General features: G+C 35.4%; 2 protein-coding genes across 2 annotated transcripts in view; both read right to left on the bottom strand.

Moving 5' to 3' along the window:
• LOC145680843 (vascular endothelial growth factor A-like) overlaps positions 1 to 52618 on the bottom strand; it is a 78547-nt gene extending 25929 nt beyond the window's left edge. The window contains exons 1-3 of the mRNA XM_081751953.1: positions 52485 to 52618; positions 47118 to 47172; positions 18086 to 18192 (exon numbers count right to left, since the gene is read on the bottom strand). Of these exons, the coding sequence (XP_081608079.1) occupies positions 18086 to 18192; positions 47118 to 47172; positions 52485 to 52580 (258 nt within the window). The 5' untranslated portion in view covers positions 52581 to 52618. The remainder of the gene's footprint in view (positions 1 to 18085; positions 18193 to 47117; positions 47173 to 52484) is intronic.
• A 13699-nt stretch (positions 52619 to 66317) lies between these two features.
• Positions 66318 to 136465, bottom strand: LOC145681542 (vascular endothelial growth factor A-A-like). The gene is made up of 7 exons (XM_081753185.1): positions 136287 to 136465; positions 121438 to 121492; positions 104237 to 104343; positions 101099 to 101194; positions 77582 to 77680; positions 74192 to 74355; positions 66318 to 66519 (listed from the first exon to the last, which is right to left on the bottom strand). The coding sequence occupies exons 1-7, from the start codon at positions 136380 to 136382 to the stop codon at positions 66501 to 66503; spliced, it is 636 nt and encodes a 211-aa protein (XP_081609311.1). The 5' UTR covers positions 136383 to 136465; the 3' UTR covers positions 66318 to 66500.
• Between the last annotated feature and the right edge of the window lie 7714 nt (positions 136466 to 144179).

Raw genomic sequence — 144179 nt, 5'->3', positions numbered from 1 at the left:
TACGCAGGTGCTTTAACATATTTTAAATTTAGTAACAGTAACAATATTACACAATATGATGTAATTTGTACCTTATGTTACTGGGTTTAAAAAATTCCTTTGTTAGTAATGCTAGGAATTTCTTTTGTTTGCTTTGCTGCAGGTGTTTAAACTGGTTTAAACTGGTTTTATTTTTATTTTTTTTGTTAGGCATTGTGTATATATACCCCCGTTGCTGACGAAATATTATCATATGAATGTTGGTAACCGTACCTTTAACACAACATTTACTTAGTGAATAAATTCATAGAAACATATAATAAATGAAATATTAAAATATTATATTTAGAAAAGAGTATTAATATTAACTGTATTGTTGCAGTTGTTGAAATTCAAAACAAGATAAGAAGAAAAAAAAACAAAAGAAAAAGAAAGGAAGGAAGGAAGAAATCCTGATTTTTACCAAGTTTAGAATACATAGCAGATTTACTTAGAAGATCATCGTAAGTATATTTACATACTATACATATTTGAATGATTATGTTTTTATACTTTGATTAAATATTTGTATATAAAGTATTATTTTTAAAAATTGTACTGTTAAATATTTACAATAATGTTTTATTTAAAACAAACGAAATTTGTTTTACCATTGCACAAAATGTAATTTTTAATAGATTCACACTTTATTTTATGAACAAAGTTGTTGCAGAATTTAAATACGATTACATTGTATTTTAACAGCAAAGTTCTTGCAGAATTTTAAAATGATCACACTCTATTTTAAGAATGAACTTCTTGCAGAATTTTAATGATGATTACACTCTATTTTAACATTGAAGTTCTTGCAGAACTGAAGAAATAAAAAATTAACAGAAAAAATAAGTAGAGCTTCTTAGAAAGAAACTAAATAATATTGTTAACTGAATAACATTATATTGTTGTATTTATTTTAATGTATACTAATTTTTGTTTTTATATTTTACAGATGGAATTTCTCGGTGCATCATACGTAAACGAGTTTAACGAAATTGATGAAATTTACCTTTCTGCTGTTATAGAAGGCCTGAACACGAAGGAGCGCGTGTTGGAGACCTGGTGGCGTATTATGGATAAGCAACGCCAAGGATTTCGTGGCAGTGAAAGGTATGATACCTTGTTATCAGCTCTTTTTAATTTTTACCATGATAATCAAGCACTTATATTGCAATATGCAATGTCTAGTGCTGACATTGTTGACTTATTTGTACACGGATTTTTCCGTGAGCAAATCATGTACCAGTGGGCACATGACAAATTCATTCATTTTAATTATTTTAATTGTGCACAAGGTGATAGGATGAATGCAACAGAGGTAGCCGAATTTTGTAATTATGGATCACGTTTTATTTTGGTTCATAATAATGTGTTGCCATCTGTTGAAAATTCCGTAACCTCGGTCCACCAAGAAAGTCAACCCTTGGAAAACATACTTCAAGAAGAAGATTTTAATTTAATTGATGAAATTATTAATGAACAAATACAAAATGAAGCAACAGATGGTACACAAACAATTGAAAATTCCGCAGTTTTAGTAAATCCCGATGAGTTTGGAACATCTGATTATGTGGAGGCTTTATTAAACGAGTTATGTGAAAACGGACAAAATCCTGTGGATGTTGTAAATAATGAAGTACAGGTATCAAGTGTACAATGTTCACGGGATACTCGTGGTTACGGAATGGGTTCTCCACAGCCTAGTACTTCTGGTTACGTTCCTCCAAGTGAACGTAGCGGACATACAGATGTTCAAAATACAGGGGAAGGTAATTTCGAAGTAGTACATGAAAGCAGAAAAAGTTTCACTAAGTTTAACTTGGTGGGACATGAAATTGCGGTAAGGCCAATGGGAAATGAAGAAATTAGAAATCCTGCGGCCTATATTGAAAACCTAATGAACTTTGCATTGGATAATGTACTAAACAATGCGAGACCTAACGATTTTGTTGGAATGTACATTGATTCCTCTAATAGTAAGGATAAGAAAGCAGTGTATGTTCCATGGAGACGCCGCAAAGACATTTCTGCTAAGTCCGTTTTAGCTTCTATTACTAGAGTATTAAATAGTAATGAAGACTTCCTTTTAGGTAATCATGTTCTGTTTCGATTTCATATAGTAAATTCGATGTTTGGTGCTGGAAGAACACGTGATAATAATTCCACACTAAACAAATATTTACCGTTAAATGAATTTTTAGTACAACATTTGGTTGAGCTCCCGGGAACTGATAATGAAAAACTTTGTTTACCTAAAAGTATTGCTTGGGGTATAGCAAAGCATACCGAAACACGTGGAAATTTGACTCATTTAACAGATCCAACTCGAGATACATTAAAAGGTAGAGCAATTAAGCTTTGTACTGAGGCAGGTGTTAGCGTTAAACACGGTTGCGATTTCAATGATGTAGAATTGTTTCAGAAACATTTAAGTCCAAACTATCAAATTATTATTTATGAAAAAGTACCCGAAAGCAAACGTGAATTTAGAGTACGTTATCCGGAAACACAAGTACAAAGACCAGAGTTACAAAACGCAAAACCTATATATATTTATTACGATCAAAGAGGAACTATTGGGCATTTCCGCCCTATTCGTACAATAACGTCATTTCTAAGAAAAAAAAAGTACTGCTTGCATTGTTTAAAGGGTTTTAAAGGTTTAAATCGTTATCATAAGTGTGAGTTAATGTGTTCATCTTGCGAACATATGCATAAACTTGATGTCACGATGTATAAAATGAAATGCAATGCATGCAATAGATATTTTACTAGGGGTGAATGTTTCGACAATCACTTAAAAGGTAATAAAATTGGCAAGAATGTGTGTGAATATGTTAAAGTTTGCATCAACTGTAATGCACTCTATGATTTAAGAACACGTAAATCTGATCATACATGTGGTGAATACTTTTGCAGTACATGTCGTGAACATGTACAGGAAGGTCACTCATGTTATGTGAAGAAAGTAAAACCTACTCATATCAAGAGGTTTCTTTATATTGTCTTTGACGTAGAAACCATGCTCAAACCGGAAAATGAGCGTGGGGAACGGGAACACGTTGTTTGCTTGGTATGCGCTAGACATGTATGCCATAAATGTATGAACATAGGTATTGATGAAGCCTGCAGTACATGTGGTGATGAAAACGGTAACCGCTCGTTTTCTTTTAAAACCATTGATGAATTTATTACACATATTTTATTAGATAGACCCCTATTTAGTAAAGTATGCGTCATAAGTCATAATGGTAGTCGTTTTGATAGCATTTTCTGTTTGAGATCTCTCATTGAGTCCCAGCATATCATTCCAAAAACTTTAATTCAGGGTCAAAAGATTTTTAGTATTTCTATTCATAACAAAATCATTTTTAGAGATAGTTATTTGTTTGTTGGTGTAAAATTATCAAAATTACCTAAGACGTTAGGCCTTTCAGAAAATTTAAAGAAGGGAGATTTCCCATATTTGTTTAATACAGTAGAGAACCAAAATTATGTAGGACCATATCCGGGAATAGAATACTATGATCCTGAATCGCGATCTGGTGAAGAAAGAAAGCGGTTGGAGGGATGGCACCAAGAACGGGTGCAATTGGGAGAGCAATTTAATTTGCAAAAGGAAATGTTGGAGTACTGTGAAAATGATGTGAGAATTCTCACAGAAGCTGTTATTAAATTTAGTAATATCATAGAAGAGAAAACGGGTGGATTACAATGTTTTCTAGTATCGTCTACGATTGCAAGTTTAGCCATGCAAACATATCGTACATCATATCTTCCAGAAGAAAGTATTTCTGTTATACCACCTTTGGGGTACCATTATAAAACAAAAACCAGTGAAAAAGCAATGAAATGGCTAAAGTATATGGAACACCAATTGGGTATACAAATCCAGCATGCTGGACGAAACGGAGAACAATCTTTTGGAAGGTATAATGTTGACGGATACAATGCAGAGCTTAATGCCGTGTTCGAATTTATGGGATGTTACTGGCATGCCTGTAAAACGTGTTTTCCAAATAACCGTAATGCCATAATAGATAATGCACATGGTCCGTACAACACATTTGAAAAAAGGTACGAACATACGGAAATCCGGCGAAAATATTTCACAGAAATTCTAAAAATGAATTTGTATGAAATATGGGAGTGCTCTTGGGATAATAAAGTACGCACAGATGTAGATTTACAAAAGTTCCTTAAAGAACATTGTGATACTACTGCAGACTTTCTTATTCCTAAGAGTTGCTACAACGGAGGCCGTACTGAAGTATTTCGTTCATATGTGAATTGTGCGGACGATGAATCCATTTGTTATTATGATATTACATCGTTATACCCCTACGTAATGGCAAGGAAACCTCTTCCGGTGGGGGCACCTAAGGTGCATAAGGGGCCGGTTTTCCCAGATGTGGGAAAAATTCATGGGATTGTAAAATGTACTGTATTGGCTCCTAAACAACTCTTTTTTCCCATCTTACCATATGTAGCGCAAAGCCGATTAATATTTGGACTTTGTAGGCTATGTATGGAAGGAGAAACTATTGATAATTGCACACATAGTGATACTGAACGTGCATTAACTGGAACTTTTTGTACACCAGAGCTTCACCGTGCTCTTGAAAACGGATATAAAATCGTCAAAATTTATGAAATATGGGAATTCGAACTCATGGGTTCTGAAGATCGGAATTCACCTAGTTTATTCCGGGACTATGTGAATACGTTTCTTCAGATGAAGCAGGAAGCTTCAGGCTATCCTGCTTGGTGTAAAACTGAAGAAGACAAAGATAAGTATATTGACGATTACTATGCTCACGAAGGCATAAAATTAAATAAAGATAATATTAGCTCGAACCCTGGACTTAGACAATGCGCGAAGTTGTACCTCAATTCCTTATACGGAAAATGGGGACAGCGTACAGATATGACACGGTGTGTAATTATTGATAGTGGGACAGAGTTCCATAGGTACCTTGCTACACCGAGATATGAGGTTCATAGTGTTATTCCAGTTGGTGATGAACATCTTATTCTAACATATAAAGACTTGGAAACTGAAAATGTACCTTTAGAATTTTCCAATGTCGTCCTTGCTGGTTTTATTACTTCATGGGCCAGGCTACAATTATATGATTTACTTGTGACTGTAGGACCTGAAGACGTAATTTATTGTGACACAGACAGTATTATGTTTACGTGTAAAAAAGATAGGGAACCTCCGTTAAAGCTTGGAAGCTATTTGGGTGATCTCACTGATGAAATTGAAGAAGGGTGGGAGTTTGTAACGTTTATAGGCTTAGGGCCAAAAAATTATAGTATGCGGCTTAAAAATGCCGCAGGGGAATTTCGGAATATTTTCAAAATTCGGGGAATTACACTAAATGATAGGACCTCTCAAAGAATAAACTTTGAGAGTTTCTATGGATTAGTGACAGAAAATATTAATTGTACAATTATAGAAAATCCAAATAGCATTGTGCGAAAACAGGGCTTCACTATCTTTTCGCGTAAAGAGACAAAAACACACCAAGAGGTAAACAAAAAACGTAAACGTATTGACGATATACAAACTGACGAACCAATACCAAAGACAAAAAGTTTACCTCATGGATATGTACAATAATAATTTTAGCTTGGCTTATAAGTGATTGTTTTTATTTATTTATTTATTTATTTTTTAACAGATCATTAGTAGAGTTTCACTATTTATTTATTTATTTATTCCATCGTTTGCTGTGCAAACTTATAAATTGTAAACCAAAGTATACATTTCATTCTAGTCATTCATTTATTCTAGTCATTCATTCATATTCTAGTCATTTCAAGCTTTAATATTTATTGTTTAACTTATTCTTAATTTATTTTTTAATTTATGTTGTTAATTGTGTGAGTGAGTGAGTGTGTGAATGAGTGTATATAAAGTAAAGTATCTATTGTGTGCATTCAGTTTAATACAAGATGTTAAAGTTTCAACATCCATCAACCATTTTAATTGCTGGTCCTTCACGTGCAGGTAAAACATGTTTTGTAAATCGATTATTAAATGAACGTGATGAAATGTTTACTATGAAATTTAATGAAATTGTTTGGTGTTATGGCGCAGTCATACCAAATTTAGATGCAAGTTCAGAAATTCGATTTATAGAAGGAATTCCAGATATGAATAATTTTGAAATACAAGAAAATTCATTATTAATATTAGATGACTTAATGTCTGAAACCAATGGTGATGTTGCAAACTTATTTACAAAATATGCACATCATAAAAAATTAACAGTAATATTTATTGTTCAAAATTTATTTCCAAAAGGAAAACATGCTCGTGATATAAGTTTAAATGCACATTATATTATAGTATTTAAAAATCCTCGTGATAAATTACAAATACAATATTTAGCAAGACAAATTATGCCACGATATAGTAAGCAAGTTGTGAATGTGTTCGAAGATGTAACACGTGAACCTCACACTTATTTGTTATTTGACTTGACCCAAAAAACAAATGATGCATTACGATTACGTACAAATATTTTTCCTAATGAAACACTGCATGTATATGCAAATGTAAAAGACAGTAATTCAATCATTTACGTTTAGTTTAGTTCAAGATGTTGAAGGTGAAACAACACTTTGATACTCTCCGTGCTTTGTGCAAATGCAAAAGCGCAAAGCGAAAACAAATTATACGACATGCATCTGGTGATTTAATACGTACTATTTCACAAGTTGCTAAAAACACAATAAAAGGAAACATTCCGTTGAATTCGCGTCAGAAGCAACGTTTACGTAGACATAAAAAGATCTTGCGTGCTTTATCTGCACAACGTACAGCACTTAATAAGAAAAAGAAAATTTTATTACAGAAAGGTGGGGCATTTTTACCATTAATTTTAGGACCATTACTTGGTGCAGTAGCAAGTAGTTTGTTTGGAAGATAAGTATGTCGGAATTTCGTAAAATGATATTAGTGCCTGAAAATGCAATGCATCAAATGCATGCAAATATAAAATCAATAGATTCACATCAATCGCGTTTAGATGAAGAAATGAATAGTATTTTACAACGTCGTAATCTTAGTATTGAAGAAAAATGGAAATTGTATCAGCAAGCATTACAACAATATTTAAATTATACTTCATCAGTTTCACAAAATCCAATTACATTACCTATTATTGAAAAAGATGTTCCTCAAACATCATCATCATCAACATCATCTCAAGAAGTAGAAAAAAATAATTCTATTTTACCCTTTGTATCAGACATTTTACAATCAGTACCAAAAACACAACGAAGGAAAACAGATCTATTATTAAAACAGTTAACAAGTTCTGATAAAATTCATTGGGATCAATCAGGAACAGTACGTATTCAAGGAAAAATAATACCAGGTTCTAATATTATTGATTTAATAAATGATGTTGTTCGTACACGAAAATATTCAAGAAATCCTATAGGCATTCACGAGTTTAAAAATTTATTGGATGATCTTAATGTACCACGTGAATTTATTTCTACTCCTATAGTGAAATCACATAGCAAAGTTAAAAAATCACAAAGTCCAACACTAGTAACAAATATTTTTAAAAACTGGAAAGAATATAAAATGTAAATAAAAAATGGGAAAATTGTCAAAATTATATTATGATTATACGAATCCTGCTTCTTTATCAAGTATTAAAACATTACAAACAAAAACAAAATTATCAAAAAAGAAAATTAAAAATTGGTTAGCATCTCAAGATGCATATACATTACATGCACCAGCACGTAAAGTGTTTGAACGAAAACAATATTATGTTAGTGCACCAAATGAAACATTACAAATGGATTTAGCAGATATGCAAAATATTGCAAAGTATAACAAAAATTATAAGTATATATTATGTTGTATCGATATTTTTTCACGGTATGCGTATTGTGTTCCCTTAAAAACAAAAACAGGTCCTGAAATGGCAAAAGCAATCAAAAAAATTTTAAAAAATTTTAAACTACCCGTGTTTAATGTACAAACCGATTTAGGTACGGAATTTTATAATCAACATGTAAAACGTTTATTTAAAGAATACGAAATTAATCATTATAGTGTACATTCAGAAATTAAATGTGCATTAGCTGAACGCTTTATAAGAACATTAAAAGAAAAATTGTATCGTTATTTTACGGCTAAAAATACATACCGTTATATAGATGTGTTAGATCAATTTGTAAAAAATTATAATCATTCCTATCATAGTAGTATTAAAATGGCACCAGCCAATGTAAATTACTCTAATGTTGATCAAGTTTTGAATACGTTGTACGGTGATAAAACGAATAAAAACAAATTAACATGTAAATTTCACCCTGGTGATTATGTGCGTGTTAGTAAATATAAACATAAATTAGAAAAGGGATATTTACCAAAATGGTCACAAGAAATTTTTATTGTTGATAAATGTATTCCGACAAATCCTATTACATATAAATTAAAAGATTGGAATGATGAGGAAATTAAAGGAATATTTTACACAGAAGAATTACAAAAAGTAAATGTAAATTCAAACAAAACATTTTTAATTGAAAAAGTACTAAAACGAAAAAAAGATATGATGTATGTAAAGTGGTTGGGATATCCATCAAGTATGAATTCATGGATTAAAACAAATTCTGTTCAGTCTTCAAAATGAGTTCAATGATAGAACATGATTTCTATGTTACTCTTCCTTCAAATGCTAGTAGTGAAATTTTTACTGATAATACAACTTCTTCATTTATAGTAAAGTTAGCACAACCTATTCACTTAAGTGAAGGAGAATGGTATGTTGCATTAACACAACTTAATGTTCCTTTTAGTTTTTATAATGTAGGTAAAAATGAAAAAATTGTAATTGAAACCATCGTTAATGATGAACTTGAAATTGTACATGTTGATATTACACCAGGATACTATACTTCTATTACATCCATTTTAGAAATGATTCCTGAAGAATTACGCATGTTAAAATATTATAAAAATAAAAATCAAGTTGGAATTAGACATTCTTTAAAATTAAAAGATTTTTGTGTTATTGGAATGACACGCGGATTGCAACATTTACTGGGATTTATAAATGAAAATACAACAGAGTTTACAGATGCTGTTTTTGTAAAACCAGTTAATGAAGATATTCCAAGCGTAACACGTGCAAAATTTCCATGCAATTTAGAATATAATATACCAAACGTTTTTAATGTTTGTGTTGATATTGTAAAACAACAAGAAAATATTGGACCAGTACTTCGTAAAGTTAGTGCTTATAATATTGAGCACGGAGATGTAAAATGTTTTCTATTTCACACACCACAATATGTTAAAGTTGTAAAATCTTATTTTAACACGATTGAAGTAAACTTAAAAGATGAGCACGGTTTAAAATTGCCATTTCAATTTGGAACTTCAAACTTAACACTTCACTTTAAACGAAAATGATTTCTGAAAGTATTGATGATAGTTTTTACATTACACTTGTATCAAACGCAAGTACTGATGTATATCCTACAAATAGTCCAACACATTTTATTAATCAACTAAAAAATAATATTCAATTATCAGAAACCGATTGGCATGTAGGATTAAGTGAATTACATGTTCCTTTAACATGTTATAATGTTAACGATGGAGAAAATGTTATGTGGTATAAAATAAAAAATGAAGAAGCACAAAAAGGTAAAATTGTAAGTGGATATTATCACTCTGCACATCATATTATTGATGAATTAAATAAAATATCAAAAGATATAAAATTTTCTTTATCAAATATTGTACAAGTAGATTGTAGTGATCGTGTTGAATATGCCTTATTATCAGCAACATTAGCAATGCAATTAGGACTTCGTCAACATAAAGATCTTGTTTTGTATAAACGTGGATTTAAACAACCGTATGTTGATATTGGATATCCTCATCAAATTTTTATTTATACTGATATCATACAATATCAGTTTTTAGGTGATACAAAAGCACCTTTATTACGTATTGCAACAACATCAAATGTAAAATACGGTAAAGTAAAAACATTAACATTTCAAGATATTCATTATCTACCACTTGCAAAGTTTTCATTTAACAGTATTGAAATACTATTAAAAGACCATGCAGGACGAAATTTGCCATTTCGTTCTGGGACACTAAGTGTTACACTTCATTTTAAGCGCTCTCCTAATAAAAAGTAATTAATTAATTATATTTTAATCATGAAATTTAGACGGCATTACGGACATGGTATCCCATACTTTTCAGGACCTGTATATCAACGGGGACATGGTATAGGTAGTTTCTTTCAAGGATTATTTCGTTTTGCATTACCATTTCTTAAACAGGGTGCAAAAACTTTAGGTCGACAAGCATTACAAACGGGAATACAAGTAGCGGGTGATGTATTAGAAGATAAACCATTTAAAGAATCTGTTCGTGCACGTGTAAAAGAAGCTGGTGAAACATTAAAGACAAAAGCTGTTAACAAAGTTGGTCAGTTATTAACTGGAAGTGGTAAGAGACGGCCACGCAAGCGTAAAGCTCCGGCAATTGTTCGGTTTGGACCTCCAACTAAACGTAAGCGTACAAACAAAAGCAAAAGCAAAAGAAAAGTAAAAAGAAAAATAAGTCGTGTTACAGATATATTTTCATAATGGCACTACTTAATTCAAACAGTGTGGAATGTTGTACCAATGATTTCGATTTATTTAGTACTCCAATGACACAAACTGCAATTGAATCTTGCTTTAATGCTGAATACCGTCCAATTTCAACATTAAGTTCTGATGGACCTATTGAATTTTTTATTCCCGGTGAAACAGGAGAATTTATTCATACTGCATATCTTTATCTTTACGTACGTTGTAAAATTACAAAACCTGATGATACACCATTAGCTGACACTGATGTTGTAGCACCAACAAATAATTTCCTACATTCATTATTTAGTCAAATTGACATTTCATTAAATGATAAATTAATTACTTCTTCATCAGGATTTTATCCTTATCGTGCGTACCTTGAAACATTATTAAATTATTCCCGTGATGCTTCTGATACACATTTGAAATTAGGTATGTGGTATAAAGATACTGCTAAACAATTTGATACCATAGGCAATGCTAATGTAGGTTTTCAACAACGTGCTAATTATATTAAAAATAGTAAATCGTTTGAAATGTATGGTCGTTTGTATACAGATATTGCTGGATTACCAAGAGCACTTGTAAATAAAGTAGGTCTTCGTATAAAATTACATCGTAGTAAAGATGCTTTTTGTTTATTATCTCCTGTAAATACTTCTTATAAAGTAAAACTTGAAGATGTTACTCTACATATACGTCGCATTGATGTTGCACCGCATTTAGCAATGGAAATCAATACTAATATGAATCATGAAACAGCAAAATATCCCCTTACAAGAGTACAAACAAGATCGTATACTATTCCTGCAAACGTTAATTCATACAATCTTGATAATATTTTTCTGGGTAACGTACCTAAAGGTGTTGTTATCGGGTTTGTTTCCAATTCGGCATTTAATGGAAAATCTGAACTAAATCCATTTCATTTTCAACACTTTAACGTTAACAAACTGCAACTACAAGTTGGATCAAAATCTTTTCCTCCCAGTCCCCTCACCCCCGATTTTAAAAACAATTTGTACCTTCTAAGTTACCATTCTCTGTTTTCCGGTACTGGTTTATATTATAAAGATGATGCACATACTATTACTCCTGAAGAATATCCACACGGCTATACTCTTTATGCATTTATTCTATCACCTACAGTAACATTAGATGATTGTACGTGGGATCTTGTGCGTGATGCACCTGTAAATGTTAAAGTTTAATTTTCTGAAAATTTAACTGAGCCTATAACATGTATTGTTTACGCTCAGTTTGATTCTTTAATTCAAATTGATAAAGATAGAAATATATATACTGATAATACTTTTTAAAAGTATCATTTTAATAAAAGAAGTATAACTGTTCACTTCTAAGCATATGAATTACATGCGCCCTACTGGTACAAAGTGTGTTAAACATTGTATATTGTAATATTTGTGCTTGATTATTCAAAGAGTTGTAAGGTATCATACTATGAAGTTTCTCAAAAGTATTTTTTATGCGTTAGCACCATTCATCGTTATTGGTAAAGTTATAAAAAACTCTATCATGAATATTTTAAACATATTATTTCGTTTTATGAAAATATTCCATATACTCCACTAGGTCTTCCAACATATACGGGTATAAAGTGATGTAAAGTGATGTGAATTTAAAAAACAAAAGTTATGTACACGGATGATTTAATAAAAGTGTTACTTCGTGATAAACTTACTGGTGCAAATGTGCATGGCATTTATCCTATTGATAGAATACCAAAAACTGTACAACCACCGGCTGGACTTATTATAAATTTAAGCAATTCATCTTCAGGTGGCACACATTGGGTGTGTGTATTCATTGATGAAAATCAAAGAGGATACTACTTCGATAGCTTAGCATTACCATTTCCAAAAGAAATAAAAACTTTTTTAAATAAAAATTGTAAAATATATTTTACAAATAGTTCCGCATATCAAGATGATAATTCAATCTTGTGTGGACAATTTGTGTTGTACTTTCTGCATCATATTGTACAAAAGAAAAGCTTTAACGAATGTTTAAATTTGTTCAAAAAAAATAATCTTAAACAAAATGATAAAATTGTATTCAATCATGTAAGCAATATAATGAAAAAGAAAAACAAGTAGATTAGTTTAATAAAAATGTTTTATTTACAATTTAAAATCTTGTATTTTTATTTACAAGAACATATATCCTTTTTACAACTTTGCAAATGCATTAGTTAATGTTATAGTACGTTGAAACTTCCACCAATAACATAATTGTTGTGCATTACGAAATGCACATCCTGATTTTTTCTCAAGTTTAATATTTTGTTCATGAAAAGCACAATAATCATTACACACGTTTGCATGCATTGTGTTTAATGGTGGACACTGTTTACTTTCCAAATCAATAACATTAGCTAGTGCAAAAATATTTTTAATCCAAAGTGTTTTTTCTGCACCTTTACAATAAAAGGTTGCATCTTGTTTACAAAGTTGATATATAAGGTTACGTATATGTGATACAGTATAACCGCATTTATCATTCCAAGTTAATCCATGTAAGTTTAATGTTAACCATTCAATTTGTTTTTGACAACCTAATGGAAGTATATTGTATTCTACTGGTGATTTTATTAAACAATGCAAATTTACTGTATCATCACACGCAGTTAAACAAAATTCACGTATAATAAATTCATGATTTGAAATCTTAAAACCTTGTATGTCAATAATATATTCATTAACACATGGTGAAATTTTATGTTTACGTTCTAAGAAAAATGGTATAATTTGTCCAACAAATTCAGTGTTCTTTAAACAATCACGCACTTTGCGTATAAAGTTTATACTTGAAATTTCACTATGGTGTTCTTCAAACACTTCAAATAAATCAATAAGAGTTATATCATTGGATAAATATCCTACAGCAAAAGTTCCAATATCATCGTGAAATAAACATTGATGTTCAAGATGCAGCAAGCATTGTTCACAAGAAATATTATTATTAAAACGTAAGTATGCACTTATAGTTTTTAAAACACAAACTTCACTAATATGTTCTTCATTACATGATACACAAAAATTATTTTCGAAATACATTATGTACAGTACGTTTTCTTAACACACTTCACTATACTCGTTCGATCTGTCTTTTTCAAGGAAAATACTTAAAAGTTCTTTTCGCTCATTCACATCCACTGATAGTTCACCAAATGTAATATTAAAATAATCTCTTGTCAATGTTGTAATAACTGTATGTGTTTCTGCATAAATGTCAAATAATTCCTCCTGTACACGAGGATTCACTAACAGAGACCAAACACGAATGTCTAAAACGTCATCATTACAATAAAAACATTCATGAGACCATTCACATGTATCGTGCCAATAACATGCATAGCATATTAAATAATCATTTGGTTTCCATTTCGCAATGCAGTCTCTTACACAGTTCACATCCACATAGTTAACACCACATTCACAGTTCCAACTTAATTCTGATAAATCAGGTGAACATGGCGGCGTATCCACATTTGATACCACTTCGTCATTTGATTCCACCTCACTATCATTTGCATAAACTTTTATATTGTCGTTTTCATATCTTTCTAATTCATTTTCATCAAATGTACAATCTGGAGAATCTGGATATTCATTCTCAGCGTTTAACTTATGCTTCACATCAACGTCTTCTACAAACTGACGGTTCTCCATCGCTAACAAAACTATACATGCATATTTTTTAAAACCAATATTTAAATAAAAATTTCAAATGACGTCACGCGCTCGCGCCCGCGCACGCGGGTATTTTCCGTTCGCGCCCCCCGCGCCTTCCCGCGCCGCGTCCGCGTTTCCGCCGCCGCCGGGTTAAAAATCTTTTTATAACAATCCGGTATTGTTCAACACCTAAATTATTATTCTTTAACGCATACAGCTGCAAGGTTTCTCTTTACATACACCTGCAAGGTTTCTCTTTTATTATTCTTTATAACAAGCTAGCATTGTTCATTAATTTTCCCAAGGTATCTCTTTTATTATTCTCTTTTGTGTCACTACTATACATACAATAGTACAACAACCATTACCTGTCATCATATGTCATTTAAACAATAGTGTATTTCTATACAACTATACTTTCTACCCATTGTCTGCAGGGCACCCCGCTGGTGCTTCACTATTACAAATACAATAGGTTTCTATTGTGTTTACCGCCCCTTATTTTGGTTACATTCTAGACCAAGTACTACTATAGACCACCCTCCTTACAGCCCTGACCTCGCTCCAAACGAGTTTCACCTGTTCTCGTACTTGAAGGAGAAACTAGTAGGCCATTGCTCCGCTTCAGACGAGGAGGTGAAACACTTCTTGACAATGTGGCTGAACACGCAAGGACAGGACTTTTACCGAAGGAAATCTTCAAACTCATTCCACAAAGCGACAAGTGCCTAAACCGATATGGAGACTACGTCGGAAAATAACCTAATGTATGTAGGTCTATTATTTGTTGGCTGTATTGGTTGTATAAAATAATATATATACGTTTTACTGCAGGCTTTGTAACCTTACTTTCTGATCAGCCCTCGTATAGCGTATATCCACCTTTGTATATTATAATTCTTTCGTAAATTTAAGATGAACATATATTGGACTATAAAAGTATTAGGTGAATATACCCAGTATTCTCCGGTATACGCCCGATCACACCTCTGCTTATTACTCATTTTTCTAGACGTTAAAAGGATTCATTTTGGGTCGGATAATTACAAGTTTTGAAAAGTGGGAGTAGCACTACTCCCACTCCTAGACAACAGAGTTTAGCAGCTGATGGCGTTGTAAACAACTGTAAAGCATGTTACGTAAAAATGTTTTGAATTTGATGGCGATGATATAGCGTAATTCACGACAAATTTCTCAAACATGGTGAAACAATAACTTCTAAATATTGCTTCGTAATAATGCCTCATCTCACCCCCGAGCAACCTTTTCAAATTACACCTGTTCACCAACCTTATACTGACTTCTGATTACCGTTTGTTTTCACTCTACAACAGTTCTTGATTCGCATCAAATTCACAATATATGAGTTTGTTATTCAGAACTACATACCACTTTTTGTACTGGACTAGCAGCCTACGTTTTTGTAATGTGGAATCGATAATCTGATTTCCAGATAGAAAAATGTAGCAGGCAATGTATGTGAATACATTAACAATTAAATATCATTGCTTTACGTGCAGTGTGACTTCAGAGTGCACCTTTGAAAGCATCAGAACTTCTGGAATGACCAGTAGCTTTAACAAATATAATGCTACTTGTAGACGATCCAAGAAAGCTTGAACAATACCATTCAATATCGCAAATGTACACGTTCAAAGGAGTATTGTTCAAGATACTTGAACAAGAGTCTCGAATCATCTTGAAACATCTTTTACACGATCATAGAAGTATTGAATCGTGTTATATATACTTGCTGATAGGTGGCAGTCCAAAACTGGCGACCGAAACTATGAAAACAAATGAAAGCGAAACTGCGCATTGATTTAATTCAGACCTGCGCATGAATAGATATAATATTAGCATATATTTCCTAATTTTCTGCAGGCATTTGGAATTTAATAGATTACCGGTATATTAAATCATTTAGAAAACAGGTCAATTGATTTTGTAGCAACGCCCTTCGAAGTTTCACTAAGTATTTTGCCACTTTTGCATTAAATGCGGGTTAGGTTAGCTTAAGTTAAAAGAGTAAAGTGCTGCTTAAATGTAAAATCCCTGTACTAAGCTTTTTAAAAATTTGATTCTTCAAATGGCGTACTAATGGCAGAATCACACTCAAAAAGAAAAAATCGAACTGTTTCCCAAAATCATATCACGAGGCAATGACTACCTTTTGATGTTATTTATGCTATGGAATCGAAGATCATGATAATATATCTTTTCCAGCCACTGGACTTGCCACCCATATCTACATCAGACTTTCTTCACAAACCTATCCCATATTTGATACTGGTTAAGAATAACCCGTCAATCAAATAGTAATTTTACTGTTAAAATGTGTGAGTGCGTATGAAAGAGGACTGTTTGGGATAATAATTTCCACTGTCGGAACATGCCTGTATAATGTAGGGAACAAGTATTTTATGTTTAGAAGTTTAATATTACCAGTATCAAATCATTACAAGGGCTATACTTAGTTGAGTTCAAACGAGTGAATATGATGTAAAGGGTTTGTTGCACTATTCTTATTCTTATGTTTCTTGCACTATAATCTCCATCGATGACGCGCCTGCTCCCGACAGAAGTACTTTCGCGTGAGCCGGGCCCCTTTCTATGTTCCTGCCCTGACACTGTTAAGTAGCATTATCGATTTTACTGTTTTTTTTTTTTTTTTCACTTTCGTGTATGTGGTATATGTCTGGATGCGCATTTGTACCTTACGGGAAAGTCCACCTAAAATTAACCTGAACGCATGATAGCAAATCCTACCTTAAGAAATAACTTCTGAAATACTACGTGTGAATCCATAATAAAATAATTGCATATTTTATAATAGGATAAAATGTAATACTTTCCAGGGTATTTCAGTTTGTGAGCATAATATCAATTTGTACGCAATTATTTTTTAATTCCAGATTAATAACAGTGGAAAACGTCTTATTAAAGCAAGAAAAGTCAGATATATATTTTTTTATTTGATGGTCTCTTCTTTCTTAATCTACACCCGATATTCTTGTATATACCTATCATTGCCTCAAAATTTAGCAACAATTATGGACATGAAAGCACTGTAACTACATAAATCATGTATATTATCAACAAAAATACTAACATTATCTTCCAGCCCAGATATTAGCTTTTGTTTATTATTATAAGCACACTTTGAACATCAGATAATTATGGAAAAGAGTAATAAAAAGATATTTATTCAACAACTACCACTCTGCCTCACGATGCCATCATAGTTGTTTTGTATTTTCCTGCACTCAACTTGAGCGCTGATTGGCTATTGAATGCTCTTTAATTGGATTGCTTAGAACTGGACCGAAACGAAATCTCTTGAACGAAACTATTGAATTCAAGACAAAAATGACGTCAGTGCTGACGTCTTTGTCATCAAATAGTCTTGAATGGCCTTGAACAAGACTCTTGTTCAAGCTTTTTTTGGATCGTCTACAAGCGGTATAATACCCACAAGTGGAGTACGCAAGGGAGAGGTTTCCAGATATTAACCCCTACTCGAATAAGATATTATGGAAAAATGAAGATTAATCATTTTAAGATACGTATACAAAAAGCCACGTGTGCTGAACGATACGAGAATTGGTGTCTGAACCACATCTTTGATGAAATTCTGTGTACGCCACTGATACCTACTTCTAATACATACCTTAAACACTGGATAATTCAATTGTTATATATCGAATAAATTTCAATTTAAGTGTACTTTAACTTACATCAAATATTGTATTTGGTGTGTGCAATTTTACAACGGTTGGCCTTGGTTTGCATATTGTATTTCGATACAATTGTCCATATTCCATAGTGTGTCCCATTGTGCAGCCTGTAAGAGCAAGGAATAGTAGATATATAATAAGTATACGTAGTATAAAAAGAAATTAGAACTATATTAGAACAGTATAAAAAATACTAGAATTAGAACAGTACTAGAATTAGAACAGTACTAGAACAGTATAAAAATAAATTAGAAGATAATATTATTTAGGGTGCACAAAGCGCTGAAATATGGTAAAACAATGAATCGTAAGTTACAATTCACCAGTAAAACTGGAACAAGGATCATATTAAACCAATATTGGAAATAAACAAGACACCTCATTAGTTAATATAGAATATAGACAGACCTTGAATATGTGTTCTTCCATAGAATAAGAAGAAATTTTACGTTGAACTTTACTAAGAGAAACCTTGTTACGGAGATACGCGCGAACAAAAATTCTGTGGGCCAAATTCTAAAAACTAACCTTAAAAGAAAAAGATCATGAATGCAAGATACCCCTAGAGCTTGTACGAGATAGGAGGGGGTGGCGTAAAAGTAGTCAAAAATGACCAATATTACGGTCGAATCACTAACTTTCTGGGTCGTTGAAATGAATAGTGAGAATCTCGATGCTTTTTAAGCCCAAGTTTAGTTCCATTGGCATGAAAGTGAGTAGGGTTAAAAAAAAAGAAAAGAAAAAGGAAAAAGAAATAAAGAAATAAAGAAAGGACAAAATGAGTGACATTAGTGTCGAATACGCTAGTGGTCTCTAAGCTGATTACTGAACATTAAAGCGATGATATTTAAGCTGAAGTGTAAGCATGAACGGCCATGTCAGCTGGCGCAGGGAATTCACAGGGGCAATCTGAAGACGTTGCTTAATTGATTCGACTTCGGAGAGAGTTTTCCCAGGGAATGACGAATGTAACAATTATAAAGTGGGATGGAATAATGAAGGTGTTTCGAAAAGTTTCACGGTACAGGATCTATTCACCAATGAGTGCACACTGTCTGGAATCTAAATCTTTTAGTAGTTATACTCCTACGAGTATGCCGGCTGGGCTAAACGACAAGGTGATAATAAGAAATGAATGCAATAGTGGAATGAATACAGTGGGAGGAAACGGAAGAACCTCGTGAACCCCCCCCCACACACGGTATTTGTCCACCATAAAGTCCAGTTCGTGCAAACTAGGATCAAACCAGGAGCCTCACGCACCACAGATGGGCGCTCTACCACCGAGCCACCTCAGCCCTGTCTGAAATCAAAATTGTACGTGAGCGCTTACCACTAGGTCAGTATGCCTTCTTTTACGTTAAATGTAACTGGCAGGATCGACCCTAGTTTAATTTTCCGCCACGTGCAATATCATCAGTTGCCTCCCCCCTCATACTGTAGAAAGAATAATCTCACATCTTAAAATCCAGAATATTAAGTTCGTTACCCCTCATAATTTTAGTAGAGTTAATAAAATATATATAATTTTATTATTATTATTATTATTATTATTATTATTATTATTATTATTATTATTATTATTATTATTATTATTATTATTATTATTATTATTATTATTATTATTATTACAGGGTCAGTAGAAATTATCCGGTATTAAGAGTTGTTTAGAGAAACAAAATTAGTTCCTGATCTCTCCGGTGAATCTTTACGTACGATTTTCATTACTCGCCATCAATAACAGATGGACATCAGTAACAAACTTCTTTTGGGCTCCGGTGCAGAAGGGTATTTATGGTTCCTAAACCAGTGATTCTTTCAGGGGGTGAGCCGGGGGGGTATTACCCCCCCGGAACTTGAAGGCTACCCCCCCGGCGCATTCTCAAAGAATATAAGAATGTTCAGAAACCTATATATTTCTGTACTCGGAAAAAAAAAAAAAACAACAACAACACAAATATTGGCTTGAGTACGTTTGTGAACGGGAAAGAGAACAAAATGTATAACCATCAGATATATTACTCTTCAGCTTACACAAGAACTTCATTTCTTGTCGCGCAAACTAAGACAGCAGTTTGATTGCATTGGCGGTCACCCCCAATAGAGCAAGCACCAAATACACATGACATTTTCCTTCCTTTGCTGCTACAGACGCGGGGGCGGAGCGGTTAACAGGTTTTATCCTTTCAACTGAACTCCCGTAAACATTAAGGGTGTTCACGGGAGGGACACTTCCAACCTCTCTCAATTATCTTTTTGGCTCGTAAGGTTCCTGAGGGAGTGAGGTACATTGGGTATAAGAACAAACGACACATTTTGGAAAACATGGTTATAAAGGCAGCTTACCTCTCCCTAGAATTCAAAAACCTCTTGGTGCTGAGTAAAAAGAGAAATATTGACCGTAGATCACAAAAGAAGGAAGAGAAACTCCAGTATATATATGTATTATAGACAACGGTTGTAAGCTGTCCTTTTGCAAAATTTTATTGGGCAGAAACAATGAAGTTAGGTCGTATGGCGGTAGTGATAGTTGCTTGGTGGCAATCGGCTCGTAGCTGGAATAGACGGTTCGCTTTATCCCTCCTCTAACACCAGGCCTGAAATGCTCCTCTGTATATATATATATATATATATATATATATATATATATATATATATATATATATATATATATATATATATATATATATATATATATATATACTAAAAACATGCCTCTTTCCCTGCCTGTTTATCTTTCTATATTTATTTGAAATGCATTTTATTACTATAAGAGAGAGAAGTGGGTTCGGACAGAACTTGGCTGGCGTCTTTCGCTGTTGACAATTTTGAGACAGTTCTATAACTGCAACGTACTGTTAGCGTGTGAAGTGTTGTGTGGCTTACTTCAAAACTTTGAATGCAGGCTGTTTGACAATTCCACAAGAAAACTTAAATTTTCTGTTGTTCTTGTAAAACCTGAAAAATGTGCGCTGGGAGGAGACGGTAGAGACAATAGTGTTTATTGCGTGATTGTTCGATTTTGCGTGCTGTAACTAACTTTCAAATTACATTTTTCATGTTCTTTTTTATTATTTATTTATTTATTTTACTTGAAGTGACAGATTGAAAATCACAGTGATGAGCACAAAACGAAAAGCAGGTACTTTACTGTCATACTTTACCAAAAAAATAAAGCATGAGTCATCGCTCGGAGAGAGTTCAAGAGTACCAGAAGGGAGTCCCACTATTTCCTCATCTCACCCACAGGAACCTCTTCCTTCAACTTCTTTTAACACCGGATGTTCTGCTGTACAGGGAAGATCGAAACATGAATATCGTTTCATGACTTCTTGGACAGATAAATACAAGTGGTTAGTTTATGACGAGAATCGGGGAGGTGCATTTTGTAGTGTGTGTTCAAGATATTATCAAAATGATTTAAATGTAGCACAGAAAACTAAAGGCGTATTCATTACAGTTCCGTTCACAAATTTCAGGAAAGCAACTGGTACTACAGGGAAACTCCACAAGCATGATTCCTCTGAATATCACAAAAGTGCGATGGTGAAAGAAAATCTTCGAATTTTACATGAAAATAAACCTATTCATTCAATTTTACAGCAACAAAGCAGCACTGAAATCGAAGAAAACAAACAGCCTGTAAATATTCTCCTGCGCAGTTTATATTTTCTTGTGAAAGAAGAAGTGGCTCATACGAGTAAAAATGATCATATTGTAAGAAATTTGATGGCTCCGTGTATTCAAAGTTTAAACGACTGGCTTCAGATAAAGAGTCAGCGTGCAACATACTGCAGCAAAGACACAGCTTGTGAGATGTTGGAGTGCATGGGAGAAGTGTTAGATGAGGAGTTTGCTGCTGAACTTAAAGATAAACCTTTTGCGTTAATGGCTGACGAATCGACTAACACAGCGAATAAATCAGAGCTTTCTGTCTGTGTGAGATATGTTACTGACAGCTGCGTAGTGAGGGAGAGATTTCTATGCATAACTACGCTTCAGGACACTACCGCCGAAACTATTACAAATTGTATTGAAAATGAAATAACCAAACGAAATTTGTCATTTGATAATCTTGTGGCATGTGGATTCGATGGGGGTTCTAATTTCTCTGGTAGTGTTTCTGGGGTGCAGAAGAGAATTTCAGAAAAGGCAAAGAGAAATGTCCCGTACATACATTGTAGAGCACATGTTTTGGCCCTTTCAGTGACAAGTGCAAAAAATTTGTTTCCATGTGTAAAAAGATTTTTTTACGTTGTGAGGGACATTTGCAAGATATTCCGCCAATCTCCGAAAAGAGAAGCTGCTCTTCACGATGTTCAAAAAATGTTACAGGACCCTACTTTGAAAATTCCAGAACCCATGGATGTACGTTGGCTCAGTCATCACAAAACCATTCAAACCATTAAAAAATGTTATGGATCAATAATGATGGCGTTAGAGCACTTATATAAAGAAGGTGGAGATTTTTGTTCCTTGGCAGGTGGAATATTAATTGAAATGGAAAGCTCGACCTTTCTTCTAACATTGTGCTTGTTGGTAGAGATACTGGGATCCGTGTCAAATCTAAGTAAGTACCTGCAAAAGGAAGACTGTCAGCGAATTTACCCCAGCTGATTTCAAGTACTCAGGCTCACCTGAAGTCAATTTCTGAAGATGCAAATAAAGCAGCAAGGCAAGAATCTAGTACCATTTTTACTACTTACGACGAAATGAAAGTTAAACTTTCAGAAATCCGAACAATCAAGTCAGATCCATCTGAAGAAAAGAAATGTTTGGGAATGCTTGCTAAATTCGCTGATGCTGTAGCCACTGAAATGGGCAGAAGGTTTAATAAGCAAGCTGTTGATTTGATTTCAGCGTGTTCATTTTTTCAATCATTTGATTCTATTCAACATATCAAAGAATCAGATGTGAAAAGTCTCTGTAGCATTCTGTCCGGCATAGATGAAGATCACTTATACGCAGATCTTCAATCTTTCAAATTTCTGGCACCAAATGTGAATGACAAGATATCGCCATTAAAATACATTTTAACATCTTCTTTTGGATACGATGAACTTAAAAAAGCCAGTGTAAAAATTCTAACAGTGCCAATATCAACAGCCACCGTTGAAAGATCTTTCAGTGCCATGAACAGAATAATGACACCGTTGAGGAATCGATTAGGGGAAACTTCCTTGGACCATTGCATGAGAATTTCCATTGAAGGAGAAGAAGTTCCTAGTGAAGAATTTCTCTGCAAAGTCATAGAACGTTATGCAACCAAAAAGCAAAGAAGAATGCGTTTACGTTAAGTGAAAAGTACTTTTAAAATAACTACTACCAATTGCCTTTTTATTATTTATTTATTTTATTTTATTTTATTTTTACGTGAGAATGAAGTTATTTTGTGATGTGAGTGTGGATGCGTGTATTCGGGAGGAAGAATTGTCTTACAGTTTGACTTACGTGCTTCACAGTTCAGTTTTTTAGTATTACATAATTATGTGGATATTATGAAGTGTTAGTGATTGAACTGCAAACAATGGTTTCCATCTCAGCTTTGTCGGCAGGTTAGCTTTGAGAAACATAACAGGTAGGACTACAAATTCTTAATTTTTAAAAAAATCGCATGTTATTATAATCATTAGAATCATAAATGTGCTATAAAGTAGATTTACGAGTACGAATCTAATTCTTCAATCAAGTACTGAGTATTCTATACGTGTCTGTTATTTTCTTCATAGGAAAATTCTATCTTTAAATCGTCCATACGCTCCACCACTTCCCTATGATTATATTTTCAATTGAGAGTACTTTGCATTGTGAAATCAATGAACTTTTGGTTTCCAACGTTACCCCCCCAGACCCTGAAAATACCCCCTCGGAGATTTTTTTCTGAAAGAAACACTGTTCCTAAACAGTATGGCATCCGTGAAGGAGGGTATTTGTGATCCCTAATCAGAGAGTTATATCGAAGATAAACTGTTGAAGCTTGATTCCCTTACCAGAAGCTATGACAAAGGGCTCCCTTAACAAGAAAGGATAACGTATGGCTTGCAAGGTAGCATCTCAAGGAGAAAACTCACTAACGGAACAGGTCATTACGCATGGAATATTAAGATTTTCTTTCTGTTGATAATTGTTTTTTTAGTATAAGTAAGAAATTAGATGCTTTACAGTTTGTTTTCCTCCAATTATGTCTTCTAATTCCTGAGTTGCACTGCTGAAATATGATTCTATTTTTAGATTCTGATTCACGAGATAAATTAATGATGAAGTGGGCTTGTAATGGTTATTCTACACGGTCAAAGAAAACTTGATCAAGACTTGTTCAAGACCATTCAAGATTATTTGATGAAAAAGACGCCAGCACGGCAGGGCATTTTTTAAGCTACCTTTCTGTATCCAAATGGATACCCAGGCCCAGCACTTGGATACCCAGGCCCACCAGTTTGGATACCCAGTGTACTTCATAAATCTGGAAGAGTACTTGAACAATAAATTACTTGAATTACTGTAAATTTAAAATCGCTCCAATATATTTTGGTTTTGTGACTATATGTATTACCTTGTATTCTGTGGATAAGTATAAAATTGGAGAGCTTCATTCTTGAAATTTTAGATATTCCTCTGTTCTTCGTTTCGCATACTCATTTGTCTACCTCCAGATGATAACACTTTCATTCCACTCTAATGCAGAGAAAGTTAATAGACCAACTAAAATAGTAGAAAGATTGAAGCCGAATTCTCACATGTAACGGTTTAAATGACGTTTGGCTTATATACCTTTTGAATAGTCTCTGAGAGAAAATAACAGAAGAAAACAACTTGCTATTTGTATATTTAATTTTTATGTAATGGAATTTTTACTTATCTTTAGCTTAAAACATTGTTTCGGTTCGTTACTATGAAGACATTATTTCCAGTGGCGGCTTTAGCGGGTAGTTCGGGTAGGCACGGGCCTACCCAAAAATTTTGATAAATATATAAACGCTAAAAGATACAATAAAGAGTAAATATATTTTCCAGTATTTATATTAATGGTAGATAATTATTTAACAAAATAACATCAACTACTACTGTAAAAATAATTTCCTACTGTCATTAATCAATCAAATGTGTATATGTATCCATAAGCGAGGGAGCAGACCTACCCAAAATGAAAATCCTAAAGCCGGGCTGATTATTTCTGATAAAATATTGTGAATAGAACTTTTACACTTTTTGGAATACTGTCTTACGACGATAGCCAATTGTGTTTCTGACGTGGCAACCTTCGATCAAAAACGGCGAGATGTACAGCAAGAAGGAGCTGCTGATTCAGAGTTTCGACGTCGATGGCTTTTTAGTGAAAATCTCTCACGCCGAATGATTAATGTAGCTACGTGAAGTCAAAGCCAGGCTTGTTGTCTGTCATCTATACGGTACGTCCACGTGTTAGAACATATTTGAGGCTAAGCTAACCTTTCTCTTGAAAAGGAGGCTATGGTAAATAGGAAGGAACTAGAGCGACCGAATTAGTTAGGCTTACCATGTTTGTTTTCGTTTGCAGCTTGTATGTTTTCTGGGGACAATTGAATATCGAGTTTCCTAGAATCCATATCCGTTTTATTCAGAAGAAGCTACCACAGACGGTTTTTCCTTTAAAGCCTTTTATTCTTTACCACCACATGATCGTTACACACATCCTACCATCACACCGATCTGCTGTGCACTATATTGCTGATATTCATTTGATGCGATGCATATTAACTTACAAACTATGATAAAACTATTGTTGACTTTTTACTTAGATTGGGTTGTATTGAGTGCATTGATTATACATACATAATTTTGAGTCGTTATTTTAGAAGCCTGTTGAGATTAGCTTTCAGCTATTCTTGAGCTACACTTGTGCATTCGTAATTTGGTTCGCTTTCCAGAGATTCCCAATTCTCATTATCGCCCAATTCCAGCCTTCTCTAAGATTGTTCTCTTTAACCTAACCTGGTTTATCCTGGCCTAACATTTCTTGGCAACCACACATTTCGTGTCTGTTATGAGCAATATTGGAAATTGACATTTTTTCGGGTACATTTTCTGACATAATTAATAGATGACACAAACATATAAGAAAGTAAGGGATTATCCACTAAGTACAAAGCGCTATTTTTAACAATTGTTTAACTTTTTTGTTGAACAGTTACCTTCAGTGGCGGATTTACTCCTGAAAGGGCCTGAACTTCTCCAAAATTTTAGGATTTCTATACAAAACGAATCAAATGTTACCCATAAACCTTCAAACCTCTCCCCATAAAATTCTGGGATTTTTAAACATGAAGTATTCCTAAGAGAAGCCTCTACCAAAATATTTTTCTAAATCTGTCGCTGGTTACTTTTGAGCCCATCTCCTTATTCCCTAATAATCAGATATTAGGAGCTCTAATACTCAGATTATAGATCACTGTCTATTTTTTTGTTTCTTCTTCAGCTTCTTAAATATTTGCCAGAAATGTTTCCTTTTCTTTGGCAATTTTACGATCAGTGAGATGCTACAAAATGATTGAAAGTTTGCGATGGTTAAATTGTTAAAAAGAATCCTTTATGTCACAAAGTGTAACAAATTGTAAACCTTTCTCACGTTCTGTAGCGTTTGAATTTTGTTATGGTGTCAAGGGCCTTTTTGCCCCTGGATACCCAGTTGCGATTTCTTAAAAAATGCACTGCAGCACGGATGTCATTTTTGTCTTGAATTCAATAATTGAAGCCACAGGCGGTGACAGGATTTAGGTAATGTGGGTGCAGGCCAGGGTTTGCCCAAGTGGGCCCAGCCCGAAAAAACCCACCGGGTTTTTTCGGGTTGGACCCACCTGAAAAAACCCACCTTAAAACCCACCTGGGTTTTTGAGCTTTTTGTTAATATATTGTTGCTACAACTAAGTTGATCACATTGAAAGTGATTTTTATCAAATTTTGGACTTGCCTCGGGCGAATTAAATGCTTTCACGTTAACGTATACAACAACATTCTACATAAGACCTTTATAAAGTTCTGAATGCACTGAATAAATGAAAAAACCTTACCTTAGCTTGAGATAATTATATAACAAATTAATGTATTGATTATGCTTATAGCCTATTTGAAAGCAATGCAATTTTATATTTTAGAAAATACTTTCCGTAAATAGTGTGCTCACCGACTCGGCTATGCCGAGGGACGTTATCCCTCATAGGGAAGACCGGGGAACATTGTCACAATTTTCACGTTTTAGTTTCTTGTGATGCTCGTGTAAGGCCGAAAATTATAATTTTTAGTATACACATACTTCGTTATCTTGTGCATAGCATATATTTCTCTGTCCAATGTAACTCGCTCTGAACTGGACTTATGTACTATGTTTTATGATCAATACAGTTGTGACAATGTACCCCATATGCGCGTTGTCATAATATATGGGGCAAATTGTCACGTGTTATTGTTGTGGCACTTTCCAGAAATTGGTAGATATTATTAATGCAACTATTACTAATGCAAAAAGACTGTAAATGTTACCAGCATTAAATACTTAGCGTCTGAAAGAGAATTAAAACATAATTAAATGAAAGAGGAAACTATATTAGTTAAATAGGAAAGAAAGTAGGAGGACCCGTAGCTTATATTTTCTCAACCTAAAAGATTTATTGTTACATCAAGCTTTGTAGGAAAACCAAAACTGCCATGAAAACAGAACTAACTCATAGCTAAGGAATCAAAACTATAAACTGAAAGGTCATAACAAAATGACGAAATTATCAAATCATAGCCTACATCTCCAATAGGCCAACGCAAAATTAGCCAATTACATTTAAGTTGTTTCTAATTGTAGTTCATGAACTGCAAAGAATTTCTCTGATAGGACTACTGTATAGCTAGAAGAGGAGTAAATATTATTACGAAGTTTAGTTGCGTTTTATTAGTACGTACCGCAAACTAGTTTGAAAATGTTTATCCTTTTGTTTCTATAAAGTTTATCCTTTTGTTTCTGGAGGTCATCGTCACAGTCACAGTTAATACACAGTAAAACAAGTTCTGCTTCCCTCAGTTTTCGTAGGCCGATTCCGTACATCGAATGCACTGAATCCACTTATCGCTACATGTACTTGTACTGTATGGATCGCCATGAACTAAACACAATGTATCGTCGTCCTCTGAGGAAGAATCGTAATCTTCTTTTGACCTTCGTTGACATTGTTTATAGGTGCAAAACTATTTGCTTGGGGAATTCTTATAGCAAGATTACCATGTCTTTTCAGAAATACCGGATACCAGTCTGGGCCAGCAATGCCTTTTCATTCCACGACTCTGGGCATTTCAATCCTAGCGCTTTTGCATAGTTGTAAGCCAAATTGCGAACCTCTTTTGTAGTGAGTCCAAATTATATGTGCGAAGCTTGTTTTGGTATGATACTAGTAATTCTTCCTAGTATTACGAAGAGTAACGTAATATAAATGAGCATTGGTCGAACTGTAGTTCGCCATCTGTAACACGTGCACAAAATCTTGCCAATGTTCTGTAGTGGACATGAAATTCTTTAGCAGCTTTAGGCCTACGTATTGATATGGGGTTATTTCTTTTCATAGCTCTTGCTGCAACCAGTAGATCTTCCATTGGTGGTGCTTTCCTCTCTGTCTTTCTTTTGTATATTCTCACTGTCTGCGAAACGGAGATAACCCTGTCGTTTGTATTATACAGAACACACAGTGGGGCACATTGTCACAGTGACAACATGCCCCACGCGTCGCCATTACTCCTTTTACAAAATATCTATACCAAACGACAAGATTAGGTGCATTCAAAGTAGCACATTATGAAGCTCTATTTGTAACCTACATAACACACACAAAAACATTTGTTTGTACCGCTTTCATGAACACAAAAAACAGCAATTTCAGGACTCGGAAAATTTACATTCCGGCACTAAAAACAAAGTTCAACTGACGCAGCACCGTTGTTGCCGCGTATCTCCAATCGAGTACAGTTAGTAGTGACATCTAGTAAGTAAACAAGAAAGCAGCACCGGCTCGCTAGTGTTTTCGCTTTTTTCAGAATTGCTACTGTGACAACATGCCCCTTGAGACAATGTGCCCCGGTCTCCCCTACGGGAGTTTAAAGCCAAATGTGCTGGTACTACCAGTAAATATGTAGTGCATTAGTAAAACTATTAGTATTATTTCTTACCTTTGATGGTAGCAGAAGTATTCTTCAGTAAAATTTAGTTTTCCAACAATAACAGTTTAGTTCAGTTATTTGTTGGTACTCCTCAAATAAGCGTTCTTTAGAATCAACACCAACAATAGCGTAAAAATTCTTGTCAAATTTAAGAAGCTTAATGCTCAGAGTTCCGAAAGCTACGTAACACTTACTACTTCAAGTGCTGAATTCAAACTTCCGTACTAGTGGAAGTTTCGATATACAGTAGAGAAAGCTGCATTTTCGAGGGGAAAAAAGTCGCGAATGAAATGGTCGGGAAATTCCCGCAACTGAACGCACAAAGCATCGGAACTGAATACTTCAACAATAAAACTATTTTATTTTACGCTGGAAGATAAAATATGAATTATATCTTTGTTAATTGTTTTAAATTAATTTTCTGGAAAGAAACGTCTTGCAACAAATGCTCGGGAATTTCACCTAATTGAACGCACAAAATATCGAAAGTGACCTTCAAATAAAACCATTTATTTTAAATTAATATGTTTGGTGTTCATATTTGGCAAACGTCAGTGAGGCTTCTGGGATGATTCGATCGTCTGCCTGTACCACACATACTACAAGGCAGCACCTTCGATGTTTTAAGTTTAAATTTTCAGGGTACAAGCACGAGACACACTAAATTTCCTGTACAGATATTGGCGGCATACCAACGTACAATTTCAAAATGGTGGCTTTAAAAATATATAGCGGGTATCCACGCTACAAAGTGCAATTTTCGGTCTTTTAAGTTGAAATTTTTAGAATATAAGCACGAGGCACTCTAAATTAGCTGTATATATTTTGGCGGCAATCTAACGTAAAATTTCAAAATGGCGGCCATTTTTTCAAAACTGCAGTGAATAGAAAATTGTTGCAAGTTGTGACAATGATAATCTTGAAATATAAATCACATTTTAACACTTTTACCCCAAAGACATTGAAATATTTCGAAAAAACCCAATTAAACCCGAAGAAAACCGATTAAACCCGAAAATACCCGAAAAACCCACATGGGCCCAGGTGGGTTGGACTTTTTTTTAAAAAAAACGGGTTTTTTCAAACCCTGGTGCAGGCTGGGAAGGGACAAACATCCTAACATTGTTGCCAGGACGCTCTGCACTATTGAGCCGTAAGAGCTTAAAAATAACCCCTGAGTTTTACTTAAACACAAATACAAAAGCACTGAATGATAGCAAGTAAATTATGAGAGACTTAAGAAGTTATTAAAATATATACAAACATAGGAAACGATAAATATACAAAATAGAAAGGATTATTGTAGGAAATCTGAAGATGGAAGTTAATGTGGGTGCAGCTGCACCCAATGTGGCGCCGCCTATGATTGAAGCTGTATATTTTTGAAAGTTTATAATAAATTCATGATATACATATCATAGTATGGGTTCTGGTTGCTCCTCCCTCCAGTTTTTACCTTCTGAATCCGCCTCTGATATATATTTGACTATTGTTGCTTTAATAAGATCTTGGCTTCTAGACCAGTGCTATTCAACCTTTTTTTCTCGCGTACCCCTAGACACAGTTCGCCATCCAATTATGTAGCCCTGAAGCTGTTTAAAAGAAATTAAATCGAAATGAACTTATTAAACTTAATACACATATTCAGATATAATTATAAAGACTAAAAAAATTACATAACTGGTGTTTTTTTTTTTTTTTTTTTTTGCCAAGTTTCGTAAACCGTGTGATGGTTCTCAGACGTGTAAAAGATAGCTTCATGCGTGTGGAAAACAAGTTCTGAGACTGTATGAAATAAATGTTAACCGATTACTTGGAAATATTAGATACACGTGACGTCATCTCGGAAATTGTCCATTGGAAAGAAAACAAATTTCTCCAACTTTGATAATTCAATAAATATTGGAAATATGCTTATTTTAGGATTGCGTACCCCCAACAACATCTTCGCGTACCATCAGAGGTACGCGTACCCCTGGTTGAATAGCACTGTTCTAGACTGTTATTAACCTGGCACATGCCCAAATGATTGCGTACTGACTGATAAAATGTGCAAAACGGAAGTACCCTGGAAATGGGATTTAGGACAGATTTCTGGGCTTTCGATATCTACGACGATGTAGCCCGTCACGTTCGAGAGATTACGTCCCTCGGCGAGCACACTATCGGGAGAAATGGAAGGAAGAGAGCGGCCTGGGACCTATATGTTAGGTAATATCCCGCTATTTGCCTGATATGAATGAGGAAAAGCCAGGAAAACCTCATTCAGGATGGTTGGCCTAAAACAGCTTTTTACACTTTTTTGAACGAGTGTCCCTGCCCCCATCGGGAATCGAACTCCGGACCGCTCGCATCTCCCCTCGAAATGATTATATGTTATTCTATTATAATATATGACATTATTTTATCACCAAAATCAATTGTAATACCTTAGAAGTTATTTCTTAGGGTAGGAGTTGCATTGATGAGAGCTGATTTCCATTACGAGGGACTCATGGTACGGCTCATGTCCATAAATACGTAGGATGTCATAAAACGACTGACTACAAGTCACAGATGGACGTACGTAGGGAGTATGCGCGTTCCCGACGGAGAGTATGCCAATAAATGAGACTAGTGCAACAAATATTTGATATCGCATTCATTAATTTTAACTCTACTACAGCCCTTGTAATGGTTTGACATTAGTAACATTAAGCTTATTGATTATGAAGTGCTGGTTTCCTATATTATGCAGAAATGCTCTGACATCTAAATGCTCCGATAGATCACATCGATATGAACAAAGTGACATGCTTAGAAGGTGAATTCTCATGCGTAGTTGACGAGAAAATCGAGAGAAATTCATTTTATATCGTTTAAAGCAGGATGTCTCAACATGGGGATCGCGACCCATAGAGGGATCGCGACATGGTTTCATGGGAATCGTGAAGATAAGCGGAAGAGATATATAAAATTAGAATCTAATATCGGAAAATACTTTTAAATATTATTTTCAATTTTGTTCTGATAGGCATATTTTTTATTTTTATACATACTGTTAATAATAACAAAAAAGTAGTCCTACTAAACATTTCCAACAGGTGCACATTGAGAAAAATGATTAGGTTGAAATGAAACTTATTGGTGTATATTTTAACTCAACCAGGTGGCTAAAACTGCTCCGACCCAAATAGGGTCAAAACGTTTAGTTAAATTGGGTTGAAATAAATTCAACCCAACGTGTAGTTAAATGTACTAGTCCAACCCAGCGACCCAGTTGGTGTAAAATCGCATAACCGGTTAATACGTTTAACCCAATTTGGTGTACAATATGACCCAACAAAGTGTAAATTGCATTAACCCGATAATGCACTTGACCAAACGTGTAGTTAAAAGTGAAGAAGCATGGGGTCGCTTGAAGAAGGGAGGGAGTGCAAATAACCCAACAATGAGGTAAAATTGACCACGATAGAGTTCAAACATGACGAAATAATGGGTTAAAAAAGTAAATGTCACTTTAACCGCTACGGAATTTAACCCAACATGTGTTAAACCATAAGTTGGTTACAAAGGTAACCCAATTCAAAATGATTACCACTTTAGTGTATTACTTGGAACTTTATTCAACACCAAGGATATCGCTTTCTGAGCATATCAGAAATAACTCCTTACTGGCTGTGAATATTTTCATTTCTCACAGCGAATAAGTAGTAGTGATGAGCGCAAGAGTCTTGGTCTTGCACTTTTTGCAAGAGTCTTGCATGCAAGACCAAGACCAAGACCAAGGGATGCAAGACCAAGACCAAGACCAAGACCATACCTGCAAGACCAAGATCAAGACCAAGACCAAGACTCTTACGCAAGAGTCTTGCACAAGTAGCGATACTACTTGAAGTTTTTTTATGGAATGTAAAAAGGGTGAAAAATCATCACATCTTTCACTTGAATTTCTTGGCTTCAGTAAAAATGCCGCTGTAGCGAATGCGTTCCCAGTAGATTATGCAATCTGTGTGAGACGATCTGCTGCTGTAGCATATAGCTACAGTATTTCATTTTCTGAATAGGTTGTTCGCGTTTTCTGTAGTTCTTACTCGTTTTCAAACCACACAGGTGTCATTCTAATCAAAGCTTGTTGCACATCAAGAAATGTATCATTGGAGCTGGATTACGATGCGTTTCTAAACGATGAGAATTACTCATCGGGAAATCAGACACTATTCTACAGGTGTGTGTTATCTGGAGTAAACTTAATCCTTTGACCTTCAAGCTCGTAAAGTTTGTCGACTCGTCCTAGAATAAACTCGCCTTCGGTTCCAGGCTCGATTCCCAGTGGGGACACCGGTCGAAAAAGTGTAAAAAGCTTTTTCAGGCCAGCCATCCTGTTTGGTTTTTTTTGGGTTTTCTTCACTCACACCAGGCAAATGCCGGGGTGGTACCTAACTTATAGGTCCTAGACCGCTCCCTTCCCTTTTCCAAGATAGTGTGCTCGCCGAGGGACGTCATCCCTCATACGTAACAGGCTAAATGGCCATAAATACGGAAAGCCCAGAAATCTAAATCCTAATACCAATCGTCCTGGGATAAATATACCAAAAGAGGGATTTTTCACCCTTCAGCTGCTTTTCCTCATGCAGTCTGCTGACGAAACGCCACAAACGTCCAGTAAGAAGAAATCCGCAAAATGAAAACCGCAAGTGACGAGTGCAAAAAGTAAATTTCATGCGTGCTTCGAAGATTTCTTTAAACCTGGTTTGATTATAATAAATATTATTTTAATTTTTTCTCTCTTTTTTGGCCAATATTGCTAAACATACCATCATGATAGCTATTCTGCCATTATTGGCAGGTCACTTGCTACAACTGAGAAGTTTCGAATACGGTGGTTCTCAGCTAGTCTCTTCGTCTTGATGTAGCAATTTTCGGTTTTAATAACTTCCTTCAACTACAGTCTCCTTCGCCCTCTCCCTTCCTTTCCTTCCACCATACCCTCTAAAATGTCCATTATAATATAGTTCCTCTTCAGCCAATGTCCCAACCTGTTCCTCTTCCTCCTCTTAATTACGTCTAAAATTCTTTTCTCCGTTTCTGCTACTATTTCTAACACCTTCTCATTCGTTTTGAGTTCAATCCAGCTAATTCTCTCCCTTTTTTTTCCATGCCCACGTTTCCACGTTTCGAAAACCTCCACTTTTTTCATCACTTTAGCGCAATGTCCATGTTTCTGCCCCATAGATCAGGGCCGTGCCGTGGAATATCAGCGCCCGGGGCGAGAGTATACGACGGGGCCCCCACACAAATATTCCAAGCAATTTTCCCTATCTGTCTTCCTTTTTTCTCCCGAATTTTTCTCCCCCCTTACTTCGCCCCCACCACGGCACGGCCCTGCCATAGATTACATATTGAAATCAGTTAACCAAAGTCTCAATATTTAATTGGAAGTTTGTTCAATACAAAGATTAGCTAATCGAAGTTGAAAAGAAAAAAATTCTAACGCCAATCTTTTGCGATTCACGGTATTTCAGTAATCAGTGCCGTCTTGATTTTCTTTCATGTGTCTCAGGGGCATATACTATTTTAATCACGCTCGACCCTAGCCATAGGAGCTAAATACTCGGTTCTGATTGGTTGAAGTTATCCGTTTCTCGCCATATAACATAACTCTTTTATCATTAAAATAAGATAAAAATAATACTCATTTATTCTTGTACGTAATATATAATGCATAAAAAGTGATTTACTTATGTTACGAAACACAGCTGAGCAAGCGTCAGCGAGCGAAGGGGTTTAGAAGCCCGCAAGGCTCGTTTTGTACAACCTTGACCCCCCATGATAATACCACGTGACTAGGGACGTACGAAGGAGGTGGGTCATGGGGTCCGGATCCCCGAAATTTCAACTTTTGTGTAAATTTAGCCTAATTTTAGGGTCAATTTTAGGAATTTTAACATAAAATATCATCGTATTGAGTTTGGACCCCCCGAAATAAATTCCTGCGTACGCTACTGCACGTGACATTACGTCATACCGGGTTGTGCAACTTTGATGTAAATCTAACATCACACACTTCCTTGTGACCAACTTAAAACAGTTGCCTAGGGTAGCACGTAAAAGAAATATGCATATCAGGGATAGCCTCTCCAGTTTGGGAACCAGTGGAGTATTGGATCTGTTAAAAAATAAAAAGATTGTTAAACGTTGTGATTTATCTTATAAGCAGTGAAGCGTGGGCACCCATTGGAAAAAATTAAAGGTCATTACCTATGTTGTACACTATCATCATACACGAAGGTAATCTATATTACATTTAGAAACAAAAATTGTATTTCCGTTACTATTAGCGCATTGTAGAATTTATTACCCGGTCTTGGTCTTGGTCTTGCATTTGCTCATCACTAATAAATAGTTATTTCAAAGCTTTTCGCGCTATATTTGGCATTTGTGCGCAGCAACAAATAACGTTCTATGTTTTCTGTAGTTAGCCACAATAATTGTTTTTTAAACTAGGGATGGCCAGAACCGGTTCCTAGTGGAACCGGTTTTCGGGTCTGAACGGATCCGGTTCTAGAAGATCCGGTTTTTCGGATCCAGGTCTGGAACCGGTTTTTCGGATCCAGGTCTAGAACCGGTTCTTCGGATCCAGGTCTGGAACCGGTTCTTCGGATCCAGGTCTAGAACCGGTTCTTCGGATCCAGGTCTGGAACCGGTTCTGCTTCAGAACCGGTTCCGCTGGAACCGAAACTTTGTGACCATCCCTACACTAAACCCGAGCTGCTGGCAAGCTGTGAACAGTATGCTAAATGAAAAGGTGGAAGCGACAGGCAGGCGCCCAGGCGGCGGCAGCTTGTCTCATTTGGCTAAATAAACTGGGTAACTGGCAAACTCATTGGTTAAACAGGCAAACTGGCCAACTCATTTGGCTAAACACCCACTGGTGGACCAAAATTTTTTTCTGGGGGCACAAGCGTGTCTGGGCGAGGAAGGCACAAGCGCATGGTCCTCTTTGCATTATTTTTGAAGGTGATCTTTATGCCTCATTTACGGGTCTTTCGGGCTTTCGGATCCAGGTCTGGAACCGGTTCCTAAGATCCGGTTCTGGAACCGAGTTTTCAGATCCAGATCTGTAACCGGTTCCTAAGATCTGGTTCTGGAACCGGGTTTTCAGATCCAGATCTGGAACCGGTTTCTAAGATCCGGTTCTGGAACCGGGTTTTCGGATCCAGGTATGGAACCGGTTCCTAAGATCCGGTTCTGGAACCAGGTTTTCGGATCCAGGTCCGGAACCGGTTCCAGAACCGGTTCTGAAAACCGGATCTTCAAGAACCGGTTCCTCGCGGAACCGGTTCCGCCGGAACCGGAACTTTGTGGCCATCCCTATTTTAAACTTGTGAATAGTCTGACAAGAGTTAGAAGAGTAACAGTTGCGCCATCTGTTATTCTTATATGGTAAGACATAAGAATAACAGATAAAGAAAAAAGATTACAGCACTACTATTCATGCATTGTGGCTTCAATGCAATGATTTTTTTTCCTTTTTGGCGCTATTTTCTTCCTCTGTAACCTTTCGCTTTTGCCGGAGCTAACGTTGCTATTGTAATCGTGCTCTGTCAAGATATAACTCGGTACGTACAATTTCGACTGAATAGACAGTAAATAACAAACATGTGTTGTAATTCTTGCAGTAGTAAATTGTACACGTAAATCAACTTTCGTTTCACGCATCGTGACACTTTCCGTTAACTAGGTATAACCCAAGCGTTGGTTTAAATTTCTCTACAGTGACATATAGTCATTTTGTTGACCCAACGGTTAATGCAGTTGGGTTGCAAGTTACCACCCATCGTTCCCAAACAACCCAATTTGGTTTGCAACTTTTTATTAACACCGCGTGGTCATGTTTCAACCCAATCATTTTTTTCAGTGCAGGGTTGTTTAAAAATTAATTTAAATGAAAGAAGTACGGTATGAAACTAATGAAAACTGTATATTGAAAATACCAGAAAAATACAAATACAGCAAAATCTGCATATAGAAATACAATTAAAATTGAAAGCTAATGAAATACCTGAGCATGGTGTGATTTCACTAGTGCAGCAATGTCCGGTTCAATCTTCGCACATTATCAAGTCATTTGAAATGCTCAATAACCTTTTTTAACAACTGTCCAAGTTTTTTAAAACCAAAATTAGAAATCACTTTATTTTTTCTCATATGACCCAAAATTAAGGGAATTACGAAGTTTTAAAATTTTCAAACGGCTTCAAGTTTGAAACAGTATGACGGATCGGATTCGATATTTGTAAGATGAATGAACTGACCAAGTTTGGTTTTAATCCATTCGCTTTTAGGAAAGTTACTGTGTCCACTACGAATATGCAAGAAATGGATTCTATTATTATAGAAATACAGGTAGCATTCATAGCGTAGTTTAACTTGTGTAGTACAATGACGTAATGCATGAATGCGCGCCAGATCGTGCCGCATTCGTGTACTAATGAGCTGCCATTTCGAGTGTGTCAGTGATATGGAGCGGTGGAGTGCACAGCATCGTGCCTTTGCTGTTAAAAGTTATTTCAAGAATAACGACTCTGTTATTGCTACCCAGCGTATATTTCGGCAACATTTCAACTTGGAACGTCATGGGAAAGTTCCAGATGGACGGACCATTGTGAGGTGGGTACGTGCATTTCGAACAACAGGAGAATATTGCACGAAAATCTCCATTTTCACCCATATAAGCTGCAGATTGTTCAGGAAATTAGGCCTCGCGATTGGGTTTCACGAGAAACATTATGCTTAACCATGCGTGATCTCCTTCGCCAAAATCCACAAATGTTGCACACCATCCTGATGTCAGATGAAGCTCATTTCGAGTTATATGGTTCAGTGAATAAACAGAATATGCGTTATTAGAGTGATGTAAACCCCCATGAACTGCACATCAAGCCCCCTTGCACAGTTCTCGTGTCACAGTGTGGTGTGGAGTTGCTTCCTTTGGGATTATTGGCCCTTACTTCTTTGAGGATGACAGTGGTGTAGCTCACTAGTGAACGCTACCTAAAGATGCTGCAAGACTTCGTTCTTCCCCAATTAGGTATGGTCGATGTGGATGTGGAACAATTATGGTTTCAACAAAACAGCGACCTCACATGCAGCCAGAATTTGCATGGATTTCATGCGACAGACATTTCCAAGTAGAGTAATTTCCCGTTTTGATGTCATTTCCTGGCCGCCTCGCTCACCTGATCTTCCATGTGCAGGCCACCTGATGGTGTGTGTATTCACCTGATCTTTTTCCTTTGGGGCTACCTGAACCAAGAAGTGTTCCGAATACGTTGTGCCACCATTCCTGAGTTGAAGGATCGCATCAGAACTACTGTCGGCAATGTCCCAGGAAATACGTTACGGCGAGTTATGGAAACTTCCAACGCCGCCTAGATGAATGTGTTGTGCAGAGGGGGCATCATTTGACAGGAGTCATATTCAAAAAGTAATCCACGCAATGGACAATGACTTACACATTGGTGAATTGCATACTACTTTTAACTATTAATTGACATAAGAGGTAATAAATAAATTACAGTTACTGCCTGATGGTGTGTTTTTAATATCTTACTATGAACGCTGCCGCGCCCTGTATATGGATATCGTGAGATTTCCGTAAGAGATATACAGGGTCAGTTCTTAAAGTAGTAGGACTGATTTTCTTTCTTTTCTTTTTACAGACTGACGGCGGTTACTCCACTTGTTGTTGGTTGAGGTGGGTCTAAGGCAGGCCTGTCCATGAATTGGCTCCCGGAGCCAAAGCGTGAGCGGGCACGAGCGAAGATAAGAACAGGTGAGCACAGGTGCTGCTAGCTTCGCTTCTTCCACTGCATCCGATAAGTGTTGCCAACCACACATGATGGCAAAAAACCTATGGCCAAGCCTGGCCAGAAATTCGCACGATAATATGCATTGAGCAGACGCAAGCGTGAAATGTGCAGGTGTGCTCTCCCCCTCCCCATTTCGAAAGCAGTGACGCGAAAACACTGCAGGAAATAAAATTGGTACGTTTTTTGGTTGAGGAAGACGCATGATAGAGGTTACAGTTAGCGTTGAAGTAACTAACAAATGAACACTGCAAAAATCGGAAACGAATTGTTTCAGACCTTTTTAGCTTGCTTACACAATTCGTGACGTTGTATTACATTAGCACTCGGTCTGTAATTTGTCATTCGCTTCACGTTTGCTAAGTTGTAAACGCCTTTCGTTGCTAGATTGATAGGAGAACGACGGGAGGTTGAAAATAATAATAATAATAATAATAATAGTAATAATAATAATAATAATAATAATAATAATAATAATAATAATAATAATAATAATAATAATAATAATAATACGCATTATTATTATTATTATTATTATTATTATTATTATTATTATTATTATTATTATTATTATTATTATTATTATTATTCGGACCAAAGAGGGATGAAAATGGGGATTGGAGGAAATTCATAACTAGGAATTGCATAGTTTATACCGCTCACCTAACATTATTAGGGTTATGAAGTGTAGAAGGCTCAGGTGGGCAGGCCATGTAGCCAGAATGGAAGAAATTAGAAACGCTTTCATAATTTTAACTGAAAACCCAATTGGAAGAAGACCACTAGGAAGACCTAGGCGTAGATGGGAAGACAATATTAAGATGGATCTTGCAGAAATAAGAGTACAGAGTAGAAACTGGATCCAGTTGGCTAAGGACATAAGTTAGTGGAAATATTTTGTAAACGCGGCATTGAACCTTCGGGTTCCATAGACCATAGAGTTAGTTAGTTATTATTATCTAAAAGAAATGTTCAAATGTTGTTAAGAGACAATTACACAGAAGAACCGAGTTTCGACCAAACACTAATTTGCCGGAAGGAAATTCCAGTGCAGTCCAGCCTACTTTAAGCGTTATCCGTGCAACCCACGTTTCATGTTCAAGACATTGGGAATAATTGTTCGTATCATTCAGTTGGAACGTTTCCTTTCGAATTTACGCTATTACAGTAGACCTACGCTATTACAGTAGGCCTACGCTATTACAGTAGGCCTACAACATTGTGACTTTCAAAATCAGTCAGTAACTATCGAAGAAAGACAAGCGTGTAGCTTCAGTCGTTGAAATGATTTAACATTCTTTTTCACTTTTAACAAGCCACCGGCAAGCAACCAGCCAGGGACAATACATTTTTCCTTATTAAAAAGACACTCCTTGTTTAAAAAAAAAAAACTAATTGCAGTCACTAACGGTCACACTTAAAAATGGAAAATCTCTTTGGCTCTCTTAATATTTTGTTTGATTCTTTGCGATCAAAGTAACTTTAAAAGTGGAGTAAGAAATACTATTCTTCCTATTGATAGTGTAATAGTGGCTTCTAATCTCCACAACCAACCCCTTGCTAAGCCTATTCGTACACACATACATGCATAAGCTAATTTTCTGGAGATATACTTAGATAATTACAAACAAGTGCTACAGTTTTTTCTTATCAACAGATTATCTCTTTTCCTAAAAAGCGAAACAACATAATATAACAAACCCACACTCGGATATAACAAACCCACATCCCTCTTTAACAAAAGGAAAGAAAAAAGAAGAAAAGGAACGTACATAGTTTATCATTTGATTGCTGTTACAAGTTTGTATTGTCTATAGTTAACGGTTACCACATTGTAAAAAACACTTTACACTAAATGGCAATCAGTTACCATACATACTTTTTTTTTTTTTTTTTTTGTAAGCTAGTGATTACCGCCAAGGTTGACAACACTTCCGCTCCTCTAAGGACAAAACCCGAAGATCCACGAAGCACGAACAATGGTATTTGCTCGTAGAATGCTCGTGAGCGTTCACGAGGAGAGTTTCCACTATCTGCTCGCCGTGGGCAGGGCTGGAAGGAAAGACAGGAAGCTGTGCCAGTTCGCTGCCAGCCATAGCAGCGTAAAATCGCTCGTCATCGTAACCTCTGCGAGTGACCCTCGTCACGCCGCGCCATGGCCAATCTTTTGGAACAGCTTTACGCCATCAAATTTTGCATGAAGCTCGGTAAAACTGGGAAAGAGACTCATGAAATGATCAAGACGGCGTACGGTGATAACGCCATTGGAAGGTCGAGTGTGTTTGAGTGACACAAGCTGTTTAGGGAGGAGAGAGAAGAAGTTGAAGACGCTGTACGGCCAGGACTACCTTCGAGCCCCAAAACGGAGGAAAATGTTGCAAGAGTGAAGAATTTGCTGGATAGTGACCGAAGATAACTGTTCGCATGATTGCCGATGAACTTGGCATTGCTAAAACCCAAGTTCACGAAATTGTGCACGAACAATCGCAAATGAGGAAAATTTGTGCAAAGTTGGTGCCGCGATTGCTGACAGGTGAGCAAAAGGACGTTCGCAAACGAATCTGTCAGGACCTTCTCGAAGAAGTGAGTGAAAATCCAAACTTCTTAGACAATGTGGTGACTGTGGACGAGACGTGGACGTTTTAGTATGTCCCTGCGACCAAACGTCAAAGCGCGGAATGGCACACCCGAAATTCCCCACGCCCAAAAAGGCGCGCATGACGAAATCAAAAGTGAAAAGCATGCTCATTTGCTTTTTCGATTCAGAACGAGTGATCCACAGGGAATTTGTTTCACACGGACAGACTGTCAATGCAGTTTTTTATCTCCAGGTCCTGGAACGACTGAGAAAACGCATCGTCCGCGTCCGCCCAGCCATCGCCAACTCCTGGTGACTGCATCATGACAATGCCCCGAGCCACACAGCCTTCCGAATGGTGGCGTATCTGGCCCATCATAACATTGCAACCTTGCCTCAGCCACCCTACAGTCCCGACCTTGCCCCACCAGACTTTTTCCTCTTCCCCCGCCACAAAACCACCCTGAAAGGGCATCATCACGGCTCGGTGGAAGCATTACAACAGACCGTGACGAGGCAGCTGAACAGCATTCCAGTTTCCGCCTTCCAGGAAGCGTATGAAAACTGGAAATCCCGCTGGCAGCGGTGTGTGGATGTAGGAGGATCATATTTCGAAGAATATTAAGCGTAAGTGTTATTTCTGTCAATATCTTATTTTTAATTGATTCAGTCCTACTACTTTAAGGGCGTACCCTGTATTTTAAAAAAATCCCACACAAGCTTATTACGAACCAGAAATTATAAGGGGGTCGCTGCCAAGATGATGTGATAAAATGGGGGTCGTGATAGGGGTTACGTTGAGAACCACTGGTTTAAAGCATGTCGCTCCGTGCCAATTTGATACAGTTGATAATTTTTGTTTTGCTGGAATAGTTTTACATTAATAATTTATCTACTGTATAAGGAAACTATAAATCGTTTAGCAGCAGGTTTTACCTAGTTGTTTGATTTCTTCTAACTGACGCATATAGGACTTGTAAACGTTCCATTAATGAAATGAAGTCTTTAAGTTTTATGTCCCACGCTTATGGAGGCCAGGTTAAAGGAGACGACGATGATGATAAATGAAGGAAATGGCGGAATAAAGAAAGTGGGAGAAAACGGGAGAACCCCAAGAAAACTCACGCACACGGGGCTTGTCCACCAGAAAGTTCATTTGGCGCGAGCTGGGATCGTACCAGAGAATCCATGCAACACATACCATTAATAAACTTACAATATTGCATAAGTTATTATATTAATACTTATACAACAATATTATATTGTATAGGTATTGCATACAATAATATTATAGACTAATATTGTATAAGCACTGTATTACAAAGTCCACAAGGATAGCTTGCTCTTTTGGCCGATTTCTTCCAAGAGAATTTTCTCTAAAACGATGTTATTTCATAAATCAATGTTTCATTAACAAACCTGCAATATGGTATAAATCACTTTTTACTAAAAGAATTCGCAACTGCCAAATTAAGCTTTGTGCACAACTTGTCACCATACCAGAACTTGCACATGATAATATTTTACATACTTGTATACCAAATCAAGGTCTACCACCATTCCAAATTTGATTCCATCCGGATGAATTTTTTGTACGTTTATCATTTTTTCCCGTAAAGGTAAGTCAAAGTCTGTCCGCCGACCACTCGGGACCACTCGGAAACTGAAAGCCAGCACAACATAATATTTCACACGCTCATATAGCAGGTTAGGTTCCACCATCACGTCAAGTTTGATTCCGATCGGATAAGTTCGCTGTATGTTATTATTATTATTATTATTATTATTATTATTATTATTATTATTATTATTATTATTATTATTATTATTATTATTATTATTATTATTATTATTGAAAATCTAATTTAAAATTTCAACTGAATAACCCGGGAAACGAAAGTCTGCGCAACATAATACGTATTTAAAATTTTTATATTGTAGGTTAAGGTATATCACCAGGGTAACTTTGATCTCGATCATATAAGTTATGCTAATACTTTTTTGTTTCTGAAAACGTGACTCAAAATTTGATCTTCCGTAAGTCAAAAACTGAAAGCTTGTGCGACACAATATTGCACATACCTATGTTACAGATCGGAAATTAAGTTCTATTCGGAAATTAAGTTTGATCTTGATCATGTAACTTAATGATAATGTTTTCTTTCTGTATAGTTTCCGAAAATGAGACTTAAAATATGACTGCCCTTAACTCGAGAACCAAAAATTTGCATAACATTCTATTTCTCATGGTTATACATACTGCAGATCAAGGTCTGTCAATATACCAACTTTGATCCCGATCAGATTAATTCGGTTATAAGTTTCCTTTTCAAAAATGTACCCAAAATTTGATCATAAATAACTCGAAAGCCCAAAGCCTGCTCAACTTAATAGTTCATATACTGTATATATAGCATTTGAGTGCCAACAACAATGCCAAGCTTGATTCCGATTGAATGAGTTCAGTATATGCTTTCTTATTTTCGAAAATGTGACTCAAAATTTGACCACCTAACTGTGGAACCAAAATCCTGCAAATCATATTTCATACTATATATAGTAGGTCAAGGTCTTAATACCATGCCAAGTTTATTGCCGATTGATTGAGTTTTGTTTATTTTTTGTGTTGTCTTCGAAAAATGTAATTCAAGATTTTGACCATCAATAACTCTCAAACCGAAATCCAACAAAACATATTTTACACTGTAATGTTTATCAAGGTCTACGGCCATGCAAAGTTTGATCCCGGCCTCACAAGTTCCGTTCACGTTTTTTTTCTATTTCTTTAGAAAATTGTGACTAAAATTTCGGGAACCAGAAGCCTGCATAACATAATATTTCAGATTCTTATTTAGCAGCTCAAGATGCACGAGCGGTTCCGGGTTTGATTCTCGGTGGGAACACTCGGTCGAAAAAGTGTAAAAGCTTTTTCAGGCGAGCTTTACTGATTGAGCTTTTCTTCATTGACACCAGGCAAATGCCGGGATGGTGCCTACGATACAGGTCCCAGGCCGCATTCTTTCTTCCCCAATCGCTTTTTCATGCCCTTTCCTTGGGTAATGTGATCGCCGAGGGACGTCATCCCTCATACGGACGGGCTAACATGGCCATACTTGCCGAAAGCCCAGGAATCTGAATCCTAATCCTAATCCTAAGCAGATCAAGATCTACCAGTATGGCATGTTTGATCACGATTGGATAAGTTCGGTTGAACCTGTACGATGTATAATGTCCTTAAGTTTTTGAAGAAAAATCAAATGAACGATGAAAATACCATTCATAAATACAACAACAACAACTACAACTGCAACTACAGCAACAGCAACAATTACTATTACTACTACTACTACTACTACTACTAGAGCCTGTCTATCTCACGTTTCCCCTCGGAAAATATGCAAACTATACTTCGATACAACCCGCGCCGCCCTCTGACGGAGGAAACCTTCCCTTTGCTTAGGGAAAAGAAGTGAATGGCCTCAGTTATGTTGCCAATTTGTCATTCAGTCGTTTGGTCTTGACGAGTGAAGATCGTAGGCTACTTACAGTAGCTAGCAAGACAGAGCACAGGAAAAGTCCGTGAAATAATTCATTGTAGCAACGCTTCCTCATTCGACAATTGAAAGATGTCGATCGCAGCATTTTGTCTCTCCTTTTTCGAGGAGGTATGGGAAATCACATATCGACAGAAGCGTCACAAGGAGCACAGTTAAAATAGAAAGGTTCTACCACCACCACTACTACTACTACTGCTACTACTACTGCTACTACTACTACTACTACTACTACTACTACTACTACTACTACTACTACTACTACTACTAATAATAATAATAATAATAATAATAATAATAATAATTATTATTATTATTATACTGATAATAATATCTAATGTAGAAGTTGATACATTTATAGTACAAATTCGAGTGAATCTAACTTAATAGTTATAGATGTGGAACGAGAAAAAAAGAAAACATATTTGGACGAATTGAAAAACAAACATGGAATATCAGATTGAGAACACTGAAATTTGAGTGCTTTACAGTGGTTCGGATTCCATCTTTTAAATTGTAGGTTCACATACATGGGCTTCCGCAGGAGGGGGCAAGGTTTGTAGTCCGTTTCTTCTTCTTCTAACTATTATTATTATTATTATTATTATTATTATTATTATTATTATTATTAGGATTACGTAGAGAGAATTATAAGGTTACGTTGTTAGTACGTCCGCCCATCCGTCCGTTACTCCGCATAATAACTCTTGAACGGAAGCGAAATTTTAAATTCTGTTTCCTGCAGCTGATAACTAGAGCTATTATTTCTACATGAAGTCAATCCGTTAACGTATTAACGGATAACAGTGGCTATTTACAGCCCATATGCCATACATGTAAGGAATTCCTTAATTCTGCTTTTTTTAAGCACTATATAGCCAGAGCGAGTATCTTTCTCGTTTTCTTTAATGGAGTCATCCGCAAACGGATAGCAACGACTTTAACGATGGCTATATGCATCCCATACATGTAGCAAACTGTTGAGATGTGTTATTTTGTAACAGATAGCGATTATCTCGGCCAAGTTTGTTAATAGAATCAAGTCGTTAGCCAATAGATAACAGCGAGTGGCTATATATAGCGCATATCCCATACACGTAATTATTTAATTATTTAAATTATGTTTATTGTATTACATAGCTTGAGTTAATTTCTCGGCATGTTCGTTAATGGAGTCAATTCGCTAACGGAGTAAGAGATAACGACGACTTTAACAGTGGTTACCTATAGTCCATATCGGATGCATGTAAGCGATTTTTTGCAGCAGATAGCTAGCGCGATTATCTCGGTCGAGTTCGTTAATGAGTCAATCCATTAATATCTTAACAAGTAACGGAACTAAGGCTGACTAACCATGTCCCATACATTGAAATATTTCGCGTGATCCTCTTTACTGTGTTTATCAAATTTTATTTAATTATGACATTTTGGGACATAAGGCCGGATAGAGGAAAGGAAAGGTCGTGCACAGGAATCATCCAGAAACTAATTTGTATAGTTCTATCCCGATATTTACGGAACAGTTTTGAGCAAAAGGACGATTGATTCTTTATTTTATTGACTAGTTAGAATTTATATACGATATTTTTACAACAAAAGTTAGAAATTAAAATATTGGACACTTACATTTAGAAAATATTGCTCGTGTTGTCCAGAAACCTAATTCAAATAATTGATTCACTTGAATTCCAGAGGGAGCCACGGCCCTTCCTTTGGACCCCTCATATTATAACCTTGGTGCTGAAAAGGGATGATAAACTCCCACAAACGACAACAACAATTTAAATTTTATGTCTAAAATTTAGCCATGAATAGAAGCTCAATACAGTCTAAGAAAGACAATTAGTAGAGGAAAGTTTAATATACGAAATACTCACCCCTTTCCTCAAAACGATGTGGTTCTGCATCTCTTTTAGTTCGTGAATAAAAATCCTGTAAATAGATCAAAGTGAAACTTAAAAATGATTAAATGAACTACTTAAATTGTCTGGTGTTAGGCTGTAGCATATACTGTATATTTGTCCCAGAAATGTTTCTTTTTAAAACGGTTAGTTGCAGGGAGTGGAGTACAGAAGGGAGGTTTCGGGGTTTTAATTCACCCCCCCCCCCTTGAGACAGATTATATTCAAGAACAAACATTTGTCATATTGAGAAGGTATAAATAGTAAACATATACATACTACAAATATTTAACAGCTCATCATTTTTCTACTTTCAGATTTTCCATGTCCGTTGATGTTGACAGCAACTCCATCCACAAATTCCAAATAAATTAAATATAGCAGTAATAATATCACATTCTATACGACAATAATTACTCATAACATATAACACTTAAATATTTACTTCATTAAACCGCTAAGCTTCAGTAATTACTTGTGTGAATTACCACCTTATTACCTGTAAATAAAATTAATTATTTTATTATATATTTCTTCTTTTTGACGTTGAGGAGACGTAGTAACAACAGCGAACGAAGGCATTACTGTAGCTATATTTGACTTGTTATTATTATCAAATACTAATTAATAGTTAGGTAACTGTTTTGCAATGTGTCCTAAATATTGTACCATTTATCGTTGCTATTAACAATATGGAGCTTTAACAAGAAAATTGCATAATATCTGAAACTGAAATGTGTATTTACAAATAATTTAGCCACGAAGTAAGGCGTTTTAGATATTTATGACTTTCAGATTTGGTGGCATTTTGTTATGGGAAGAATAGATCTTTCTCCACTATAAACAATTATCGCTTTGTTGTAAATTTATACTTTTACTTCTCAAAACAAATCTTCCAAATGGCGACGATAAATGAAAAGATTCACGTTGTTTTCTTCAGCAGATCTTAACTACTTATTCGAAGTTCACCAAGATCCAAAAGTATTCTGATATATATTTTAACGAATAATTTAATTATTACTGTAATTATAAGGTTTCTAGAAGTTTTGGCTTCATAAATAGATGTTTTTAAACTTCAAAATAAATTACGGTTGGTGCCTTTCTTAAAACTTAAACTTGCAGTACAAGTAAACATTTAATACTCCACCTCTTCAGGCAGGGACGTACGCAGGAATTTATTTCGGGAGGGGTCTAAAGCGTTTCGGGGGAGTCCAAATACAATTTGAGGCTAAATTATATGAAAATTTCTAAAATTGCCCCTAAAAGTAGATTACATTTACAAAAAAGTCGGGATTTCGGAAGGGGGGTCCGCACCCCCAGGACCCACCCCCTGCGTACGCCCCTGTCTTCAGGTGATTATGTGAAAGTCCGAAGAATAATGAGTTTCTGTGACCTGTGAGCCTGTAATGGGTTTTATTAAATAAATAAGACAAAATTAAACAATACTGTAACGCCTCAGTAGTGAGTCGTTAGATAGATATGTATACAAACATCTGAAATTATATGAACTTGGGAACTTGAATTTTTTTTTAATTAGGCGAACTTTTGGAACTACTACACTTTAAACAAGAGTTTTGCCGGCATTAGTAAGGTATCAGTGGAAAAAAGTAGAAGCGCGCCGCGCCTACAACCGGATACATAATGCGTGTGAAACGTTTCATAAGACATAAGAAATATCCATAGCAAGAAAATGCATGTTAATTTATTTGTTTATTTATAAATAATGTTCCAGATACAACACGTTGCGTTGACCATTTTACACTGTGACATGTAACAACATTAAAAAAAAAAAAAAAATAAATCAAAAACTCAGAATATCAACAAGAAACGTAACAACAGTAATATCAAAAAGTAACAGAATATCAACATAAACGTTAACAAATACTTATATCACAATATCTACAACTTAATTTTTCATAGTGCGAATCAGAAACTTCTTTCAGAAGCAAAGATAAGATCTAAGATAGGCTGAAGTCTCTTAAATTCAATAGGAATCCTGTAAATGATCGACCTTTGGACTATTGCAAACCCAAACATAGATTCGTTTTCCGTGTTGTAAGAATGGGCACTCTGAAATTAAGTGTGGGAATTTGGTAATGACTTTAATTTTTAATTTGCTATTTTATGCAGATATTACTGTTACTATAGTAAAATTTTTGGGATATCACCTAGAAAAAAACCAATGGTAAAAGTGCTGCTGCTTGGATAAATATCTAATTGTGCTTTTTGTACTCATTTCAGGATGCTGATCAATGAAACTATCCTTCCATTAGATCACGAGAAAACTGACTTCAAACCGGGATATTTAAATTTATTTATATTCTAATATTAAGGTGAGTTTTCTCGTAATCTCGTCGATATGTTTGTTTGCAAATAGTTTATTTTGAATTCAGTATCCTCAAATTAAAATAAAAAGCGCAATTAAAATCCAATTATGGACACTTTTACCTTTAGCATGAGCAGTAGTTCTTTTTATCTTATGCGTTTGTATTTCTTCTATCCCTGCCGTTCATTTAGGAGATGAACCTGTGGATCTCCATATCCTGCTGTATGACACTATATAGTATACAATTAACTCTATAATAATAAGAAGAAACAGATTCTCCAAAAACTATAATTCAGATTATGTCTATCTCTTATAAACCTATTCATTTTAAATGCAGAGCGTCAGTTGACGTTTCATTGTGTCTTTCCTAATATACATTACAAAAATAGTAACGGTACAGCATACTTTATATCAATGTCATCTAAATAGATGCTGGGCTGGCTCTACCGCATGTGCAACACGTGCACTTGCACGGGGGGGGGGGCAAGTTTTGAGGGGTGGTAAAATCTATCATATCATTCAAAATAAATATCTCTTATTGGAAACAGACTTCATGATGATGGTAGTAAAATTTACTAAGCTGACCTTCTATTTGAATACTACATTTATAAATCATGTTTAGGTCGTATTAGTTTAATGTCACATGAAGCAAATGGTCAAATAAATCCTAATAAGAATTGTTGGGGTCAAGCGTTGTTGTCAAACACAAGAACTAAATTCTCGAACACTAGCAAACACCTGTCCCATTTAGTTACTTATTACAATTTTGGTATGAGAACTAGTCTCGTCTTTGTCACAAACAAGTTTCTTATCATTGTAAGTGGAAACAAGTAGTTTTTTATAAAAGAAAATAACAGATGTAGAATGAAAATCAAGAAATGAAGATAAAAGAGGTAGTTGCACTGGAATTGCAAACTGGTATATTGATATTGAAGCTCGATATTGAATTCTATAACAAGTATTACCATCTTTCCTCTGCAGGTATGTTTGCTTTATCTTTCACTAGCATAATAGATCAGATCATTATTTAAAGAACCAGACACAACGTATCTGTAGTAATGTATTTGTAGTGTTTAGACCTTTTTGCTCGTTCTCTGTCCTTTGTTGTTTATGATGAGGTAGCATACTTAAAATCATGGATTTAAAATTTGTTCTTTCTTGAGAAAGCGAGGGGGCGGAAAATGATGCCATTGGACGGGGAAGTGAATTGCTTAGAGCCGGCCCTGATCCTAATTTTAAGATCATTTATCTCGTGATCTCGTGGATATGTTTGCAAACAGTTCCATTGAATTCATCGTCCTCAAATTTGAAAAAAAAAAATGCAATTAAAATTCAAGCATGGGTACTTTTACCATTAGCATGAGCGGTATGTAGGGGAGACCGGGACTGGTTGAAACACCGTCTTGGTTGAAACAGTAGCGAGAAATTATGAAGAAAGGGGCCTAGAAACTCTGGCTTCCTAGTGCAGCAGCATTAGTCAACTGTCTTCATCGTGTACGAGTTTTATGGAGATTGCAGTGATCGTTCACAGTTTATCTTGAAAAATTTGTTTTTGAAGGTGTTGAGTAACTTTTAAGAAATTTTGTTTTTCTTTTATTATTTCAGAAATATATGTAGCACCCAGGGATTTGAAATATCGTGTACAATTTGCATTGCTTATATTTTGATTTAACGAATTGTGTGTTTTCATTCTTATCATAGCGGACAGCGAGGGGTTGGTTGAAACAGAAATTTTCTAATATTTCAACCAATCTCGCTTATATTTCCATATAGTCAAGGCGTACGTAAACGATGAATTTATTTTTTTTTAAATGATTTTCGTTCTTATGATTGAAATAATTTAGTCATTTTAGAAACTACAAACATGAAGAAGGACAAGCTTAATAGTACTACCAGAAAAGAAACTTTTTACTAAATCAAAGAAACTACCTCCAAATAAGAAATCAAAGAAAGAGAAAATATATGACCCCAGTTCCAGTTCAGAAGATAAATAATTTTCTATTTTTTGTTGGAATACATATTCTAACAGCAAACCTCGTGAAAAGTGAGTTGAATGTACATCATGCCACTTTCGGGCTCATGAAATGTACACTGATGTAACAGTTGTTTTCATATGCAATTCCGACTATGATTAAGTATGCAGTTTTCGCGAAGCTACATAACAAGTAATGCAGTACTGCAATGCTATATTCTATCATTGTCACAAGGATATTTTCTGTAAGATCAATTTGTGTAGAATATACATTATGTGATAGCTAATTACATTTTATAAAGGATAAACTAAAACTTAGAATAATATATACCCCTTGTTTCAATCAACCCACGGTGTGTTTCAACCTGCCCCGTGAACGGGGTTGCTTGTAACACTTGTAGACCTGAAGAAAATCGTGTTTTACTCCGTAATGTGGACCAATAAAAGGATGAAACTGTACATAATACGAGGTGAGATTTCAAACTTTAATCTGGTTCATTTTTTCTGAATTTCAAATACATATTACAAAAGTTATGCAGGCAAATGTAAAAAAATGTTTCAACCAACCCCGTCTCCCCTAGTTCTTTTATCTTATGTGTTTGTATTTCTTGTATCCTTGGCTTCACTTAGGAGATGAGTCTGAGGGCATATCTCTATATCCTGTTGTATGACACTATATAGTGTACAATTAACTCTACAATAAAAATAGATACTCTGTAAACGATAATCTTGACTACGCCTGTGTCTTATAGGCCTATTCGTTTTGAATTTAGAGCGTCAGTTGACGTTTCATTGTGTCTATTTTAATCTATATTACAGAAGTAGTAATGCTACACTTTATATCAATGCCGTCTAAGTTGGATGCCTAAAAACGATTACAGGTACTTAAAAAATGATGTGAAAATTTATTTTATCCAGTGTTAACTTGAGATAATGGAGGATGAAGTTGTACTTTGTATCACACTCATAGTACTTCATTTGTATTGATACAAATACGTATCATTCCAGCAATATCGGCAAATAACACTTTCTTGGTTCTACTTACCGGATTTTCAGCTAGCGTCTCATTGAAACTAAATCCATGGGTGTTGAACGTAAAAAACCCGCACGCAAAAGCAACGAAGAAATATTGGTGCATCATTATCGCTTTTCACGAGTACAGTAACAATAGTATCAAGTCTGTTGTTCTTTATAATTATCTTCGGAACAGAAATGTGCGGATGCTTATAAGATTGCGTAACTTTTCTTTCCTGAAGGAAGTCTAGAGTATACACAGGAAGTGACTGTTGTATCTACGACATCGTCTTGATTCCGGCTGAAGTCTATTTTCGCACTGGGAAATTCCTTTTATTTTATTTAATTTTGAATACAAAGAAAAGGAGGGGAAATGTATAGTTACAATACTTAGAAAGTTATTTTAAAAGTACAAATGACTATACTTTTTATTATTATTATTATTATTATTATTATTATTATTATTATTATTATTATTATTATTATTATTATTATTATTATTATTATTATTATTATTATTATTATTAAGAATCCATAGTAGGAAAGGGCCGCGGTGGCTCAGTGGTAGAGCATTCACCTCTGGTGCTTGGGGTCCCCGGGTTCAATCCCAGCCCCCGCCAAGTGAACTTTGTGGTGGACAAACACCGTGTGCGTGGGTTTTCTCGGGGTTTCCTCCCACTTTCTTCATTCCACCATTTCATTCATTACTCATCATCACCGTCTCCTTTAGCCTAACCGGCATAACCTTGGGACGTAAAACTCAAAGATTTCATTTCATTTTTTTCCATAGTAGGAAAAGTTAATGAAAAATTTAGAGTTAAAATGAATCAATAAATGCTAAAAACGTCAATCGATATTATACAATTAGAATTGTAAGAGGCATGTACAATTTTATGGATAAAATTAAGAACATGGGAACAGTAATCAGTTAATATGAAAAAGTACTATTTTCAATTAAAAAAACTGATAATTAATAAAAAAATAAAACGAAAATGTCACAAAACTGAGAAAAAGTCAATAAAATTATTTGTTGTTTACATACAATTTTTAGAACTCTGGTTTCCCAAATTCCTTTAAACACGGTGTTACATAAATATGTCGCAATTATTTGGGAACTGATTCTTCACATCAAAATAAGAAAAAATGTTCATATGGACCTGTGCCCAAAAGAGGATAGTTTCGGAGTTATAGGGCATCGAAAACGTGAAATAAGTGAAATTTCTAAGTTTTGTAGCTCCACTACTATAGGACCTATCGTAGTGAGATCGAGACATCACTGAGAAACTGGTATGTGAACTATCCAAATATCTATCTTTCAGAACCTCCGGTACTTACACAATCATTTTTAAAGAGGCTGTTTGGGAGTACTTGATCTCGCTTCGCCTATCTCTCTAAAAATTGGTGTCCATGTACGGGAGCATTCTTAAACATGGATATTTGGATAGTTCACATACCAGTTTCTCAGTGGTCTTGATCCGATTACGATAGGTCTCATAGTAATGGAGCTATAAACTTTTAAAATTCACTTATTCCACATTTTCGGCACCCTATAACTCCGAAACTATTCACTTTTGAGCACAGGTCTAAATGAACTCTTTTCTTATCTTATTTTGATGTGAGAAATCAGTTCCCAAAATATTGTGATACATTTCTGTAACGACTTGTATACATATATTTACCCTGACTGCGTCCGTCTGTTCGGGAGGCAAAACGTCTCAAGAACTACTTGATGGATTACCACCAAATTTGGTCAAAATATAGAGAGTCCAAAGCTAAGAAATCATTTCGTTTTCGGAGGGAATATTCAAACCGGTAGTGGTAGAAATCGACTATTTCCGGTTTTTACTTATTACTGGACTATAGAGCAGAAACTATAATGGATAGAGGAAAGCTCTTTTCTGTAATAGGTTAAATGTCCCAAGAATACATTTCGTCTCCATCCTGAACTCTTTACTAACAACGGAAATAATAGAAAGTTACTACAATTTCCGGTTTCAATATTGATCTACAGAGCAACAAAGATAAGAGACAGCTAGAATAGGATGTTTAAATCGACTCAATGTTCTAAGAATATATACTATCTTCTCTATTTCAAACCTTTTTTTTCTTTCTCACCTCATAGGTTGGTAGGCAACATGGAAATTTCAAGTGTTCTCTCCCTTGGGAGAGCTGTTTTATACTTTGATAAGGTCTCTTCTTCGTGACTACACCTAGATATTCTATCCTTGGTTGTCCTCTTCCTGGTTTTACTTCTGCCTTTCCCTCTATTAACATGGTGATCTAATTGGAGTGCCGAATAAGATGACTAAGCTTGCTGTTTCTCCTTTTTCCTCTAAAGGACTTTTCCTCTAAACACCAGATCTCTAATCTACTCTAATTTAAAGTCAGCTATTCGACCAGTTCCCCACAGTGAAGATCTTCCAGTACCTAAAGCTCCAGAACATTACACTATTCATTCAGAAGATGATACCTTAGACGTTCCAAGCAACGGGGAAAGTGTGGACTTTCATCCATCTGCATCCCAGCCAACGTCACCTTACTTGATCACACAATAAGAGCTTAACAATCTAATACGAAACTTAAGTCTTCCTAAAAGAAAAGCGGAAGTGTTGGGCTCTAGACTTGAAGGTTGGAATCTCATAGCTCAAGATATTAATATCAGTTTGTTTATAAAACGACAGTCATTTTGAGGGCTAGTTTTTGAAAATGGAGGCATTGTTTACTGCAAAGATGTAGATGGGTTATTTCAGCCTTTGAGACATGAACTAATCCCACCAAATGTACTTATTGACAGCTCGAAACTAAGTCTGAAGGCAGTCTTCGCCGTATTGGAAATGTTAATCCATCTGTTTCTGTAGCATACGCGGCTCGTACAAAGGAAGTATGTAGTTATAAATGCGATATTGGACTTCATTGAATATAAAAAAGTCAAGTGGCATGTGTGAGGGGACTTGAAAGTTATTGATATTCTCAGAGGAATGCAACAAGGATGCCCAAGTATTATTATTATTATTATTATTATTATTATTATTATTATTATTATTTTATGTGACTGGGACAGCCGTGACAAAGCAAACCACTACATCCTTAAATACTGGAATCAAAGACAAGATTTCATTCCTGGCACCAGAAACATATATCGTAAACCAATTGTGAACCCTCAAGATATATTTTTGCCAACATTACATATCAAACTTGGGTTGATGATTTTTGTTAAAGCACTAGATAGAGAAGGTATTGCTTTCACGTACATTAAGGAGAAATTCCCGAACTTAAGGATGAGTATTTGTTGGTCCACAGATTAAAACAGTCATGTAGGAGGAAGACTTTGAAACAAAACTGTTTGAAATTCAGAAATTAGCTTGGCTGTTATTTAAACCGGATGTTCAGGTTTTCTTGGAAATATAAAAGCTTAGTGACATGATGCGGAGTTTTCAACTCATGGGATGCAACATATAATTAAAATTACACTTTTTGCATTCACATCTTGACTTTTTCCCTCAAAACTTCGGCGTAGTAAGTGATGATCACGGAGAAGGGTTTCATCAGGACATTGTCACATTTGAAAAGCGTTATAGTGGAAAATGGACTGAAAATATTTTGCTGAATATTGCTGGTCTATCGTCAGAGAGATTCCAGAAGATGTCTACAAGCGTAAGCAACCAAATAAAGTATTTTAAAGGGTAATCTAATAAAGTTTAATGTTAGTATAATACGCCTTTCCAGCCTACATTAGATAATAAATATACGTAAATATGTACATTTGGTATAATGTGTTGTGGTCCCAACAAAAACGTGACGTGATGGAACATTTTGGTTTTCACCAATGAATTCAGCACCTGTCAATTAGTTAAAATTATATAATTTCATTTGAAGGACAGAAAAAAGTTTAAATTTGTTGCACAGTGTTTTTTTATATTTTTCTACCCTACAAAACGTACTTTAATTAGGTGTATATTGTCTGCATGTAATTCTATTCAAGGGAAGCACTTTCACACCTTCAAACTTTCTTACAGCTTATACGAACTTGTCCAAAGCATTTTAAGTCACAATGACCTCAAATCGCGACTCATGAGCACCATCGGCTCTCTTTTCTTTCCTTTGTGCCACTTGATTGAGCGAATTCGCTTGCTACCAATAGCTTAAGATTCTAACCTTCTCTTCGATTTCTTAGTTAGATTAAAGTTTAGTGTCCTTTTTAATAAAATACTATATAAGACGTAGAGTTCCCGCTTAACATAGGATCCGAATCACGTAAGCTCCCGCCGAGAATCGAAGCCGGTTATTCCTTTCCGCAGGTGCATACCACAACAATGTAGCCACGAGGGAGATCTCATCTCTCTAAGTTGTGAAACAAATCTGTTTGTGCAAGTGGAAAATCACCAAGATATAATAAGAGTCATAATGAATTAAGAATCTATTTTATGCAAAAGATAGCATTCAATACCTAAACGCAAGTAAAGCACATGGTTTCTTATTAAAATATTGATATTTCAATATTTTAATTAATAAAATCATTGTACTTTGTGTTATTTCAATTTTGAATTACTAAAACAAAGCTAATGTGAACCAGGTGCTTAAATTTATAGCCTACAATTAATGTAAGTTCAAAAGTCTTTTCAGAAAAAAGTAATAATTCTATTAAAAATAACAACAAAATTAATCCATTAAAAGTGTTAATTTTAACCAAATAAATTTTGCAGGAATTACTTTCTAACTGATAACCATTTAAAAAATATCCGTAATGATTAAAACATTAATCGTAAAGTTTTCTCGAAAACCATATGATATGTACTCATCAAAAACTTTCTATGGATTATTATTATTATTATTTTAGAAAAAAATCACATGCAATTACACTTCAGGAGTAGATTAGTGCAAGATCCTTTTTTAACTTTTAGTATCTACCTAGCATGTATTGGTGTGTGTTCCTTTTCTTTCTTACATTAATAATCGTTTATATTGAGCATCAGCTCCGACGTAAATTATATGTACGCCATTATCTGGGCAAAATACACGAAAAATTCGATTGTAAAATGTATTAGAGAATCGTTTCAAAAAAGAAAAGTTCCGTACGAAGTTCGTTTTTGCCCGGAATAATTATATAGATGTCCCCCCCCCACCCTCTTGACGCTCAGGTTTACACTGGATAAAATGGGCTTCAATCCAGCTTTACATTGGATAAAACAGCAAACTATGGTTTACCCCTCCCTTGATCATATCCTGGATCCGCCACTGTATCTCTCTCTCTCTCTCTCTCTCTCTCTCTCTCTCTCATAGCATACCAGTTTGCAACAACCATACATATAGCATACCAGCTTGCAACAACCTGTAGACAATTATTTGGGATGCTATGTTGCATGAAAGTTAGAGTATAGAATAAACGTCTTAGAAAATGCTGCTTAAGGAAAAATAGCACAAGGTGATGCGCATTTTTGGCATGAATAATCTTGTTTATGGTACACCAATTTACGCGCGTATTATCAATCTGTATGCAATCGTTTAGGCATGTGTCAGGAAAATAACACTACAGGATGTCTTACGCAGCGGCGTAAAACTGTCTTCAACATTGGGGAGGGGGAGGGAAGTAAGATCGTTTTTTTTTAGTGATGTTCAAAATATATGTGAAAATATTATTCCCTATATGAACATCAGAGGCTAATGATCACGAGACTACGGCTACCTAAATGGGCGGCGATTAGGGGGGGGCAAAGGGGGGCAGTTGCCCCCTCTCACTTTTTTGAAGTAACCCATTAATGTATATAATTTCATTTGGAAGTTAAAATTTTCGTATGTATTACTGTTTCATAGAAAAAAATGGTGCCAAATAATATTTGCCGTTGCGTGAGTACGTATTGGTTTTCTTCCTGTGAAGTTAAGAAAGCTACAAGAATTGTGTTTTAATTGCCACGGAAAATAACTCAAAAATTGACCTATTGGAGCACAACAATTCCAACATTTAGGGATATAGGAGCAAAACTTGTTAAATCCATTTTTCACTTTTCTCAGGAAACGAAGAAGTGACGCCCTTTTGTTTCAGAATTGTTGAACAGTTTTTTTTGTTTAGTGGTCACTACTTAATACAAATGAGTGAAATCAACCACTAAACAAAACAAAACAAAACAAAACAAAAACGTTGTTCAACAATTCTGAAAACACGAGGGCGTCAGTTTTTCTTCGTTCCCAGATAAAATTGGAAAATGGATTTAGCAGGGTTTGCTTCTATACCCCTTTCTTACAAGGGCTCGATATGTTAGCCGCTTTGAAACTAACTGAGAGAACGTTTCGCAAAAAAAGTATTTCACAAGGTATTTTTTAATTGCACATAAACTGGCAGTTCCTAAAATGTCTTCTCTTATTTGTGAAGTAAGGCATATTGATTAAAAAGAGCGTAATAAGAAACAACTTCTACCTTTTTCATTGTTTTGTAGTGTAATATACGAGTGAGTGGTGTGTTTAGTGGTACACGAGTCCATATACAATGAAATTTAGTGAATTCAACACAATTCTAGGTTTTAGGATTATTTTATATAACTGGAGTGTGGAGTGATTCTAAGTATTTTGTGTTTTAATGTGTTCCAAGAAAGTGAAAACTGCACCTAATGGCAACGAACATATTTCGGGAAGCTGCAAAAGCAAATATTGCTTTAAATGTGGTAGCATATGCTTGTAGTATTTACTGTCTTTCATTTTCTAAGAGTAATAACATACATTTAATAGCATGTGTGGAATTAAAAATTAAGTTGTTCATTAATCCCCAGTTTCAATATAACTTCTACAAAACAAGACTCGTTATTCATTACTATGTTTAATATTATTCTTTCTATTTATTTGTTTTGTAAATTTGTGATTAAATAATCTCATCACACAATTTTCTAGACAAAATTTTAAGATGTTCATGAGCATGGAATCAAATCTCTTCTTATACCTCTTGTATATTTACTTAATAAAATATGAACTGCGATATACAGTATTTTAACCGAAAAAGATAGTATCCTATTAGTTATACAACCTTTCGTCAAACAAAGTGTTAGAAATAACCAGGGAAATTAACAATGATATACAAATATTCAGATCATGTCTTGCCCCCCCACTTTTAACGTCCAATCGCCACCACTGGCTACCTACACAATGTCTGGCGTAGCTCTTGTATGTTGCTGCCTATTGCATTGTGGAAAGTTTCGCTCACGTGTCAACAATGCACTCATAAAGGAACATTAATAGCGGCGAGGCAGAACTGGCTTTCATTATTAGACACAATGCTGTGCCATTCATCCCCCTAATTTCTTCTTCTGTGATAGTATTGGAGGTGGTCTGCACGGCTGCGAGGTGTGAGAGGAAACCTGGTTAGCGATATTCTGATCATAGTCTTGCGTCCAGCAAGCGATTGCAAATGGCTTTGTCTGATACGTAAGTGCGATATTGGTCCTAATATCTGATGTGAATACCGTAAAATCACCAATGGTTACTCTTTGGATGCAGCTGTTAAACGTGCATTTGGATGCCGCTCCCGTCAGAACCAGCATGCGTGTCCACCTTTCTCTAACTAATGGGTGCTAACATGAATTTATAGTTGATACTTTCCGTGTAACATGTAGCGCTATTCGGCAACACAACCTGGCCTTCCACAAACTCAAGATGTGCCTTCGCTTGAACTCCGTTAATAAAACGAAGTGAGGCCGCCGACATTGTTCTAGCATATCTAAATGTCCACTTTCAATTTGACACACAATACGGTGCTGAAAACACTCGATCCCTCTTCCGTTGTTTCACTAATTACTGCTGTGAGCTCGGAGTTCCCACAGCCAGCACTTGCTTCCAATTGTGTCCACAGTGCGGCAATGTTGATCATCGCATGTATAACCCTCTACTTCGCGAATAGTGTTTCAATGTCACTGACACTTTGACCAGAGTTGAACGATTATTTAAATTAATTTTGTTTGTAGTTTTTATATATATATATATATTCTTTTCTTTTATTTGGGGAGTACGAGCAACATGTGTAACTTATTCGGATGCTACAGTCTATAACTATTTAAAGAAGATATAACTTGTTATGGCGCGTTAGTTAAAAGCCATACTAGATTACGTTAAAAAGAAGTCAAGTTTTTAATTTAAAAATGATAATCAAGTGAGGAAGATAGTATGTTACTAAAGATAAGTCAGCAAAACTTGTCTTGAACAAAATTAAAATTTTGGCAATACAGCATTATCAGAATATTAATTTTTCGTTACTCTTACGTGATTTTGAAAAGGTGAATTATTATTGTTTTATCACAGCATTAATGTATTTATGATGCGTGTTTGAAAGAGTTCCATTTTTTCCTTTTATTAAGTACGTACTCCAACAATAATAATACATTTTTATTTTCAGATGATGAGGGAATAGCAGAGTCTGGGATGTGACAGGAAAATACGTCGCTAAGTGACCATTCCATGGAATACATAGTGCTCTTTTAGTATCAAGAAAACATAGTAGTCACCGGTGAAAGAATTTAGAATGCTGTTTTTAAAAGCGAGCTCTTGGAAAGGAAAGATGACTATAATAAAGTTTTATAAAATGTTTCATAGTATTGGTATTTTTACAACTCAGTCAACCACATGGTAACAAATGTAAAATTAAAATGCACACCAGAAACTAAGCTTTTACAACTTATTAATTTAATAATAAACTTTGTCCTCTTTGTACAGTCACTATTCAATATCGTCTTAGTGAAAAAATGTGATATATATATATATATATATATATATATATATATATATATATATATATATATATATATATATATATATATATATATATATATATATATATTTAATGTATGTAAGATATTACTATTTTTGAGAAATCATTTTGAGTGTGGAGAAAAAATGTATTTGATATGTATTGAGCTTAACGAACTTAAGTCTACTTTATTTCTTTATTGCATCTTACAGTAAAATATTAGAATTAAATACTCAACTCAGATTTGTTCTTTGTATCTTTCTCCCATTTGTTACTTTGTAGACCAAGGGTCATGGGGGTGATAACTCCCCCCACTAGGGAACTTTTGCCACTATATTAGAAATATTCTTTAGGATCCTTAGAATCAAAAAATAGGTATTGGTCAACATATAAGTGTAACAACTGGGTCCTGGAGCCCTTAACCCTTTAGTATCCATGTACTTTTACAGACATTGATGGGATCTCTTTAAATGACCATAGATCAGAGAGTTAGTGCAACAATGGAACAAGTTATACCTCGATCGATTTGTAAGACTAGGCTTTCAGTTTACGTTATGAACGGGACATTTCTGTGTACAAAGGAAAATTAATTGAGAAATATTTAAGAAAACTTCCCCTAGAAACGTCCCTTCTCGCGATTCATATAGTTATTACGTGGCAACACTGCAAAGTACGTAAAGTGTAAGTTGAACATGAAATGGGACACACAAATACATTTTGTCCCATTTCCTGTTCAATTTAGGCTGAAAATTTTATCTTGATCCATCAAATAGCAGCAAAGGAAATTGAAATTTGTTTTTTTATAGTTTTCACAAAACTTTCAACACTTATGCATAACATCGTTTGGAAGTCTTAATAGTAGAACACTGGACCTTCACCCAAGCATATCGTGATGGGTGCATGTCTATCTCAGTGGTGGATTCTTCTGACCATTTACTTTACAGATTCCCTCCAAGCACCCGCGAGTTAGGCAACAGTATTAGCAAACTGAGAGGACAGGCAAAGAACATGCAGATAAAAGTGTGATCGAATGAATTATATAAATAAAGCTACCATCCCAGCTCCCATCTGTTTCCCATATTGATTATTCATTGCATGAATGGGAAGGAAAGTGTTGAAGGGTAAATTATATCTTCCGTTGAAAAAACTTCTGACTTTACTAGGGTTGCTAGACGTCTCGGTTTTCCGGGACAGTCCCGGTTTCCAATGGAATAATTTATTATCCCGAAAAAGGCTTTCGGGACGCCTGTTTGTCCCGGTTTTCGTTCTTCACATTGAAAAATATTCAATCTGCAACCTTTTTCTTCTCAGAAGAAAAAGTTCCAAAAGTTTTAAGAACTCTCTTTGAAAATTCACCAAGTATCCATAGCTTTGGTTTGTATACTACACAGCCAGATGAATGTGTTCAACAGAAAAATACTTAAAATAGAAAAAGCAGATATTAGTGTAAAATAAGTTGTAATTTTGAGAACATCCTTAAATTGATAAACCAAAAGAAAGAAGGGTTTCTACCTCTGAAAGTGAAATCTTTGATAAAGAAAGCAGAAGACGAAGTATCAGCTTCAGACATACAAAAAAAGTTGAAATGGAAGAGTTGGAGGCACGGTGGCTCAGTGGTAGTGTTCAGCTCTGATGCGTGGGGTCCCTGGTTCGATCCCAGCTCGCGCCAAGTGGGGTTTGTGGTGGGCAAGCAGCGTGTGCGTGGGTTTTTCGGTGTTCTCCCACTTTCTTTCTTCACTCAACCTTTTCATTCATTTCTCATTATCACCCTCTTCTTTAGCCTAGCCGGTATAACCGTGGAACATAAAACTGAAAGATTTCATTTCATTTACAGTGGAAGAGTACTATGAGACATGTTCTTCTTATTTAAAGATGTGGATAATGCCACTCAAAGACTTTTCTATCTTTAAATGGATGCTGCTACGTTCCACACCAGCGTGGGCTGAAATACAAGAGATGGTTAAGTTTCTACAAAACAAGGGTCAATCAATTGACGATTCAATATTGTTCGATCAGTTCTCATACTTAAAACAACAAATAGAAGCAATACTTGTGAAGGAAAAGGACATTTGGAGTAGTACCGTAGATGCGGGCTACTTGAACCCAATTTTGCAATAAATTCGTTCTTTCGGCCTGTTTTCATCCACGAAAACTCGAAAGTTATTGTCATAACCCATATTAAGTTGAACTACAGGCTTTATTGTACATATCGAGTAGAGTTTTAGTTACATATATTGAAAACAAAGCACAGGCGATTATTGTAAAAAATGGGTCCAAGTAATACTCGCGTTCGGGCTACTTGAACCCACCCCCATACTCTCCTACAGAAAACCATTGCAATCTGCTCTGAGACTAAGTAGGACGAAGGTGTTCCAAGAACAACACTTTTTATTTACTGCAAACCACAAAGAGAACATGTTAAGAGGTACTATCAAATATAATGACTGTAATAGCTGATTACGTTTTCTTCTACAGCTGCTCGAGCCCTATCTATATTAGCAGCGAATCTAGTCGTTGACTGGAGGTGGGTGCAGTTTCTAAAATAACTTCACCCAATCTCGACTGGGAAGATTGTCTTAGAAAGCAATGACAGTTCTCCCATGCATGGCTAAATAGGACTTCACAATAAATCTGAAATCAAGTTAATCAACGAGGAATCCGAAATCACAAACTTTATCAAGATGACTAGCGAAGGCTAATTCTTCTTCTTCAGTGAACACTTTCAGATGGCCCGGTTTCTGCCTTGAACTGTTCTTTAATCTTCTTTCTATGGTGGAACGACTTATCTTGAAGTGAGCTTCTGTTTCTTTTTGCGACATTTTCCCCGACTGAATTGCTGGTAAACATTCTTCAAGCTGTTATGAAAAATCAGCATATTTTCGACCTGCAGGCAATCCTTTATATTGATGTACCATTTTGTACCGGTATCCTTAAGGAAACAATGAAAAGTCCTTACTTATGTGACACGTGACAAGAGACCTTTATTTTTCATTGATAAAAATAACAATGGATGGGGTGGGATAAAGATAACAAAAGATGTGGTGGGACAATATATCCATGTTTTCCAGGTCATATATACACACTTCATAAAATAATGGAATTACGCACATATCTTATTGTATATGAGAAAGTTGACCATGTCAGTTTCATTAGCCTATATGTAACTACTTATATGTTTACTTAGCATTGGTTCCACTTCCTTGCAAATAGTGTCCACACATAAAAGTTTGGCTGTCAAAAAATACACTCTTTTCGTCAACGACCTTTCTCACCAATGCTGCTCAATCGTAGCTTACCACAGAACTAGTTTCAATGTGTGTACGCCTGCATTATGATACCATCTATCGGATCTAACTCTGAACTCACTCATTATTGCATTGCGTATGGGACTTTAAACGAGTTTTTGGTATGGGTCCAAGTAGCCCCTTAAGGGTCCAAGTAGCCCGCAATTACGGTAGATCATGTCAGAAGTTGACTTATTCTTTTGGACAGTGCGAGTGTTTGCAGCAGTACTTGGAATTTTTATGACTGTGTCAATTTATCTTCAGTGTTATTGGGCATAATGCTAACGTGGAAAGGGTACTTATTCTCTTTCATGAATGTGCAATGGACAAAGGAAAGAAATCGTCTGCATGCGTCAACAATTGAGTAGGTAATTAATTGTGTATACTATCGAAAGCTGCTTGGAATTCTTTGATTATGTAAGTCAGTGGTGAGATCTTTGCAGAGCTTCTAAATCAGATAAATATCAGGAGACTAAAACTTGAATTTGAGTAGGTTAATGATTTTATTTTCGAGCAGACTTATAGTGACAAAATCCGTTGTTAGCTTCAATATTTTTGTTTTGGAAATAATACTCTGGACCTGTATATACATTACGACCTAGTGGAAAACAGTGCAAGAAGTTTAAGAACATTGCTGTAGCAAACGGAGGAGAATTTAGAACACATTAATAATAAAAGTATAATTTTCGCCAGCAGAAATTTACATCAGTGGAATAGCAAAACCGTATTTTTCTAAATGGGTATTTTAAGTTTTTGCTCGTTATATTACTTTCGCAAATTAATCTAAAAGCCCGAAAAATCTCTTACGTGTTTTATACATTTAGTGTGAAGAATTTGTTTCATTTTTCGAACAGTATTTTCACTACCAGTATTGTAAGAATAATATGGAAGGTTACCTGAATGTCTCTCGCATTTAGATCCGTAGTCTTACATCTTAGTTTCATTTGAATTCCCACTTCAACGATTATTATAGAACTGAGTTGTCTTTAACATACTCAATAAACGTGTAGATAAATATTTCTAGAAATACGATGCACGTATTCAATAATTTTGGATTTATATTTTTTCCTTTATCTGATAGAATTTTCAGTAATTTTAGGTTAAAATTCCGTAACAACTTACTCTAGCACAAAAAGTGGCAGTTAAACACACAAAGGTATATGTCTTGTTTAATTTTGATACTGAATTTTTTCTGCCAAAGATTTGGAGAGCCTGCGTAAGTTTTAAAAAAGATTTACTTTTTGTTTGTCGTTCTGAATTTAGCGCAAATTTATTTTTTCTTGCTATATGTTACATTTCTTTGTATGAGTTTCTGATTCAAGTAATGATGCAACTAAGAAAAAAGTACCTCTGCAATCACGAATGGGAGAGTGTATTAATTGGTGCAATATTTAGGACCTGTCAAACACAACAAATCGGAATTCGGAGTAAGGGACGCCAGGCAGCTCTTCTTATGTTACTTTTTCACTTTCTTTATACATCCCTTGTGAGACTTCAGTTGTTTTTAACTATGTATAGAATGAACTAGAAAATTGTGAGTAGTAACCTGGAAAAGACAGGTAATTAATTGATTCTGACCAAATGAGTAGGAACCCTGATCTTATATACAGCCTGAGATTTGTGTCCCGGTTTTTCGTTTACAAAACCTGGCAACCCTAGACTTTACTAAAGAGAATTTGTCATTAAATATTTCTCATTAATTTATGATGTGTTTTTACAAAACAAGTGGCAATCTTTTTGCAAAAGGTACTGTGAATAATCGAAGTAGATACCTTGGAGTACTCATGTATTTTTTTAAAGTACACTTTATCTTGGGAGATATTGACAAGAAGAAATAATTAAAATATAAGTTCCTTTAATTTTATTTTATGAAAGCAAAACATCGTTGATGTGTATGATAGTACAACAACTGTTACTTCAATAGATTGAAAATTTATTTCTGATCTTAAAATGTTAATTTTACAAAGCATTAAAATTTATTATTGCATACATTGTTCACAGTTATCGTTATTGGGAAACTGGTGTAAGCTAAAGATGATTATGTTCCTTTCACACACCTGAAATAAAAGAAAATATACAACAAGAATTAATAACTTCAAAATTTAATAAACTCTTTCAAAACTCTATGTGGAAGAGAATGAAAATTTACCTTAAATAAATGAAAAATCTAATAGAGTTTTCGGCTTAACCTCATTAAAAAGTTTTATTGATTTGGATACTTTCAAAATCACGATATTCTGTTGAAATCTTGTTATATATATACGAAGAAGGTTCAAGAATTATTCCCCCCCGCATACTTAAAATACTTGAGCTGGGATGGCTGATAAGGGATATTGTAGCCTAATGTCTTAGATGCCTATGTGCTAAATTTCATTTTTTCCATAAGTAGAAGCTTTGCTTTGTATATACTTAAACACAAACAAACTATTTGCTGAGCAAAACAATATATTCACATAAAAAACTACATACGTGTTACAGTTTCGCCAACTAACATTTTGGCTTCATCAGACACTATGATGAAGATACATGAGAAACGTGCAGTCTTATATACACACAAGAGCTGAGACATCTTGCTTCTGATTGGCTCCTGGCAACAGCCAATCCCCTTCAAGTATTCTAATTTGTATTTCCCTATACCGAGGCTTCCTATCTGTTGTAAATTACACACACACATAGAAAGGACGATCTTAGCACAACTAATCTAAACTAACAAATAATTGACATAAATAATTAAATAATTATATAAATATATATAAATACACATAAATAAATATATAAATAAACAGATAAACATACAATTACGCATACGCTTAAAAAGACGACACACACATACAGTATATACACATATACTATACAATCACATATATATCTATATATAAATATACTATTACATATATGCATATATACGCACACGTATATAGAGATAACTAATATGGACTAATAAATACATAAACACGTGTGAGACAATCAATATATATACAACAACCATAATAGATATTTGTATTCAAATCTTATACTTTAAGCTTTTTTAACAACCTATTCCACTGTTGGTCGATGATCAGCCCTGAGTTCCAGTTCATAGCTTTATTACCCTCCATTTCTATAAACCGTGCCTCCTTCCATTTCCTAACTATGATTCTTCCTGGCCTAGAATTTTTACTTCATTCCAATTAACTGAATGTCCCGTGTCCCTTACGTGTTTGTAGACCGCATTTTTGTTCCTTTCTAGCCTAACGTCATCCTTATGTTGTCTTATACGCTCTCTTAGTCTCTTTTCAGTTTCCCCAATATAACACATATCACACTCGCCGCACTGAATTTTATAAATCACTCCTTTTTTCTCCATCATTACCCCTTGTTCTTCTTCTGTCTTCTTCCTTCTTTTTTCCCTTATTACTTCCAGAAGCCTCTTGCTCCCTTTTCTGTAAGTTGAGATGCCCCCCATCTTCTTAAGCATTCTTTTAATGATTTATGTTTCTTCTCCCAAACTTTCTATCCTCCACCACATTTTTCTTCTTTCTTCTATTCCTCCTTCACTTTGCTCTCCTTCTCGGCTTCTTTCTTCTTTTTCTTCGTTTTTCTTTTATTCTCCCATCTCCTTCTGTATTTTAGCCTCTTTCTATCGTATCCATTATTCTCCAGCTGTTTATGGAATGACTGTATAGTCTGTTCCGCCTTGTCTATTTCACTGGTTATTTGCTTAATCCTATTCTCCATGTTAATGATGAAATTCCTCTTGGTCGAGTAATCTACATCACAGAGTAATCTAGCAGCTAAATTTCAGAACCATAGCTGCTATATTAATATTCTTCTTTGTCGTTTGAGGTGTGAGAGGTGGCACCTAGCTTGAAAAATGGAGAAAACCGAACAACGAGCTGTCATCAAGTACCTCCAGAAAAAGGGGTTAAGCCCAAAAGAGATTCATGAGGACATAATCAGTGTGTTGGGTGATGGGTCTCCTTCCTACCAGGTGGTAAAGAACTGGTGCCGCGACTTCCGTTGCGGCAGGGAAAGCTGTCAACAGGCTCCTGATGCTGGTCTTCCAACAACAGCATGAACCCCAGAAAACATTGATGCTGTGCATGATACGATTATAGCAGACCGACGAATCATGGTGCAACAGTTAGCAGACATCATGCACAGACATCATCATCTCTGTAGGCTCAGTGGAAAACATTGTGCATGAACACTTGGGATTCAGAAAGGTGTCAGCGCGATAAGTACCCAAAATGTTATCTCGTGAAAATCAGAAAGACAGAGTTCGGTGTTCAAGGGCTGGTTTGGAGGTTATGGGGGCAGACCTGAAACAATTATGTAATAGATTTGTGATAATGGATGAGACGTGACTCCACCACTATGATCCCGAGTCCAAACGACAGAGCATGGAGTGGCGGCACAGAAGTTCGCCTCCCCCACGCAAGTTCAAGGTGCAAGCATCAGCACGCAAGGTTATGGCTTCAATTTTTTGGGATGCAAAGGGTGTGCTCCTTGGACTACCTGGAGGTTGGACACACTATCACGGGAGCCTATTATGCATCCCTAAGTTACGCGAAGCAATCAAGGAAAAACGGCGTGGGATGTTGCAGCGAATAGTGCTGTTCCACCAAGATAATGATCCAGCCCACAAAAGTCATCTTACTGGTACCGCAATCCATGCTGCTGGTTTCGGTGTGTTGTAACATCCTCTCTACTCACCCGACCTCGCTCCTAGCGACTTTCATTTGTTCCCAAAGTCGAAGAAGCACCTCAAGGGGAAGAAGTTTCACTCATGTAGCTGTTAATGAAGCTGTGGAGGAATGGCTTACGGCTCAGCCAGAGATTTTCTTTGAAGCTGGCATAGTGGCTTTACAGCATAGGTGGAAGAAGTGCATTAGTATGAAAAGAGACTTTTTGGAAAAATAATACTCCTTATAGGTCAGGGACAATAATTATTGAACCACCCTCGTATATATATATATATATATATATATATATATATATATATATATATATATATATATATATATATACTAGCAGAATGCCCGTTCTTCGCATGGAAAGAATACGTTTCATTTTGGACGTAAAGGAGTGAATTTGGATTTAAACAGTATCGGAAGTGTCACTGTTCATCTCAGCGACCCCGAAAGCTATCAATTCGACCCTAATATTTGCCATTTTCGATCATTTTTTAATATCTCCTCCCTCCCCTTTCCTTAAGTTACACCATCAAAGTGAAATGATAAAACCATCTCAAGATCGAACTTCATCTATGTTGAAAATTTGATCGAGATCAGTCGGGTAGTTCAAGAGTTATTAAGTCACCAACATAGTGACTTTCATTTATATATTTTCGAGTAGTGTTCAAAATAAAATATTAATTTTGTTCAATCCACGTTAATGTCAAATCTTGCTTTCTTTATGGGCCTTTTTGTTTAGTTGAACCTAACTTGAAGGCTTGAAAGCTCTTGGAGTGCTAAACCTTCTTTCAGAGATTATATGTTATGGGAAATATAAAGAAATCGTTGGACGGTTTTATAGTTGCTACTTATTTTAAGCCGCTCTAAGTTCATATTTGCTGTGGCCCTGTTAGTTACGGAGAAAGTCTCTGTGCAGTTTCGATGAAAGTATATGAGGTAGAGGTATCTGAGTATGTGATGGACTGATAAATGATATTATCCCAAGAGATTATAGTAAAATTGACTAGGAATAGTGAATAGCATTAAAGTAAAATGCGAATTGGGTGTATAAGGAACACGGGAAGAAAGGAAGGTTTTGCATGGTTTCAAGAAGTAGGGGGTAGTGGTGTTTGTGTAATGAATTCTTTTCTGCGTTTCTGTAGGTGAATCTCAAGAATTGGAAATTAATTGACAAAATATAGATTATGTGAGGCTGAATATTTGAATTCGGATAACAATACGGAATGCATGCCGTTCAAGAATTGGAAGTTTATTGTGATATAAAGCTGGTGTACAAGTTGATGCAGGGAAGCCGTAAAGTGTTTCTTGTGTTAGGTAATATTAACCTAAGGAGCACTTTGTAGGTAATGGAATCAACTTATGAATTCAAGCCCTAGGGTGTTGCTCTTAAACATAAATAAATAAGTAATAACAAAGTGATTATGAGCTTTCATTTTGACAGAGTTTAGGTAATGTTTCCGCTTTAAATACGGTCAAAAAGAACGTCTCAGAACCAGGGGTGGACTGGCTATGTAAAAAGGGCGCGGTCACATACCCTGGGAGGGCGCCGTCCATCTGAGGCTTTCGCTTGTATGGAATACCCCCTCCTAATAAAAGAAAGTGCCAGGGGGCTTCCTCCGGAAAATTAGTACACAAAAAACAACAAAAGATTAAGTAGCTATTGCAGTTCATCACGATAGAATTATACAAATTCAATATTTTCATAAACAAACAGAGACTTTGAGTACTAAATACGAGACGTGTTTTTTAAGTAAGGTCCGTTTTGTTGTAGACACTAGTAGTTTGCGCGCATACCACAACTAGCGTGTGCGTCGTATACCGGCATGCCTCGGGAACAACTGTGCTCAGTTTCAACTCCGTAGTTGACCTGTAAGGTTGTGTTCTGTGCTTTCACAATGTTTAAGACTATCAAGTCGCCCGCCGCGCGTGAGGTTCGCTCAGTGATACGGTTCTTGTCAGCAAGTAACCTGTCTGCTGCAGAAGTTCATCGACAGTTTTGCAAAGTGTACGGTGGTACTGTTATGAGTGCAAGCAAAGTGCGTAAGTGGGTACGAGAATTCAAAAATGGCCGTGACAACGTCCATGATGAGGACCGCTCCGGTCGCTCTTCTTCGATTACAGGCGATTTGGTGGCTTCAGTTGAAGCGAGGGTTCGTGAGAACAGGCGCTTCACAATAACAGGTCTCTCAAACAAATTTCCTGACGTGTCGAGATCAGTGCTTTACAAAATTGTTTCTGAACACCTAAAGTTTAGGAAACTGTGCTCCCGTTGGGTCCCAAAACTCTTAAAGAGGACAACAAAAACCAAAGATTTGAGTGTGCCATGAAGTTCTTCACTCGTTATCACGAAGAAGTTGACGGCTTCTTGAGTCAGATCGTAACTGGAGACGAATCATTGGTTTCGCATATCAAGTCCGAATCGAAGCAACAGAGCATGGCATGGAGACACACACACTCGCCTGTAAAGGTGAAGGCCAAACAGACTCTGTCCCAGCACAAAATCATGGTGTCGGTGTTTTGGGATAGGCATGGTGTTTTGTTGGTCGACTTCATGCAGCGAGGAACCACTATCAATACAGAAGCATACTGCCAAACCCTGTAAAAGCTACGCAGAGCGATTCAAAACAAACGACGCAGTATGTTGACAAAGGGCATTGTTCTTCTCCATGACAATGCAAGACCTCACACGGCAGGTCAGACCTGCGATTTGTTGGACAGTTTTGGCTGGGAAGTTTTAGACCACCCACCCTACAGTCCTGATCTTGCGCCGAGCGATTACCATATGTTCCTCTACCTCAAACAACACCTCAGTGGTAACCGTTACAATGATGACGATGTGAAAATGGCAGTGAACTCTTGGTTATCGGAGCAGGCAGCAAGTTTTTCTGAAGAGGGCATTTTGAAATTGATTGAGAGGTATGATAAATGTTTGAACAAACTTGGCAACTATGTTGAAAAATAAAGTAAAGTATGTACTTTCTGAAAATACATTTACTTTTTTTGAAATAACCTTTCGTTGTGTACTTATGTTCAAACGGCCTTACTTAAAAATAAAAAAAAAACAAACACGCCTCGTATATTAAGCCTATATAAATCTGCACACTTTAACTGAGACTACAAAAATCACACCAGTTGTTTAAATTCTTCGGCTACCTTTGTTAACAGCCTAATTATAACTGAAGATTTGAGTTAAGTTTGGGGCTTATGCTATTTTTCATACTTCTGTTCTTTTAAAGCTATGTTCATCATAACATTAACTTATTTTTCATCTGTTTTTAAAACCGTTAATAAAAAGTATACATGAAACATTTACTACAAATTAACAAAAGTAAATTTAGAATTATATACCTACCTAGCGAAAAAAGAAATTCAAAAACAAAACTGGAAAATGAAAGTAAAGTTACTGCTTTATGCTTGAAGGAGCCTTCGCATCTCCTTGCTTTTTTCACCCATTTTGTCAATAATAAGATTGTTGTCTATTTTGGTCAGAATGTCTCTTTCTGAGTTCATCAAGAACAATGATTCCAGATGTTCATCTTTAAGTCTTGAACGGAGTCTTGTTTTCATGTAACGCCACTAGCGCCTATAACGGCGGAAGTGGGAGGGAGAGACATGTAAAAATGATCCAAAATGACCGAGATTAGAGTCAAGCCAATATATTTCGAAGTCGCTGAGATCATTAGTGGTACCACCAAAGCCTAAAACAGAAAGGGCAAGGTCGTAGGCCGATTAAAGACGGGATCTGGGGGCGGAGCAGTGGGGGTGGGAGGGTTGATATATAAAAATCATCCAAAATTACCGATATTAGACTAAAATCTATAAATTTTAGGGTTCCTAAGATCATTATTAATGACATTCCCAAAGCCAAAAACAGAAAGAGCGAGGCCGCAGGCCGAGCAAATACCGGGGTCTGGGGTGGAGCCCTAGCTGGCCAAAGGCTAGCGAATTTATAAAATAATCATGTAGCTTTGTTTAAAAAATGTGTCCCGAGAGGAAACTGTGCGCCTTCCCGAGGCTAAGACGGGTCTTAACCCCTCCCGAGGAGGGCGCAAAGGCACTGATGTGAGGAGGGCGCAGCGGCCATCGGGCCGGTACTTGATTATGGCCAGTCCACCCCTGCTCAGAACGTGTTCCAGGGTATATAAAGTTGAGCGAGTTCGACGTACTTTCAAAAGTTTGCATGCTCGTATGAAAACTGTAGCCTGAATTTGTTGTTGATCATGAGATTCCATTTACTACACTAGCTGGCGGATCAGTTGGTTAATTCTTGAAGCAAGAGATTAATTATGGTAATGCATGGAAACCCGAGAGAAAGCTAACTTGATATTTCCTTTCTGAATTCTGTGAGGAAGGTTTGGAAGGTCTCTTCGAAATAGTTTTCAATCTTTTCTAAGCAGTTATACTTTAGTATTGACATTATAATCACGCATCCTTCTGTAAGAGAAATTAAAAATAAATATTATTTGTTTCATATATTTGATTAATATTTGTGTATTGTATTCTTACTTGTTATATACCATACATGACTACAAAGAAGAAGTCATAAGAGCAATGCCATCCCTCATCCCCCTAAATCGTTGTATTCAGCTTTGTGTAACCAATAAATAAATAAATAAATAAATAAATAAATAAATAAATAAATAAATAAATAAGTTTTACACTGACAGCCAATAAGCAGTTTCCTCAGCTCCTAACGCCAATAGAGTCGTAACGGGAAAACTCGGTATCTACATCGTTTTCTGTATAGATCTTCCTTAACTTTCTCGTGGACAGCCTCTATTCTTTCCCGCACACCATACTTCAGTCTCGATTTTTAATATACTGTCCCTAAAAATTTACCGCCCTGGGGCCCATTCATAAATACAGGGCTGACTACTCATATGTTAAATAAAATATCAAAATTATTGTTACGTTTTCCTAAACATCTGGAATACAATATATAACCTAGTATATATTTATTTACTTCATTATTACACTCTTATCTTAAGAAATGAAGTGAAATCTATGTTTTACGTCCCACGGTAATGCCGTAAAATGACTTTGGAAAACATACCTGCATGTATGTTCATCCATTACAGTGCCAGTGCCACATTCAATTGTAGGTGGACATTTGCAGCTGCAATCTTTTTGATCCCATATCTTCACAATGTGATTGTCACATTCTGCTTTCCTGTCCATATTCACGCAGAGACACATACAACTTTTCCTGTCATGTACCTGAAACACATTTAAAATACGTATGTACAGTTTTTGTAAGTATTACAAATTTGAAGCATTTTTGGTATATGGATTGATTCTTGCTGTGTAATAGTCATTGAGTGAGTAATCTTGACCGTCAAGCCAATGATTTTTTGTTTTAGAATGTTGGTATACTTCTAGAAGTCTACACAACTAAATTCTAAATGATAAGTGTACATTGTGATTGTTATATTTTCTTTCTTCACAACACGTTAGCAGTTAGCAAGTGTAAAATGTAGGTGTAAAATGCAGTCATAAATTACAGTACATTGAATAACAATAACTTCATAGCGTTCCTTCATATTAGTCTCTCTATTCCATAGACGAGGATGTTCGGAACTTCGGAGTGCTTGTTTTTGTTAATGTGAATCTGCCTGTTCCTGTAGCCTATGTGTAAATCACCATTCACTTGCTTTTCATCCTCTACGTGCTTGTTGCTGTAGTCGTGCTCCATGCAGTACGCATCAATGGTTGAGCATTTTAAAGTGTTTGTGCGACACTCACAATATCTTTACAGTCGTCCATGCAACAACAAAACACAAAATGCAACCCTTATACAGTAACGATCTTCGAAGTTGGTATGGGAACCAGATAACTGTTCAATATCTTTCATCTCCAATATAGTGGATTATCTTAGTGACACACCATTGCTCCATCTGATGAAACACTCAGGCTGAATGCTGACGAGCGCCTGCTGATATCGGAGGAAGTAGAACCAATTTGAATTGCGCATTTATAGGTTGCTTGGAGATTGTCTTCATATAAAGTCGGTAACATAAGTTGTTTAAGTTTCCGCTCGCTTTTAGCGGGCCATATAGTAATAGAAAGAAAACCTCACGAGAATTAGTCTCAGTTGTCCTCACCTGCTCTAGGCGTTTACCAGTAACCTGTTATTGTCTGCTACTATTCGTTACATTTGCTGTGGATGCGGAGCCTAGTTAATACTCCAATGTATAATAGCCGCAAATATGTTCATGCGCGCTAGTAGTTGTAACATTCGGTATTTATTGTATGACTGAGAATTGACATAAGTCGGGATTTACTTATTTGTTTTCTTTTCAAACAGAACCATCATAGTCTGCAAAATCTCTCTGGACATTTTATCTTTTTGATATACTATTTCATACGGTATTTATTGTATGACTAAGAATTGACATAAGTCGGGATTTACTTATTTGTTTTCTTTTCAAACAGAACCATCATAGTCTGCAAAATCTCTCTGGACATTTTATCTTTTTGATATACTATTTCATACATACGTATTACATGAAACATTTCTTTCTGCCCTTCTTAACTTGAATTTTTAATTAACTTACATGTGTATCATCTACAACTGTTGAATTTTCGTCTTTTATGTCAACAAAAACACATTCAAACTCGGCCATCAGTATCCTAAACCCTTTGTCGATTTCACGTATTTCTTTTCAGTTCTTAACAACTTGATTATACATTTGCTTATATTAGAACGAAATATTTAGTTTCTTTAACGATTTCCTGATGCTTGATATACCAGATCCTTGTATTTCTTTTATATAAAATAAGAAATTAAATTTTACCTTAGCTGGACATTTGTAGCCAATTGCCATTGTAGTTAGCTCCCGACCCAAAGGGAATTGTGAAAATCCTAAACAGTTCACAAAATTTTGATACAACTTCTACAATATTAAATCATCATGTACAAGATAATGATGTTGTAAATAATGAAATCTGAGATAAAAATTGCTTCAATTAAAATTCTATAACCCATTAATTGTTATCAGTAAATAACAATAGAATATTTGAATCATCTACTTTTGGGCAAGAAGCTTGACAATGTCATATTCAGAAAATAAATACTCTTCATTATTCGTATTCTACCAAGACGCTACCCTTTTCTCCACTATTAATGACAATTTTTGTTTTTACCATCTTCTTAGATTATTCTTTATTGTTTGCATCATTATTTGTATCAATAGAACTTTATCCTTTGATATTGAATGTAGACTAGTTTTAAATAGCATTTCTACAGAAATTGAGAGAAAATAAGTCGATCTATTAAATACAATAAAGTTGTTCTTAAAACTATCTTAATGAAAATGAGACCATGAAAGGGAGATAATGTTAGATTAGCGGGTGGAAATTGAACGAGAATTAGAATAAGATATTAATCAGAAATGTCAAAATGTTTAAACGTGGATTACTATACTATACATGTTACATGAGAAATTATAATATATCGAATGAATATGTTATTCAAATAAAACAAGGCAAACACTGAATTAGTAAAATAATACATTGTTATTAAAATAACCGTTTATCAAGGTTATAGCTACTTGATACTATACGAAGTCAGAATGTCTTGTATCGGAAGTACATTCATAGATATATGTAAGTAACTCTGTGTAATGAAGCCATTATTGTAATACGCAGCTTTTGAATATATAATATGCAGATTGGCAATTAATCCATTAAAAATTAACGATTAAATTACTTTGTTCAATTTTAATTGACTAAACTAAAAAATTAACAGATTTTTAATTAAGTAAGTTTCATGAGAAATTTTAATACATATTCGTTAAAGAATTTGTAATGATTAATCGTCATTTTTTTTTTCAAAACGTGAAATGGACATTCTATGAAGACGCATGATATTCACTAATGACTGTTACCGCATATAAAGAGTAACTTTTCATAATAATAGTTTTCCCACGTCGTTAACTATATCTACTAAATTTTACATCTTCACAACTCAAGAGAGAGATCTCATTACATAGTAGTGAAAATTGTTAATTTTAATTTTAATCAATTAATTTCGAAGTTGATTTAAATTCTAATTGTTGCTTTTTACTATCCTTAATTTAATCAATTATTTTTCAGTCTTAATTTTTAATTTTAACTCACTAAAATTTTCATTAACTGTTCGAAATGATATTTTAAATCCTAATTTTCTATCTATCCCTATATTCCACATTGCTATATTAGGGTAAATGGGCCAGAACACTCAAGTATATACACAATAAAATGACTTTCTACCGGAGTCGAAAAGCCAAATATAAAATCAATCTTGTGAGTGAAAGTTACATAATCTGAGTCAATACGAACTGTTTTCGTATAATTTTGTGTTCACAATTTATAGGATGTTTCAAAGGTAACGAACTAAATGATCGAAAATATATAAAATCGTTGTTATAGAATATAAAACAAACAGTAGATGATAATTCCTTACCTGCCACTCGTTGCAATCTACCTTCCTTTGGGCACAATCACATTTACATTTTATATGTTCCTCAACTGATACAAGTCCACATCTTCTGCCTGCCATTATCTGTAGGAAGAAGTAACATTCATGTATAGATTATAAACTTACATAATCTACTTTATGAAGTGATTATTTTTATATTGCTTTTCCTAGTGTCTTAACGCGGTCCACAGTACTACAACAATTATGAAATAAAGTAAATCTATGTATATTAGGAGACAATTGTCTGAAAACGGCTAATTCTACAATGTTATTAGCGCTCAACAGAAACAATAAAAGGAAAGTGCAAAGATGAGTCATATACCAATCGATGGAACTCACTAAGGTGAACAAAATGATTGTATGGTTATAAAAGATCATACGTAGTTTCTGAGAAAATGGAGGAAAACGAGTTTCTTAGTAAACCTAAAACTTGATGCTACGGGAGAACCGTGTATCTTACTGAGATGAAACTGATGCTAGACTGTATCTTCAGTAAACTCTTTACTATAACTTTCTTTAAGCTTTGGTGCATAATGTTGGAACGTTAAACTGAACAAAAATGTTCCTCTATTTTTAAATTAGACTTTCCCCCAAATTATTATAAACTAAATTTGATGGTAATTTTACCTTTAACTAGGAAGACAAATTTGGATATTTAAAATGCAATAATACTGCTGATGTTTCATTATATTAAAATAACCCTTACGCGTTTTAGATTAATAGTACCTAACCACTGAAAGAAAAATAGAATTCTTATAACAGTATTCCTTATTAGAATTTCAGTAGCTCATATTTATATATATTTACATCTCTTCGCATTTAATAACAATCCCACGCGCTGCTAGAAACAATAAATTTTGCACCTTTGCTTTTCTGAGGTAGATGAATGTTAAACTAAAGTCCACTATTGCATTTGTATTTAACTTTAGAGATCCTTTTATTTGTTTAATTGTCTCAGATTGATGTAGCCACATAATATTTTCTTTATATTGCACAACTTAATCCAATGCATGTTCCTGTATGAATTCAAAATATAATTTTCCTACTCTGGGATTATCCAAATTTAACATTTTAACATTTTTTCATAAATTTAACATTCTTTGGAACCATGAAATTGTCTTACACGACACTACAGTATAATAATAATAATGTCATAATGTGGATTTGCATATATATGGAGTAAACCTTTGAAAATGGCTTTAGGAAAACTCGAATTGCTGTATGAACTAGCAAGTGAGAGAAAAGCACTCAGTGATAGAATAGTCGAATGGTAAGCTGTATGGAAAATACGAAAGTGGTAAAACCCAAGGTCAGTGATTCGAATCCTCCCAATACCGTAATGTGCAAACATTTTTTTTTTTAGATAAACTAAGGAAGTGAATATTTAGGGTTGATAGTATATCAGAAAAATATTTCATATTTACATAATCTGCATCAAAAATACCTGCTTCATGCTAAAAGAATCGTCTACATGAAGAATCAACAAACTTGACTACTTTCTGGGTTTGATCGCTCTAACTTGTAACGAGCGAAGTCATAACAAGGTGCTATAGATTGAGTTGTGCTTAAGCGAACTCTCACATTGGATACCTTCTAAATAAAGAAAGAGAAACTTGGATGTTATAGAATCCATTCATTTTCTCTCTTAGGAGCGGGATTTTCGAAAATATTGACATGTTTTAACATACTTTTATATGAGTTTAGATACATAGAATTTCACATGTTCAACTTAAACAAACCCTCATATTGGATACATTCTCAATAAACAGAGGGAAATTTGGATTTTATAGAGTCGACCCCGGTTTTCTCTCTTAGGAGCGGAATTTTCGACAACACTGAAACCATATTTTCTTATCCTTATTTATGAGTTTATAAACTAAATCTCACATTCCCAATTTAAGCGAATTCCTACATTCAGCACCTTGTGAATAAATGAAGGGAAATTTCAATATTAAAGAAAAATATTCGCAATTCTCCATTTAAAAGCGAAATTTCTTAAAACGCTGAAACACGTTTTCTCTTATTCTTTCTTAAGAGTTTGTATACTGAATTTCACATCTTCGACTTAGTGAATTTTCACGTTAGGAACTTTCTGAATAAAGAATGGGAAATTTAGATATTATAGAAATGAATCAATTTGTCTCATTTAGAAGTGGAATTTTCGAAAACGCTGAAACACGTATTCCATTATTTTTATTAAAGAGTTTATATACAATATTTTACATCTCCAATTTAAGCAAATCTTCAGATTCGGCACTTTGTGAATAATTGCATAAATTGAATTTCAATATGATCGAAACTGCCCACTCTTTTCACTTAGAAGTGAAATTTTCAGAAAATCTGAAATACGTGTTTTTTGTTTTAAATTAAAATTCTATATACTGAATTTCAGATCTTCAGCTTAAGCGAATCCTCACATTCAACACTTTCTGATTAAACAAAGGGAAATTTGAGCATTTTATAAAAGTCACTCTTTCCCCGTTTGGAGCGGAATTTGTGAATGCACTGAAACACGTATCTTCTTATTTTTTAATGAGAAGTTCATAGGCCGAGTTCTATCTCTATTCTTGGGAGAAATTTTGAACTTCTCTTTATCTCTTAGGACGGATATTTCCAAAAATCCTTCCTTATGCCATACTTTCGTGACAAAGAAGTATTATCTCCAAAATTCACATTAATTAATATCTATAGTAGTATGGCTTAGGCGATCACGAGTCATCCATTTCTACTCATTTGTATAATAGTACAGATAAAAAAGACTATTGCACAGTTCTGACTACTATTAATATTTTGTGGTGGACAAACTCATGTGTGAACTTTTCTCTGGGGCTCTCTTTTCTCAAAATAGCCACTTGAACACATGCTTCGACTCTTAGTTAACAGTTTCTTTTTCGCATTTTATGGTATTTGCATGTTCTTCATACTATTCAACTGGTTCATACGAATGAAAGCAGTAAGATCGCGTATCACAGATTTGCATCCAATTTTGCCCGTATAAGCGTATGCTTAACTGTTCGTTGAAGTAAACTAAAGATACAACTACTGACAAGGGTTCATGCACATACCACTAAGGTGTTGTTGAAACGATGCATCATCAAACAAAGCGTGACGTTAGTTGTCTGTTCATCAGTTATCTGTTTATTGCCAAGTAGCTTTTGAGCAATAAATTTGTCTCGATGTCAACAGAATCATGAATTTTCGTATCGTTATATGAAGAACGTTGTTTATTTTCTAAAACAAGTCCAATAAACATGTTTTTTTTTTAATGAACACAATTTCTTTCATTACAGTATACATAGGAAATATTTATTTTCGAAACTGTGCCCCGCCTCAAGAAATTTCCGCCTGTGTGTGAAATATTATGTTGTTCCGGCTTTCGGTTTCGAAGTTATACACATTCAAAGTTCCAATTCGCTGGGTACAATAAAACGCAAATACTGTCTAAATGTCAATCAAAGATCAGTCGTGAACAGAAAATAGATATTTCACTTGTTCAGAATTACCTCTTGGAGGTCGACGACTATTTGTTCCTTGTTGTTTAAGAACTTGTTATGAAGTCCAGGACAGCATTTTTAAAAAAATGGAATATATATAACTCGACAAGTTTCAAACCAAGATGCGCAGAACGCTGCGGAGCACTTCGTATTCCGCCATCCTCCCTACTACTCTTCCATCCACTGGTCTGGCTTTGAAAGTTCCAGTGATACCAGTGGCGGCTAATGTTAGTGTTGCAGCGTTGCGCAACGACCAAAATATTTCAAGAAAAAAATATTATTAGCAATAGTAGTAAAGAACAGAAAAAATACTTTTTAATACTTCCATATATACACTTTAAATAACATATTTTTTACTTCTGTAACTGTCCATTCCGTTAATCCGTTTTAAAAAGCGAAAAATAATACGTCACAGAGTCTCTAATTTACATTGTGTTGCAGCGAGCATGCAACGACCAGATTCCTTCAGCGCGGCAATTGGAGCAAATGTTAAGTCTCATTTCCCCTATCTCAGAAGTTAAAGGGACTGGTCGTTGCAGTGCTTCTGCAACACAGCACGGTTTCCAGTGAACGAGAAAGTTTTTCACGCTAAATATGTAATGTACCATTACAGTTGAAAGTAATGGCAATTTTTTTTTTACGCACCCTGTACCTAGTAATTTTTTTTTAATTCAATTTCGGTTTAGTTACACAATTTATTTACTCTCTCTACTTCGAATTAAATATAATGAACCCAAAGGTTTCGTTAGTAACCATATTCCCACTGTATAATATATTTATTTATATTTTGATTAAGTGTAAATCCCATTTCCGGATATATAACTTGAATAGTTACAAGGTTTACCATTCTGACGTCATACCGAAACATAGTTCCGTTATTGGATATAAATTTCCTTAATTTCAGACCAATGTAGATTTTGGCCAGGTACCTAATCTTTCCCTCACCCCCTCTCACTAGTCCATAGTCGCTTTCAGATCCGGTTATATCTGGATTTGCCAAATTTCTATTTGCTTTGTAATTTCCGCGGCTAGAGTTTCGTTCTGATTGGAGGAATTCTCCTACCTCTGGCTTTTTCGGCGCAATATTATCAGAATAATAGAAGACACCTTACGAGACGCAGCTTATATTTTCGCCTACCTATCTGCGTTAAAAGGAATAGGATTTTAATAGAATTCAGGTAAAAATATGATTTAATTTCATAATTGAACACTGAAGGCTGTGTAGGCGCCCCCAAAACAGTGAAAAAAGCTACATTTTCCGTAAAGAAACAATAAGTTAGTGAAGCATCCAGTTCTGTTTTTCTAGGAAGCCATGTTTGCTGCCCAGCTATAATAGCAGAAGTGAAAGAGTGACTTTATTTTTTTTTTTGTTATTTCAAACTCAAGTAGGGATTAGGGAAATTACGACCTGTTTGGTGCATGTTGTTCGTGTATTAAGTAAATGTGACTTTTTATTATTTATTCAGTAATCGCATGTACGTAGGTTTGATGGTTGTAAAGTGAATAATCATAATGGCAGCTTAAGTTAGCTTAAAAGGGCTCCTATCCCCTTTTCCAAATTGAACCAGTTCTAGCGGGGGAATGGGTTAGTTATTGTTCGTTTTAGGGCCTTTTCCCCTTTCAGGGGAAGGGTCCCTCCATAAACCTCGTTAAGGTGCCCCCAGGGCATCAATTTTTGGTAGTCATTATGTAAACAATTGGTCAGGTCAATTAGACCTAGTGTTACTTTTCTCATTTTTGACCCCCTTTAAATTAAATAGAGCCGACTGTATATATCGACGAGGGAGTAATGTATTTTAAATTTAATGTGTTAGGTTATTTTCGTCAACATGCATGTAACTAAATGGTGCATGTTTAGTTTAGTTAGTTGTCTTTATGTATAGTACTAACAGTGGTGTATGTAGTTAGTAGTTTTGTGTGAGTGTGTGAATTTTCGATTTGGACAGTGTATAAATATGCTTTAATTTAGTACCATTTTTCTAACATAAATAAACCAGAGTAAATATTAAATTTCTGATTAATGAGTACAAGTATACATTTCAGTACACGGTAAATTATGCCTCCACTACAGCGCTATAGCGTCAGTTTTCGGTAGTCAATTGTTTGTTGACAGTACGACATCGCATGACTTAGTGATTTAGATTGTTTGATTTTGGACAGTTATTCTCAAATTACTTCCCGTGGACATGGTTTTCGGTTCAGATGAGTATACCTTCGTATAAAATAGCATGAGATCTTACTGTACTGAAAATTTCAGCTTGCTAGGTCCAGTAGTTAATGAATAATCCGCTGAAATAAAGAACACCTATTTTCTTAATAGAAGTAAAGTCCATATGCTGTTACTGTTTGTTTGAAAATGTAGTATTAAATTCTCTTTTCCCGTAGCTGTAGAAAATTCCATTGTTGCTTCAGTTTTATCAACAAATCAGAAATAGATTAATCGTTGACAATTTAACTTTCCGTAAATCCATGTATGATTTTTTTTTTTAAACCTGCAAGGTAAATACAATTTGGGTGCTTCGAAATAAAGAGTACGTGGTTCGATGAATGTGATCGTGTGGTGGTTTGAGCGTGATAGATTGTGATAGTTATATATATATATTTATTACTGCGTAATGTAAATATGTGTATGGCCTGCGTGTAAAATGTACGAAATAGGGTGTTTATAAAATATTACTTCGTGCGAAAATTAGTAGATAATGAATGAATGTAATGATATGTTAATAATATGATATATAATATGAATGAAATGATGACCCCTATATTTAAATGGATAGGCCTAGTGAATTTTATATAGTGAAAATATGAATATGTTTACGAAGAAAGAAAGAGAGAAAAAAAAAATCTCTCGCGTTTTGACTTCCACACCAGTGCATTCATCCAACCGAGTTTGCTACTTGGATAGTAAATTATAGTTGGGAATTGTGTGTTACTTTGCATTTATGTACCTCCTAACAACAGCCCCAGATCTTAAGCCTTTCAATAGATAGAGTAGCATCATGTGGGAATTACTTCTAAAGGTTGACAGAAATGATAATTAAGAAAACCAACTGCTATATCCTGTGATCATCGAAAAGTACAGGTTTCGGTCATTTGTACCTTTAGCATTCATTGCCTCTCCGAGATTTTTTTTTTTTGTTGCTTACCTTATTTATTTATTGTGCAGTGTTCATATAACTCAGTTCGGACTATCCGATTAAATTAACTGCTACTAAATTAATATTCATGGATAGCGTACCCGGATGTCGACCCCTAGTCCCTTTAAGTATTTTCATTTCTTTTCTTAGTTTAATTAGATGAGGGAAATTAACGACGTCCCAGACGGTGGCATGTCTGCGCTGGGTAGCCATCGGTGATGTTTCGGTAATTGAAATCACCGATCCAAAATTCAGTTTATTTATTTAATTTTTTTTTATTTTTGGCGAATTACTAATTAGGGATACCTTAGCTATTACTCTAATTTCATCCCTATTCTGGAATCTTCTAGTTTCCAAGAGGTCGGATGATTTTTTTTTCTTTTCTTGAAATTCTAAATTAGCGCCTTCTCTAACCTTCCGGACGATTTCCGGGAACCTGCTGGTTTGGGCCGGATACGGGGATCGGATTTCAATCTTACAACCAAATTCTTGTGGGATTGGGATCTGATGGACACAGAACTTGCATCCTTGGCAGCAGGGCGTTCCTTGAGTCTACGTATTTGAGTAGACCACCCTTTTGGCATGTTAAGAATATTTTGGCTATGGATTTTGTTGAGAGCGAAATTCGACTTCTAACTTTGTAGCGTTAGTTATTTCCCACTTAATTCTTTGGCGCCCCTATTCTTCGTCTTCCTTCTTCTCTATCTCTCTCTCTGTCTTCATTACTTCGAGATTTTTTTCCAAATTTTTTAACCTCCCCCCCCCCCGGTTTCTGAAACTCATGAAAACGTACAATATTCATATAACTTATTTCGATCGTATGTACTAACTGAGACATCGAGGGATGCAATTCGTGGAGGTATTGCAGCACATCTCGGGACCATTTTCGCGATATTCAATCCACCACAGGAGAAATTGACGGGAAGGTACACTATGCCTTCGGATTCCTAGAAACATTTGTTATTCATGGATCATACAAATTATATCCATTGACAACTGATTTCTGGTTTTTATTTCTATTGATTGGTCATATAGTGTGTATGTATTAGTAGTCTGGGCCCACTAGTTTCCAATAACATTGATTTTTTTTTTATACATCTATATATGTGCTTACATAGTTTTAAAAGTTACGTGCCTGCTCTATTTGTTGCATTTTCCACCTCTTATGTCAACTCATTAAATAACACCAGCTATTTTGTTTTTTGTATATATACGCGGATCTTTAGTAAATTGAAAATGATTATTGATTATCGGGTTTATACATATAAATTACAATGTTGCAACCTTATGAGGGAAAAAAGGTGAATTTTTGATAGTCAGGGTTTTTGTTTTGTCTTTGAGCCAATAAAATATAAATATTTATAAAATATGAATATTTGTCGAATATGAACGGTTATGTAGAATTTAAACGTCGACGAAATACTACGATGGATATTAAAGTGAAATTTATTGTATTGAATAATATGAATATATATATATATGAGTATGCATGTAATGGGCTCGGTATTTACCCTGGTTTTGTTTAGGTTGCCATAGGTTTTTGACACCCGACCTTTACCAACTATTTGTGACATATAGTGTTACCGCGTATATTGTAATAAATTACATTTTGTTGAGTGATTACTGATGTCTGTAACTATTAAAGTTGAATATAATGTTAAATACCGCATGTAAGTAAAACGAGTAGCAGGTCGTAAGATAAGTAAAATAACCCTAATCCTCATCCAAATTTATTCGCAAGATCAAAGTGAAATTAATAACCTACGAAACAGTGTGCCCCACCAACGAATCTTCTATCAGTAGACTCTGAAACAAATCCTTCTCCTACGATCAGAAATTTAACTATTCAGTGTCTAGAATCTTTTGACTACAAGATCTATACTATAAAGAAAATTACTGGTCTTAAATTTAATGAAGAGAAATTTAGTTGATAACTTAATGTGAATACCGGAATATGGAAATATGTTCTCAATGTCTGTGACTGGATTCAAAATTTTTTAACCTTGATAAACTTTGAAATTTTATATTGAGTGCGTCGAGTGACAAAATGAGAAATATAAATATATATGTGATATGAAGCGACTATTTGTCTATAGCTAAAACAAAAACAATTAAACACTCTCATGGACACAAACCACAGTGCAAAAGAGAGTTGGAAAAAGAAGCTATTATCGATGTGAGAACAAAGACTCATAAAATCGTCGAAATGTCTCCTCTTGGGACAGAGACCTAATAAAATGCTATTAAAGTATTTTTTTTTTAGAATGATTAACCAATTATATATATATATATTTTTTTTTAATTTATTTTTTTCTTTCGTTTTCCGCAATGATATATATATATTCATTACACTGAATCCTAAATGTATTGATCTGTGAATCTCCTTATTTTTGTTTTTTTTTTCATTTTTTTTTTTTGTCAAATTCTCTTTCATGTAATTCAACTTTTAATATATATATAGGAAGAGAAATGTGTTATTTGATCTTGTTGCAAGTAGCGAATTTCTATGCATGTTAATGAAACATTCTTTCCATGTATTAAATTTTTCCATGTTATGTCCAACTAATTTTTCTTCTATTGAAATGTAATAAATGTATATAGTAATGTAGTTAGGTTAGTTTAATTTAACTAAATACAACCCGAAGTATACATTGTCCTGTATGAATGTGTGTGTGAGTGAAATGTAGGTTTAGTATTAAGTGCATCCATTATTTTGACATATATGTGTGATTTATTATAATTAATGGTAGTTATCAATTAAACTCATTGAATGTTAATACTAACTTAAGTTGGCTCTATGAAGGAAGTAAAAAGGACTGAAGTAGCCTGAACGAATGATCATCATGAGAGAACTGTGAAAGTCAAAATCTTCTACGAATATGTAATACTCTGATTTTTTTTTTTTCTTTGTGGTCGATTCTAACATGCCATCAACTTCGTCTTTTATTTTTCAAATATTGGATATTAGTCTAGAACTTCTGGAAATATTGAATAAACTGTAAACTTAAACTTTCTCGTCTATCTCAGATCTAGATCGGGATAATTTGGTAGTTGGGGTTAAATGGATCTAGATCGGGGATGTATGGGTTAACATGTGTCTACCCTTAATCACCTGAATACCAAATATTAACCCAATAGCTATTGGAATTCGATAATTATTCACTTTCTTTACCATATTTTTCAAAATATGCAGTAACAGTTTCCTTTTTATTACCTTCTTACTTTACCTCTTTCCTCTTCTATTTTCCTTTTCCTTTTTTTTTCATCTTCTTCTTCTATATTTTTATTTTTTAATAAAACTGAAAAGGGGGGTCGTGACTGGGAATTCTATATGTAATAAACACGGTCATGTATTTATTTGATTTTATTTTCTTTAGAAGTCCGATAAAAAGTTTTCTCGTTTCGATCGAATCTAGTATGTTCAAAATTAAGAAACGGCTAATATATTCCAACGTAATTAGACATAAGCTGATAGCTTCATGAACATCCCCACCAGGGGTGAAGGGTTCCCACTTACGACTTATTCTTTTCTTCAAACAGTTTTAGATTGACAAGCAGTGACAGGATTCGTTGTTATGGAAACGTTTGTTTCTATGGCAACGGCCCCTCCCCCTTTTCCCAGTTTTAGAATGGCGACACGTGACAAGATTGTTGCCATGGTAACCATGTTTACTGTGGTAACGGATCTGAAAATGCTTATTGAATAATACCAGTTATCATGCCAATTAGTTTGAATTGGTGAACCGCGACAAGAATGTTTGTCATGGCAACGTTTGTTCCCATGGCAACGGATCTCCGTTTAAATGGCGACCGATAGATTTGAAAATTTTTTTTAAGAATGTCAAAGAGTGAGGTTGAAGGCATGTTGAATTGATTACAACATTGAAATTAATAAGAGAAATTTTATAGTCAAATGAAATAAGTAAAGTCGTTGGCTACTTTGTCATTTTTGTTTCCTTTTCTAAGGGGGAAAAAGAGAAGGAGTGTCAAAATTTTTCTAAAATAGAACTAAACGCTAGAAGGGTTTCAAGGAAGGAAAGAGAATGGGAGTCCTTTAATTTATGAATAGTACTTGTTTGGATAGCGAATAAGTATTTTATAGTATATGTGTATTTTTGATATATATCTTGTCTTTTGTAAAGTGTAAAGTGTCTCAAAGCTATGGCAACAAAAAAGGTTGTTGTGTCACAGGACGAATGTGAAGTCACGTGCACTCAATGCACGTTAGACGAAAAAGAGAAAAGATCTCGCGCCCCGCGGAGACTTATAAGATGCACCGGTTGTGGACAAAAATGGATCCACTTTGCTTGTTCCAATTTAGATGACACTGCTGAAAATGCAGAAAAGGTGCAAACCGGCGAAATAGAAAAATATTGTGAGGACTGTGAAAAGGACCGAGGCCAAATATCTCCAGCGGAGATATCTGACCTCGACGATGAAGAAAAAAATGAAAATCACAGTGATTCTCGGGATCAGACGGCAAACCCGAAGGAAGGAATGTCATCTGGAGGGTCTGACACGTCTGCATTAATTCGCCAGATGATGGAAATGATGCATGAAAAATTTTCTAACATGGAACAAAATAGTGCAGATATGAGGCGTGAGATAAATGAGATAAATCAGAAAATAGATCAGAATAGTGAAAACTTAAGGCGTGAGATAAATGAGAAGTTTGATACCTCGAAACGAGAGACCGACGCTCGATTCGAGGTATTAAACAATAAATTCGACCAGATTTGTTTAGACTTTGCCTCTTCGATTAGTAATCTGAAAGAGCAAACGTCTACTGAATTGGAGCAGGTTAGATACCGGGCCCAACAGTCTACCGAGCAGCTCAGAGACGAAACAAATGAGAAACTAAACGAAATAGATGTAAGGTTTGAGGGTACAAACAAAAGATTTGGTGACATCGAACGAAAGGTTGAACAGCAGCAGGCTGAAATAAGTAAATTGAATGTTGTAATATCCGACCTATCAATAGAAACTAAACTAGAGTCGGTTGATCAAAGAATTAGTCGAATTCAAACTGAGGTAGACAGTATTAAGGGGAAGATTACTAAACTGGAAATCGTCAAGTCTGACATCTCCTATCCTTTTCCTGATAGCGATTCTATAGGGAAAAATTTCCCAGAAACGAGTAACGTCCTCCCGGGAAAGAGTCAAGTGTTGCCTGATGCACGGGACACAACCATGTATTGTCCCCCGCATCAGCCAACCTCGAAATCATGGTTGAGTAATTTCGATGTACCGATGCAGTCGAGTGTTGTGACTACAACAGTCACTAGCGTAAATGCTCACTCTACTTTTGGAATGGTACAATCTTACAGCGTGCTGCCAGGAGGGGAAAGGAGATGTGCCGGACCGTCAGTTACTGCAGTGGTGGGTCCTAAATTCGAACCTTACATGGTCAATACTAATTATAAAACCTCTCTTGGTCATATGGGGGCGTTCAGTTCAGTGACCACTCCGTCGGTGGCAAATCCGGTGACAACCCCAACTGCTCAGGATAACGCGTTGATTCCACTGGATTCTTTTCCTGCCCCGCATAGTATGAGCTCTAAAGTTTCCCTCCGGGATATTGAACGTTTTCCCACTTTCGATGGGAACATTACTAACGGGTTACCTCGAGTTTTCCTGCGGAGACTGCAGCAATATTTAGACATGTACAAACTTACAGATGGGGAACGCCTACAGATAGTTGAAAAATGTTTGATCGCCGCTTCGGGCGCATGGTTTGCTTCGGTTAAATACCAAATCCGGACGTTTAGTGATTTTTTGATTCTTTTTAAAGAAGAATATTGTAATGAGCACATCGAACGGCTCCAAAAGAGAAACTTACAATCACTCCGGTATGATCGCTCCAAGTATGGGTCCCTCTTGGACTATGCTTGGAAAATTATCGAACTATATAATCAGATAGCTGAACATCCCTCTCAGGCTGAACTTGTAGATATTATAGTTAACGCTCTTCCACCCGATGAGTCCCGGGCCATAGCGTCCCACTTGTGCCAAACGGTGCGAGAAGTCACCTCACGTTTAGCTGCCTTGTGCGGTAAGGAAGTTGGTGGTCCACCAAAACGATACTTCGCCCGACAGGCAAAGATTCTAAAACCGACGAAGACGAAGGTAACGGCAAGTTGCCAGACAGATTTCCTGAGTTATACCCAAGCTGGATCTCGTTATCCTAGTGGGTATGGCTCAGAAAACAACAATAATGGCCGGCGACTGTTTAGGAATCGGCCCATGTTCAACAATCGCCGGAGTTATCGTCCCTATGACCGTACCAACATGGCATCGAACCCGGATAGGGGCGATAACACCAGGAGGAATTTTAACAGGACGTACGGAAGAAGGGAGAACGGTAATAGTCAGAATAATAGTAACAATAATGTAAATCGACCCCAGAATTCAGTCCCTTCGCAAGTGCGTGGTAACGGTGAGCCTAGAACAATTTTAAACGGGAGCGATAGACGGGAAATTGCAGCCTAATGTCATCAGATATACTAGTCGACGGGTGAAGCTTTACGAATTGTTTCTATCGATTTCTCAGTTATAACTTCTGTCCGCTCTATTGCTATATGAACACTACTGAAAAAAAAAAAAGTATCGGAACTCACAATTTTCGAAATTTAAAGATTTTCAATTGTACAGAAGATAAACGTAGTGAATTACTTGCGCAATACCCCAAGTAGATATAATATACTGTCCTAGAGTGACTGGTAACGTTTGAATGGGATGAATGAGTGTGTTAATTTAACAAGCATCATTAGTTAGTATTCCCAATTAGCAAAATTTTGTTATTCTAACAAAATTTTGTTAATGGGCCGGGGAAAACTGTAATGTACCATTACAGTTGAAAGTAATGGCAATTTTTTTTTACGCACCCTGTACCTAGTAATTTTTTTTTAATTCAATTTCGGTTTAGTTACACAATTTATTTACTCTCTCTACTTCGAATTAAATATAATGAACCCAAAGGTTTCGTTAGTAACCATATTCCCACTGTATAATATATTTATTTATATTTTGATTAAGTGTAAATCCCATTTCCGGATATATAACTTGAATAGTTACAAGGTTTACCATTCTGACGTCATACCGAAACATAGTTCCGTTATTGGATATAAATTTCCTTAATTTCAGACCAATGTAGATTTTGGCCAGGTACCTAATCTTTCCCTCACCCCCTCTCACTAGTCCATAGTCGCTTTCAGATCCGGTTATATCTGGATTTGCCAAATTTCTATTTGCTTTGTAATTTCCGCGGCTAGAGTTTCGTTCTGATTGGAGGAATTCTCCTACCTCTGGCTTTTTCGGCGCAATATTATCAGAATAATAGAAGACACCTTACGAGACGCAGCTTATATTTTCGCCTACCTATCTGCGTTAAAAGGAATAGGATTTTAATAGAATTCAGGTAAAAATATGATTTAATTTCATAATTGAACACTGAAGGCTGTGTAGGCGCCCCCAAAACAGTGAAAAAAGCTACATTTTCCGTAAAGAAACAATAAGTTAGTGAAGCATCCAGTTCTGTTTTTCTAGGAAGCCATGTTTGCTGCCCAGCTATAATAGCAGAAGTGAAAGAGTGACTTTATTTTTTTTTTGTTATTTCAAACTCAAGTAGGGATTAGGGAAATTACGACCTGTTTGGTGCATGTTGTTCGTGTATTAAGTAAATGTGACTTTTTATTATTTATTCAGTAATCGCATGTACGTAGGTTTGATGGTTGTAAAGTGAATAATCATAATGGCAGCTTAAGTTAGCTTAAAAGGGCTCCTATCCCCTTTTCCAAATTGAACCAGTTCTAGCGGGGGAATGGGTTAGTTATTGTTCGTTTTAGGGCCTTTTCCCCTTTCAGGGGAAGGGTCCCTCCATAAACCTCGTTAAGGTGCCCCCAGGGCATCAATTTTTGGTAGTCATTATGTAAACAATTGGTCAGGTCAATTAGACCTAGTGTTACTTTTCTCATTTTTGACCCCCTTTAAATTAAATAGAGCCGACTGTATATATCGACGAGGGAGTAATGTATTTTAAATTTAATGTGTTAGGTTATTTTCGTTAACATGCATGTAACTAAATGGTGCATGTTTAGTTTAGTTAGTTGTCTTTATGTATAGTACTAACAGTGGTGTATGTAGTTAGTAGTTTTGTGTGAGTGTGTGAATTTTCGATTTGGACAGTGTATAAATATGCTTTAATTTAGTACCATTTTTCTAACATAAATAAACCAGAGTAAATATTAAATTTCTGATTAATGAGTACAAGTATACATTTCAGTACACGGTAAATTATGCCTCCACTACAGCGCTATAGCGTCAGTTTTCGGTAGTCAATTGTTTGTTGACAGTACGACATCGCATGACTTAGTGATTTAGATTGTTTGATTTTGGACAGTTATTCTCAAATTACTTCCCGTGGACATGGTTTTCGGTTCAGATGAGTATACCTTCGTATAAAATAGCATGAGATCTTACTGTACTGAAAATTTCAGCTTGCTAGGTCCAGTAGTTAATGAATAATCCGCTGAAATAAAGAACACCTATTTTCTTAATAGAAGTAAAGTCCATATGCTGTTACTGTTTGTTTGAAAATGTAGTATTAAATTCTCTTTTCCCGTAGCTGTAGAAAATTCCATTGTTGCTTCAGTTTTATCAACAAATCAGAAATAGATTAATCGTTGACAATTTAACTTTCCGTAAATCCATGTATGATTTTTTTTTTAAACCTGCAAGGTAAATACAATTTGGGTGCTTCGAAATAAAGAGTACGTGGTTCGATGAATGTGATCGTGTGGTGGTTTGAGCGTGATAGATTGTGATAGTTATATATATATATTTATTACTGCGTAATGTAAATATGTGTATGGCCTGCGTGTAAAATGTACGAAATAGGGTGTTTATAAAATATTACTTCGTGCGAAAATTAGTAGATAATGAATGAATGTAATGATATGTTAATAATATGATATATAATATGAATGAAATGATGACCCCTATATTTAAATGGATAGGCCTAGTGAATTTTATATAGTGAAAATATGAATATGTTTACGAAGAAAGAAAGAGAGAAAAAAAAAAAAATCTCTCGCGTTTTGACTTCCACACCAGTGCATTCATCCAACCGAGTTTGCTACTTGGATAGTAAATTATAGTTGGGAATTGTGTGTTACTTTGCATTTATGTACCTCCTAACAACAGCCCCAGATCTTAAGCCTTTCAATAGATAGAGTAGCATCATGTGGGAATTACTTCTAAAGGTTGACAGAAATGATAATTAAGAAAACCAACTGCTATATCCTGTGATCATCGAAAAGTACAGGTTTCGGTCATTTGTACCTTTAGCATTCATTGCCTCTCCGAGATTTTTTTTTTTGTTGCTTACCTTATTTATTTATTGTGCAGTGTTCATATAACTCAGTTCGGACTATCCGATTAAATTAACTGCTACTAAATTAATATTCATGGATAGCGTACCCGGATGTCGACCCCTAGTCCCTTTAAGTATTTTCATTTCTTTTCTTAGTTTAATTAGATGAGGGAAATTAACGACGTCCCAGACGGTGGCATGTCTGCGCTGGGTAGCCATCGGTGATGTTTCGGTAATTGAAATCACCGATCCAAAATTCAGTTTATTTATTTAATTTTTTTTTATTTTTGGCGAATTACTAATTAGGGATACCTTAGCTATTACTCTAATTTCATCCCTATTCTGGAATCTTCTAGTTTCCAAGAGGTCGGATGATTTTTTTTTCTTTTCTTGAAATTCTAAATTAGCGCCTTCTCTAACCTTCCGGACGATTTCCGGGAACCTGCTGGTTTGGGCCGGATACGGGGATCGGATTTCAATCTTACAACCAAATTCTTGTGGGATTGGGATCTGATGGACACAGAACTTGCATCCTTGGCAGCAGGGCGTTCCTTGAGTCTACGTATTTGAGTAGACCACCCTTTTGGCATGTTAAGAATATTTTGGCTATGGATTTTGTTGAGAGCGAAATTCGACTTCTAACTTTGTAGCGTTAGTTATTTCCCACTTAATTCTTTGGCGCCCCTATTCTTCGTCTTCCTTCTTCTCTATCTCTCTCTCTGTCTTCATTACTTCGAGATTTTTTTCCAAATTTTTTAACCTCCCCCCCCCCCGGTTTCTGAAACTCATGAAAACGTACAATATTCATATAACTTATTTCGATCGTATGTACTAACTGAGACATCGAGGGATGCAATTCGTGGAGGTATTGCAGCACATCTCGGGACCATTTTCGCGATATTCAATCCACCACAGGAGAAATTGACGGGAAGGTACACTATGCCTTCGGATTCCTAGAAACATTTGTTATTCATGGATCATACAAATTATATCCATTGACAACTGATTTCTGGTTTTTATTTCTATTGATTGGTCATATAGTGTGTATGTATTAGTAGTCTGGGCCCACTAGTTTCCAATAACATTGATTTTTTTTTATACATCTATATATGTGCTTACATAGTTTTAAAAGTTACGTGCCTGCTCTATTTGTTGCATTTTCCACCTCTTATGTCAACTCATTAAATAACACCAGCTATTTTGTTTTTTGTATATATACGCGGATCTTTAGTAAATTGAAAATGATTATTGATTATCGGGTTTATACATATAAATTACAATGTTGCAACCTTATGAGGGAAAAAAGGTGAATTTTTGATAGTCAGGGTTTTTGTTTTGTCTTTGAGCCAATAAAATATAAATATTTATAAAATATGAATATTTGTCGAATATGAACGGTTATGTAGAATTTAAACGTCGACGAAATACTACGATGGATATTAAAGTGAAATTTATTGTATTGAATAATATGAATATATATATATATGAGTATGCATGTAATGGGCTCGGTATTTACCCTGGTTTTGTTTAGGTTGCCATAGGTTTTTGACACCCGACCTTTACCAACTATTTGTGACATATAGTGTTACCGCGTATATTGTAATAAATTACATTTTGTTGAGTGATTACTGATGTCTGTAACTATTAAAGTTGAATATAATGTTAAATACCGCATGTAAGTAAAACGAGTAGCAGGTCGTAAGATAAGTAAAATAACCCTAATCCTCATCCAAATTTATTCGCAAGATCAAAGTGAAATTAATAACCTACGAAACAGTGTGCCCCACCAACGAATCTTCTATCAGTAGACTCTGAAACAAATCCTTCTCCTACGATCAGAAATTTAACTATTCAGTGTCTAGAATCTTTTGACTACAAGATCTATACTATAAAGAAAATTACTGGTCTTAAATTTAATGAAGAGAAATTTAGTTGATAACTTAATGTGAATACCGGAATATGGAAATATGTTCTCAATGTCTGTGACTGGATTCAAAATTTTTTAACCTTGATAAACTTTGAAATTTTATATTGAGTGCGTCGAGTGACAAAATGAGAAATATAAATATATATGTGATATGAAGCGACTATTTGTCTATAGCTAAAACAAAAACAATTAAACACTCTCATGGACACAAACCACAGTGCAAAAGAGAGTTGGAAAAAGAAGCTATTATCGATGTGAGAACAAAGACTCATAAAATCGTCGAAATGTCTCCTCTTGGGACAGAGACCTAATAAAATGCTATTAAAGTATTTTTTTTTTTAGAATGATTAACCAATTATATATATATATATATTTTTTTTTAATTTATTTTTTTCTTTCGTTTTCCGCAATGATATATATATATTCATTACACTGAATCCTAAATGTATTGATCTGTGAATCTCCTTATTTTTGTTTTTTTTTTTCATTTTTTTTTTTTGTCAAATTCTCTTTCATGTAATTCAACTTTTAATATATATATAGGAAGAGAAATGTGTTATTTGATCTTGTTGCAAGTAGCGAATTTCTATGCATGTTAATGAAACATTCTTTCCATGTATTAAATTTTTCCATGTTATGTCCAACTAATTTTTCTTCTATTGAAATGTAATAAATGTATATAGTAATGTAGTTAGGTTAGTTTAATTTAACTAAATACAACCCGAAGTATACATTGTCCTGTATGAATGTGTGTGTGAGTGAAATGTAGGTTTAGTATTAAGTGCATCCATTATTTTGACATATATGTGTGATTTATTATAATTAATGGTAGTTATCAATTAAACTCATTGAATGTTAATACTAACTTAAGTTGGCTCTATGAAGGAAGTAAAAAGGACTGAAGTAGCCTGAACGAATGATCATCATGAGAGAACTGTGAAAGTCAAAATCTTCTACGAATATGTAATACTCTGATTTTTTTTTTTTTTCTTTGTGGTCGATTCTAACATGCCATCAACTTCGTCTTTTATTTTTCAAATATTGGATATTAGTCTAGAACTTCTGGAAATATTGAATAAACTGTAAACTTAAACTTTCTCGTCTATCTCAGATCTAGATCGGGATAATTTGGTAGTTGGGGTTAAATGGATCTAGATCGGGGATGTATGGGTTAACATGTGTCTACCCTTAATCACCTGAATACCAAATATTAACCCAATAGCTATTGGAATTCGATAATTATTCACTTTCTTTACCATATTTTTCAAAATATGCAGTAACAGTTTCCTTTTTATTACCTTCTTACTTTACCTCTTTCCTCTTCTATTTTCCTTTTCCTTTTTTTTTCATCTTCTTCTTCTATATTTTTATTTTTTAATAAAACTGAAAAGGGGGGTCGTGACTGGGAATTCTATATGTAATAAACACGGTCATGTATTTATTTGATTTTATTTTCTTTAGAAGTCCGATAAAAAGTTTTCTCGTTTCGATCGAATCTAGTATGTTCAAAATTAAGAAACGGCTAATATATTCCAACGTAATTAGACATAAGCTGATAGCTTCATGAACATCCCCACCAGGGGTGAAGGGTTCCCACTTACGACTTATTCTTTTCTTCAAACAGTTTTAGATTGACAAGCAGTGACAGGATTCGTTGTTATGGAAACGTTTGTTTCTATGGCAACGGCCCCTCCCCCTTTTCCCAGTTTTAAATAAGATTTCTGAATTTTCTGTCACTAGCAATTAACAAATGGAATTTGTTTTTATGCATTCATATTTTTAAATTACGATACCATACTGAAGCAAATCAATATAATAACAATTAAAAAAAGTGATTGCAAAATTACAAAATAAGAAAGAAAATATCTAGTAGAGGAGAAAACAAATGAAAGTAGACCAGCATTTACAAGTTAATTCTGAGCTTATATTGATAATGAAGGCTTCTTCTACAGTAATTTGTGAATCAAATATTAATAAGTCTGCATGTAGAATCGCTCCCCTCCCCCCTCTCTGTGGATAGTATTTTAGTATAAACATATTTCTTTTAAAAAATAAGTATATTTTATACTCTTGATAATTTCCACATAAAACTGTATGATGAGGAACGTCACATTGAATTTGGGACTAGTTAGCAATGCTCAGGGGCGTAGCCACGAGGGGTCCACCGGGTCCGGACCTCCCAAAAATTTCGAAACTTGACTAACATTTGTAGACTTTCTTAATAAATTATACTTTTTTAACACAGAAACGTTTGATGTATGCTAAATATTTTATTTTACGCCTCGTGACAGTAAGTAAGAATTACTTATCGTCTTTTCGGGTGCAGTATAAGACAGGTTCCATATTATGTAGTCGTATTGGACCTCCCCCGAATACTTTGGACCCCTCCCAGTTAACATTTCTGGGTGTAGAACTGGCAGTGCTGTTTGTTTTGATGTTCTTTGATTTTTTTTTTGGCTTCTGTTACATGCTGATCCTTCATCTGGCGGGTTTCGAGGTTTCTTTTCCGGAACATATCACATTGGTAAGCATTGTTTTGCCTCATGTGGAAGTATATTGTGTTCATCGTGCATTGCGTAACAAGCAAGACGGATGATTTGGAATGTAGTTTTTTCTTTTACGCACATGTGTGTGTTGATGTATGAATATTTGACATTCGTAATTCATATACCAGTACCTATTTTGTATCAGCTGGTTTGGTTTTTAATTATTAGGTTTAATTTTATTGTGGGTGCTTTAATTCTGTAAATAACCTACAAATTCTGAATGAATTGTATACCATGACTTCTGTAAATAACTTACAAAAAACATTAACTTAGCTTTCAACTGAGGAAAAATTTGCAATTAAGGCTTAGACAAAACAAGCAAAAGACAATTCAGAAAAGTGTTCGAAAAAAATCCAGTTTAAATTTACAGGATATCTTATGCAGTAGTGTTGTTTGGACCAGATACATTTCCTCAATTTATTTTAAATTTTCCTGGATAAACTGTGAATGAAGTGTGTTCAATGTACATTTTTTTAATAACACTAATCTCTGCTACGAACCCTCTTCAGTCAACGCTGAAGAGGAATTCGGATCACTGTCAAGGACTGAGTTTGCTAGAATAAATCGTTCGCAATAATCTAGAAAAAATATTTAGTAAATCTACAAAGCTTTGAAATTAATATTAACAGTACCTATGGCGTCAGCAAAAGCCGAAAAGTTTTTTCCACATGAGAAAGAATTGACACTTTCAAGGAATTGAATGTCCCAAGAAAGGTTATCACCATTGGTTATGCTTCCATCGAAAAAGACCTGACAATAAGAATACCAAAGTTCAACCAGCATGTATTAGACAGATTTGCTCCAATCAAAGAGAGGAGAATGAACTTACTAATTAATTAAGGTAAATAATCGGATAAAATGTTCTGCATTTTTTATTTTTTAAAAACAGAATTTAATTTAATTTAACATGTCACATAGCATTTGCATCTAAAGTTATGTTGATTAGTTAATCAGTCAACTTTATATCTTCTGTCTCTTATCGTTCGTACTGCAACACCCGAAACCACAATCCACCGGCCGCCACTGAGTGATACTAACTCAGCAAACTTATGTTACAACAAATATCACCTGCTAAAATGTTTAAAGTCCGAATCTTACTTTTTTTTAGTAGGTTAGCAACCTCATGGTAGAGATTTGCACGAGCTCGGGCCTAAGGCCGGGCCCGGGCCGTAAATTTTTAAATAAACAATCATATTTCTCGGGACCTTTTCGGGCATAATACAACGATATTTTCTGGAGAACTTTTAACGCACACCTAAATTTGTAACTTAAGACGCCCACACTTAAAATCACTGTGCAATTGAAAGAAAAGCTGTGTAATAGAGAAAAAAACTAAAGTAACAGAAATAAATATGCTTAGCTTGTCTGAGTGAAAATACTGCTTCTTACACTGAATTAAAAGAACAAGAGCATTGGGAACAATGTGTCTTGGTTTTTTCTTCAAGACAATGTCAGTTTATATTATATGAGAATTTATATAACTTTTTTTTTTAATTCATAGTAAACTAAATGTACAGGATAACCTTTATTTCCTTGTTCTCTGAATCATGAAAGCTTTTTAACTGCAAAATTAAACATCTAATTGTTGCAAATAAAAAATATAATTTTGCCTTAATTGCAAGTTTTTGTAATTCTGGCTTATTTCGGGCTCATTTGATTATCACATGGGGTCGGGCCAAAATGCTAAAACATATTTCTAACTCGGGTCGGGCCTCATATTATTAATTCACGGGCCGGGCCCGTGCAGACTACCTCATGGATACACTGTAAGCAGTGACGCTTTCCGACGGGGCGATCCCTTCACGCCTTCTGAAAGGAAAATTTCTCTTGTTGTTATTATTTTTTCATTGGTACGAACTGGCACAGTCAATATACAGCATTTACACTCAAATGTTGTAGAAAATCCTCAGACCATTCCGCTCCCTGCAGATTGCAACACTGCAAAACATCATCGTCGCGGAGAAGGGAGTGGGGAAATGTAGGATTAGGTGCGCAACAGCTAGGCTGCAGCGTCCTGTTTACAAACTTTTTTACTTATAGTGAGTATGACGGCAAACATTTCCCTCTAGTTTCAATAACACGTCAAACTCACCCGAAGTAATGACAGGATAATGGTCTACCTACTCGTAGAGGAGATTGGTTTTTCTCGTTACTTTTTAGTTTCGATTTTCTTTTACATAGCTTGGCACATTTTGGAAGAATGCGTAGTTTTTGTTCATTCATCCGTGCACTGGTTCTTATAACTCCAATTTAAATGGTCTGCATTCCTTTAGCTATTCTTACAAGGGAGGGTTCCATAAATTGTCGCTCAAATCTGATTGCCACATAGCACATCTGATAGAGCATCATGAGAAATGAAAATGAGCAAAATTTAAGGTGCTATGGACCAGAAGGATATTACCCTCTGTTAACATATATCAGACTTCGCCATTGTACATTTTCAGCACATGTAGCTCCAACAGTGTGCAACACCGTACCACTACACTTCATTGTTATATTTAGTGATAGTAGTGCACATTTGTATATGGTGCTATTTCGAAGAAAATAGTTTTAAGCTGAGTTGGCAACACTGCCTCATCTATGGCAACACTGTTTGTGGTTTTCGATACGGTATTTTTTTTCTCATTATATTTTTCACCTTTTGTTTTGCTTGCTTTAACGGTTTTCAAGATATTTACTTTAAACTTACATAATTCCATGATATAATTTTTTTGGATATTCAAATGTTGAAGCCCCGTAGCTCCTATCCTTCTGGTCCATACCACCTTAAAGTTTGCTCATTTTTATTTCTCATGATACTCTATCAGATGTGCTGTGTGGCAATCAGAATTGAGCGACAAATTGTAGGACCTTCTCTTGCTAGACGTTGGAGTTACACAAATTGCGTCTCATAAATAGTTAAAGTACCATTTAAATTGTATTTTAGTATACATTAATCAACATTATCTAGTTATTTATTATTATTATTTTGTCTAATTAAGATTCTTAAAGTGAATTTTTCACTGAAGAAAAGTTGTCGGAAACTTACCGGTAATTTTATAGTTTTTTTCTTCGTTGGATAGCACGCTAGTTTTGTATGGCATGATCCATGGCATCTGTTTACTACAACATGGTCTGGAATGTACTAAAAAAATACATTAGAAAAAAATTAGAAAAATAAATTACACTAATAGCCCTATATAGAAGCAAGTATAATAGTATTCAATGATTATCAGAAATATTTTTAATTCAGTGTAATGTATATCTATATCTATATCTATCTATCTATCTATCTATCTATCTATCTATCTATCTATCTATCTATCTATCTATCTATCTATCTATCTATCTATCTATCTATCTATCTATCTATCTATCTATCTATCTATATGTATGTATGTATGTATGTATGTGTGTGTGTACAGAGAGAGAGTTTTAAAGCTTAAAGATTACAATACTGTGTGTAAAAGTTAATTTTTTACCATATTGAGTTCGGGTGTTCATTATTTATCAATTGTTCTGTAATTACTAACCCTTACAAACACAATAAATACAGTTGTAGCAGGGAGGAAATATTTAAAACTGAGAACAACTTATTGTTATTCAGCTTAGATTTAATAAAAGTCATGTGGATATTTAGAATACAAACATCTTTGATATGATGTCCTAGCCCACTGATAGAAGGATTACAAACAAGTATCCCTGTGCTCAAAACTTCTTAAGTATATACAATCTCTTATCTTTGATTCACTACTACTTACTTACATTCATACTGATTTATTTATCGACCTTTTTATTAAAATATTCAATCTTAAATTGGATCCTTTGATTTAAAGGTAATCACTCGAAAAAGAATGCAAAAAATAGTGAGCTTATAATATGACTGGATCCCATAAAGCCCATGTTCTGCCAGAACAAGAGCTCCCTCCCTTGTTCACTTAGGAGGATGGTAGACAAAACCACAGAGAAAGAGCTAGATTTAAAAATATTAATTTAAGCTTGCCGCAAGTTTGTACCAAGTTTGTCCACACACGCGAGTTTGCTAACGACAATTTTCTATCGGCATACCACTTAGCTTATGTGGGCTAGTGCTTGCTGCGCGCGTGGTTCAGGCCTCGATCCCAGGATGGATCACATTGCACAATATAAAATTTTCTCATGCTCGGTCGATTAAAGAACGAAAGGATTCGATCTAGAACTTTTACTATTGTTTTTGTTAAGCATCAAATAAACTTTGGTGTGCAATAACTATATTAAATAGTAAGTAGAGTTCTCACAAACACAACAACATTCAACTTTAAATAAACTCTGGTGTGCAATAAATATCGTTATTGAAGCCTTTCTTTTGACTGGACCTTATTACAGAGGAAACTTTCACTATCTGCAGCGGTTCCAGACCCTTATGTGAAGGGTACACCGGGAAGCTCACGTTTATCTTCTTGTGTACCAGCTCATGCCTCTGCTCTATTGAGAAAATACTGGTTCGTGTTCGATATAAATTAATAAATTTGCTATTAAAATGTGGAGGAGAAACCTGACTCGAAAATACTAAAAGCTTCCAAATAAGTCGTACAACAGCCGTCAACATCATGGATTAGTTACATTTTGTACTGGAAGATATATTTGTTAATGACTATATGATGGCACTGTTGAATCAATATTTTCTGCATGAGGCGTAAGCTTCAAAAACTAGTTGTTACAGAAAATTCTGATTATTGTCTCTATCTGTCAAATTCATACTTACATAGCAGATAATTTATTTTTTTCCGTTAGCTTGGACCAATTTCAATCTCCACCAACAGGAGTAATACATAAACTTCAAAGGAGATGCACGTCATTTTTCATTCAAATCGGAATACTCATTCCCCTTTATTATTATTATTATTATTATTATTATTATTATTATTATTATTATTATTATTATTATTATTATTATTATTATTATTATTATTATTAACAACCCTGAATTTTTTTCCGGTTAGTTCAACAGTTATCCGTGAAATATATACTGTTACCAATGATGTAATGCTAGAATTTTTGATAGGTATACGCTCGATTGTTTTAAAAAATATAGCGTATACCCACCTCTGTATATGATTGTTCTTGCATAAATTTAAGATGAGTACACGTTAGACTATAAAAGTATCAGGTAGACATACCCAGTATATTCCCGTATATGTCCGATTACATCCCTGCTTATTACTCATTTTTCTAGACGTTAAAAGAATCCATTTTGGGTCGGATAATTACAATTTTTGAAAAGTGGGAGTTGTATGATACTTTTACTCGTAGACAACAGTGTTTAGCAGCTACAAATACAAATTTCTCAAACACGGTGAAGCAATAACTTCTGAGTACTGCTTCGTCATAAGGCTCCACATTATTTCAACATAACCCCTTCAAATCAAGCCTCAAAGTCAAAAATCGAGATATTTAGTTGGAACACACCACTTCACTAACCTCACATTGCCTTCTGATTAGTAGGGATGCACACGAGAGACGATTTGTGGCTGTCTCGTCTCGAAAATGTGCTGTAAAAGTGATGTCTCGACTCGAAAAATGTATATTTCACTATTGGAAGAGCCGTGTCTCGACTCGAATTTTGTCAGGAAAACCCTGTCTCGACTCGACTCGTGCGCATCCCTACTGATTAGTATGTTTTCATCCTACAACAGTTCTTGGGGTGCCATCAAATTCATAACATATCAATTTGTTATACTGAACTACGTACCACTTTTTGTACTGGACTAGCAGCCTATGTTTTTGCAATATGGAATTGACAATTTGATTGCTGGATTAAAAAAAAAAAGAAAAGAAAAGAAAAAAGAAAAAAAGAAAAAGAAAAACTCTAACAGACAATGCACTTCTGAAAGTATCAGAACTTCTGGAATGATCAGTAGCTTTAAAAAATATAATACCCACCAGTGGCATACACAAAGGAGAGGCTTCCATGTATTAATCCCTACTTGAATAAGAAATTATGGAAAAATGATGAATTATCATTTTAAGATACGTATACAAAAATTCACGTGTGCTGAAACGATATGAGATTGGATGTCTGAACCCCATCCTTGATGAAATTCTGTGTACGCCACTGATACCTACTTCTGATACATACCTTAAACACGGTACAATTTAATATTGTTATATATCGAATAAATTTCAATTTAAGTGTACTTTAACTTACATCAAATATTGTGTTTGGTGTGTGTAATTTTACAACGGTTGGCCTTGGTTTGCATATTGTATTTCGATACAATTTTCCATATTCCATAGTGTGTTCCGTTGTGCAGCCTGTAAGAGCAAGGAATAGTAGATATAGAATACGTATACATAGGTTTAACAGTATAAAAATAAATTAGAAGATAATATTATTTAAGATGCACAAAGCGCTGAAATATTGTAAAATAATAAATCATAAGTTACAATTCATCAGTGAAACTGGAACAAGGATCATATTAGACCAATATTTGATATAAACAAGACACCTTATTAGTTAATGCAGAATATAGGCAAACCTTGAATGCGTGTTCTTCGATAGAATAAGAAGAAAGCTTACGTTGCACTTTTCTGAGAAAAAACCTTGTTACGGAGCTACGGGCGCGCAAAAATTATATAGTTCGAATACACTATTTTAAAAACTCACCGAAAAAGAGAAAAAAGAGACCACCTTGAAACATGTATTCAGCTTCTCTCTCTAATGTGAAATAGACGTGTGCAAATTTGACAGTTTGTTTCTTAGATAATAACAGATGCGGCAATGAACCGGGCGATTTTGAAACCTCTACCAGCAAAACAAGTTTATTCACAGCGAAATAAAATAAATACAATATGAATTTACAATGCTTGCAGTTTGTAAGGAATGTTTCTGAACAACTGTTACATCTTGCACAGACATGTAACGGTACAAAATATCCATCACTTGAAAATGACATCACGTAGGTGGGCCCCCATTTTCCTTCACACACAATCCAAGTCTTTTACGGAAGTTAAGACATCACATATTGCTATATTGTCACTGGAATTCGATTAACTTTCTCCCGAATTAGGTCCTTCAGTTCCTGGGTGGTGTGTGGTGGGTTCCAACAGAAAAATTTCAGATTTCAAATGACACCCCCCCCCCAAAAAAAAAGAAATCAACGCGCTGAAAGGTGAGAGGATCTTAGTGGCCAGGAAATGTAGCGGTTCTTGGAGATGAGATGACCTAGTAAAAATGTTCTGTAGCGCGTTAAAGGAAATCCGCAAGGTATGGCATGTGGTCCCGACTTGCTGGAAGAATGTGTTTGCAGTTACAGGAAGATCAGTAAGCTGTGATAGTGTATTCTCAATAACAGCATTGCTGCGATCGTCTTCACAAAAATAAGGCCCGATGATTCCCAATAATGATACGCGAAATAATGATAATATCAGGGTCAATGGCGAAGGTTTGTTGTTCAGATTGCACCACTCCCGTTTTCTTATCCCTAACGTAACTTACTATTTCCAGGGTTGCAAAATCGCCCGTTTCACTGCCGCACTTGTTATATCATTTATCTAGCAAAAGTTTTGCTTCTCCGTAGCTTCTTAACTTATGGCCAGGTTAAAGTTACAGTGGTGTATGTCACATTTTCTTTGAGTTTCAGAAATCAATGCGAAAGATATTGTAATATATTCGGGAGTAAAATAGTTGTTTTTTCTTTATCAATAGAATTTCCATTGCATCTGTTGGCAATTGAATGAAGCTCTGACTTATGTTTTCTGTTAACAGATTGATTTATCTAGATTGACTAAACAGATTGACTTATAATTAAAAGATGTAGTCAGTGTGTATAATGTAGATCACTTGTGTTAATGAGATATTTTCATTAGTGATTAATAAATGAAACATATTTTATCATAGTGATAGTCTTTCTTTTAGGGACACTGTCATTTTTGACAGGTGAGGCCCGTTCAGATTTTGGTGGTTGAGGGAGCCTCACTGCAAAAAGTTTGAAAACCCCTGGTATGAGTGTTCCATCTGTACGTATCGCCTTCGGTGCGAGCCGTCCCGGGTTCGATTCCCGGTGGGGCGACTCGGTCGAAAAAGTGTCAAAACGCTTTTTCAGCCAGCCATCCTGAATGAGGTTTTCCTCATTTCCACCAGGCAAATGCCGAGGTGGTAAGTACCTTATTGGTACCTTCCTTCTCCAATCCTTTTCTCCTTCCCTTTCCCCGGATAGTGTGATCGCCGAGGGACGTCATCCCTCAAAACGTGACGGGCTAAATGGCCATAGATGCCGAAAGCTCAGAAATCTAAATCCTAATCGATCTGTACGTACTTTCCGTATGAAACAATATAGGCGGTCAGGATCTCACATACAATATAGGCGGTATAACACATAGCTGAGCAATGAAACATAAGTATATGCATGTGATATACGGAAAACTGTTAGATGTCAGACATCCTGCAACGGCATGATGTAACATCTAAGGACAGTGCCTATGTAGCATACGGATAACGTATTCTCCGTACTGATTTCTGTACTAAACAAGAGGATTCCGTATATTTGTAGAATATACCGCTGTCCGGAGAACGGATTTTCCTCAATGTGATTAATGAAATACACGTATAGCCGAAAATTATTATCAATTCTTAAACTTCGATTTTTGTTTCACTATCCTATTTTCCAAAGATAAGACATGTATTAATGCAGGAGCACACCCAGAAGTGCTTGTTGGAAGAGTCCAAAATTATATATATATATATATATATATATATATATATATATATATATATATATATATATATATATATATATATATGTGTGTGTGTGTGTGTGTGTGTGTGTAGGTGTATGTGTATGTGTGTGTCCAGTACTACAGGTATCTATGCAATATTGAACTTGTCCTTTTCTACACTCACTGCCATCTTTATTCTCAAATAAAACGATAGAACTAGTTTGTTTTAATAAGAAAATGAATTGAACAGATGAATTGTAAGATCAAATCTTTATTTATTCTACCATATTAATGATTCCTCTGCTGAACAAGTATAGTTTTATTAATAAAGTGTACAAATGTGTGACGAGTTACCTAAGTTTTTTTTTCAGGGGTAAGGGTAGACCCGGTGGACCACCTGGAAGGTTCCTCCCTTATATTGATTGATAGATCATATCGAGATGAAGAAACTAACATGCTTGAAGGTGAAGTCTCATGCGTAATTTACGAGAAAATCGAGAGAAACAAATTTTTATAACGTTAAAACTATGTCTCTTCCTTGCAGTTTCAAATAGTTGATAATTTTTTTATTCTACTGGAATAGTTTTATATTAATAATTTATATTTCGCACAAGGAAACTAAAAATCGTTTAGTAGCAGGTTATATTGTTCGATTTCTCCTAACACTTACACACATATGAGTTGTGAATGTCCCATTAATAAACTTATACTATTCTATAACTAAGTACATTAATACTAGGGATGGCCAATTCCGGAACTTTTAGCTAATTTCCGGAATGCGGAAAGTAAAACCGGAAAATTCCGGATTTTGCAAAAATCCTGAAATTCAGAAAAATCCTTAATTCCGAAAAAATTCCGGAATTTTTCCGAATTCTAGATGTTACTGAATTCCGAAATCTTCTAAATCTCGGATATTTCCGAATTTCGGAATTTATCTAAATTCCAGAATTTCTACATTCCGGAATCTTTCCGAAATCCAGAAACTGAAATGTCCTCTTTCGGAAAATTTTAGTCATGCCTAATTAATACTTATACACTCATATTATATTGTATAAGAATTGCAAACAATAATATTGTATAAATATTGCATTAAAAAAATCCCCAAGGGAGCTTACTTTTTTGGACAATTTTTCTCCATTCCAAGTTTCTCTGAAACAATCGAGGCGATTTTGTTCATATTTCATGAATAAAATAAAAGTTCCATTATAGAACCTACAATATATGAGTATAAAGTTACTTTTCATTTAAAAATTCTCAAATAGGAATTTCACTCTTGGATTGAGTTTTGTTTCGAACGATTTTGTTTATATTTTATAAATAAATGTTCCATTAACAACCCTATAATTTAGCAAAAATCATTAATCGTGAAAAAAAAAAATCACAAAGGATAGTTTACTCTCGGAAGGTAAGTATTGTCTTCGACACAAAGTCTTCCCAAAACATCTTTTATATAATTTGTTTCATATTTCGTAAATAAACGTTTCGTTAATGATGTGATTCAATTTAAGAACTGAGAGTGAGAAAGTTTAGTGCGTACACCATATTTCCCAACCATTTGTACCAATATAATTACAGTCAAACAAATGAATTTTTCATAAACATTTTTTTTTGATTCCTTGTGAATAATTTTAGTAGTATATTCCTCACAACTTGCGATTCTGATTTCACGTATTGTCAAGACCCATATTTCAAAACCATAACTTACTGGAAATGTAATAATAATAATAATAGATATAATTTTGTACATAAGTAACGTGTATGCGTTTGGTGAGTTAGCTTCCATATTCTGAAATATTTTTAGCCTGCTTTTAATACGTAAGAAAGCCCAGTTTCCCCTAGAATAACTTGCTGGCTACACCATAGTCTGTAACTAGAGTTGTCCACGAGACGAGACGACACAGAAATTCTCTAATACAAACATATACAGTTCAGGAAACATCACTTTTACGAAGCCTTTTCGAGACGAGACAGCCTGTTTTTGTCTCGTAGGCAGAGCCATAACTAGAGATTTCGGCGCCCGGGACGAAGTAGAATTCGGCGCCTCCTATATTCACCTTACCAAGCTGTTCTTTTTTTTTTTACATGTAAGAGAAGCAGCTTTTTTTGTTACGATACGCTGAACTTTTATCTAGCTGTTTGGACAGGCCATTACAACAGCCAAAAGCGATAATTATGTATTATTTTACAAATAAGAGCTACTGTATTTGGACTTTTTATTAAACTTGACAAAACAGCCTTGGGTTGTATACAAATTCACTTGGAGAACACTTATGGAAATTTACAACTATTTAGAACGTTTCATACTATCGATAAGAAATGAAATTTTAATACATTAGAAACTATATGCTTTTAAAATGTTCAAAATGGATGACAGCATTAATTTCCAGTAATAACTGCAAATTTCTGTAAATTTATTCTGTATGTGACCACACAAATAGTTTTTTAATTTCGATTCTTTTACGGTAAAAATATTTTGTGAAATGTAACGGAAATTCAGAAGGAGCATTCTTTGCGAATTTCTCAAAACCTCCTTCTCACCGTTAGGATTAATCCTATTGGGTAGAAAAGGATGATTGGGTAAGCAAACTCATCAGCATCAGAGCGCCGAACATGTTTAAGACTTTGACTGTTTCTGATTTTGAAAATGCTCCTGCGTCGACTATGTATTATTACTCTGCACCTTGTATATCACAGTGCCCGGGACAACCACCCCGCTTGCCCTCTAGCTACGGCTCTGTTCGTAGGCAATCTCTCCCTACCCATGTGTCTCTTTGTAAAGTATTTAATTCGTGTGTAAACTTTAATTTCATAGTACTCAGCACTCGTAAAAGCTAAAACTGTGAAATTTGCAGGCAATTTAGAGGAAGGTCAGAAGATTTGTTTGATAGCAAAACAAGATCACAGGTATTATTGTCTGCGAAGTTACAGGGTCAAAGGTCAAAATGCGATTTTTTTCCTTATGAGATTTCAATGTTAAATAGTAGTCTCGCATGCCATTTTTTTTTTGAATATTCATCTCTGGTAGCAAAAAATGGTATATCGAAATAAATTCTGACCTGAAACAATGTGATAACGAAAAATGTGGTCAATCATGACCCGGTGACTTCTAGCAGGTCATCTGTGACCCATGAGGAAAAAGCTCCCTTTTCAACAGCTTATTGTACACAATTAATTCAGTTGAGGATAATGTTAAAAAGCACATGTATAAAGGATCTACCGAAAATACTTTTTAGCAAAGCGAAAAGGTCAGCAATATCATCAGAGGTCAAAGGTCACGTTATTAAAATGCCATATTTGATGTGCTCACAAGTAAGAAACTGTGACATTGGAAATAATGATTTGAGGTGCCATAGAACACATGCATAAAGATCCTTCCAAGGAGTGTGTATGGGCATAGGAAAAAGGTAAACAATGTCATAAAAGGTCAAACGTCACGTAGTTAAAATTTCATGTTTGATGTGTTAACAAGTACGAAACTGCGATGTTGGAAATAAAGATTTGAGCTGCCACAGGACACATGCAGAAAGATTCTTCCAATTGTTGTGTGTGAGGTCAACAATATCATAAAACGTCAAAGGTCACGCAGTTAGAATTTCGTGTTTGACGTATTAGCAAGTATGAAACTGAGACGTTTGAAAAGTGATTTGAGCAACTATAGAACACATGCATAAAGGTCCTTTGAATTGGTGTGTATTGGGATAGGAAAAAGGTCAACAATGTCATAAAAAGTCAAAGGTCACGCTGTTAAAATGCCATATTTGATATGTTAGCAAGTATGAAACTATGATATTGGATATAAGGATTTGAGTTGCCACAGGACACATGCAGAAAGGTCCTTCCAATTGTGTGTGAGGTCAACAATATCATAAAAGGTCAAACGTCACTCAGTTAAAATTTCATGTTTGGTGTGTTAACAAGTATGAATCTGTGAGGTTGGAAATAATGATTTGAGCTGCTATAAAACACATGCAGAAAAGTCCTTCCAAGGAGTATGTATGGCCATAGGAAAAAGGTGGCAAATATCATAAAAGGTCAAAGGTCACGCAGTTAAAATGTCATGTTTGAAGTGTTAGGAAGTATGAAAATATGAAGTTTTATATAAGGATTTGAGCTTCCATAAAACGCATGGAGAAAGGTCCTTCCAAGGTGCACAAAACCATAATGAAAATGTCAATATTGCCATAAGGTGAAGAATTCTAATTTTGTAATTCAGATACTGCAGGCAAGGGTATGTATCTGTTTCTGTGATGTTTAAAACAATGAATAGAACATAGTATGAGTTCCACCTTTTATTAATTATTTAGCTTTGCAAAACTGGATTCGAAATGTTTTTTTTTCTTATTGAAACATATTAATAGCCATTTACTACAAAGAAACATCTGAAATATTGTCTTACATGTACAACAAACACTGACGTCCTTGTAGACTGTAGATCTTTTCAGTAGTTTGCAAATTATTCCACGGGACCTCCGTGATGTGCTAAACATAATTTCACTCTGTGTATAAGGGTCTTTGTGAATATTTTTTCAAAAGTGTTTGGAGTTATCTGTTCAACGGCACGCTGTATCGATTGTCGAAGTTCTTTAAGTGTTGTTGAAGGAGTTTTGTAAACTTGTTGCTTAAGAAAGCCCCACAGGAAGAAGTCACATGGGGTTAGATCAGGACTTATAGCTGGCCACTCAACATCAGAACCCATACTTATTAAATGGTTTCCAAACCTTCCTCTTAAAATTTGTAGTGTTGCCCTAGTACGATGTGCTGGAGCACCATCCTATTGAAACCAGATAATATTGTGTGGATCAAGATTTAAGCGATCAAGTTCAGGGAATAGAAATTCTTGCAACATATTTTGGTATGTAAGTTGATTAACGTTTCCTTCGAAGAAAAATGGCCCTATTACACCAGTTGCTGTTAGTCCCATCCACACCATAATACCCCTTTCATCTGCACAGCGTTCAATTCTTTCCGCCGGTGGACTGGGTCCCCTAGAACCGTGCATGTGACGAAGATACCGTTCCATTAAAAAAAAACTTAGCTTCATCTGACATTATAATTTGAAATAAAAACATGGGATTTTTATTTAATTTGTCTATCATCCAGTTACAAAATAAAATTCTGGCACCGAAATCATCATCTTGTAATTTATGCACAATCTTCATCCTGTACGCCTTAACCTCAAGCACACGCAATATCCTACTCAGCGAACTTCTTTTAACGTTGAGAGCAACACTGAGGCGACGGATTGATTTTCTTGGTGAACTAAGCACAGAACGAACCACTTTGCGTTTAGTGTTCTCGGTAGAGATCCTTACAGGTGGTCCTGCCTTTCGTTGTCGCTGAGAAAGATGTTCCTTGCTAAAACAATTATTCCGAAACTGTTTGTAAAGGCGAAGAATTTGGGTATTGCTTATTTTCACACCTCACTGTGCAAACGTTTTTGTAACTGACTTCCTACTAAGAACGTAAATCGGCACGTTGCTCCTTTGTTAGAGAATCCATTGTGACTTAGACAATTACACACACACATATACCCTTCCAAACACATAGGCCTATAAGTACAGGGAAAATAAGAAATACACCAGTTTTTATTTTTTTACACACTCACAAGATACACAAGATTCACTAACTCATTTAATTTTAAGCTCAACTCCGCACTCTACTGCCACACTGCCTTTGTCCAACCAGATTATCATTCGAGTAACACCGTACCACTCTTGTGAATGAAACAGATTGATTGTTTGACGTGAGCCCGAACCATAAACAGATCGTGTTCATGTTGCAGCCACGAAAGGGTATAAATAAGTGATAAGAGTGCGTCTCTCCCTACATATGGGGAAGCAATTTATTTCCAGTGGAGTTATTTTTATTTTCTTCTCAATTTCCTGGGTAAGCATCAAGGAAATATTAAGGTTGCCATATTTATTTTTCATGAGAATACGGGACATCTTTGTTCTCCCCTCAAACTTCTCAAACACAATGCATTGTTTGGAAACAGCTTATTTTCCAAAACCTATTTGATATGGATACAAAGAAATAACGAACGATCTGTAGTACAGTCTGTTCTCAGGATTTTTTTGAGAACTCCTGAGTGATTTGCATTTACATGTGATATTTTCATTGGAATATGCTACCCAAATAATATATTTTTTTAGAATCTATTAAACGAAAGAAAATCGTACACCCACTATGCCTTAGAATGTCCTGCACACAATAGTGCGCATTCTATAATGATTTTCTAAAATTAAGTATTCTTGTTATATAAAAAGAAAAGATTTCCAAGAGCCCAGAAAAACGAGCCGAGAGCTTATTTCAAACATTATACGAATTGAATTTAACATTTCGCATAGTTTCATATAAGCAATATATGACAAACCCTTCGTGATCTTTGACCCCTTATTAACATCCACATTTTCATTTTTGGTTGAAACGGAACTTTCAGTAATTATTTAATGCATGTTTTCAGTGGCATCTGTGCTTGGATTCATGTTGTACTATAAGATGTTGAAACCGGAACGATTCCCACAAAGGTCACAGGTGAAGGTCTCAAGGTCACAGTTTCCCATTTTTCAAATAAATATTCTTAGTTTTAAATACCATAAAAACTAAATTAGTTTTCAAACATTGCCGTCTCATACTTGCCAATATGCGAATTATGAACTTCTTGTTTCGTGACCTTTGACCTTTTGTGATATTGTCGACCTTTAATTATGCTTGTATTCTATGGCCACCTTTCTGCATGTATTCTATGGCAGGTCAAATCATTTTGCAAACGTCACCGTTCCGTAGTTTCTAACACATCAAACATGATATTTTAACTGCGTGACCTTTGACCTTTCATGACATTGTTGACCTTTTTCCTATCCCCATACACACCAATTGGAAGGACCTATCAGCATGTGTTCTATGGTAGCTCAAATCATTTTTCAAACGTTGCAGTTTCATACTTGCTAACACTTCAAACATGAAATTTTAACCACGTGACCTTGACATTTTATGGCATTTTAAACCTTTCTCCTATGGCCATACACATTCCTTTGGAAGGACCTTTATGCATGTGTTCTATGGCACCTCAAATCATTATTTACAATGTAGTGTCATTAAATTTTTTTAGGGAAAATCAACTGAAGGACGAAAATGTCACTCATAAATACAACAACAACAACAACAACAACAACAACTACTACTACTACTACTACTACTACTACTACTACTACTACCTACTACTACTACTACTACTACTACTACTACTACTACTAATAATAATAATAATAATAATAATAATAATAATAATAATGAAGTTGAACAAATAGGCTATTTAGACAAACACTATTTTTCAAATAAAAATCATAATAATAAAATAAAAATAGTTTTGCAATGTATGCTATATAATAATATGATATATGTTCCAAAGAAGTAATCAAACCAGTGAATGAAAAAAATAGCACAAAATTCGAAATTAAATAACTTACATATCTCCTCCGGAAAGCAGAAAGGTGCTTAGCGCCAAACTGCAAATTTCTCAGGAGGAGATGAATAAAAACGAATGAAACACTAATTAATTCCGGTTCTTTCTTTCTTCTAGAATTTAGTTTTCACTGCAGACTTTTCATATTGTCTCCTGCCATTTGTATCCTTTCTGCACAACACTAAACATGAAATGGGTAGTCAGAATATACACTTAGGTAGAAATCAAGGAAAATGGCGCTTAGCAACTTTCTGCTTTCTGGGGGCAATATAATAGAAAATCGAGCTAATCTAATAGACCTAGTTGTAGACGGAAAACGAGAGAAAAAATATTTTGACGTGAAATGAAAAAGAAGTATGGAATATCAAAAGTTGAGAACGTTGAAATTTGATGCATTACTATGCTGCGGATTCTATTTTTAAATATTGGTCTACGCAGGGGCGGACTGGCAACCATAGGGCCCACCCTGCTAAACTGAAATGAGGGCCCATTGTATAAAAATGTAAAAAAAAAATGTACTTGGCATTCTTCATATGTATTACATATAAAAGTCCATCTTCGAACCCATAAATAGTATCCCATATATTCACACAAAAGCAAAACATTAATTACAAAAAAAAAAAAAAAAAAACCTGAAGTAGGAACATTTTAATAGTAACTCATACAGTGTGTAATTGGCATTATCATTTTTTATTGTAAACACAAACAATACCGGAATTGGTGCTTTCAGTTATTTATATAGTGCTATTGTTTTTTTATGTAATGAATTTAAACCATTTATTTAAACAAATGAACGTCATGTTTTAGAAAATACAAAATATATACATGTGCAATAAGTAAGAACTAATCTCAAGTCAACTTTGAAATACTAAATAATTAAAGCACTGACAGAAATAATGTTTCTTTCCTCATAAATCAGTTCTAATATCAAATTGGTTGAAATTTTCTACTGAATTACATACTGTAACCTAATATAATATAATATTAATATGAATGCCAGAAATGTAGGTTTAATTGAGCACATCTTTTTAAAATTGGTGGAGGGGGCCCACCTGTTGGGGGGCCCCACCCTGCATTTGCAGGTTAGCAGTGAGACTTATTACTATCATTATTATTAGGATCACGCAGTGAGACTTATAAGATTGTGTTGTTATTACCTGACCAGGATATTAGTGCGGTTTTTCGTGGAGGGCGCTAGTGTTGTGTTTACATCAGTTTCTTGGTAAGCGCGGTGGGACAGGGGAACGGAGAACGTCACTCTGCAGTGTATCCAACGATTTTCAAAAGTTGCAGTTTACATGTTATAAGTAGCCTAATCTGTTTCGCTTAATAAAGAACTCCATAAATTATATAGTTGTTATTGAATGCAGTAATGGTTATTCCTGCAGTAATGCAGATGTATTGTGGATAATGGCATATGCATGGAAATTAACAATTTAAGAACAAGATAGCACACAAGTGAATTTCTACCGTGTATTAAGCAGATTATATAAAAATATGACTACATTTTATTTGATTTCATTATAAAACAGTAGAAACCTGTAAAACTCAGTAATAAGATGTTAATGACTAAAAGATTAATTATGGGTTGGTAGCTTAGATACTTGCGCAATATCTTGTAACTGTAAGTTTAAATCAAGTTAAGGCTCGCGATGCTCGTATTTGTTTTAATGTAGGTCTATCGATTGACAACTAAATTATTTTCTGGAGTTGTAACCAAAAAAGAATTTCGATACGTTTCCACTCGAGAACTGAGGAAGTTCTCTTCGTTGGTCTATTGGCTAGCGCATGTGTCTTTGGTGTACGTGGTTCTGTGAGAGCCCAACAATTAATTTTACAATCTTTCTCTTTAATTAATCATTTGTCTCCTCTAACATAAAGAGCATGGGACGATAAACTAAAGAAATTTCATTTTATTTTTTCGATGAATGTGAACCCTTTGGGGGAAAAGGAAGTGAAGAAGAAATTTTCCTTAATTTTTTAAAGGGCTACGGGATTGGATAGCTTGTCTTTCGGGATTGCTTTGTAAAACCTGATTACAGTGCATCTTTCTTTTAGGATTATTATCGTAATCCAGCATTTTGGTAAATGTGAAATAAAAGTATCGATAAAACATCAGCGTATGGGTAATGTAAGCATAAATATCATTGGTTCAATACACAATAAATTCACAACTTTTATTTATGAGTATAGAAATTCCCTTTGAACTCCCTCTGAATTTCTTTCAGATCCTAGGTCTCTTGTGACAAAGAATTAATTCTACTATCTGTTTTCATACACAATATAATTTTGAAACTTGGGAGCCTAGTGTTGTCTTTGTGTCTGTAATACATAATCATTTGTCGATTGACTTCAGAAGACTGAGTTTAGCCCGTGAGCATAAGTTGCATATAGTTCAAACATATCAGGTGTACGGTCTTGTTTAACAAATCCTGTGTACACATATGAAATTCAAAGACAAAGGCAATCAATCGTCTTTAAACAGCTGTATTTTTTATTTCAAGTGTGAGTACTAAAATGTGCTACGTATAGTTTCAAGAGGGGATCCTTAAAAAAAAAAAAAAAAAAAAAAAGGAAAAAGAACTGAACTTACGTACCTAACATTGGCACTCATCTTTTTCTTCATGATTTGATGTAAGAAGCGGCCGCATGATTTCCGGCCAATTGTTTCATCGCCGGTATCTTTGAGCAATGAGATGGCAGTGGAAGACAAACTTCGTTCTTCTAACTTGATATTTTGAAAACTTACGCAAGTGGTTTTGTTACTTAAATACATATCTGTTCACTCTAATCAATTTCAAAAGTACCATTAACTTTATAATAACATAATGAATGTAAGAGTCACCATGAAACTGTATTTTGTATTTCTTTTTTAATATGAAATTCATTTTTTTCTGAATTTCACTGGAGCTATAAGAAATCAATTGTCAGGCTCCCCACTTTAAATTTTAATCGCTCCCCTACCGCCCCCAATGTAATATTGGGTTTATTTCTTTTAAATAAATTTTTCAAAATATGGTAGAAATACTGGATTTTTAAATTACCAAACCATGCTAAATAATTACAGATTAGATATCAGAGAAAGTTATCTTTATCTACCATCTTAATTAGGGGCGGATCCAAATCTCCTTCGGAGGCGGTTAGATTATCAGTTTCTCTGTCACCAGTCTTTTGCAGCACATCCGAAAATGATCTCAATGCAAATTTGTTACTGAAGGTACTGTCAATCGATCGATCACATGGTCCAAATTTGTAGCAATTTCGAAGACGCCTTATCTCAAAACTACACAATAAAACTTGCTTTAAACAATGAAAGCGCAGTTGCCAAAGTATAACTTTGATTCACAAAGATGTGTTTCGAGGTTTTGTTAACAGATGAAGTAGGAATTCCTTACACTCTAATGCTACGAAGTTCTCAGTGTTCATTTGTACAACAATGAGGTTAGTTTATTCGCAAGTTATTGCCAAATTAATATGGAGGGTATATGTACTTTTCTTTTGCAGTCCCTTAAAATGTTCTGAAAATAACTTACATAACTTTTGAAATTGTGTTTGTCTTAACTTGAACATGTGCGTGAAGTGGTTTATTATGAACAGGGCAAAAACAACTGTGATAGATTAATTACAAGTAATCCGGTTAGAAACACTGTTGTTTGTATTTTAGTTCCAAAACCGGCCGCCCGCACTCGTTCGCTGGTCAGGTAATAGTACGCTCGTAGCCCATTACTTCGCACGATAACTCTTGAACGGATGAAAAATTTTTAATTCTGATTTTTTTTTCTTTGCAACAGAAAGCTAGAGCATTATTTCTACAGAATTCGTTCATGGAGTAAATTCTTTAACGTATTAACAGATAACAGTGATTTAACGCCGGCAATTTACAGCCCGTATCCCATACATGTAAGGAATTTGTTAATCTGTATGTTTTAGCAATATACAGGGTGTTATAAAACAACACCGACAACGTTTGGAAGGTGATTCCTGACACCAAGAAAAGACAAAAAGTGTAGACCAACCTGGGTGCACAAATTCTTCCTTTTCGAGTTACAGGCTGCCAAAAACATGAACAAAATGAACTTTAAAGGCCCATAGTTCCAAAACTATGGAACCTACCATAGTCGGGTCAAGACTTCACTTAGAAACTACTATGTGCCCTATCCAAATATCCATGTTTCAGAATCCTGCGGCACTTCCACAACAATTTTTAGAGAGGTAGTTGCAGAGAACTTCAAATTATATGCCCATAGCCAAACTCCCTCTATAAAAATTGTAATTGCAATATGACCTAAAACATGGACTTTTGAATAGAGCACATATTAGTTCCTAAGTGAAGTCTTGACCCGATTGCGGTAGGTCCCATAGTTTTGGAACTATGAACCTTTAAAGTTCATTTTTTTTTCATATTTTGGCAGCCTACAGATGTTGTTCAGCCTACGTTTGGCCGATTTCGTTCCTTCCCCCTCCCGGGCAGAATGGACTCACGCGACCTGGCTCGTGGCGTCCTACAGTGTTGTGCAGTGGCTTCCTGGGAACGGAGTTGTTTTTCCGCGCGGACGACAATAACGCACAAAACAGGACCATTGTTGTGAGTGTTGTGTTAAATTTGTTTCCAAGTGTGTGGGTTTCCGCTCTGTGACCAAAATGCCTCCCAAACTAAGCCGGTTTTGGGAAGGCTATGTTGCGGCTCTTTATGACGCCCACTTTAGTGTTTCTGTCATTAGAAAACAGTGCACGAAGAATGGTTGCAACATCAATTAATTGGAATAAAAAATGTTATTAAAAAGTACAAGGGCAACGAAGCTCCACTATTCGGATCACCAACGAACTTGCCTAGGAAGCGGGAATGCACCAAGGCTACCTTCAACATGCAGAGGAAAGTTCGCTAAATGGCAATGCAAGAAAATCCGCCAACACAAAGGTGTATGGCTAATCGTCTTGACGTGTCTTTGGGACTGTGAGCCGGACGTTACACCATCAACTCAAGCTGGAAAAACTCATGAAAGCTCGCGTCATCTTCTCACGGATGCCCACCAAAAGAACGAAAGTTTAACTCCCGGAAGCTGTGCGAACGGCATCTGGCAAAACAAAGGTGGATGTACGTCGTAACGCTCGATGAAGTATGGATTTACCTTTTCGACTGCGGCAAACCGAGAGCCATCATGTACCGAAAGAAAGGCGCCAAGAACTTCAGAAGGTGGGTCCCTGTCTGTAAAGAATCCTTCCCAAAAGGGTTCATGGTCGTTACTGGCTACTATTACCGAGGTAAACTGAAGATTCGTAGGGTGGCGAAGAACTGCAAAATAAATTCGCAGTATTTTCAGGAGCAGATCATGCGGCCGATCTACGAGCATGAGATTCCAAGAATATACGGAAATGACGCCAATATGGTGCGCCTTCACATGGACAAGGCCTCATCACATACCTCACGATCGTCCCTCGCATTCTACAGAGAGATGGAGGAGGCAAGTGGTATATAGGTGATACCTTTCAATGAGGTACCTGTTAATCTCCAGATGCAAGTCCTATGGACTATTGTGGATTTGGATTGCTGGAGCGGGCTTTGGGAAAACGGCGTGTGACAACTGTGGAAGGACTTTGGAAAGCTGTGGGAAAGGAATGGGACATGATTCCCCCCCCCCAGTCCTTTAGAGAAGCCTATTACAGTGGAAATTACGCTGCCAAGCTATTGTTAGGAACCAAGGGAAACACATCGAGGACTTACAGACCTGGCGCCATGGATTCTTCTAAATTTTTAGGTAAGTCGAAATTGGCCAAATGTAGACTGAACAATCTCTGTATAACTCCGAAAGGAAGCATTTGTGTACCAAAGTTGGTCTATAGTTTTTGTCTTATCTTGGTGTCACGAATCACCTTCCAAACTTTGCCGGTGTTGTTTTGAAACACCCTGCATAGCCAGAGCGATTACCCCTCTCAACTTTGTTAACGGATTCAATCCGTTAACGGATAATTACGACTTTAACGTTGGCTCTCTGTATCCCATACATTTAAGGCAAATTGTTGAGTTTTTTTTTGTAACAGATAACGATTATCTCGGTCAAGTCTGTTAATAGAGTTAATCCGTTAATGTATTATTATGGATAACGCCGATTTTAGCGGTGACTATTTATAGCTCATATCCCATACATGTAAGCGATTTTTTAAATACTGTTTTTGTAATACGTAGCTTGAGCGATTATCTCGCCATGTTCGTTAATAGAGTCAATCCGTTAACGAAGTAAGAGATAACGACGACTTTAACGGTTGGTATCTATTTCCCATACATGTAAGCGAATTTTTAATTGTTTTTTGCAACAGATAGTGAGAGCGATTATCTCGGTCGAGCTCTTTAAATAAGTCAATCCATTAACGTCTTAACAGGTAACGGAACTAATGGTGGCTATCCATATCCATGCATGGAAATATTTTGCACGATTCTTTCTATTGTCTTTACCAGAGTTTATTAAATTATCACATTTTGGAACAAGGCTCAGCTCCGGATAGAAGAAGGGAAGGGTCGTGCACAGGAATCGACTAGAAACTAAATTGATAGTTCAAGAGCCGCATTTAGGTATAATGAGGCACGAAGCTATTGAAGGTAATCGGGCCTTTTACATGTCTATCTGTCCTTTGTCAACTGACATTTTAGGGAGCAGGCTAGCAGGGGAGGCCTCATTACTTACATCATAGAAGCACACTGTTGCTGTATATATGCAGATTTTATCTTTTTAAATATAATTTTCTGAAAATGCACATCCAGTTTTTCTTTTTAAACTTTTTGGAGTCCCCACTGGTTCCCTAAGCTACAGCTTGTTTAGATTAAACGTAGATGCAGTACTGTATGGTTCCAGCCTGGTATTTACGGAATAGTTTTAAGCAACAAGACAATTGTTTCTTTATTTTGCTGACTAGTTAGAATTTACATAACATATTTTTAAAACAGAAGTTAGAAATTTAAATAAAATAGGAAAATATTGGAGTCTTAAATATAGAAAATATTGCTCGTGTTGTCTAGAAACCTAATTCAAATGATGGATTCACTTGAATTCCAGTGGAGGTCCACGTCTCATAAACTTTGGTGCTGAAAAGGAACGCCAAACCTCCACAAAGAACAACAATTTAAATTTTATGTCTAAATTTTAGCCATGAATAGAAGTTCAATTAAATACAGCCCAAGAAAGACAATGAGCAAAGTAAAGAGAGGAAACCTTAATATACGAAATACTCACCTCTTTCCTCAAAACGATGCGGTTCTGCAGCTCTTTTAGTTAGTGAATAAAAATCCTGTAAATAGATCAAAGTAAAAATGATAAAATGAACTACATAAACATTGTCTGGCGTTGGGTCATAGCATATTAGCCCCAAAAATGTTCCTTTTTAAAACGGGTAGATTTAAAGAATGGCGTACAGAATGAAGGTTTCGGAATTTTAACTCCCCCCTTGAGACAGATTATATTCGTGAACAAACATTTATCGTATTGAGAAAATATAAATAGTAAACATATACATATTACGAATATATAACTGCTCAAATTTTTTCTACTTTGAGATTTTCCATATCGGTTGATGCTGACATCAATTTCATCCATAAATTCCAAATAAATTTAGCAATAATAATATCACATTATATATACGATAATCATCATATGCATAACATCGTTTAGCGCTTATATATTTACTTATCATTAATCCGATAAGTTTCAGTAATTACTTGCGTGCATTAGTTCCTTAAGAACTGTAAATGAAATTTATTACTTTATTATATACTAGCTGTCATGCCCCTACTTCATACGGGTCACATAAAATATATCTATTGCTCGTCCAGCGTTTGGTCTGTACTGTAGCTGCTTATGGGCTTTTACTTCTGCGTACTTACCCCCTTAAAGAGAACAAATTTCACTACTGTAGTTTATCTTTAAAAATATTAAATATTTACCGACGATACAAAAATAATTTTCATAACTTCTCTTTTCCTTACAAAGTATTTAATTAGCTTTTAATAGCTAGTTTTTGTTTTTTAAACTTGAAGGGGGAAGACACGATAAGCGTAATAGCTGCTAGAACGTTGCCGCTCCATTTATACGTGACTAAAACTGTTTGCTCAAAGATAGCGTTTCCAACTGCCGAAAAATTTCACCGTAGTGTCAACCTACATTCGTGAGCTCATTAGTATTGTCACTTCCACTGATTTCACGTAGCTAAAAAGAAATAAAAGTACGGCCAGAAAGAATTGAATGAAATCTTTCTGATTTTTGTAAAAAAAGTAAAATTTCTTTTCATCTCCTTTTCTTTCTTTTTTTCTATCTCAACCAAAGAGAAATATTTTAATCAAAAAGGAAAGAGAGCAGAAAAGGAGTTGCAGCTTAACGTGAGATTCGAACAACTTGTGTCCGCACGTGAAATCGAACCCGTGACCCTTCGCTTACACGGCGACGAGCGTAACCACTCATCCACAGGGGACACTTTGAATAAAAAGGCAGTAATAATTTCAGGGGATGATCTGCAGGATGATTTTTCAAGTACGAAATTACCATCTCAGGTAGTTCAGTTTTATTAGGTCATTATTATTATTATTATTTAACAAAGCTACAGCCATAATCCATATTTTTCCAAAACTATTAACTTGCTTTGTATTAAAAATAAACACTAAGTATAAAACTTCTTAGGCCTATCACTGATCCATGAAATTTTTCTCGGTACATCTGAGTTCGATTATTTAGATATATTCCTCGTCGGGAAGGAAATTTTTAGCGAGAATTACTATAGGACACATTTAATCTTTCTTGTATTGAAATTTCTTTGGGAGTTCGAAACTGACCGATTTTTGTTGGCTTTTATAATAGTATTGGTTTCAGAAACTACACCAGGAAATAGGGAGACGGTTTGTTGCGGTGGGTAGGACTAATTGCTTACCTACTGTATCATCTATTGTCGCGCTAGACGACTCATCTCAGACTCCAGACAAAATTCTTCTCTGTTGTGTCTTTGCTATTGTGCAGTGTGTGGCGGAGTATGGTTCTGAGCATTCGGCATTTTGTTGATTGTGTTTATTTACGTACTGTGCTGTTCTGGGAACAAAATCGTGTGTGTGTGTGTGTGTGTATAGGTGTGTGAGTGTGTGTTAATATATCAAAATGGAAGAAGTTACAGCCAACACCTCTTTTAAGCGTAACAGTGGTCAAGTGTTGAACAGCAAAGAAAGGGCTATTGTTATGAACGTGTTTAATTACACGTTCATAACAATAGCCCTTTCAGAAAAACCCATACCCATACAGAAAAACCCGGGTAAAAGTATAAGTTGGTTCGCGAATGAAACAGCTGAAGCCATGAAAACTTCCAGGACAACTGTTTTCAGAATTCAAAGCGAGTTATAACGTGGACCTTTAGTAACACCGAACAAGAAGCGATTAAGAAAGAAAATAGCAAAGAACAGTCGATTTGTAAAATTTAATGAATTTGTTAACAGTGCGATCAGACGAAAGGTCCATAAGTTATTCTTTAGAAATTTGCCACCAACACTCAATTCCGTTCTCAAACAGGTGAATTCAGATCAGGGGCGGATCCAGGATCGACTTCTGGGGGAAGGGCGGTGGGTTGTCATATTGCTACTTTTAAGGGCTCCAAACTTTGGGATGGGTTTTATTTATATATATAAAAATAAGAAAGTTTCCTCCTTTCGGGGGGGGGGGGGGCGATCGGCGATCGCCCCTGATTCAGATTCCAATTGGCCGAACTTTAAAAGATCCACGTTCTACGTACGTTTAAAAGAGCTTGAATTTGTTTATGAGAAAAGACAAAGTAAGGCCATGCTTATATAGAGAGGATATTGTGTCGTTGCGTCACAAATATCTACGGCAAATAAGAAAATTTCGAAACCAAAATAGAAACATAATATACATGGGCGAATCGTGGGTAAATATTGGGATAGCCGTGGATAAAGAGTGGAAAGAAAACATATGGAAAGAATTGATCCTTTGGAGTGCAATTGATTCAATGTGATAAGTTTTTTACTATTATTAATTAATTAATTAATTAATTAATTAATTAATCGTCGTGGTGATGGATATTTTACTACGTGAGTTGGCAACATCAGCCGGCAGTATAATAGAAGCGCGATCTGTTCTGCATTTGTTTTTTAATGCTCAACTTGGCACCGCTGTTCCCATAAGACCAACAGTCCACTCTTAAGTCTGGATAAGCTATATGTAAACAAACTGAACAACAAAAGAAAAACAAAATTTATTTTACTAATGTATTTGACACTAATATCGGTAATTTGGATTATTTTTACATGTCTCGGTACCCCCCCGGAAACCCCCGGCGCGCAGCCGAATGGGATGAATTTGCAAGTTAATGCTATCATAGTTTCACCATTGATCTCAGCGACTGCGAAAACTATGAATTTGACTATCGGTTATTTTCTACTACTTTTACATGTCCCGGTAAACGTCTCCCCTGGTTCGAATTTTGAACAAAGCGCTTCGTCTTGGTTTGGAGCCTGAACCAAGGTAACGGTGACCAAAATTTGGGAACTCCCGGTCCACTCGTCTGGTTCCCAGGCCGCACACACATAGACACACACACACACAGACAGACACACACAGACACATAAACAAACTCTTTTGTTTTATTTATATTAGATTTCTTTCTTTTGACATCCAGTAGATGTACCAACAACAGCGAACGAAGTCATTACTGCACAGAGAAAAATCCGTTCCCTGGACGGACAGCGGTATATTGTATATACAAATATACGGTATCCTCTTGCTTACTATAGAAATCAGTACGGAGCATACGTTATCCGTATGCTACATAGGCACTGCCCGATTTCTCTGTAAATTTGGGGCGGGGGGCATTCAGATGCAGAAGGTACATATATGAAAATTTTAAGACAAATTGCAGTCAAATTATACCAAATATTGTATATTCATAAATACAATAGGGGGCCCCACATGAGCTTTGGGGGGGTCCGGGCCCCCTCGGCCCCCTTGCTCTTAGATATTAAATCATGCCGTTGCAGGATCTGACATCTAACAGTTTTCCGTATATCACATGAATATACTTATAAATGTTACCTTCGTCAGCTATAGGCTGTTATATACGTCCATTTGTATATGAGATAACGACCGCCTACATTGTTTCATACAGAAAGTGCGTATAGATGGAACACTTATACAGAAAGTATTATAAAACATGCGTTTTCAGTTATACGTCTTCTGTACGTTAAGTCCAAAAACTACAGGAATTACGCATGTAACCCATCTTTTTAAGTACGCCACCTACATTTTTTTCTCAGTGTGGAGCTATATTTGACTTCTTATTTTTATCCAATACTAATTAATAGTTAGGTAACTGATTTGCAATGTATTTTGTTTTGTGCCTTTTATCATTGCTATTAACAATAACAATAACCAAACCAAAACTGAAATATATATTTACAAAGAAGTTAGCTACGAAATGAGGCATCTGAGATGTTTATGACTTTCAGATTTGGTGGCATTTTGTTACGAGAAGATTAGATCAATCCCCACTGTAAACAATTATCGCTCTATTGTAAATTTATGCTTTTACTTCTCAAAACAAATCTTCCAAACGCCGACGATAAATGAAAAGATTGACGTAATCTTTATCTGTAGTTATAACTATTTATTTGAAATTCACCAAGATCCAAAAGTATTCTGATACATATTTTAACGAATACATTAATTATTCCTGAAATTATATGGTTTCCAGAAGTTTTTGCGTCATCAATAAATGTTTGTAAACTTCAGAATGAATCATGGTTGAGAGCCACGGTGGCTTAGTAGGGTCCCTGGTTCGATTTCAGCTAGCGCAAAGTGAACTTTGTGGCGGACAAACATCGTGTGCATGGTTTTCTCGGGATTCACCCATTTCCTTCCATTTTATTCATTCCACCACTGCATTCATTTTACACCATCACCGTCTCCTTTAGCCTAGCCGAAATAACCATGGAACGTAAAACTGAAAGATTTCATTTTGAATTTTGGTTGCTGATTTTCTTAAAATTTAAACTTGGAGTACAACAAACATTTGATAATCTTTCTCTCTTTCATCTGCACCTCGTCGGGTGGTTCGGTGAAGGTCCGTGGAATAATGACCCCCTGTAACCTGTCAACCTGTAATGGGTTTCATTAAAAAAATGAAATGAAATCTTTGAGTTTTACGTCCCACGGTTATGCCGGTTAGGCTAAAGGAGACGGTGATTATGAGAAATGAATGAAATGGTGGAATGAAGAAAGTGGGAGGAAACGGGAGAACCCCGAGAAAACCCACGCACACGGTGTTTGTCCACCACAAAGTACACTTGGCGGGGGCTGGGATCGAACCCGGGACCCCAAGCACCAGAGGTGAACGCTCTACCACTTTTTTTTTAAACTTCCTGACTTATTTCCTACTACAACCACTTTTCAGGACTACTAGACACGACAGGGACACGAACACAGAAACATCGAGGACAGTTAAAATTCCACCCTTGCTACTACAGAGGGACTCGAACCCCCAATGGGCTTCACCTAACGATCATCAGCCTAACGCCTCAGACCGCTCAGCTACACCCACCGGCTACCACTGAGCCACCGTGGCCCCCGGGTTTCATTAAGTAAGTAGTACAAAATTAAGCGATACTGCTTCAGTAGTGGGTCGTTACAACACACACACACACACACACACACACACACACACACACACACATATATATATATATATATATATATATATATATATATATATATATATATATATATATATATATATATATATATATATATATAAACACCTGAAATTATATGAACTTGGGAACATGAATTTCTACCCTTTTCTTGACGAACATCTGGAACTATTTACGCCACTGGATACAAGAGTCTTCTCGGCACTAGTAAGGCATCAGTGGAAAGAAGTAGAAACGCGCCTACAACCAGGGACATGATGTGTGTGAAACCGCTGAATATTAACAAGAAATGTAACAACAGTAATACAAATATATATGCTCACATTTACCTCATGCTTACATTTAATAATGCTTGATCTTCAACTGTAATGGATGTGTCACCACAATGGCTATTTAGAGAGGACATGGGGTAGCCTATTATATATAAATATATCAACGCAAACGTTAACCCTGGATTGGTATACGTCTCTGATGTCACACAGTTGGTATATCTATACGTGTGAGCACCACGCTCACATCTATTTTTCTTTTCTGTTTCGTATTTTGTCAGCTGTCAATCGTAGTTTTTGCAGAAAAAATATGGGAATCAATAATGATGCTAGAAAATCTATTGAACAATATTACTTCCTTTTTCTAATGTTTTAATTATGCGAAATGTTGTTATCATATACTTATAAGCTCAAAATGTCACTTTAAAAAAATGTTATGTTGACTTAGTAGCACATCTCAAAAAAATTTGTCAACATAACATATGGTACTCCGACATTGTGTTTGATAAAACTAAATAATAGTTTTTCTTAATAAATATATTCAGCTTCCGTTTTAAACACACACACATATATATATATATAATGTTTATATGTTACATACACAAGTTATAGAAAATATTACTTGCGTTATATTGACCACATGAATTTCTCTGTATCAGGAATTAGACATATTTGTAGTTAACCCTTAACTGTGCTGGTAAAAAAAAAGTCACGTTTGTCTGCTGGTGGGGTATCTGAAAACCCCACTTTAAAATTACACCATAAATCTTCTAGTAATAGTTATATTACACGCAATACTTGCAGGTATGGTTACACATAATCAGGACAAACGTACAAATGATGTTCCTTGTAAATACTTTCCTTGGAATTACATTGAACAACAAATGTATCTGCGTACAACGAGAAAATGTACGTTGCTGAAGAGAGGACATGGGGTATTTAAATATCCCGCCAGCAGTTAAGGGTTAAACATAGTGAATATCTAAATAACGCTAACAAACACTTCGTTGCTACATAGAAGAAAACAGAGCAATAACTCACTAAGGCTTAATTACATACAGTAATCTTAGTTTAAAGCACAGTGCTTAGGCCTAAATCCGTTAAAAATGAGACTTTAACTTCACTGACTGCATCTAGCCATGCTAGCATTTCAATTTTATTACTCATATCATACGAAAGTGCAAAGTTACCCAAGTGTAAAAAGAATAATAAACTGTCAGTCTAGAAAAAAAATATATATTCTCACCGTTCTCGTATATATTTGAGCACCATGCTTACATTTACCTCATGCTTACATTTAATAATGCTTGATCTTCAACTGTAATGGATGTGTCACCACAATGGCTATATCCTTTGACTAGAGAAAGTACAAAAGAGAGATAGAAATAATTTCACAATGCTGCTGTTCGTAATATATGAGAAATGAACGAGTTTTCCAGGAAGTGAGCACCGCGCTCACGCGTATACCATTCAAGGGTACCAAATACTTTTTTCGCAATATCTACAATTTAATTTTTCACAGTGCGGATCGGAAACTTTCTTTCAGACGCAAAGATAAGATCTAAGATAGGTGGAAGTCTCTTGACTTCGATATAGGAAGCCTGTACATTAGCGATCTTTGGACTATTGCAAACCTAGACATAGATTAGATTCGTACTCCGTGCCGTACGAATGCGCACTCTGAAATTAAATGTGGGAAGTTGAGAATGACTGTTTAATTTTTCATTTGCTATTTTATGCTGAAAATATTATTATTATAGTAAAATTTTTGGGATAAAATGAAGATATCATCTAGAAAGAAACAATTGTAAAAGTGCTACCGCTTGGATAAATATCTAATTATGCTTTTTGTACTCATTTCAGGATGCTGACTTCAATGGAATTATTTTCAAACATATCCTTTCACGAGAAAAACGACCTCAAAAGTTGAGGTATTTGAAGTACTACTCATGCTTACGGTAGGTTTACTATTTATACTAACCTGAGTTTGTTGAATTCATTGGAACTATTTCTAAACACATCCATCCATAAGATCACGAGAAAACTTACTTCAAAGCTGGGATATTGATATTAATTTGTATCCTAATTTTAATGTTTATATCCTGATTTCTCGCGATCCCATGGATATGTTTGGAAACTATTCCATTGAATTTAGTGTCCTCAAATTCGAATAAAAAGTGCAATTAAAATCCAATTATGGGCAATTTTTACCATTAGCATGAACGGTAGTTCTTTTATCTTACGCGTTTGCATTTCTTGTATCCCTGCCGTTCATTTAGGAGATGAGCCTGAGGGCATATTTCTATATCCTAACATATGATATCATATAGTGTACAATTAATTCTACAATAAAAAATAGATTCTCTGTATACGATAGTCCAGATTACGCACTGTCTTATAGGTCTATTTATTTCAAATGTCCAGGATCAGTTGACGCAGAGTCTACTCTACAGGGTTTGAAAAAAACCGGGTATTTTTGAAAAAAACCAACCCACCTGGGCCCATGTGGGTTTTTTCGGGTATTTTCGGGTTTTATTGGGTTTTTTCGGGTTTAATTGGGTTTTTACGAAATATTTCAATCTTTTTGGGGTAAAAATGTTAAAATATGATTTACATTTTATGAGCGTCATTGTCACAACTTGCAACAACTTTCTATTCACTGCTGTTTTGAAAAAATTGCCGCCATTTTGAAATTTTATATTAGATTGCCGAAAAAATCTATACAGCAAATTTAGAAGATCTTGTGCTTCTACCCTCAAAATATCAACTTAAAAAGTCCGAAAATTGCACCTTGTAGCATGGATACCCGGTATTTTGAAAAATGGCCGCCATATTGAAATTTTATGCCGCCAAAATATATACAGCTAATTTAGTCTCTCGTGCTTCTACTTTGAAAATTTCAACTTGAAAGACCTAAAATTGCGCTTTGTAGCGTGGATATCAACAGCGGTGCAAATTTGTCTTCAACATTGGGGGGACAGGTAAGATGGTATATATAAAATATGCGATGTACAAAATATTTATGAAGGCGAAAAACAATGCTGGGGAGGATTACCCATGTCGGTCCCGGCGTCCTCCACAGGGGACATAAAATATGACATTATTATTGCTTTATAACTTTAAAATCTGACTGGCAACATTGAAAACTGTTTACAAGGGATGATCCAAATATGATCATTCCCTGTAAACAGTTTTCAATGTTGCCATCTGATTTTAAAGTTGTAAAGTAATAATAATATCGTCATATTTTATGTCCCCTGTGTGGGACTACGGGACAACATAGGTAGTGGAGCAAAGTTGTCTTCAAAATTGGGAGGCGGTCAGATTTGAGGCTTATTCTGGGAGGTATCAATTTCATCTCACTTTCCTTTGTGACAGTTGGACACAAATCATCATATTTCTTCCTAAAACACATTTCCAATCGGATTATTGAGTGGGACAGTTCCAAGATTCTAAGAGATATGTCCCCATCATCCCCCCGGGATTTTCGCCAGTGGATATCAGCTATTTTTTTTTTAAAGCGCGCCATTTTGTAATTTTACGTTGGTATGCTGCCAAAATCTAAACAGAAAATTTCGTGTGTCTGGTTTGTATCCTAAAAATTTAAAAGACCGTAAGTTAAACACTGTGTGGTAAAGGCAGACAAACGAACAAATGTAGATCGAGTCATCCTAGGAGCCTCAGTGACGTTCGCCAAATATGAATACCAAATAGCTATATTAATTTAAAACAAAGACATTATTCATCAAAATGTCTTAAATATTTTTCAACGTAAAATAAATGGTCTTATTGTTGAAGTTCACTTTCGATGCTTTATGCATTCAATTACGGGAATTACCCGAGCACTTGTTGCAAGACTGATCTTTTCCGAAAATTAATTTAAAACAATTAACAAAGATAGGCCTATAATTCATACTTTATAAAGTAAATGTTTCAAAATGTCTAAAATGAAATGAAATATCCTCCAGCCAGGCACGTAGTCAGGATTTCGTTAAGGGGGGGGGTCCGTGATATGAAATACTGTGGTCATCACAAAAGGTGCTCGATCATTCTAAACTATTTTACTGGAACATATATTGGTTCGTTTAGCCAGGATTTCGTAACGGTGGGGGGGGGGGGGTGACATGAAATTGTGAAGGCCCAGGAGCTCGATCAATCTAAACTACTTTACTATCAACATATATTGGTTTGTTAGGACAATAAAATGAGGATATGTTGCCAAGTATTTTAATAACAGACTATGAAGAAATTTCGAGCAAAATAATAAAAAAAAAAGGACTGAAAAAGATTTTGCAATATTTACGTCCTTCTCCTGTTTATTCAAATATAACAATTTTCCTTTCGTTATGACCTCAATTATTATAAAAAGTACATACTGAATACTGTCTTGTAAACTATCTTCTAATATAGGCCTAAATAAAATAAAGAATTTGTTTGTGTGTTTGTCTCTCTCTGTCTGTGTGCGGCCTGGGGACCAGACGAGTGGACCGAGAGTTACCAAATTTTGGTCAGGGGTACCTTGGCCCAGGCCCCAGATCAAGAAGAAGCACTTTTTTCAAATTTCGAAACAGTGGGGTCTCAGGGGGGCGTTTACCGGAACCGGCTTGGGAACCAGACAAATTGACCGAGAGTTACCAAATTTTAGTCACGAATACGTTGGTCCAGGCTCCAGACCGGAGTTAAACGTTTGTGTCGAAATTCGAACCAGGGGGTCTCAGGCGGCGTTTACCGGGACATGTAAAAGTAGTAGAAAATGACCGATATTTATTTATTTATTTAACAATCATCAGATAGAGCTCAGAGGCCATTTTACATTGAATATCCAACAACATTAACAATGGAAAGGATTTGGGAAGGTATCGGCCAAGGCCTGTTTAGTAGGTGCCATCCCGGCATTTGCCTGGTAGGACAGGGAAACCCTGGATAACCTCAGTCAGGATGGTAGGCAGCGGGATTCGAAGCCACGACCTCCCGAATGCGAAGCCAATACTCTACCACTTGAGCTATTAGTGACGAATTCATATTTTCGCGGTCGCTAAAACCAATGGTGACACTTCCATTAGCGATGACTTGCAAGTATGCGGGCCGGGAGTCAGCGGGGAGTGGATACCGAAACATGTAAAAAAAGACCGATATTGGTATCAAATCCATAGTTTTCGCGGTCGCTGAGATCAATGGTGATACTCCCACAGGCGTTGACTTCCAAATACAGCCCCTGTGCGAGGCATGTGTAAATTCAACTAGTTTCACAATATATGCGTTCCTTTCTCTGTTGAATCAAATGCTAACAAAACTTTCTTTCAACATATCTTCTTGTTTTTATTATTCCGTCAACTACTGTCTGTTCCAAATGACAGGTTAAAGGAGCAACAGAAAATTGTCCTTGAAATAACATGTTTGATACTGCAAGGATGCGATGACGAAAAGTTATGATTAAAAATGTCCACGCTGATACACAACGGCACTTATGCTTTCGAAAGCTTGAAATCTCCCTGACTAGTAGCAGGAATTCTGAGAATTCCATAACTTTTCTTGAAATTTCAAATTCCCTGACTCCTCCAGAATACCTCGCTTACCTCGCCACCATATTGCAAGTAATACAAATATCCTCATAAGAAAGAGTAAGCAAACGCTTCCTGTAGTTTTCTTTTTAATTTTTAAAGCTGATCCTTCTTTTTGTAATTTCATTTTGTTTTATCCTTCCTTAATTTTTTTTTTCATTTCTGGTCTCGAAAGGGGGGGTCCGGACCCCCTGGACCCCCCCTTCTTGGCTACGTGCCTGCTCCAGCGTAAAATAAATAGTTTTATTGTTGAAGTATTCACTTTCGATGCTTTGTGGGTTCAATTGCGGTAATTTCCCGAACACTTCTTTCACGACGGGTTTTCCCTGAAAATGCCGCTTGCTTTACTGTACAACGAAACTTCCATTAATACTGAAGTTTGAATGCAGCACTTGAAATAGTAAGCGTTACGTAGTCTTCGGAGCTCCGAGCATTAAGCTTTTTAATTTTGACAATTTCTACGTTATTGCTAGTGTTGATTCTACAGAATGCTTATTTGAAGGCTAGCAACAAATGACTGAACTTAACTGTTGTTGGAAAACCAAATTTTACTGAATACTTTTGTTACCATCAAAGGTAAGAAATAATACTAATAGTTTTACTAATGCATTTACATATTTACTGTTAGTACCGGCACCTATGACCTTAAACCCGTCAACGTATGAGGGATAACGTCCCTCGGCGGTGCCGAGTCAGGAAACGTACTATTCATGGAAAGTATTTTCTAAAATATACAATCGCTTACTTTACTTCAAATAGGCTATAAGCATAATCCACACATCAATTTGTTCTACAATTATTTCAAGCTAAGGTGAGGGTTTTATTTATTTATTTATTTATTTATTTATTTATTTATTTATTCATTCATCCATTCAGTGCATTTAGAGCTTTATAAAGGTCTTATGTTGAATATTGTTGTCTATCTTAACATGAAAGCATATAATTCGCCCAAAGAAAGTTTAAAATCTGATAAAAATAACTTTCAATGTGATCACCTTAGTTGTACCAATAATACACTAACAAAAAAGTCAAAAACCCAGGTGGGTTTTAAGATGGTTTTTTTCAGGTGGGTCCAACCCGAAAAAACCCGGTGGGCTTTTTCGGGCTGGGCCCACTTGGGCAAACCCTGCTACTCTACCATGTGTTTAACGCGGGGCGGGAAGTTTCTAGGGGTTGCAAAATCTGTAATAACTATATTATTTAAAATAAATATTTCTTGTTGGAAACAGACTTCATGATGATGGTAGTTACATCTACTAAGCCTGCAACTACATTCATAAATCATGTTTAGGTCTCATTAGTTTAAGGTCACATAGACATACTAAAGCGAATGATCAAGCAAATCCCAACATGAATTGCTTGCTTGATTGTTGTCAAACACAAGAACTCAATTCTCGAACACTAGCAAACACCTGTTCCATTTAGTTCGTTATCACAATTTTGATATGAAAACTAGTCATGTGTTTGTCACAAACTACTTCCTTATCATTGAAGGTAGAAAGAAGTTCTTAAAAAAAAATGACAGATGTAGAATGAAAATCAAGAAATAAAGATAAAAGAGCTACTGTAGTTGCACTGGAATTGCAAACTGATATATTGAGGTTGAAGCTCAATATTGAATTCTATAAACAGGATGACCATATTTCCTCTGCAGATGTGTTTGCTTTAACTTTCACTAATAAAATAGATTATTAGCTAAAGAATCAAAAAACAGATACAATGAGATTATATTTGTAGGCTTTGCAGCTCGTTTCCTCCCCTTCGTTGTTCATTATAAGGTTGCATACTTAAAGTCTTCAATTTAAAATTTGTTCTTTCCGGAGAAAAGGGGAGAGGGTGGAAAATAATGGCATTGGACAGGGCAAGGGCATCGATCCTGAGGGACCGGGGGCTTGGGACCCCTATTGTATTTATGAATATACAATATTTGGCATAATTTGAATGCAATTTGTCTTAAAATCCTCATATATTTATCTTCTGCATCTGAATGCCCCCCCCCCCAAATTTACAAAAAAATCGGCGCTCTTGGACAAGGCAGTAAATTACCTAGGGCGACCCTGATCCTAATTTAAGGCAATTTTTTTTAGTGGTCCCGTGGATATGTCCTGCTGTATGACACTATATAGTGTACAATTAACTCTAGATACTTTGTAAACGATAACCCTGATTACGCCTGTGTTTATAGCCCTATTCATTTTAAATGTAGAGGGTCAGTTGACGTTTCATTGTGTCTATCATAATATAGATTACAGAAGTAGTAATGGTACAGTATACTTTATATCAATGCCATCTAAAACGGATGCTAGGCTGATTCTACCATATGTGCATCACGTGCATTTGCACGGGGTGGCAAATTTCGAGGGATGGCAAAATGTGTCATAACTTTATTATTTAAAATAAATATTTCTTGTTGGAAACAGACTTCATGATGATGATAGTTAAATGTACTAAATCTAACTATTTGAATACTACATTCATAAATATTGTTTATATCGCATTAGTTTAAGGTCACACGGACAGTGCGAAAGCGAATGGTCAAATAGATCCTAACAGGAATTGCTGGGATCAAAGGTTGTTGCCCAACACAAGAACTCAATTCTCGAACACTAGCAAATACCTGTTCCATTTAGTTACTTATCACAATTCTGATATAAAAACTAATCTTGTCTTTGTCGCAGACAAGTTTCTTATTATTGTAGGTGGAAACAGGGCTGTAACTTGCGGGCTCAGGAGGTCAACTGCCCCTCAGGAAAACTCCCCGCCGTTCGAGGGGGCCCACTCTAAGACAAAATTGTCTTACTAAAAATACAATACTAACTTGAAGTTATAAATAAAGCTACAAACAGGTTCACTACATTACATAAGCAAAACAGCACACAAAAGGTAAATAGTCTAAACCAAAAATGAGTCTTGATCCCATTTCAGTAAAAAAAGAAAGAAAAAGAAGAAAGAGAAAGAAAAAGAAAGAAAGAAAGGAAAGGCTCTTAGAAATAATATTTATTTGTATTGAGATTTGTGAATATTTTCCCCTTAATTAAATTTGTCATCTATGGAGCGGGCCCAGGGGCGCAACTAACGGCCCTCAGACCTTGCCGTGAGGGAAGGCTCACTGGCTACAGGGACCCACAAAGAATAAGAGAAAGATGGAAAGAAGGGGCCTATTTTTTAAAAAAAAAAACTTTTTTCTAGGGGGACCAAATATTAATGCTTATCCCCTCCCAGAAAAATCTAAGTTATGGCGCTGGGTGGAAACAAGTAGTTCTTTAAACAATAGATGTGGAATGAAAATCAAGAAATGAAGATAAAATAGATAGTTGCACTGAAATTGCAAACTGATATATTGAGAAAAGTAGTAATGCTTCATTTTATATCAATGCCATCTAAACTGGATGCCTAAAAACGATTACAGGTACTTTAAAAAACGACGTGAAAATTTATTTCATCCACTGTTAAGTTGAGATAATGGAGAAAGAAGTTGTACTTAATATCACAGTCATAGTGCTTCATTTATCATTCCAGCAATATCAGCAAAGTAAACAACCTTTCTTGGCTCTACTTACCGGATTTTCAGCTAGTGTCTTATTGAAACTGAATCCATGGGTGTTGAACGTAAGAAACCCGCACACAAAAGCAAAGAAGAAATATTTGTCCATCATTGTCGCTTTCCACGAGTACAATAACAAGTATTAAGTCTGTTGTTCTTTATAATTATCTTCGGAACAGGAATGTGCGGATGCTCATTAAGATGGTGTAACTTTTATTTTATTTCCTGAAGGAAGTCTAGGTTAAGCCCAGGAAATGACTGTTGTATCTACATCATCTTGATTCCGGCTGAAATCTATTTTCACACTACGAAATTCCCTTTATTTTATGTAATTTGGAATACAAAGAAAAGGAGGGGAAAAGTATGGTTACAATACTTAGAAAGAAGATATAACAACAATAAGCACCAAAGGATGCCCACAGGGTTCAATATGCGGACCTACAATGTGGGACATTACTTTCCAACCATTTTTAAGAAAACTAAACAATCTAAAAGAAACATTAGGCGTAGTTGGATATGCGGACGATTTAGCAATTGTGATGACAGCATCCTCAAGAAGACAAATAGAGCAAAAAGGAAATATAATATTAGAAAATCTAGAAAGATGGTGTATAGAAAATAAATTAACTCTATCGGTTAATAAAACGAAAATTACAGTATTTGGCCAAACTCTACAGAGAGAACCCATAATCAAAATTAGGAACACTAAAATAGGAATTGTGAATGAATTCAAATATTTAGGGGAGCGCGGTGGCTCAGTGGTAGAGCGTTTATCTCTGGTGCTTGGGGTCCCGGGTTCGATCCCAGCCCCCGCCAAGTGAACTTTGTGGTGGACAAACACCGTGCTCGTAGGTTTTCTCGGGGTTCTCCCGTTTCGTCCCACTTTCTTCATTCCACCATTTTCATTTATCTCTCATTATCACCATCTCCTTTAGCCTCACCGGCATAACGTGGGACGTAAAGCTTAAAGATTTCATTTTATTTTTCATTTTCAAATATTTAGGTGTATGGCTAGACAAACGGCTAAACTACGAAAAACATATAACTGAAACAACAGAGCAGACGAAAAAAATACCCAACAAACTCTTAACAGTCGCTATAAAAGATTTTAAAATTGACAGAAAAATTTTTAAATTGTATAACAAAGCTATTCTAATGGCTATTGCACAATATTGTGCCGGAATCTGGGGTCATAGACTGTTTCTAAACAAAAACTTAAGGCAAAAATTAATAAGAGTGCAGCGATTAATGCTAATTAGAACCCATGGCATCATAAAAACTATCTCTGCAGAAACAATACAACTTTTGGCCAATGAAGAACCCATACACCTTCAGATATTTAGAAGATTATTAAGACGTGGCTAAAGAATAATGAGAGAACGAAGATATTAGAAATTACGGGAGAATTGCCAAGCACCGAAGACGATATTAACAAACTGATTAAACGGAAGTGGGAAGATGAATGGAGGGATTCGATAAAGGGACAAAGAACAAGAACCATTATCCCAAACTTAAAAATAAGAGAAGAAATGGGGACAATAAGTAGGGAATTAATAGAATACATCTCTGGACATGGACCGTATAAATCTCATCTGAGAAGACTTAATATAATTAATGACAATAAATGTACATGTAATGAAGTACAAACACCAGAACACGTCTTCTGGAATTGCAATAATTATATAACAAATAACAAAATAAGAGAAAAAAAAGACCAATTAAAAAGAGACAATATACAAACTTTAATAAACGATAAAATGAAATTAGGAAAATTACAATTTGTTGCAAGACAGGTATCAAGAAACTTGTGGAAGGAAAGAAACGATGAAAGAAGAAGAAATTAACAAGACCCACACCCTACATTGTAAATATAAAAAAATAAAGAATTAGAAGAAAATAAAACTAATCAAACAGAAAAAAAACTAAGTTCTGATGACAATTCCAGAACTTAAACCGTCACGTTCTTTATTTGTGTTAGTTTATTGTGCCTTGTTTAGTGTTTTGCTAGTGGTGGCAGGATTTTAAAATATAACAAGTGTTTTAGAAGAAGAGAGAAAATAAAAAGACTTTACAAAGCTGGTGAGAGAAATTCAGACAGACCAAAACAGTTCTGATGTTGATTTCTAGAACTAACAACTAACGAAAAATTGGAAATCTGGAAGTCCGATTTCCTTTCAAAGAACTTTCTTTTTTAGTGGGAAAGACAGGTATAAATAACATCAAGAAATAAATTCACACAGGGGAGATAACTATTTAAAAAAAAAAGATCCTGGTAAAATACTTGTTTAAATTATTTACTAATTATTTCTTTTCTCTTTTCAGCTCACACCTTTACATTTTATGCAAGGTGTTACCTGCTCATGTATATATATGTATGTATGATCTGTCAGGAAAGTAAATGTACACCTATTTTTCGAGTCTGGCATTCCTGCGCTCCATCCGTGGAGAGTATGAGAATTAAATCAATCAAATGTTTACTGAGGGGCAAAAAGAAAAGCTTAATCTGAATAAGACATTGCAGAGGGGCACAAGCTGTGAATACGAATAGTGCATTGTGTAAATAAACGACGACACCGAAAGAGAAAGCCAGAAACAGCTGTTAAACTTACAAAAAAAGAGTAAAAATTGTCGAAGTGGGAACATAAAACACAAATACAACAAATACGCCGACAACTAAACGGTAACCATGCCATGATCTTGGTGTAGTGGTTAAGGTGCAGGCTTACAAATGTAAAGGGCGCAAGTTCGAATCCTCGGCAAGGACATTTTTAAAATTTTTTGTTAATAATACATACAACTCATGAGAGATGGTAAAAGAGGTCGTATTTAGTTTTTCGTAGCAATTATTATTGGTAATGTTTAGTACTGATAATACTTTTTGTCTTTGCGTATTGCTTTTATTCTTTTCTTCATTTCCAAAGAGAAGAATATCCGAACAAATGCCACCAAAATTCCTCATATTTTGAATGTAAACGCCATTTGCAATTAGTGAAGAATAAAAATTGAACGTTCCGAAGTAGCTGCAAAAAGTAAAAAGAAAAACATGGAAGTGGACCATACTCATGGTTACTAAAAATACAATTTCTACATGCCTTACACCTCCCGACCACGTTTCTACGTTAGCAAGTAAGAGGCTTGTGTTTAGGTTAGGCTCGTCAATACGTTTTGCAAAGGGGCCCGGTTTAGCTCTGACGCACCACAGGTGCGAGAAGGGAGAAAAACACTTTTTCTCTCTCCCTCTGTGTGTCTATTTATCTATCTATTTGTATATATATAACGCTTTTTGTGAATGCCATAACCACCCTAATTTTCAGCGGATTGAGACGAAACTTGGCACAAACATTAATTGTTGAAATATCTTGATGAGTTCGTTAACCAGAATAATCAGATGAAAATGTTCAAAATGGTGGCCCTTCAAACTCTTAAAAAGTTCCAAGGGAACCAAATTTCGCCCATAAATAGGTATTCAGAAAGTTTGAATAAATTTTCCTCTTTTACTGAAATATTTGTGTGCAGAAACTTATTGAAATATTGGACCCGATTAATCGCCTAAAGAAGGTTCACGCCCTTTCGCTACGGTCAGGTTTTTTTTTTTTTTTTTTTTTTTTGCAGGAGGGGATTATTTTCCTATCGGAACAAGATGATTGTTAGTGATGATATGAAATTACACATTGAAAGTGAAGTAACTTGTGAAACGTGTTATTTGAAAGAATAATATAACAAATGTGCATTCCTCTAACACAGAGAACTCATGTATTTCGAGTTTGGGAGCCTGAATGGTAGGAGTGTTATTTGATTTGCTTTTTAGTAACACATTGCATTGCAAATAAAGGTAGGCAACATTAGTGGTAAGTAAAACAACAACAAAAACAACAACAATAATAATAATAATAATAATAATAATAATAATAATAATAATAATAATAATAATAATAATAATAATAATAATAGGTGTTGTTTGTGGCAAGGCAATATCTTCCTCAGTTCTTCTTCAAACGTAATGATTGTAACGCCATATCTCCCTTACAAACAAAATATTAGCAATTTATATCGAGAGAACGGGAAACTGTAGAGCGATGGGACCAACGTTGGACAGTATGCACTCATAGTACTCAGAAAAGTAAGCGATTTCAATGCAAAATGAACGAAGAGTCATTGTCATGGGTACTCATGGGACCACGGCAGAGCCCTCTTTAGGCAAAATGTCGATAGCTTATATCGAGAAAACAGGAGGTGATACTGGGATGGGACCAACGTTGGACACCGTGGACCCATAAGGCGCATCGAAAAAATTAGGGAGGCGGGCGCCAGCCAGCCTTACTTATTTCCACATAATAATATAAAATTATATTGTCGAAATACACACACGAGTTAGCTACTAATATTTCATATTACTATTATTATTGTTATTATTATTATTATTATTATTATTATTATTATTATTATTATTATTATTATTATTATTATTATTATTATCTACAGCGTCTTTTCATTACGTGAGCATGTTTGACATGAAACCAAAGAGAAAATCCATCCTGTAGCGAAAAGAAACAATACTTTCTCTCAAATGGATAAAATATCAAGCCGAGATTGATTCGAACTCGCATGGACGGCGCGAAAAGGCAGTGCTTTGTCCACTTTTTTTTAACTGACTCACCGAACGCGTTCAGTAACTTACTTATTGCTAATTTTACTTGCTTCACTCGTTTAACTTCTTTTTCTAATAACTTATAACGACAGGGACACGAACACAGAAACATCGAGAACAGTTAAAAATGATAGATGCTCTCCCGCCGAGAATCGAACCCGAGACTCCATACACCCAAGGCTCACGTGCTAGCCTCTAGACCAGCGGCGATGGCAACGCTCACTTCCTGTGTCGTTAGGGATTACGACCACTGTATTGCCAGCTATCACTTCTGTGGGTTGTATACTATGATCACATGTTTCTTCTTTGCTGGAAGAGTAAAACCTACATTATATGTAATACATGAGGTATTTAGACCTACATGCTCTTCATATAATGTAATAAAAGGGTCGTGGTGTCGGATTTTAATACATGACGTATTGCAATATACAACATGCTTTGCATTACTTGTTTGTTTGTAGACAGCTACTAGCTTAGTGTTCTGAAAGGTTGTGTATAAACTAGGGATAGCCCGTTCCGGAATTATTAGTTTTCGGACTCCCGAAAGTAAAGCCGGACATATTCCGGAATTCGGAAAATTCCAATTTTTTAATAATTTCGGAATTCGGAAAAATCTGCAATTTAGAAATTTCTGATTTCGTTAACATTCCGGAATTAGGAAAATCCGGATTTTTTCGAAGGTCGGAGTTTTTCTTAATTCCGGAATTTTCTAAATTCCGGATTCTTTCCGAGTTCCGAAATTCTTCTGAATTCCGGAGTATAACTGAATTCCATAATTTTGCGAAATCCGGAATGTGAAAGTTCCGCTTCCGAAAAATGAATTTATTTTGGTTAATATGAATCGTGGCGGAAATAAGTCTTTGACCAGGTAATGGCGACTGCTTTGAAAGAAATGGGGAGTATGAGAATTCAATCTGTCATATTTGTAGTTTCGTGTGGAGGAAGAACGAACTTGTGAACCAGTGGTTTAAGAAAAACTCAAGTTATTAATATAAACTTTGCCGACTTCATAAAAGAAATACGAAAGACATTTTGAATCGAAAAATATAACATACAAGTTTGCAAGCGGAGACAAAGAAACCTAGCGTAACCAGACTAAAGACGGATCGTTTACCGCGTAGCGATCGCGGTTCAGTGGTCAAGGTGCTTCTGTGAATGCACGTTGCAATTTTTTTTTCTTACTTTAGAATTTTTGATGGCGATTGATCAGCGATAACATACGTTTTATTATATTCAGATATTTGAATACTCGGATGTTTCAATACTTGAACTATCAAATCTTCAGGAATAATAATAGTAATAATAATAATTATTATTATCTCGTAGAAGATTAAAAGCTAGAAGCTAAATTATCGCTCAGGTCATACCATTACAAGGAGAAACGTGACATTTGGAAAGAATATTTCGGTTTGGTTTAATGTTGCTCACGAGAAGAGGAGTTTCTCATCTCGTTTCTAAAACAAATAAAATAACATGAGAATTAACATTTTACATTCGAGACGGGTCAGGGCTAAATCAAAATTTTCGTCTCTCTTTGGAGATGAGAATCGAGACGAGACGAAAAGTGTCGTAAACATTTCCCGTCTTGTCTCGATTCTCGAAATAGTGTATGTCCATTCTTTAAGTAACAATTGCTCTGTAGACTGAATCTCATAGGCTATTTCGTTACATTGTATTTCAGAGCTCATTGAATTATGCTCTGTGTAGGTATTTTTGTAGCAAAGCTTTTATATTTACCTCTGCATATTCTAAAAATTAGTTTATTATATGCCTTACTGTCGCGTGATATTCAGTTATATTTATTACAGTTATTTTCCTCAAAACATCCTTTCTACATGAAACTTCAATAAAAGGTTCTAGTTTAAAATGTTGGTAGTTGCAGAGGTGTGTCTTGAAGGTACGGAACCCTTTCCCCGAAATCTCTACTTTTAAGTAAGTTTTGCCAAATTTCAGGGCAAGTTTAAAACTATTATTATTATTATTATTATTATTATTATTATTATTATTATTATTATTATTATTATTATTATTATTATTATTATTATTATCAACTCCATGTATAATCTTTAAACGATATACGGTTTGTATCTGAATAGTAAAAGCTAATTGACTGTCGATCTCGGTCGTCTGGAAGTCTTCAGGAGGCAAGGACATCGGTCACGTTCTGGGTTTGAGTTCTGAAGGGGCAAGTATTCGGGCTCGAGCAAAAAATTGTTAAAAGTTATAGGCTTCATCCAAACATATTCAAAACAGCTGGGACCGGGTTTGGGCTTCTCAACGGCTCGAGCGGCTCGGCTTACAGCTCATTCAATATCGAACCGAATCGAGAAGTGAGCCGAGCCAACAGCTCACCACACCGAGCCGATTTGAGCCATCGGCTTAGTTGAGCTGAGTCGAAACGTGCTGATGAACTAGTTTCAACTTAGCTGGCTCGAACCGGTTCACATGAGCCGAGTAGGTGACCCATCCCAACCGAGAAAGCTCGAGCCATCGGCTCAATTGAGCTGAGTCGATGGCTTGTTCCAACTAAGCCGGCTCGGGTCATCGGCTCATCCCAACCGAGCCGACTCGAGCTGTTCGCTCAGTTGATACGAGCCGAGCCGGTTGATATCACTACCCGAGTTGGTCTTCTGCTTGGGCTCAAGAATTCGACCGTGCAGATCTCAGCCTTGATTTTAAGAACTACAGTATATACTTATATTGGTGATTACGACATTTGAGGCTGTCTCGTAATAATAATAATAATAATAATAATAAACTCTTGTCTTCTCGTTATCTAGACGAGACGAGATACACTAAAATTGCCCCACGAGATGCACTAAAATTACGAGATGAGACGCACCTCTGTCGTGAGCAACACTAAAAGTATTCCACATTACTGCTTACATTTCTCATGGCTTTTGCTTTCCAGTCTGATCAGGCCAATATTTCAAAACGAGTTAAAACGAGCTGAACGAGCGAGAGAGCCATTATCAAACTCAACTCAACTCGAAACTAGACCTCGAAAACAGCAACTTGGCTCGGAACTCAATTCAAGAAAATTACCTTTGACTCGACTCAAATTGTACTCGAGTTGAATTGAATTTTGGCTCGACTTGTGCTCATCCCTATTCGTGTTTGTATTTTATGTTTCCACTTCAACAATGTCTACTCTTTTTTCTCCTTTTACCTGCTGTTTCTGGATTTCTCTTTCGGTGTCGTCCTTTATTTACACCGTGCACTATTCTTATTCCCAGCTTGTGACCCGCTTCAATGTCTTAT

This window comes from Thermobia domestica, chromosome 3, assembly GCF_964235325.1.
Source record: "Thermobia domestica chromosome 3, izTheDome1.hap1.1, whole genome shotgun sequence".
NCBI classification, from domain to species: Eukaryota; Metazoa; Arthropoda; class Insecta; order Zygentoma; family Lepismatidae; genus Thermobia; species Thermobia domestica.
Note: the sequence above shows the minus strand (reverse complement) of the source record. Positions and strands in the feature narration are given on the sequence as shown.

Excerpts from the sequence above, each read along its gene's own strand:
- LOC145681542 (XM_081753185.1), bottom strand. The coding sequence starts at position 136,382 with ATGATGGACAAATATTTCTTCTTTGCTTTTGTGTGCGGGTTTCTTACG. Across the intron at positions 77,681-101,098 it reads AAAAAACTATAAAATTACCG|ATAATGGCAGGCAGAAGATG; the intron begins GTAAGTTTCCGA and ends TTCTTCCTACAG. Across the intron at positions 74,356-77,581 it reads TAGATTGCAACGAGTGGCAG|GTACATGACAGGAAAAGTTG; the intron begins GTAAGGAATTAT and ends AATGTGTTTCAG.